Source organism: Rhea pennata, chromosome Z (assembly GCF_028389875.1).
Source record: "Rhea pennata isolate bPtePen1 chromosome Z, bPtePen1.pri, whole genome shotgun sequence".
Taxonomy (NCBI): domain Eukaryota; kingdom Metazoa; phylum Chordata; class Aves; order Rheiformes; family Rheidae; genus Rhea; species Rhea pennata.
The window spans coordinates 27,983,263-28,127,441 of NC_084702.1; the positions used below are offsets into that span (position 1 = coordinate 27,983,263).

The following is a 144,179-nucleotide window of genomic DNA, read 5'->3' on the forward strand; positions in this document are numbered from 1 at the left end:
TTTCTTATAGTTCATTATTTTCTCCAATAGATTTCCCAGTGGATGTCTGAAGTGGTAGATATAAGATGACTTCCCTCTACCCCTGGCAGGAAATCAAGCACATTTTGATTGTACAATGTGATATTGATTGCACGGTTCTCAAAAATAACAAAACTGCTCCTTCTTCCAATACAACAAGATGTCAACAACTGCAGCATCCTGAGCTCCCAAAGCCCAGCAGATTGGGATTTAATACCTCCTCTAACTGGTTTCATTTAAGGAGATCAATTCTGACTTATTTATTCATACTAAATAATATAGCAGCCCAACCCACTCACCACACTGTGTGTGGTTTCTTAGGACTGGATAAGAGAGGGATGGCTGTTGTGCTTATGTGTTATCCCAGAGCAAACAAAAATTAAGGAAAAAAAAACAGTAGAAGATACAGATTCAGAAGATACAGATGTTAAGCAGGCCTTTCAAATCCTTTCCACATCTGACTAGAGATAGAGCATTCATTTAAAAAGAAAACTCCTCCCTTAAAAAATGAAAACTGCAACAGCAAATAAATCAGTGAAAGTAAGATCAAATTAAAGCTCCTTTTCTAGAAGGAGACTTGATTGCTATGGGATACTCAGACAGTTGCTCAGAGCTGAAGCAGTTCTTATTGTTTAATTTCTGTTTTCTTTCATTTTGCTTTTGTAACATGAGTTTCTTCACACTGGCATAGCAGCAAGCTACCTCCCAAGGAGCTGAAGAGACAGTCAAATAACTGGCAATGTTCTACTTTTGATTGAATGTCTTGCTTGAGGCATATTTTCAGGCTTTGGATGAAAGCACGGGAAATTGCTATGATAAGCCTCAGACTTTAAAGTAGTGCTGCAGTGGGGAAGACACTTGCTACATCGCATACTGTGGAACATTTCAGAGCAACGCAGCAGAACACTGCTCAGCTCCTTACAGAAGACGATTCTTTCGTATATATGAGATTAATAGAACCCACCCAAATATAAAACTCACTTTTAAGAGTTTTTATAGTGCCAGCTGTAAAAAAGCAACCTTTTTCTTTTCCAGTGAGCAACACCTCCAATTTTCTGTATTATTTGTAAGTCTGTAGCACACAGGGAGCAAAGAATTTGCAGTAGAACTGCCTCTGTTTTTGAACAAAAATGCCACAAAACATTCAGTAGTTTGTGACACTGGCCCATGTTAGTTCCAAAATATAAGCTATTAATGTCAGGACCTAATATTCTTATCCTATTCTGATCAGAGCACCAGGAGATCCAAAAGTTTGTAGTTTTTCACCACTGAACAAAACAGACCTGAGGGTTTACAATCTTCCAGTTTCCGACATTATAGCTTCTTGTGCTGTAAAAGACAGAGGCTTCCTCTAGGCAAACTCCTCACACATTTCCTGCCCTATGACTTCATCCAGGTTCCAAAGTCTCCAGCATGAATGATCAAGAGTTAATCATCAACGTACCTGAACTGGGAATTTTCACCTTTTTCTATTTTTTTTTTCCTAGAATTTTCAACTTTTCTTTTCCTGAACCTGAAGGCAGAAATCCTTGTAAGCTGCCCTCCTGGGAGCAGCAGGGAGGACCTCTAACCATACAGCCCATGTAACCATATAGCCTTTGTATAAGCTATTTCAGTAGAACAAAATGGCTCACAACTTGATTTTATAGATCTCTGCCAAAAGCACATTGCACTTTAACCACCATGGTTAGCCATCACCTGGTTGGGTAAGACAGTTTCTCAGGAACTTAGCAAACAGCCAGATAAACGTTTGCTTGGACAGTTGGTCTTCCACTGCCTTTTTTTCCCTGATGGCACCGAGAAAAATTCAGAATGGCCAAAAGCGTCGTTTTCTGGCTTTGCTGCTTTTGGTTGGGTAACATAAATGTAATATTCCACCCGGTCCTCAGCGTTCGAGGGGAAAGGCTGGGCTTACCTTTCCGCTGTCACCTCCTCGCTGCGGCTCGCGCGTGCCGCCTCCAGCTCCCCTCCGCTTCCTCGGCGCGCGGGCACGCGGCTCCTGCCCAGCCCGGCCGCCGGCCCTTGGAGCGCGCCGCCCCCGGCGCAGCAGCCCTTCGCCCTGCCGGAGAGAGGTGGCTCAGGGAGGGCAGCAGCACCTCCCCGGATTTCGGGGAGCCCACCGGCACGCGGGGGCCCTGCCCAGCGCCTCTGGCACCCTCCTCGCTGAGGGCCCCTTTAGAAGCAAAGGGCCATTCCTTTATGAGGGTCTAAAGAAGGTGCTTTGGGATGTTTCATGGAAAAATAAGCCTTTGCTCCCTATCAAATTCTACTGGATTTTAGTCCAGTAATGGAGGATTTTGAAGAGCAAAGAGAGGGAACTAGGTTGGTGTGTTACCAGCTGGAATATCAAGACAGCGCCTGAGAAAGGGTGCTGTGGCCAGACAAGAAATGCTTACATTAACAATGTCATAAAATTGAAGACCCAGTGGACCCCATTAATGGGAAATATGGAAAAAATCCTGAATTGTTTCAATGAACAACAGTGAACACAATCCTGGGTACAACAAGCTACTCCTAGTTAAAAAACAAAAATTGCTAGGCTAGGAAAAAAATGATGCCAGCAAAATGTTGATATTCAACAGGATACTGCAAGTAAATTAGAACCATTTTATGACATTTGGAATATTGGAAACTTAAACAAGATTTGGCCAAAAAAAAAGCTGCATTTCCTATTATGGTAAGTGAGAAGTGTTGCAGAGGATGGCACCATTTAAAAAAATTGAAGTAGTCTGATTAAAGGAGTTGGCTTTTGTTTCTCCAGTTTTCTTACTGGCTGTGTTTAAGCAATATGGAAAAAAATTTGCCTGACCAAACACAGACTGACCAGAGCTTACATTTACAACAAACTCTCTCTGAACTAATTACAGAAAAACAAAGTAAGCCCAGTTGAGTGTCAGGCCTTTCTCTAGAGCTACGTAAGCTGTTATGGGATGAGAGGTGCCACTTAGGGGCTTGCACATCTTTTCCAGTCATTAAGTACTGGCTGAGGACTGGTTTATCTGAGCTGTTTTTTCCCCACTAACCCGCTCTTAAACCATCCAACTATCCAGAGCAGCATTCAGCGTGCTCCAAATCCCTCACAGTCTGGTATGACTTTTTGTTTTCCGTAACAGAGCAAAAACTTGCACACTGAATTTGTAACAAGAAGTTGCTATTTTTCACACAAGGAGGAATTCTTACCTCCTCATCCTGTGTAGTAAAATGAGCTTGGCCTCATGAAAGCCAGGGTAAGCAGGCAGGTAACTGTACTCATAAACCCACCATGCAGGAGAAATGGATTTCTTTCTGGACACTATCACACTTTTTTTTTTTTTTTTTTTTTTTTTTTGTTACAAGCAAATGGAACTTCAGTTATTAGCCAGGGCAGACTTGCACACCCTCATCTGAATCTTCTTTGCTCTTTCCAGTATGGGTACTGTACTCTATACATTAAAAAAAAAAAACCCAACCCTCACATCTGTTCCTAAATGGCAAGGTATACTTTGGGAATGGAACCAGTACGTAGTAACTTGGAAGATGCAATGATTTTAACTTTAGGATAAAGGTTCAAACAACCTAGTGGTTTTGTTCCTGCATTTTTGTGTTAGAAGACATACCACCAAACACTATCTGCATAACTTCTATAAAAGGTGCATGTATTAATTCTGAAAGGTAGTGCTTTAGCAAACTAGCATCTCCAGTCGACATACCTGTGCATGCATGATAAGAATGGAAAGCAGGAGCTCAGCAAGCCCTGTAATGTGCCATTGCCTCCATTTGCCTCAGCTGTGCTTTGCACCATGAGCTGTACCTCTGCTGCCCTGTCCTCAGTTCCTCTGCCTCAGCTCCATTAGTGTTTTTTCCAAATCAGTTGTGTGATTGTTTGCAACTCATTCAGCCTATTTACATCAGCAGACACTAATGCAATAGGAAACAAACAATGATTTCACTCAGTCGCTGGGCAGCCACCAGCTACCAACCCATTGCAGATGAAGCAACACTCTTGATTGTGAAATGGCTTTCTCCCACTCCCGCCCTCCAGCTCCTTCAGTGCTCCTGATCAACACGTCTGGTTCTCACACACAACTCCCTCAGCAGGCTTCGAACTGCTTAAGTGCAACAGCCAGCTCAAAGAAAAATTTGGCTTTATTCTTTGTATTGTAAACTGATTCTTCATGCTGCCTACCCCAGAGGTCACAGAGATGTTGACTCCTTTATTGAATGACCCAATAAAACAGAACTGAGGTATAATACTAAAAAGCTAGCAGAAATTATAAGAGGATGGAAGCTCATTACATGACTTGCTATAAAGAACACATGGCAATTTGTTTAAACCAGAGACTGGTGAGTTTCTTAGCCAGACAGAATTCCATGCTAAAAGCAGTCAGAACTAGTCTTTGTCCTATGACTTCCATGCTCAGCAGTTACAGTATAAATCAGCTCCATCTCACTATCCTGCCCCAGAAGTCAAATGACTATTAGAGATACAAGACAGTGGCATGAAACAAACTAGCCACAAAGTTGCTCCTCCTCTGACTAAGGCTAGGCCAAGCAGAGGGCATAAGTCTCTCTGAGACAAGCCTCTTTCTTTTGGTTTTGTTATTAAACTTTTGAACTGCATAGGAACCAACATCATTTAAATACACAGTGAGTTTTGCCCATCTTTACAATGAAATTTCTTAATAAATATGTAACATCTTTTCTCCCATCTTCCAAGAGGAAGGGTGGGGGGCAGCAAAACTTATCACTAATATTTAAGCTTCCTGGAGCAGACTGACTACAAGCATAGCTAGGATAATAATTTGTACCCTCCTTCTACCACACATAATACAGTCTTTATTCAGCAAATAGCAAAGTCGTTTTACTCCAAGCCAAAGGTCAGCTTTTGCTGTATTAATAACTGCTCTGGGAGGGTCAGTGTTGTGCTATCCTACATTTTTTCCAGAGCCTGGAGATGCAATTTCCTACAATCTGCAGGCAATTTCCCACCAATTTTCTTGGGGAGCTAATAGGCTGTGACAGGAGATGGAGCTAGCAAGCAGCAGGCGGCTTCAGAAAAGACAAATTGCATCTCTGCCACCTAACTGGGTAATCTAGAAAGACAGAGTTTATAGCTTTGTAGTGTTATTTGCCCCCATGCTAACAGTAAATCATTCAAGCTGCTATCTGAATTTCATATTCTTTTCCTTCTGAATTTGTTATCACCACATATCACTTTGTAGCACTTCTTCTAGAAACCACTGTTAAAAATGGATCATGTATGATTACTGGTTTAACTGTCTTTTAAATAGACAAGTCTTGCTAAATGTTACTCACACTCAGAAAAATAAACAGTCTCATTGTTAAGCACACAGTAATTTTTTTGATTATTTTCATGCCTGTCAAGGTACAAAGCAGGTACTTTCAGAAAAGGATTGACAGTTAGCTAAATTCAAATGCACCACACAGGGCAAACAATAGAAACATTAAAAAAAAAAATCCCTCTAAAGTGCATGCACTTACGGTGCTAAAAAAGTGCCACTGAACATACACAGCACAAAATTAGAGCACAAAAAAGCCAGATATTGCTGACAAGATCTCTCTACCCTAGCATTGCTTAAAACCTAAAAAGTGAAACCGAGCAGTCTACAATTGGTTCAAAACCATCCATACAACCAAACCATCTAACTTGCAGATTTAAAATGATTTAGAAAGTTAGTAAAATTAGCAAAGATCTAAGAACGTATCACTGTATCTACTTTAATAGAAATGAAACTGATTTAATACTCAAATTTACCCAATTATGATAAAAAGGAATGATTTTAAGAAAATGATTCAAAGATACACACCATTGGCAACTATTGTTGAACAGTGAACACTGTATTTCCCATTTCTTTTACAGTAAACCCATGGGATAAATACTGTAAACACATTTTATTACAGTGCCCTCTATATTGGTATTTCTTTCTGGGAAAATAAAACGAATAAGTTTCTGAAAGCAGGAAGAGTATTAAAACAACCAACAATATTCATGAAATTAGAATAATTAGCAGAATTTGCAAGTTTAATATTTCTCCATTCCCCCTCATAAGAATAAATTAGGTAGAGTAAAAAAAAAAAAAAAAAAAAAAAGAAAAAAAAAAAATTCCATCTAAATTAATGCTGTCCACTGGGAAAGAAAACTAGTTTGTATAAAGTACTGAGATGTATAAAATTTTACTATAATTCAACCCTAAGGATTTTTTCTAATTATTTAAGTAATGAAAAAATGTAAAATTACAGTGAACATAGTTTTGAAATATTCTAACATGCATTTTAAAACTCTACAGTTTAAGCCACGTACCATTAATATCCCCATTCATATTCATATTTTTAATAAATTGCAGCTCTGTAAAACTACTGCAGAAGTAGAGAAAATTATGAATATGTCAAAAATTGTCAATGACTTGCACTCAACAAAGAAGAGTGTCTAGATAAACAAATCAAAAAAGTTATTCAGAACTGTGCAAAAAGTCTTTCCTTAAACAGATTGACTGATAAAATGCAAAAGATGTGAGAATCTCAAATTTAAAAATAAAAATTAATGATTTTTTGATACAAGTCTATCAACTTCTCAAAGTACACATCCAAAAAACTTAGTTATAACCTAGAGCAGCAAATATTCACTCAATTGCTGTCAGAAATACATATCTCACATAACAAACAATCAGAAAGGCATGGAAAGGCAGAAATAACACATATATACAATGCATTAAAACATCCCTAGAGGATTAATACATATTCAGGGTGAGACATAAAGGAACACAGTAATGAACTAGTCACTGTATGAACAGCAAACCTGTTGCTGAAAGTAAATTTAATGTGGCCATGAAAGTTGGACTATTGAGCTCAAAGCTCTATAGAACACATAGCATGCTAGGCAAATACCAAACTCACATTCAGATCATTAACATATATAGCAGCAGTATTCGGCTGATTCATCAGCTCTCAAAAATATTTTGAATTTTTAAAGTAATCAGATGATATGTTTACATGAAACCTAATTAAGAAAATACGCAGGTCCAATTGCAAGAAAATAACAACAACTAGATTATTCTTAAGAATAAAGAGAAGCTTGATTGTTCTCCAAAATATCCTGCTACAGCAAACCACAAAATAAGAGTTATTAGCTTATCATAATTGCAGCCAATTTTTAAAGTAATGGAGTAAGCCACTGTGGATTGCTGCAAGGAAGTGGAACGAAGAGTGTGAAATGAACAGATGGATTTTATTTTAAACAAATTAGGCTCATTATCAGGGAAGTAACAAGTGATTTCTTAGTTTTCCAGCGCCATGGGTTAACTTCCATTTATGACCTTTTCAGTCTGCTTGTTAACTTTTCTAAACTGCCATTAAAATCAGTCCTTGAAGGAACACCAGTGTTTATCATTTTCATTGCTTATCAGTTACAAGCTATCATCTCCATTCTCTGTACTGACAGAGCATATAAAAAGACTAAGGATAACAGTACATCTAATTACTTAATCTCCAGACTATGTGTTATCCTTGTTTCTTACTCATAGTTGGCAGAAACCAAGATAGAAAAGAGGTTTGAGAGATATCATACCTTTGCACTGCAAGCGTAGCAGAGGCAGTATTTCCCAAGCTCCGTGCAATAGCAACTCTAGTGCTCCTTGCAGTGTCTTTTCTATGAGTCAACACAACCTTACTGTGGGCAAAACTGCATGTGAAATGTTGAGAGAGCAATAATCTCAAATTGACATTTTACTTTAGGAGCCACTTATGGTTTTTCTATGGTGAGTCAGCTACACTGACCAGCCATTCCACAAAAGATAGAAGTATGAGAATGGAACAGTGATGCTAACTTATCCTTGGGTGCTTGCTTCAGTAAGGAAAATTATTGCAACATAGACTGGTTGATATGATCTTTTTAGCTATCCACTAAAAGACACAACCAGATTTTCCTGTAATCCACGTCACCAACAGACTTTACAGATGCATGAGCCAGAAAGCACATAGCCTGATTTTCAACCTCTAGGAGGCGACTGGGGGTACTGGCAATAGATAATATGGTGGGAGAAGGGGAAATGCTCAGATTTGAAAAAGGAATTCCCAAGAATAACTAACATAGGTCCCCACAATATCCATTTTTGCTTCACTTTCCTGAGAACAGCACTTTAGCTCCACGGAAATACAAATCCAGCTCTCTCAAGAATTAATTTATCACAGAAGCGATAGGTTCTCTTATTTCAAGATACATCATCTTTAAGAACATTCTGCTCTCTGAAAACAAAGTACTCCTTGCTCACTGTTCTTATTTCCTTCCGTGTTTTACTGTTGTATTCAATTTATAGCTTTAAGTTATATACAAAGAAAAAATGCCGAACATTTGATTGAAGTATGCTCATGGCAGTGATTCTATGTTTTAGAAAATAAATGTATTTTTTAAATGAGTGTTTGACTTCTCTGACATCATTCAACTGAAATTCTGAGAAAATTTCTCAGACAGGTCAGTAAACTAGATCCACAAGGCAGATTTTAAAGCACTTTATAGGGGTGTATGTGTATGGTTTCCTTAGCCAAATCTACCTCACTGCACCTTCACTGGGACATCTGGAAGCATGTTGCTCAAAATGGAATTATCAATTGCTGCAAAGCTGAGTTCAAACTACAAAAATATTCATAATGGAGAATATTGAGAATTAGCTGCAATTGATCACTTTTCTCTTGGGATTACAGACTACTATTTATGAATGGTAAAGAAGATACCAACTTCCATTTCTAATTCATAGCTCAAGTGTCCTTTGTTACCATATGGAAATATCTGGACAACCTTATGTGATAGAGAAATAGAAAAGGGTGAAATTGCATCCTGGAACCTCCTACCAGGTGAGTTTTCTAAATTACAGGTTACACTAAAAGTAAAAGGGGATGTCACCACTATTCCTCCTCTCCCAGCTCACTGTCTCCTGCCATCCACTCTTCCTTTCATTCTGGTGCTCATCAGACACTCCACACAGCTCCTTCAGCTCTATGATTCTTTAAAAAAGAGGAGCTGTCTCTAGTAGGGTAAAGTCTTGAACAGATCTGCATTTCACATTTTGCTCTGAGTGCTTGTGGTGAGGGAAAAAAAAAAAAGAAAAGAAAGCTCTATTTCCTTCAAAGGACAATATGGTTCAATGCATTTCTCTCTGGTGGAATGATGTAAGAGCATGAGTGCTGATGTCAGTGCTCTTCTTACCCTGCATTCAAACTTGCCTTTCCTAATCACTAGAAGGGCTGTATTTCTCCTTCCACCCATGATTGCATCAACAAACATAAAGAATGAAAGATTCCTTCACCTAGTCAGCACTATGAGGGTAGTCTTTCTAGGAAAGACTCCCCATTTCAGCCCCTCCACCCCGAAAACCCAGATTGTCGGTCTGGGTTTAGGTTACCTAAATAACTTAGATATTTTTGAAAACTCTACCTGCATCACTAATGCAAACATGTGACATAAAATATTGCCCATAATTTTTATACATAAAAGTATGCATGTGACTAACTGGTAGGTTCCACTGATGCTTACACTATGAGAAACAATTATTATAACAGTCCATGAACTTCCTGTTCCTTCTGGTGCTCCTTTAAAAGAAAAATCTTTTGAAATTGAAAAGGGCTTAAAAGAATTAATGCAGATGAGATTGTTTACCTGTAAAGGACTAGAGGCTTGTGGATTGATATGGGTAAACACCTTTGCTTTGAATTATAATCAAAAAGATGTACAGTGACACTCCAACAAATTCATTGTGGGGAATACTATCATGATTTTATGCACAATTGGTTTATAAGAGGTTATGCCAAGTATACATGCAAAAAATATGTAATTAGAACTGGCAAAGGATTTTGTTCAGTTGACTTGCTACTACCATAAATCTATTCATCAGTTATTGTTTGCACTGACATCCAATGCATCATTTTTAAGGACTCCCTGCTTCTGTCTGGCATTAGAGTTTGGCAGACATCATTCAAATGATTCTGAATACAGGCCATGCAGCAAACAAACAGGGACCGTCCAGAAATGGGCTAGCCAAAGAAATCTTTTAGGATTACAATTAAATTGTCAGAAAATAATTATTAGCTACTCTGTAGTTACTGCTTCACCATTTTCTTCCATGTACTTTTTCCAGTGCATCTTCTGCTATTGCCTGTCTGGTTTGGGCTGTTTCTTCATTCAATATGCAATTATTTACTCCCACTACCTTATAGAGGGCTAGTAAGAATTTACAAAAAGTTCAAGGTTTTCAAGTTTTAAATCTTGTAGAAAAGATGGATAGACAGTTATGCCAAGATTTCACCAAATGAAGCACACCATCTCTCCATTAAAAAAAAATGCAAATGCTGGTGGAGTAAGTTATGGTTTGGCAAATAAAAGTTCACAAATCATGAAAAGCAGAACATGTGAAACCAGAAATGAAGACGACTGTTATATGATGAACCCCTAAGTTTCTAGAAAAAAAGCTTAAAATAGATCCCTGGGAGTAGTGAAGGTCAGGAGAGTAATTTCCTGATTACAACTAAGAAATAGATATTGTACAAGTCTGGCTAAATTTATTCATAAGGAACGTCCAGTTCCACAGCTGTTCAGACTCATAGTACAATGTAAAAGCTGCATTTTAAAAAGTCTTCCATCCTATAAAATAGGATGGATAGAAGAGGGAAAGACAAAGATACTTCCTGATTTTTCCTCACACAGTCACATTGAACCCCTTTGATTACCATGAATTTGGTCTTAGTAACTAACAACTGTTATGGGACAATTTACTGTGGAGCTATTACATACACACATACTTATTCAAAAGTTATATAAGCATGTGAAAATATTTGATTCTTTCAATATCAGATTTTTAAGAAGGGCAAAATAACACCTCATAAAGCAAAAGCTAAGGTGGGTGCAGTATGGAACAAATCCAGGTATTCCAAACTATAGCAAATGTTTCTCTTGGGCTTTGCCAGTGCTGCTGAGCAAAGCCAGTGATTATTGGCAGTATGGTCAGCTATTTGGAATATCCTTCACTATGAAAACAGGGACAGCCTAAAATCAGTAGTGACCTAGTATATACTTTAAAAAAAATTCTCTTCAAAATGGCATAACACTTTAAAATATTTCAGTGTAAATATGACAATTTCTTCTGAAAAGCCAGATGCTTTCTGCTTCACTATTTCAGGAAGAAACATGCCCACCACCCACGCTGGCATGTCATTTTCATAGAGATGCACATTCAGGATGCAGCAAAGGTATAGATACATATGGATAGTCACGAAATTGTAGAAACCTATGAAACTAGATCATCCAGAATGGTTAATATTCTACATTCCAAATGCAAAATTATATATATATATATATATATGTGTGTGTGTGTGTGTATGTGTATACATACATATACACACACATATATAGGCTATTCCAATTCTAGAGTGCTATAAAGTGGTTTCATGAGGATAGCCACTGAAATTGAAAAAAAAAAAAATCTCTTCAAAATAAAAAACAGAAAATTTGCCCCAAACTGTGAATTCTGTAGCCAGTCAGTGAATATGTTGGTCAAACTGGCTTCTTCCTGGTTATGTGTCTTTGGAAGATCAAGAATGCGGTTCACTGTCAAACACTAAGGGAAATGAGAAAGCAGCTCTTCACAGATAAGTCTTAATCTGTCTGCCAATTTGTATAATCTGAACTGTTTGTTCAAAGATTTCCTTCTGTGCAGAAGTACTCTCCATTAGCAACAAAGATACTAGTTCAGTTACAAAATCTAGGAAATGTATGGCCCCCACTAGCACAATAGCTAGGTTTGTCTAGCACACTCTGCTAAAACCCATTAATTTGAAAAAACATAGCTAGAATAAATGTACATATTTTCTCCCCATCCACTCCTCTTTAATACAGTAAGAAATCTTGATTTACAGGTCTCATTTTTCTAACTGGCAGCTCATTTTATCTCTTCAGAGATGCCCCACACTGATGCCATAGTGGAAGGGACTCAATAATGCTCAATATGAATTCATGGAGCCTGCAGGCCTGTCTACATGGGGATACTCAGTAAAATTAAATCTAATTAATTTGTACAGTGGATTAGTTAAAAAGCAAAAAACTTCCTTTGTCAATATTCTCACAAGAAATTAAGAAGCAAGTTTAATGTAGTTTAGGTTAATTCATTTCTGAATGAATTCTGAATTGGAGCAGTTACCAAATACTTATCATTGTTTAAATGATCCTCTGTAAAATTCACACTGCTAGAGATTTAGCTAAATTTACTTGAGTAACTACATGTAGACAAGGCATTAGAAAGAAAATGGTCTTTAACTACTGATTAGTCTCTCTAAAACAAAAAGGACACAACTTATCTAGCTTTGTTTAATCATAGCAATCTTCTGTTAATGAATACAGCTTCTGATGTGCTTAGTTGAAATGCAGTCCTGCATGAATTCCATTCAATGGACGTGTGTGCGCGCGCACACACATGCAATCATCTCTTCTTGAGATGAGCAAATGAATTATGATTAGGCACATATTACTGTATCCACCAATGAAAATATATGCTGGACAGAGTAAACTTAAACTGCACAACTTTATGAAATGTTCAATTTTTATATTTACACTAAAATTAGTACAAAATTGCCTTTTAAGCTTTCTGTAGCACATGACAGTATCTACTCGAATTGATACCCTAATATCAATTGACTATTTTGAAGTACAATACGGGAATCTAGGAAGAGCTATAAAGAATAAGACACCATTTTCAAACTATACATAGTGTTTGCTTTTGCTTATAAAAAGGTACTTATATCCCCAAATGTTTTTTAAATAGATCACTTAGTAAGCAGGGGTAAGGGGGGAGGGAGAGCCTGGTTGTTGGTACTAAAGCCTTTACTGTAATAAACTAAATATATTTACAATTTATACAAATGTTTGACCTTCAACAAAAATACAAAAACATATCACAAGATGCAAAACCAGGAAACAAGTTCATCTGAGACACCACTGCTCTACACAGGACAGAACGCAAGCTGAACTTCAAGGAACAGAAAGATATCCCACATATTCAGGCAATGAGAACAATTTGCATGAGGTCACAAAGAAAATGAAAAATAAAAGGCTTCAACATTCTTCAGCAGACTTAGTTTTTAAAAACTATGTCAAAAACCTAGGCTACATCTGTCCATCTTGTCTGTGTTCTGTTTGGTCCACGTAGCCAAGATTTAGTTGCTGGATGTTGCCTTCTATTTTGAATAATCGGAGTAGTTTCATGTCAAGATGTGGATCCCCAATACTTTCATTCCTTTTTAAAAGGCAAAACCTTTATATGTCTAAAATTAAGAACAATTTTGGCCCAGTTCAACTTTTAAGTTATATCCCCATCAAATTTTTCAGTAGATAACTTCATAGACTGTAGCCTTTTTGTCTCCAGAGCCAGTGACTATGTATTTATCATCCACAGAGATGTCACAGCTAAGCACTGATGAAGATTCTTTGGACTAGAAGAAAAATAGAAATATATTACATCATTAGATATTTATTAACTTCGTCTCAGCATCCCCCTTCAGGTAGCCACATAGACGAAGGAATGAGGCCACTTTTTGGACTCTCCATCTAGACTTTTCTTGAAAAGCATCATCATCCTTACCTGGAAGATGCTGGCTCCATAAGGAGTTCTCCACGCATTAAGAAGGTTATCTTTCCCAGTACTTACAAACCATTTACCTAGAATATAAAACAGAGGGATTATGAAAACATGAAATAGATATCCGACAGATTCCAGATTTTCAATTCACATCTATGAGATCTGTTAATTAGCTAATTACCATTATTCAAAGCAGTTGTCACTAATCAACACAGTATTCTTGCTTGCAGTCAATGTGGATACCTGATGCTGCTGCAGTCTGCTATATACTAAAAAAAATCCCCATACTCTAAGTGGAAATAGCTTTTTACATATAATTCAACCCTCACAGCAGCCTTAAAATAAACAGATGGTCATTTATAGATAAGAGTTTGTATTTATAGAGCAGACTGATACCTATTTTTAAATTAAGCAGCAGTTATTAAATGAGTTTTGATTATCAAATGAGTTATGACTATGTAATTAACTGGCAAAGCAGGAATCAGAGCACTGACTTCCAGGCTTACCTCTGGGGCAACTTACCACAGTAAGCAAACTTGAGTGACAATACACAACTTTCATGAAGGTGCAGTTGATATTTGTCTGGTTTATTTACATGTAGCACTTCCACATTGCTGCTCTCCATTCCCACAGCTAGCCATTCACCAGTAGGACAATAACCAAGGGAAAATATCTGTGAAAATTAATAATGATTTCACTTTTTTCCCGTTACAATAGTTAAATGAATTGTGAGAGGGAGAGAGAAAAGGGCCAAAGAAAATTGACATAGCTCAATAGCAAGACTGCTGTTCAGAACTCAAGTGATGAAATAATCTCTCTTCTTACCTATTAGCTTAGGAAAAGCTAGGAAGAGAGAGCAATGTCACACAGCCTACCATATTGTTCCAGAAGCTAAATATATGAAAGCTCCAAAATAGTGTTGTGGGCAGCCAAAACAATCAGAAGGCGCAATTTCCCCATTGTACTGTGCTCAGTTCTCAACTATCACCTTAAACAAATATTTTTTTTTTCTTCTCAAGTTATAGGAAAAAACAGTTACCTGTGATGTGAAGTCATGCTGTTGTAACTGTCTCCCCTCTCTCAAGTCCCAAGATCTGACAGTGTTGTCCAAACCTCCTGTCCAGAGCTTGGTACCGTCATTAGAAATGTCAATACAGCTGGCTCCATCTGTGTGGCCCTGGAATTGCCTGATAAAACAAACCAGATTGAATAATGATTTCCTGCCAGATCTTAAGGTAAACACTGTTGTGGTGTTAGTTTTGGACTCTGTCATCTCTTCTGTGAATGCCAAGGGGCAAAAATCAGCCCCTCCCTCTGACTGGACATGAACTACAACAATATTATAAAAACGTGTTCTAGGTGCTAGAAGTGAGTTGCATCACAGCTAGCTAGACAAACTCAAACCTTTTCTATCAGGTCTAAAAAGTAAGAGCTTGTAAGACCCGTGAAATATACTAACCATACTTGAAAGCACTAGTGAACAACTCAGATTAAGCATTTTTTGCCCTGACCACTTGTTTTATTTTACAATTTCAGAAAAGAGCTTCTAGATTTTTCTTTAGCTGTAAGTCAAGATAAATAGTTAGCAGGCGAAGGGATCTGGAGTTAAAAGCAAGCACTGCTGGGCTGGCAAAGCTATATGCTCTATGGCAAGAGATCACAACATAACTAAACAGTGTATTTTGTTTTAAAATCTTCCCATTAGTAATTCTCTGCTTTCAGGAATCAAAAGGTCAGCTCAAGTTCTCCTTAATCCTTTGACAGAAGACTTGAGGCTCCTGCATTTTTCATCAGCAATTAGCTTTAGGAAAGTCTTGTGTCTCAATGTCAAAGGTAGAGGGAGGTGGGGGAAAAAGATAACTAACTTGGGAATGAAAGTATGAATCACCAAGAGCTGCCTCAGAAAGGTCATGCAGCACATTATCTAGCACTGGTCTGAAAATTCAACATGTTATCAATTAGCAATATCGCTAAACAAGTGGTGGGAATGCTTACAGTAAACCCTTAAAAGTGTAAAAAGTAACTTGTATCAGTCATTGAAGACAATCACAGATGTAGAAAGAATTTGCCTTTACCAAGACTAAATACAAATATAGCAATCTGAAGATGTTATTACCAAAGATCATATTCTTGAACCAAAAAGTTTAACAAAAAGTTAAATTTCAAATTTGCATGCACATGAATGTGAATCTCACTGCATAAATTTAGGCCAATTATTGATATACAGGAAATCCAACTGAAACATAGAAGACAAAGCAAGAAAGCAACTTCTCCAGTCTATACAGTCAAAGCTCTCTAAAAAACAATAACGAAACATTAAAACAACAACAATAAAAATCACAGCCTTTCCCAACTTACGCTTTACTTTCTCAGACTATTCTAAACCACCAGAATCTTGGTGAGCATAAACCAAATTATCTTTTTAGGTATCTTCCATCTGTAAAACTAGTTACTATAAAGCACTTCACACACAGCCATATCTTTCTTCCTTAGTCGTAGTATTAATACTGAATACTGCCCTGCCAGATACTTTAATCTTCTACTAAGGTATCTGTTAATCAAAGGTCTAACCAAAGAGATTTCAAAAGTAATCTTAACACTAGGCATTGATCACACTCTCTGCAACTCACTCTGAAAAAAAGAATCTGGAAGTTTTAGAGAATGAATTTCCCAAAACCCCTCAAATACCTTTCCCAAGAATAATAAAACATCAGTCCTACACTTTCAATCACTTCTATGCAGCTTATTATTTATCATCATTAAATAAGTATTGAAAATTTTCTTACTGAATAAGGCTTAAAACAAGGCAAAACAAACCTGTCTCCTATCGATTCCTATACGATTTAAAAAAATTACAGAGCAGCCCTTAATGTCCTGGAAGATGGACCAGGCTAAAACTACTAAAGCTAGTTGCTACGAACTTGGGTTGAAACTGCATTCTTTGAATAAGAAATACTATTTACTGTGCTGTCATGAACCATTATACAGGGAGATAAATATTTATCTAGCTGTCCAAAGAGTAACTTTTATTAAAGTATTCTGTAAACAAATAATGACTCACCTGACCAATGTCTGATTGTGCAGATCCCACACAGCAATGTTCCCATCACTACAGCAGGAAAAGCACACCTTGGAGTCAGGGCTGATAGCCAGAGCATAGCAGGCAGGGGCTGAAGATGTCAGTTCCGCTTTTATACGAGGAGTTGGTGCTGCCAGGTCCCATATGGATAAGGTGCTGGCTTCTCCACCAACTATGAGGGTGCATCCATCAGGCAGCAATTTACAAGAGCGGATGTAGTTATCTCTGTTCTGTACAACACAAATCACTTCTGTTATGTTAATACATGTCTGCCAGTGATGACCACTAATATCATTATGACTGCATCCAATTTTAAATAGAAACTATTTTTCCAGTACTAAAAGTACAGAAAAGAAACTAGTAGACCCTAAAAGGCTTCAAACACCTACGTCTCATCATTAACCACAAACTGCAGCTGCAGAAATTAAACTACAGGTTTATATTGCCAGTATGCTCTGTTCTGAACCTGATGAATGGTAATGGTTCCATCCCATTACATAAGACAGAGCCAAAGCAAGCCTGCATTTGTGCAAGGGCACTCCTTCAGCTAGTATCAGCCATCCTATAGGAATATTTCTGAAAAAATAAATGAACTCTCATTTTGGCATTTTATAAATCATTTGTAAAAAAGTAGTTCAAGTCTCATGCTTTTGAGGTTTGGGGGCTTCCCTTTAAACACTATTTTGCATTCACAGTTTTTAAGTAAAAAATATTGAAAATTTTATAACTTCACTCATCTTAACTTGGATTTATACTGGTCCTTTATTGTTCAGCATAATTCTTATCATACCGATATTAATGGTTTCACATTTGTGGTAAAACTGCTGACTGAGAAGTACTAAGGAATTTAAAGGTGGGAAAAAAATTCAGCCTTCACTTAATATAGGCTAGACTCCATAAGTGTATTGGATGTTAACTTCTCCATAAGAGCTGCCAAATTAATACGGAAGAGTTCTTTAGAAGACACATGAATAAGACCTGTAACTCAGAACAAAAAACAAACAAACAAAAAAACCTATGTCATCAGTAGTATGTTTTACTTTTTCTTACTACTCCAAAAGAACAGTAAGATGTGTGACAGAAACTCTAAGTTACTGGCAGCCACGCAGCTCTGTAACTTAAAAGAAGGCAGCTAAGACCAGTACACCCCTGCCGCAAAACAGAGTACATACTCAGTCACATTGTTACTACTAGACAGCTAACATGGGGACAGCAATAAAAAAAGGGCAAAGGCTTAGAAAAACATTTATTTTGATCAATACTCAAATCAATATTTTGTCATTCAGAATAGATATTACTGAACTTTATGACATTAAGTCTTTTCAATCAACATTTCACCTACTGGCCTGTTTTCAAATTCCTACACTGGTTCCACTGACAGAAGAATCTTTTATTGAGGATCACTGCATAAAAATGCTCAGGTAGCTAGACTATTGAACTCCATTCCATCTGGTAACCAGTAGAACTGAAAACAAACAAACTAACAAAATGCATAATGTTCAGAACAGCAACAGAAAGTGTAGCAAAATTTAAAGTGACCATGATACCTTGTCATATTATTTCACTATATAATTGCTATCTCCTTGTAAAAAAAGTCACTTCTGGCATGACTTAAACACCTTGAAAGGGTCTGTGTAGTTCTGTATAAGCCTGGCTTTTAAACTCAGGCAGTAGGAAAGCCATGAACATGACTAGAGGAGGATTGGGTGGGGGGGGGGAGGGAGAGGAAGCCACCCCCACCCCCATATACACACCCACACACTCAGGTACATTGTTTGCGTAGTAGTTTTATCTAATATATTATTTGACCCTTAATGACAATATTCATCCCTAAACAAACCAGGATTCTTCCATTGTACCACCACCTGTTTAGTAAAAAGGATAGATAAAGCAGGAAGCAGAACTGCCTGCTATTTCCTTGTAATAGGAATAAAATCCAGACAAGGACAGCTATTTCCTTATTGAGTCTCCAAGGAGAACTTATCCTTGTGCATAAGTTCCTGTTCACTTACCAGGCAGTCCAGCTGTGAGACAGGGCTCTTGTTGCCAGGCTGGCTGATATCCCAGACTTTGACGCACCCCTTCCCACCCGTGTACACGTGTCTCGTGGGGTTGCTGATAGTAACTGCACACACGACTTCCCCATGGTTCAGAGTGTTGATCTGACGAGCGTGGCGAGGGATTCCTGGACCGATGAGGGCATCAGGAGGGAAAGGTACAGGCTGCATCTGACCATCTGCAGTAACGTGAAATGAGTATGCTCTTTTGGGGAGAAAGAAAGAAGGGAGAGAAAAAGAAAAGAAAAGAAACATCAACCAGTTACACTGGTAAAACACATGAAAAAACTGTGTTTTACAATTGCTTTCTTTATCTTTTTTTCACACAAAAACCAAAACTACAGTGCCAAATAGTGCAGGCCCAGCCCCTGGCAAGCCACTACATTTGCAGACTTCTTCCATGGAACTTGCAGCCATTGCCCTGCTGTAGAACTAGCCCTGTTGCACAGCCAAAATTAAAGTGCTCTTATCTACTTCTACACCTCATCTTTAATATCAGCATTACCTGTGCTCACATGCACCTCTGAGTTGGGAACTAGCACTTTAAATTGAGAACAAACATGCAGAATGTACACACACATATACACACCCTTCATCAGAAGACTGGATACCACCTTCTCTTAATCATGTTTTCAATATTGTTGAAAAAGTATTTTGGAAAAGCTGAATGACTCAGTTTCCCAGGCACTTTTGGCACACGTGTAACACCTCTTATTTGTATTCATTGTGTGATTTTAAGTATATGAAAACTGAGGGTTAAGGAGGTGAATACTAGTACTGACAAAATAACAGCAATAAAGCAAGCTCTCCTCCTTGGGAACGGAAGTTACACAAGATTTCTTTGCATCCACTGTAATGTCTGAAGTCAGCTCTACTCAAGGACTAGGACACAAATAACTGCTAATTAAGATTTCAAGTTTGGAGGGATTAAATAACGAAAATACTACTACAAAAAAGGTTGCTGTTTGCTACAATGCTGAGATTTTCTTTTGTCTTAAGTGCAAGCATAATTCATATTTTTAAACATTTGTCGCTTTTATAGCATTCTCCAAGAGCTTAAAATGAATAAAAATGAGAGCTAGGAGTTTTTTCCACTGAGCTACCCTTTACTTAGTGATACTTTATTTTTTAATGTATCATTGTGTTCAGAATTGTTTTTTTCCCAAGTGCACCTTTGCCAGAAATCTTAAGTCCTTGTTACTCAAGTTAAAATCTAGTATTGCATCAGTCTCCCTCAGACCTCACTAGATGTTTCAACTTCACTCTGTTCTGAACAAGTATGTTCAAAGCATTTCTTTGCACATTCTAAAATATTGCACATTTTGAAAGAATAGAATGTGCAAGAGGCCCCAATCTGTAATAGACATCACAACGTACATTTGGAGTCCTTTCCAACTGAATACGCCCAGGAGCAGAGCCAAAGAGAAGATGTTCCTTTTAAGAGGACTTAAAAGAAAGTAAAGGCTTCCTCTACTGCTTTTTCATACAGAAAAGTATGGAGAAACAGTTGCCCCATGTAATATCATTGTTCTCTCAGTAGAAAAAGAGAAAAAAGACTGAGGACAAAAAGTCACTCCTATTAACCAAGGAGAAGAAAGGAAGAGTGCCTGAACATGCAATTCCTATATATCATTTCTGTTTAATGGTTGGACTTGTCAACTGAAAACATCCTCAGAGACTATACAGAAATGGAGGCCAAGCAAGCATGAGAGATGACAAAAAAATGAATAGGAAATGCAAGATAAGAAAGGAAGTACAAAGATCACTCTCTCACGACCACACAATCTGCACAGTGTATCAGATGTAGTTCTTCCCAAGCGACCCTTTTCTTTTTTAGAATACAGAATTACAGCAATGATAAAGGCTACACTAGAAATCTGTACCATTTGTGTGAAGAGTAGAGATAAAACTGTCTCAATAGATGACACAAAAGATGGGAGATGAAGCAGAAGAGGAGCAGCAACAAGACTGCTAAAGGCTGAAAAAAATGCTCAGGTCCAGGTCTAGAATCCAATTACAAAGTCATTGTACTTAGGAGGCTGGAAAGCACCACTCCAATCCTAGACCACAGATCAAAGCCAGCTGCAGACTATTTGTTAGTAATAACAGTACACAGAACCACACAACTTTGAAGTCTGCCCATGTTTTTAATTACTGATAGACAAAAAACAATTAAGCAAGGAATAAACAATTTTTCCCATCATGAATAATCCACCTGCACATTTTCTTTAGAAAAGAAAACATATTACAGAAGGTTATACCTTAAAGGTACTTTTCAATTCACAGTATTTTAAGAAATCTGGTGTTTTGAAATGCTTCTGCACGTATACACGTGTAGGTTCTCAGTTCTTGGCTAGGATGGGAGGAAGACAATAAAATATTTTTCAAGTTCTTGGTGTATACAGTGCCATTACAAGGACTTTTCTACTCTGGAATGTTAGTCATTCAACTCAATATATTTTAAGCATGTGTACATTTATCATGTTAAGTATGCCATATTCACAGACTCAAATTCTTTAAATTGATGTATATTTTTGGTTGCCCAACCCTGAAGTTCATCAATATTTAATTAAATTCAGTAAGTTGAGTTCTGTAGAATCTAACTTGAAGATTTCTTATCAGACCTCCTCACCTCCCTCCTCCTCAAACTGCTATGGACATTTGAATTCCAAAATACCATAAAATTCTATCATGTGCATTTTTGTCCTTCTAAGAGGATCTTGTAGAATTGAAAGCTTATGCCAAAAACTGTTTTCGTCCACAGCACTCTGTCACTAGGAAATGACTGGGTTCCACAATCTTCCACCTCTGGTGAAATAATTTAATACATTAAGACAGCCCCTCCTCACACTGGATTAACACACACAGGAAAGGAAAAGAGTTCTTAGCAACATCATCACAGCCTAACTTGAAAAATATTAAGCAGGTATTAGCCAATGACTGTATTTACACTTGTAACTAATTATATACTAAGAGAATATTAAATAATGCCTAAGAAATGTATTTGTGTTAAGAACAAAGGATAAGCAGTTTAGACCAGAAGAGATAGTTACAAAACTATCCTAGTCTCCTATTTAGGGGGAGAATTCTGAAAATATATACTCTGTACACTATTCTGTCACTATTCTGTCACCTATGGGTATTTCCCCTCTGAGTAAGAGGCAGATTTTATGAACCATTCTCCTTTTGATCTATTATATCTGAAAGTTTTTTTTCTTGTGTGTCACAGGAGCACGGAGAATCTGCAGAATTCCTATCACAATCTAGTAGGCTGTAAGACTAAAAAAATTTTTGCAAAATTAAAGGGTATCTCTGTTCACCAGCTTAAATTTGGTAATTTTGACTCTCCAGTTCCCAAGTTCAAAAGTACGTATCCTCTGACATCTGAGGGAAGTCCAGAACAGCCTTCTCCTCTTCAGAGATTTTTAGCAGAACAGTTTTCCACATGAGTTTATTCCTCAAGACTAGGACAAGTTAACAAAACCACCTATCTCTTAGCTCCTCTGAGTATTCAGATTGATATAATACATGCAGTTCTTAAAAGTACTATGCCATCAAAAACAAACAAAAATAACAGCTTCCACTTCATCTCTCCAATTCAAACAAAATTCCTGAACTAGTGCAAAAACACCCAAACTGCAACACACAAAAGCAGACTGTTCCTTCTGTTGATGACTGCATTTTACTTTCAGGTCTTATTTGTACACTGGTTTATTTTTAGTTACAGTTACCACAACAAACATTGAATATCCTTGACTAGCCAAGTATGGTATTTTGCTATATAGGGAGAAATGTTGACAGTTAGTGATCAAGGTATTCACATGGAACTAACAAATCTTTTTAACTTCATAAATAGCATCAAATCATTCTATCGGGGCCAGGGAAGAGCAAAACTGATACTCTAAAATACTATAAAATTAGTCTTCCTTTAAAACACTCCTCACTGTACACTCACTAAAAAAAACAAAGAACAAGAGAATTGAAATCTTTTAATTCTTTTAATCTATTTTATGATTCCAAAACTGTATACTATTCCTTTCCAAAAAACAATGCTATTTGAACACAGTGCAAAGTCATCTTATAACTAGAACCTGCAGAGTTTACAATTTCAGTGCAGCACATTAACTGGTCTCTAGGATAATGCAAATTTTCAAAAGAACCAAGAATTCCCCTTTAGTCTGACTGTATGGCTAATGTAAGAGACTTTCCTAATGCAGGTAATAAATACTTTCAAAGATGTTTCAGTTAGCAGGGAGTATTTCCAAGCAATGGTAATCAAACAGAACTAAAACAAAGGCAATTCCAAAACCATCAACAGAAAAGTAACAGCTCAGCTTCTGGTATTTTAGGTTTATCCCACAGCAAAAGCAAGTAAAGAAGTTGCTTCAGAGGAAAAAGCCTGAGTTAGTCCAAGCAATATGATAATGAAACATATTACTGAATATATCAAATCAAGTAGAGAATAGGGAAGTATCAAAGTAAGTGATCTGAGAAGCAGTATGAATAAAATCCTGGAGAGACTACCTAAACAAAACAAACCAAATTAGATAAAAAAGTCGGAATACAAAATGTAACCATAAACATGCACTGTTTTTGCGCCTTGAACAGTCAACAGCTAGAACCTAGTCTTCTTCAGAGTAGTTCTGACTGACAAAAATAGGTTTTCACAGCTTTTAAGATACAATATAACTTCATTACTAATGAAATAAAAGTTAACGAATGTCTGTGAATACACTGGCTTATAAGTAAAAAATTACAACCAAGGGATTTTTATTTCCAAAAATATTTTATATAAGGATGTCAAATCCTACTTAAGTCAGCAAGAAGGTGTTTGGCCCTTAATAAAGGGAATCTGTTTTCAGGACAAAGTATGTTCCTGACTACTAAATTTAAACACCCCACCATCTGATACATTACACCAACTCACAGACTTTTCACTTCAATAATCCCACCAACATACCACCAGCTTTTCTTTGAAGAAATTCAGGTTTAACAGGTTTCTCACACCGCCAGCAGATAACTAAGCCTGTTCTCAGAAGCATGGTGGACAACAATGAAAACACATTTAGGATGGCTTTTCCAATATAAGTAGCCTGCAGTTTTATTAGTGCAATGCAAAAAAAAAAAAAAAAAAGAGCAGGAAAAATCACCTGCTTTACCACCTCTAATCTGCTGTACATTTTTCAAGATGCTGGAATGACTGACATTATAGCTTATCACTAGGTATCAATGGGAGGTCAAAAAAGATACACAGAAATCTGTCTAAGTATGTGTGTAAACACACACCACAGTGTTTCTTATAAACTTACACACTATTCTAAAAGTATGTTTCTGAATTTTTCTGAATCTGCAAAAGTAAAAGTGAAATCATAGACAAGCTTCACAGAAGCTTCACAATGGTTTGGCACAGAAGACAGTACGTACCAGGAAAACCCAACATAGAGAGCACAAAATGTTAAGAGGTTTCAAAGTTATCTTTGTATGTAGTTAGAAAAAGCTATGTTCCTGCTGCTTCTTGTTGAAAGTGAAGAAAAGATTGGATGTCAAACATGAAAGGACAAAAAACAGATTCTAAAGGAATGTCCAAAGCTGCTACAATCCTCTCTGCCCTTCCCTCCCTGAGGGAACAGTTTAGTTGAATTTACAAAGTACGTTCTGTCTACACTTGTGTACACTAGCTGTCTAGAAGTATATATTGAAAAAAAGTACTCAGATTTAAGAGGTTATTTATCTAAATAACTAAACTAAATATGGATATACTCTGTCTCAGTCTACCATAGCCAAATTATGGAAGATCTCAATGTACGTTGTTTCGATGCAACTATTTTAACATCAGTAATCCTTAATATCACAGAAGTAATTTATTTAAGCACTTTTTCACCAATACTTAAAGCCTTTCAATAAAAAGAAACTTGTGAAAGTCATCTTACATCTATGTACCACCCACTGCACAACTGTTTCCTTATTCTTCTCCTTTCCAGTTGCATACTTCCACAATGTTTTAAGTGCTTGCTCTGTTACGCAAGGCGTGCATCAGCTGCCCAACTGCTTCAGACACCCACTGTGATCAACAGTTTCAGACCCTCATGCCTCTTAACAGCTGCCAGACAAGGAGTCTGTGAATTTCCGTTATGCATTTATGATCACTATAGTATGAATTTTAGTTTCAGCCTGTTCTATCTTACCCATTTTACCACTGTCTACTAGTTTACAATTCCCTTAGCCTCTTCTAGAAAAGAAGTTTAAAAAAAATACCCACTCTCAAAGGTACATCATCTTTTCTCTCGAAATAAGTAAATGCACATCTGTTTCAGGGGAGGACAGCTACCAGTTGAGAATTTATACGCTATATTCCTTATCAGAAGTATAAAGCAATCTCTTGGGAACAACTGAAACACTACTCCCTTTGGAATTCTTGTTCACTGACACAAGATAACGTTATGCTCTCTACATATTGCAGACACTACCGAAGTGTTACTTACGGTTTTCCCCCAGGAATTCCTGCTAGATTTGGAGGGATTCCAGGTACTCTCATGTGAGGAGGAGGATCAAACCCAACCTGACAATGAGGAGAAAAAAAAAGAAAAAAAAAGAAAAAAAACACACTTGCAATTTCTCATTTAAAAAGTTCCTTTTCTTCACCCCCAGATGCTATTAAACATTTAAACAAAATTTAAACATTAAATGACTTAGAAAGAAAAATTTAATGACAGCATTAGACAAGTAGATTAGATGATTTCTTGTGTGTGTGGGGGGGGGGAAGAGTAATATTAAAAACAAAGAATTCATATTCAGATAGAAACCCATTAACATATATCAAGTATCCACATCACATAGTAAGGCATACTACAAAGATCCTTGAGTCACCACTAAGCTAGCTCCTTCACTGCAGGCCATGTTGTGTTGGCATGTGGCCAAATCAGTGCTGTTCAGTTCTTGTGACAACTAGCACTTACACATGCAGGTGCAGCACAGTGCTCAAAGGCAGCTTCAGGCCTCACCTAGAATCTGCGTATCATACTGCACTGCACTGTGTGGGCACATCAGCTAACAGTTCTCTCACTGAGCTACATTGCAGGGTACACACAAATTCATCTATAGTTTAAACATATTATATAGGCTCTCTTCACATGCTGCAGTTCCATTAAACTTGTATCTCAAATAAGTATGTACATCATAATCTAAACAAGAATTCTGGACTAAATACACTTTTTTCTTCTAATACAGTAGACTTGAGTTGCATTTCTTATTGCTTTAAGAAGAGCATATGCTATTTAGAATTTCCACTTTTCCAGATAAAAGCCTTGTTTACCAGTTTGAAGCAACAGTCTTACTCCACAATAATGAGGAAGATACAACCTTACGAATTTAGAAGTAGGTAAGTCTGTGCATTCAAAGCTGCCATCAAGCTCATATGTTTGCAGAATCAGGCCATTAGGCCATCTGGTCAATAGCAGCAGTGGCTAACACATTCCATTTACTTATTATACCCACAATAGCAAAAATGACTATTCTTAACACACCTTATTACAGAACTTCAAGACATATACCGACCAATTTCTCATAGTGATTTCAATAAAAAACAAAATAAAGGCAGAAGTAGATAAAAGGACTTCTATATGCTTCAAGATTAATTTAGGATGTCTGTACAGTGCACAAATCTGATTCGTAAGAGAAAAACAGATATCCAGAGCACCAATAAAGTGCTTTGCAGCTACCAACACTACCTTTTCATTTAAAGCATAAATAGCTTTGTATTTACGAATGATCCAAAGCACTGATGAAAGTTAACAAAAAAGGAGACATACATAAATACACTCAGATTCTGTTTTCAAAGTACAACCTTGTTTCTCCAGGTATACAGCAAAGTGAAAGACACAGTGAAGCGGTCAAGCCTCTGGTGTTGTTTTAACTTGGGAATCTGACAATGTTATATGAAGTGTGCAGCTCTTCTCAGTGAACCATAACCCATAAGCCTGAGATTGCAAGCAATGTATAGCTTACCATAGGAGATCTTCCATAAGCAACCACAGCAGCTGCAGCTGCAGCAGCACTCATCTGGGGGGACATATTGTGCAAACTGGCATAGGCTGCCCCTGGACTTGTTAGCTCTCCGTTCATGCCAGCATGAGGTACCATTCCAAATGGAGCAGGGTAGGGTCCGGGTACTGCCAATGGTGTCCGCAAACCTGCGGCTACAGAAGAATGAAATCAAGCAATTTTACTTCCCTGCACAGAGAGAGGAAAACAGTCCTTTATTCTACAGTACCTAACCTTCCTCCCCTACACCTACTGCCATACTGCCAAGAAGCATTGCCATATTTCATTACTACTACCTCTTTTTACTCAGTGTAAATAAGGCCTACTGAAGCCTGAGCTAGCAGATTACTTCTAACAATCTCTACTAGCCTTGCCTATTTCCATTTCTCCAGTATTTCCCTGTTTACATTAATCACTTCTTTGCCAAATTAAGCCGTAAAGCTGACAGATATGGTTTACACAGCTCGTGTCTGAAGCAACTGCGTAGTACCAGCCTGAACAGTAAAAGTAAACTTCATCCTGCATTTGTCAAGATTTACACTGCTGCAAATATTAGTAGTGCAGCAGTCTTGTTCTGAAGACTGGAAAAAAGACTGCATTCAGAATAAGCACCAGAAACTTCTGAGAAGTTTTTCTATATTGCATATAGTCTCTGGATTATTTGTAAAAAAGATAGAGACAAAGTAAACAAAAGAAAAACATAAAGATATTTGAACTCTTATAATCCAAACATCTGCTTCTCATCAAGCCTTCTCTTAATATCAAGAATAAAGGAATACACTTAACATCCACATAGAACCGCATATGTAAAAATGATTAATGCTGAAACCATAAAAACACAAGAGGTAATGCATTACCAGCTTGGTTAACCAGAGGGTCCATCGTTGGAGGCTTGCCAAGCCCCTGACGAAGTGCTGGAGCTGCACTAGTGCCTGGGGTTGGCACATCACTTCGAGGAGTTGGTGTGCTGGATTTCAAAACAGGCGTGCTGGCTTTTTCATGCTGGTATCATTAAACAAATTAAATGAGTATTATTTTTAATCCAGGTCATATTACACAATTTATCACAACAGCAGCTGGGATGCTGGGCACCTACTACCTACTCCCTCAGCCAATTTTCATAAATCCACGCAATGTTGACAGCATTAACTTATGATAGACAAGCACTGACCTTTTCTACTATTGCCAAAATTAAAATAAGTACAGAGTTGTAGAAAGTTATTTTTCCTTCTTCCACTGTCATGAAAAAATGCATGAGCTAATTTTTCTTCAGGACAATATTGTATGAAACATCAATTTATTTCAGCTTGTAAACATTATCATCTCAAACACTATTGGATGAAACAGATTAACTACAAAAGCAAAGTACCACCATATCTGATGATATCAAAAAAGAATGTGATCAAATCATTAATGATATTGTAGAAAGAAAATTTTCAGAGAGCAACAGTTTATTCCGAGTAAGGTAAGAGTAGCCTAGAGAACCTCTTAGGGGCTATGTGCAGATCTACAGAGGAATTAAAGCATAAGGTATTGCTCAAAAAGAAAGTAAGGCTTAAGCAAATCTTGTGTGTCAGGTAACAAATTTGAAACTTGTTTCATAGAAATGCAACAAGCAATCAGCATGAAGCTGAAGTTATTGCTGAGAGGAAGGCTGAACAGTACTGTAAAGATCAGGAGGAACAATAATCAATTTCAGCTTCAAATGTTTCAAATCATGTGTTTTCTGCGCAAAATTGTTCTAGGGCATGGAAGAAGTAGACCTTACATGCAAAAAGAACATACTGATGCACTATAGACTGCTTATAATACTCACCAAACTCATTTCTTTGGATTTCAGGGAAGTGGAACTTCCTGAAGAGGCTGTAGATGCTGGACTGCTAGAGGCATCCTTCTTCAGGAAGCGGTTTTTATCTATACCATTTTCGCGTGGTGAATGAGCAGGACTTGCTCGTGGGGACGATGGATCCTAAACAACAGGAAAGAAACAATGGCAAAGGAGCATGTTATGGGTTGGTACACACAGAGCACTGAGAAGCTAGAGGGGAACAAGAGAGGGGAACCTAGAAGAATTAAAATAGTAAGCTCAAATGAAGAGATACTTTGTTGCATCTATGCAAAAAGGCTTAAAACCTTTTGTTAGTTTAATGTAGACATAAATGAATTCATACAGTAAGCAATCGGGATTTACTTTAGATTACATGCAACTGTAAACTGTTTCCAAGTACACAGCTTGTTACGTAAGTACAATCTAAAAAAAGCATGCATAATAAGCAGTAATAGCAAGATAGACCAAGAGTAAGAGTAATAGGTTTTCATTGCTTCCATATGTCCTCCACATACTGCTAGTGAGCACCAAAACTTTCAGTAATAATTTCTTAGGTAGTACATGCTTTCATCATCTCTACTTTCACAGGAAATAATAGAAATAGATACTATGGCATGTAAAGCATGTATCTGCTACTTCTTTCTAGATACCAACTGTAATTGCATCACTACTTGCATCTTCAGAAAAAAATAAAATAATCTCTCATTTAGTCATCTTTTTCTTGGCCAGAGGCACTCTCTGCTTTTACTTTATCCTGAAATAGCCTACTCAGCAAGCTATAAAGCCAAAGCTGTGCAGGTTGTCTATGCTCTTTCTGCTCATGAGAACTGCAGCTGGGGGTGGGGGGGTGGGGGGGAGGGAGAAGTACTCACTGGAGGGCAGTAAGTCTACCAATTGATTATTGAGTAGTATCATAATAACCAGAACTTCTGAGATCATTCTTAAATCTCTAGTTGGATATCCATTTTTCTACCTGGCAGACACCATTCAGGCACTTGGAGCTGCCAGATACACTTCCTCTCTACCTGTGCTTTTTAAAGAGCGTAAGAATCTGTTCCAACTTACTCAGGCTTCCTAAACTTTTTGGCTGTTTGAGATAAAAAAAAAAAACGAAGGTGAAAGTCAGTGCCTTCACCTTGATGCCATTACCAAAATTCTATTGGGAGGGCAGGGAGAGGGGGCTCTTTGAAGTGGCTATGATTTGGGAAAATTTTGCAAACAGAATTAAGGATAGTTTAGCTGACTTCATTCTAAATTAGGAAAGCCTATGTGACAAAAGTTGTCTTTAAAGTTGGAAGTTGAAATATTTGTAATTTTAAAGCCACTGAAAGTGTTATCAATGCTACTGCTAATAACTATGAGGTCAAATATTGTCTTTCCTTCTCATTTAAAGTAGTTTAAAAAACCTCAACCCTTTACACGCATCTCACCACAGCTCTCCCCAATACAGAACAGCCGTGAAATGTTCAAACTTAACTGCTGAGAGAAAAGATAGGGATAAAGCAGCAGCAGAAAAAGCAGAGGGCCACCAGATAAAGCAAGGAGGAAGACAGAGTAACCATGATACTAACAAGGAGAATTTGTGAATATTTTAATATATCCACACAGTGGGTTTTTTTCATTTAACTAAATGCACATTTCCTTTAATGTTTGGTCAAACATAGAGACTACAAAAATAAAAAAAAGTTACCTCATTGGATACATCTACAACCAAGTTATCATCACTCTTGTCCCCATCACTGTCCTATTAAAAATAAATAAATAAATTGTTCATATCAATTCATACAGTAAGAGCCTAGAGAGAAAACTAGGCATCTACTCAGACATTTTATTGTTTTTCCCTTAAATAAAAAGCAAAGAGCCTTTCTTTACTTACTAGCAATAGAGCAAGCAAGATTAAAACAGGAACACAACAGCTTTCTAGTGCTTTAACAATAAAGCCTAAATGAGGTAGGACTAGTTTAGTGCTAGTCCTGCCATCAGTCAGAGATGGTCCGATAACTCCCCAAATTGCCATTATAAACATGTTAGGACACGTTAGGACATATGAGCATGTGGGAAGTGTACCTTATTTCACTGCAGTGGGGGACATTTGTTCACCAGGAACACTGCCCTTGACAAGGGCAAAAATAGTTACCAAGCAATGACTAAACACACTGAGCTGATTTTGTCATGTTGTGAAGAAGTTACTGGGATTGTTAAAGGCACCTCCTATAGTTATTAGTTATATCAGGAGAGTCACCTGTAGCTAAACAAACATACAGGTTAAAACTATCCAAGTCATATCAAAATTTGAGTCAAAAATCAAAAAGGCAAATTGTGAATTTACTGCCATATTTCCAAAGCAATAATTCCTACCACTCATTTATCCTCCTTTTATTAGAAGTCGTTTCTCTTTGTCCCTATAAGCACCACTTCTAAAAAACCTGGTAGTCAACAACTTAGATGTTTGCAGTTTGAAGTCAAGGAATCTCTAAAAAGAGAAACCTGTTCTAGATCAGAATAAAACTGAAACTTTCATATAGTTTTATTTTGTTCAATTCTTTATTTTATTGGTGACTTCACTGGTAAAATCCATCTCAAGAAAACAACATACAAGACTAGACACACATTTTTTTTTGGGGGGGGGGGGTTAAAAAATAACAAAACCCTGTTTCTACAATGCAATATCCTTTCCAGCACAAATAGAAGAGAAAAAGTAAGATTAAATTTTTATGTAGCTTGAGCATACTTTAAATTTAAGATGAAAAATAACCTTAGAATTTCAAGGCCTCAAAGCTGAGGGAGTAGCATAAGTATGTTTGCCAGATGTTTCCATAACCAAAACTAAGTTATTAGAAAGTGGTGTAAATAAGACTCAAAGCTGCAAGTATAATACAACACCACAATATGCAGAAAGGGGAAAGTAACCCAGTCAGCTGTCAATGGCTTAAATGCTCAAGTGTTATTGACAGCAGACTTTCCCACAAATGGATATCCTGGGTCCAAGTGGAAGAGAAATTCTACTTCCAGATATTGATGACATATTGGGGCACCGCATTTTTTCTTGGGTCTCCATAACCAGCAAGTAGTAATTAAAGTTATCTAAAGCACACATTTCGACCAACACTAATACTATGTTAAAGAACAACTTCATTTGTTAAGTTCTACTTTACAGTATTCATTCAGTTCAGGTCAGTCCTATTCTAAGGCCTGTTCAAGTATCAACCTGTTACTTCACTGAGCATTCAGACTTGAAGCCAGCCTGTGAGGTTCATGTGGGCCACTGTTCTACTGAAATGCCCCTCCGAAAAATGAGAAACAAGCAACATTTGTCAAAATGCAGAACACAAACGGAACTTTGTTTCATTTGCTTTCCACTGAAACTGCCTTATCGACAGAAAACATACTTCAAGAAGTTGGAACAGCCCTCAAAGCACATGCAATTTGCAATAATAATTACTGCTCAACATGGTAATAGTTAATATCAAAAATGTACTAGCTTCCTCTTCTTTCCCTTCTCTCTCCACCTTCCCCCCCCCCCAAAAAAAAATAAAAAGTCAGTGAAAAACTCCTATCTTCAACAAACCAGCAGCATAGTAGCTGGTTTACAGCAACCCAGAAAGGATCTTTTGCTGAAACTTAGAAATGGTCCTTAGAACACTTGTGAATCAAAACCAGGTACCCCTGGCAACTTCTTGCCTGTTGAGGAGTTTAACTTGGCAAGAGCCAGAACTATTGACTCACTGCTCTTTCCACAATACAAATAATGATCTCGCTGGCATATACATTCATGTACTACATCAGGCATTAGAAACCTATAGCCTTGTTCTTTCACAGCTCTTTCACTTCTCATACACACACTGTATCCACAAACAAATTAATCATTTGACATGGATTTGCTTACATAGTGGCTGGAATCCTTATCATCCACCTTTCTCTTTTTGATGTCATTGGTATATTCAGGCCCATTCCTGCGTTTATCTGTGCTTCGCAGGCTGTCCGCGACCAACAGAGAATTACTCTGCAAAGACAAAAAATAAAGTCAATCAAAAAAATTTGTTTCAAGAATCCCCTGTATATGCCTAAAAACGCAAACTGGATGTGATAGATGCTTTAGAAGTGTGATAGCTACACAGTCTTTCATTCCATTTAATTAAACCAAAAAGTCCTCCGGGCAAACACATATAGCTTCATGTATTCTACAGTGTAAGCTCAGCTTTTCATTGTTCACCTTACCAAAAGTTTATTTTACTTGTCAGTCACCAACTATTTAACTACTCAATTCAATTGAATTTATTATTTAGAAGAAACAGACTTGTTTATTCATGAGCAGGTAAGAATTTTTTTTGTATGTACAGAAACTTAATAAATACAATCTGATTGCTTGCTTGTAGATCATAAATAAACATATATTTAGTATGTCTACACCTGCAGGAATGGAAAAATATATGGCAACATGCTCTTTAACTCTTAAATAACAAGTAAATACTAAATAAGGTTGTTCAGGACTCATTTGTTAGTTGTGGTAAACTCAGCTGGGTACCTTCAACAAATTTGCTGCAAACACAAAGATCAAGTATCTTTACTGCCAATGTAACATTCCTAATAGTGTGAAATTAAGGCTAAAATGTTGTTTAATCAGATTTGGTCTGAAAAACTGAGACCAACAGATACACAAGAGCAAAGACTAATCTTTTCCTCAAACTGCATGGGCTACTCATTCAAATATGCTAAGTACAAACTGTTGACCCAAAAAGAAAGGCATTTTAGGTATTTTCAGTCACATGACAATTTGACATGCCTGCATTCCCATCTCCATTCCAGTTAAAGCATTAAAACATGTTACAATGAGTTCTTTTAAGTGCAGGATTAGCATATGCAAGAGGGCAATTTGTTCAGTGATGTGTTAATGCTGAGAACAATGCTGAATGAGTAGAGGAGAAAAAAAATCCTTTCACAAAGATCTGGTAAACCTAGTTTCTAAAGGCCAAGTGCATGCTTACATAAATAAGTATATACTCATATAAATACCAAGTAAATATGTATTTACATATACACATGTAAATCTCACAAGAGGAAAGCCTAGTACTAACATAGATGCTATGGTACACATGTAAGCCACAAAGGAAATATTTGTGCCTAAGAGCCAGAGAGGTATTTACTCTTAATATATGATGAACATAACATTAATAGCCAGTAAACTACGCACTGAATGGCTCCCCCTTTAAAATCAGAGGAAACCACCATGGTAGTTTTGAAGAACTCAAACATTAGTGTTCAGTCCCAAGGAGAAGGAAAACAAAATGGAGTACATAAAGCAACCTGAATCCTCTTTTTCCTACTTCAGAGGCTGCACTTTAAAGCTAACTCTAAGTTCTTTCATTCACAACTATTCAAGCTACACAAATGTCACAGGGCTTACATAATGTATGTAGGAAGGTCTAATGAAATTCAGTATAAAGAAACTCAAAATAATGTCTTTAACACAATGTTTTGTAGCTAAAAGGTGGGCTTGTGGGATCACTGAGCTAATTGTCTCAATAAATAGTTTGAATTTAACCCCTCATCTCCCAAATGCACAAACTCAGGGATTCTCTATTTTAGATATTAAATGTATCTCTAAGAAAAAAAAAATACTCGTTTTAATATTGAACTCTTATGTCTATAATAGGAGAAATGTTAAAAAAAAGTATGCCATTAGTTCAAACCAGACCACAGATATAAATATTGCAAATGCCTTTAAGTCTTTAAGAAAAAGTTCCTTTTACAAAAAAAATCATACAAAGGCTATTTCAATGCTGAAATGATTTGAATAAAAAAGTCAAATGTAATAAAGCAAAAAATCAGTTCTCTCTAAATTGCTGAAATTAAGTGACAATAATGGAATCATGGCAAAGGGGCAGCAGCTGGGAAGAATTTAGCAACCCTGCTATTTGAACTTTCTACATAAAAGGTGTAGGGAGCAGCCTGCAAACTTTGGCAAAAAGTATGTTGTTAACAAGATTTTTTTTTTTTTTAACATTATGTTCCTTTCATGCAAATATTCAGATAAGAGTCTGTCTACCTACATAATGCTGACAACACTTCTAGGAGACAAATTGTACAAAGTGAAATATTGAGAAAGACATTTAAGCAGTCAGAACTCAGATCTGTTTTACATAAAACACAAGTAGAAGGTATACAGTTACACACTATCAGTTCCTATAATACCTATTTATTACATCTAAAATCATCAGCTACATTTAAAAAGGAAGACTATATAATAGCCTTTTGCATGAATGCCCCTCCTATGAGGTCAGACTCACCAGCAACATCCAAGACTTAGAGCATCTGAAACATGCTGGATAATTTATGTATTCTATACATAAATCTTCCAAAGGCCAAATAAAGATTATTTGATCTGATTTTTCCTCAAAAGCTTGAGGGCTAATCTATCATTTAAGTGTAACAACAACAAAACCTTTTCCCAATCCTGTTCTGCAATATCTGCTTCTATGGACATATTTACACTGGAATGTACTGCTTTTCCCTAACTTATCAAATCTGTATATGGCACTCTTCTTTGGAATCACAGTATCCATACTAGAAACTATTATAGAACAACATCACAAGAGCTGTATAGACAACAGCAAATAAGCATTCTATTACTTGGGCAAAATGGATCATTAAACTCAATTAAATAGATACTGGTTTTATTTTTTAAAAAAATCTACAAGAAAGTTTTTGAAACTATGACCAAAATCAGATAAAGAACAGTTTTTGATTAAAAATAACTTGCTCTTATGAACTATTGCAATTGAAATCATCCATTGTGTAAGATTTTGTTCAACAATATGAAGCTATGCATCCTTGCAAGTAGTATTTCTAGTACATCCAGTACTTTCAGCTGGGATTGACATTCTGATATTAATCAATTTATCTGAAAGATAAATGCAAAAATTGTATATATACAAATAGTTCGTTTCTCTAAGAGAAACTACATCGCATTAGTTTGTTTTGCTCTACTTTCCACAGACTAGATGCATAACTGAAGATTATCTTTGCTTTTATATTAAGAATCTAATTTATTAGGGATTATCAGTATGTCTACAGACTACACACCTCAAATTAGAACAAATGATTAAAATCCATTTTAAGTAAATGTTTTATTTTTCTTCCAATGATTCAAAACTCATTGATTCACCTGAACCCCTACTTTCAAATAAGTCTTGAAAGAATGAAAAGAAAGAAAAAAGCTCAGTATAGTATTACAGCAGTCGGTGTTACCAGACTGCAGAAAGGCTATGTAACAGGATTTGGGATCTCCAAGTGACTTTGCTGACAAAAGAATTCAAACACTTATACCACCACCAGCAAATATGAAGGGAAAACTTAGTCATGGATGAACAGAGAGAAGAAGGCAGGTTCCCTAACAGGAGTAAAATGCACATTATTCAAATGCGCTTCCTTGGCAGCCATGCCAATTTCCCTGAAGAGCTACTTCCAAACCACAACTATGCATGTCAAAAGTAGAGGCTGGGAGCCTACAATACCTCATTTAGCCTCAGTTATAATACTGCATGTGGTTCAACTACACCTGGTCCCAATTAAGACTTCTCTAGTACTGGGTTCTCCCTTATCCCCCTCTCCTCCAAACATACACACTTAAAATTGCTCTGTGCTTGGTCATTCATTGACTCATGGTACATCTAAACCAACTGCGACCACCACAGCCAGGTATGACAGCTGACAACTTGCACTTGTCTGTATTGCCAAGTAGAGCTCTTACAGTCATTTAGTTACCATGTTGGAGCTGAGCTGCTATACCACACATCAGTACTATCTACAGATACCCATACGTACCCAGGAACAAATATAATCCTTTGCTGAGTAGGCAAAATAGGGTCAGGTCAACCATATACAACCGAAATAGCAGATACCAGCCATGCCACTGTTCACTGACTCGCAATGATATAAAGAGTGCACGAGTTGGAGGAGAGACTAGACATGCCCCAGAAAAGTATAAAAAGACTGTATTCAATGAAAGCATTACCCAGTTCCAGAATCAATAACCCTCCTCTGCGAATATGCTTCTTGCAAAAATAAACCCCCCAACATGACAGCAAACTAAGAATTTACCTATAAGATGAACTATTTTTGTTTTAAGTGACTAGTGATGGAAAATTAACAATTGCTCCCCCTTTTTATCTCTCTACTGTAAATTATTTTTAGACTAGTGTCTTTATATTATGGAAATGAAAAATCTAGAAGCTTAAATGGATCTGAATCACCTTCCTTATTGATTCAATATTCCAAAGATGTTACTAGAGAATAAATAAGGCTTATTTTGAATTCGGTATTTTCCAGCAAATGTTTGTCAAAATGGGAGTCAGAAATTATCCAGAAATACTCAAGCTGTGTTCTCTCATCCTCTATTTTGTAACTTGTCACCAAACCTTAATTGTTTTGTACCAGTTAGAAGCTAAACTACAATACAGCATCCCAGAGCTCTTCTGCACACTTAGTTTCTGCTGAAGCCAATTCATTGCTTGCATCCAAGGACTATAAAATTTGACTTATTTTCAAGTTTTAAACAAATGAAAATAAGCAAAAATCCATCCAATAAGAAAATAAAGGTGTAAGTTATGTAAGAAATTCAAGTTCCTCAGTTAAAAGCTGTATCATGGAAAAAAACCTACTTTCTTGACCAAAAAAAAAAAAGAATCATACATGTGTTACATTTGAAAAGTATTCTGAGCTTTTATGTAACTTGTTTTGCAACTTGCCCCTACTCATTTAAAAGAGTTATAACATAAAACTTAAAAAAAAAAAAAAAAAAAAAAAAACAGCTTGCATACAGCATCAACAGAAAGCTAGATTTAGTTGTGCAAAGGCCCCTGCCCCTAAGATTTGATGGAAGAATGGGGTGGAGACCTGAAGACACAGAATATTTTTCTGCTGTAAAGAAAAGAGCATCTGCTTTACAAAACAATAGCAGCATTTACACAAAACCACCTAGGCAGAAAAAAAGACTTCTCTCAAATTTTATGAGCATTTCCTAAGTCTTTAAAAACACAAGCTCAATGCTTTTCACAAGGACAAACAGCAACCTTAATGTGAATCCCAAACGCACAATAAGGTTACAATTCACTGTCTACAAATTATTACTGATACAATAGAGCACTTGACAACATCTGCATTTCTATGCTGTCCAGGCAGGACACTAGAAAGGTGGGAGGACAAGCGATAAATGAATACCTGAGATGAGTCTGATAGATGTTGCCACTGTGCTCTCCAGAGAAAAAACGTGGACAAAGCTGCACTGCTGTCTCCTAAAACTTTATACTGAAGTTCACTCGCAAAACTTGCCTGTTTTGCCGGACTTTATTTCCTGTAGCCAAATTGTGTAATACTAGTAGGAATGGGTGTGTTCCCACAGTAACATGGCTCAGTTTTGGATAGAGTTACATCAGCCAAAAACCTCCTGCCATTATCTAACCAGTCCTATACTTTCATTTTGACCAAACAATTTTAGCATTTCATGTGTGAAACTAACTGAAATACCACACAAATATTTCATAAACATGCATTTAAGAACTTCATGTTTCAGTAAGTAAAATGAAAGGTACAAATGAAAGAAAGTAGTATAAAAGCAGCAAAAGTATGCAAAATGGATGCTGATCACACAACCCAGAATAATAATGAAATATTATATATATATATATATACACACACATATATATATCTCTTTATATTCCACTTCATATTCAGTTATGAATACATGAGTTTCACTGCAGTATGGAAGTTTTTCAAGACATAATATGAAAGACTTGACTGCATATTTACCTAAAGAGACTTTAAAAGGACCAAAAACAGATCTCATTTTAAAAACAGCCAAAACACTTTAACTATAAGTTATGTTAAAAACAGTTTGAAGTCAAACAAAGTATTAAATAGCAATCTTTCAAGCCTGCAGATTTAAAGCTATTAGCTCCTATTGATGACACTGGAAGGTCTTGCAAAACATCTGCGATAGAAATCTTACTGTTGTTCTGCACAAAGTTACCTCAGATAACTAACAGCATGGGTTTTGGTGTCTTTGATGATCAAAGCACAACTCATGATTTTTGGCAGCACCATTACACTTAACATTCAACTCCCCAAACCAAATTCATCTTATCTTAATGACTCAGGTATCACAGAGTAATTTGCAAAATAACAATACTGCTCAGTCAGAACAATACATATTAAATAGTCCTACTGTTACACTTTGTGTACTTCTGATTTATTTGGTAATTTATTTTAAAATATAAGATATTTTAAATTAAAATGAAAGCTATTAAAAAAATTAGAGAATTAGAAAAGTTCAAAGATTGGATCATTTCCAGCTGACCACCTTGGCCACTAATTTGAATTTTACTTCATTGCTTGAATTATATGCATGCTTATTTTTAATAATAATTATACCTTTAGTGAAAGAAAGATTCTAATCCACTGATGTATTTAAAGAAATGGGTACCTTCCCTTTTAAGTTCACCTGTATTCAGCAACTACAGTGCAATTTAACTATAAAATATTATTCTGCAATGGGACCAGAAAGGGGTTATAAGCACATTAGTGTAGTAACCTGAACTCAATTCAAGGTCATACATTGCTATGGCAAAGTTGTTCTATGAAATAAAGTCTCAGATTATTTAAAGGATTCTTTGTGTTAACTCATCATAAAAAGCTGATACCTACTACATCATACCTACTACAGAGAATACCCAGCAAGTATGAGTCACACATATAGGGAGAAAAGCAACTGCAGTGACAATTTGATGTACTTTTAAATATTATTGAACATATACACTAAGCTAAGTGATCTTGCAATTGCCCACAACACATGTGGTGGTTTAATTTTTGACAGTCCTCTCGCTTCATAGGCGAGATCTCTACTCAGCTATTTTCTTTGACGGACATCTGAAATTCAGACTCAATCTCTTAATATTGTCATTTTGAGGCCATGAATTTTGAATTCAAACATCCTTTATATATTTGCTATTCAAGACAAACTGGGAAGGGAGCAGGGTGAGTGCAGTGTGCCCAACTCTTTTCAAAAAAAATTATTTGATGAAATTTTGTAGCAAAGTATGAACAGTCAGAATAGGGGAGGAGGGACAGGAAACAATAAAACCACCAACCTAGAAACAAAAACTATCACACATACAATGCAAACTTTCCTCAGCTCCTGAGAAAGTTGCTGAGAATCCTGCTTTTGGCCAAAACCACTCAAGGACACACATACTTATAACTCTGAGCTTCAGAGAACCACAGCTTTAAATTACTTCTGTAGTTACACTGACATTAACAATACCACCACACTAAGCAAGCTGAAACGAATGCTTCTTGCTTTGTAATCTGGAAACAAAGATTGCCTAAAAAGATACGCAAAAAGTTTCCAGTGAAGTAATTCTCAAGCCTAGTACTGAAACCATCAACACTTACAAGCAATAAAAACAGAAATTTAGTACCATAAAGTTACCAATTAATAACAGGTCCTACCTTCCTCTCTTTTCTAATCAAGAAGAAACAAACAAGAGCTCAAATTCTCATAGTGCATCAGTAAGTGGAATTTTGTTACTTGGAATGAATTAAAATGGTAATAGCACTCCAAACACAGTTGCATAAAAAAGCTATAACAAAGCAGGTTTTTTGCCTGATTTCTGGATAACATTGTTCTCAGATCAATACAGGTACAGTTTCTATCTAGAGAAAAAGTATTTCTAGGGTAGTTACAAGTAGAGCACAAATTAAGCAGCAAATGTATGTCTTGTATGACTTAAACAAGTTGTTAGAGAACTCAGTTCTGACCCCAGTTGGCTGCTGGGGCCAAAAATCTGTTCACAGCCATAACAAATTCTGAATTTCTGACCTGTTCTACACCTTTAACTTCTGAATATCCTAAAGGAAACATCTTAACTCCAATTACGAATGGTAAAATTTTGCATTGGAGTCAAAGTTCTGTTCAGTGTGCAACATTCTTTTAAAGCAACAAAGACTAATTAAAATTCAAGCGTCCGCAAAACCATCCTACTCAAAAAAATCTATCAGATTTATACAAGCCCTCTACCCAGAAAATTTGTAGTTCTGCATAAACCAAGAAATATCCTAACAGAAAACACATATGCTTATTATTATGAAAATATGACTAAATGAAAACAAAACAGAAGGACAAACAAAGCAAGTTCTGCTTATTACATAACACAGAAGTGGAAACATTAGCAGGAGTATTGGTACTTACTGTGCCTGGCTCTCTGTCTGCTCCCGAGGTAACCAAAATGCACAGACATGCCCGTTCAGACACAGAGGCAAGAACAGAAATAAAAAAGGGGGGAAAAAAATTAGAACGCAAGCCGCGAACAGTTTTAAAATGGCTTTTATTTATATAAGTCATTGCACATTCCTAATACAGTGATTTCCTGAAAATTACAGTATTTTGTAAACATGATTTACAGTTTAACCATACACAAGTCCTAGTTTTATTTCATGACAGAATAAATTATTTTCTTTTCAAAAATTAGTCAAGTGCAATTTTGCCCAATATTTAATTGTGTACTAGAATTTAAGCCTATGAAACTAAAGTAACAGATGCAATTATCTAAACTTTTTGTTTGAAAACATTCACTTCAAAAAGTTAACTTTTTATTCCCCTTACCTTCCCACCCATCCATTTAACAATATTACTTTTTTTGAAAAAGTTACCTAGTTATGCAGTTTAACAGTTTTCCACAATATGGTGCAGGCCACTGGTGTTACGCTAAGTATTTACCGGGGTGTCAAAATGCCCTGCAAACTATAGAGCAGGAGACACTTAGCAATCCCCCATTTCAAATACTGAAAACTTCCAAGCTGAATTTTGCTTCAGTGGTATAAATGCAGACATTTTTAAGTTTGCCAACAGCTTGTTGTCATTCTATATAACTTGATTTCTTTATAGATGTACACACTTTGCAGCAATGCGCAAATCTCAATGTCCTAATCAGGCCTGCCATGCCTCTCACCTCTGTGGTGTTCTGCATCGTGATGCTTCTTGTCATCTTTTATTGCCAAGTGAGACTGCCCACCCAAAGCACTAGAAAGGGCAAGAAGGCCAGCACTGCTTCCGAGTGGAGGGATTCCAGGAGGCTGAAGTCCTGATGGATGTGGTGTTAGAGGCACTGGAGGTCCATGGCCGTGGGAGAGATGTTGAGCCTGCAACTGCTGCTGCTGTTCCCGGTAGAATCATCATCCCCAGAAGAACAACATGCAGCACATAGTTTAGAAAGCAAAAGGGAAAAAAAGTCTGGTTAGTTATTAAAAATCAACACTTTTAAATACTACTTTGTAAATCTAGTTCCTTCCCTCTTTGTCCCATCACATTATATATACTGCACTGCACTATGCTGTAGAAATACTGCTTGTGGAAGACCGTGCTCACGTCACACAGACCATAAAAAGACTAGCTTGATACTCATTCTGCAGCCTAAAAAAGGGTCTTACTACAGTAAATTGTTTGATTTCGGGGAGCTATATCCTGTCACAACTTTACTAGTGACAAACAGCAGCAAGAGAATTCCTAAGAGGGAAAAAACACGCTTGGTAAAACTGGCAATTGTTAGCAAGGCTGATATTTTTGCTCCCTAGCCCACCATTTTGAAATAACAGGTTTGCTTCTATTTTGAACAATAAAGAAGATCTAAAAGATACTATTCCACTTCATATTTAATTGGTGTAGTTAAATGCAGACTTTATTCTAGCTAAACCTTTGGAAAAAAAATGTTCATGAGTTGGGTTTAGGAGTCAGCTTTGGGCTTATAATACAGATACTCCAGATAGTGTCAGTGAGCTCATGGAACTCCCCCCCAAGGAATATAGCATTAATGAAGTAAAACATCTCACATTTCAGAGGCAGCTTGCAAGATCAATTCCGTCATGAGTAGACATAAAACACAGTAACCAAACTAACTTCCAAGCAATTTTGGAAATAGGGTTCTAATAATGGAATGACTTTTCTAAAGTATAAATATTAAATATTTTCTAATTAAAGCTGTTATGGTTTTAACAACATTTTCCTTTTATTAACATTTCCAAAGTTCAACCTAATTTGTCCAATATGTTCAGCAGAGATGTCTTAGACTTTTTAGAAGATTATGCTCCAAAATGATCTTTAGCTTGGACAGAGGTCTCCTTTAAGTTCCTACAAGAAAATGGATTTTTTGCCTCTTGTCACTGTCTTGTGTTTATGCTGCTGGGCATGTGAAGAGCATGCCTCTTTCCTTTGGCCGTGCTTTACCATTCATCTCTTGAAGGTAAGCCTGATGAGAAAAGATCAAAGTGAAGACTAAGGCAAGCAAATGGCTGAATAAGATGATCTCAGCTAGACACTGGAAGAGGAAGGAAGCTAAGACTGAGAAAAACCCAGTAAGAAAGTATCCAAGGCAGAGATCAACTTTAAGATCTAATACAATTTTGTTTTCCTGGCTGTTGAAAAAAAACTTTTTAATTTGACATACCTAGTCACCATACACGAACAATTAACTATAGCAGCCACATCTAGGTGGATACAAATATGTACTTTACAAACAGCTATTTTCAAAGGCACCCTCGAATGTAGTATTCCACATTCCCCCCTAAAGTATGGTACTAGACTTCTGTTCTGAAAATTACCAGGCAAGAGGATAGAAACTTGAAAGGAAAACAGCAAAACAGGCCAGCAGTCTGAAGGCCCGTGCACTGTAAGAGCAGGCAAAAGTTAATCCTGGACTACTGAGAGATACTGAAATACCAATACCTAGACAAAAAGCTCACAATATTTCACAGAATATTTAAAATAATCAAAAATATTATTCAAAATAATCCAAAATATTTTATCATCTTTTATAGATACAAAAAGTTTTTAAAATACCAGCATAATACATACAAGCATATTAAGACTATTTTATTACCTAAATGACTTTCATTTCTTATAGTCCCCATCCCAAAACATGTTTTGAGCTGTGTATGAATTCCTCTAGGTACAAGCAGCTGACACGGAAGAATTCTGGACTGCATCTCCTAAGCTTTCACTTCTCCACTGCCCTAACTATAAAGCAGCCATCTTTTATTTATTTATCACAGGCCAATCTTCATCTGCCTGAGACCTTCCAGGCAATTTTACACAGTGATGAGTTCACCAAAGCTTTGGCTTCTCAAACTAAGTTTTAGCAGTTTTTCACCTGCAGCACAAAAAGCATCACTAGCCTTCAATGCAACACATAACATGTTTTCTCATCACTATTCTTGCCAACTTTTAATAGAGTTTGAGTATCTTTGAAAAGCAATATAAGAAAGCATTTTTTTAAAAAAATACGCTTTGACACAAAGGCTAATATTTTGAAGTATTAAGAATTATTATTTTTTTAAGTTTCAAATTAAGTGCTAGGCAAGCTTCTACAAAATCAAAGACTAGATCAAGCAGCTATTATCAGTACAATTTCATTTTAAATAGCTTGCTGCTTCTTTAGAAAGATTGGTAAGAGCACTAAGAAGTCTACCAGGACTGCTTTATTTGAGCCAGTTGCCAAAGAGTAAAGAGGAGGTCTCTTCTTCTCACAGGCTTTAACAAGACTTCAGTAGTTTTCCAGTATGTTTTCTGAACTCAGGTGAGATTTTGTGATTTCTTTGCCAGCTCTTCCAGAGGTGGCATCTTAGTCATTCCTCTCCTCTTTGACTACTTGGTCAAAGTCACTGAGGTCTATCATCTGCACTCTAGCCATAAGACAACATGCATCAGCAGTACTGCACTGTGATCACAACCTTGGTCTTATGTGTCCCCATTCACACTATCACATTGGATTAAAGAACAGTCTTTACAAATTAAACCGTTACAGATATTTTACCTATGGTTACCATGGTTCTATTCTGTAGCCTACACACAGTTAATATATTTCAAAGGTCTCAGAAAAGAGAAACATCAGTTGATCTCTACAGGTGCTGAAGCTGAAAGTGTAAGTCCTTTAATAGGACTGAATGTGAACACTGGAGAGCAAAGCTCACAAAGCTCAGTTTAAGATGCAGAACAGAATACAAAAGCCATAAGAGAAAATGCACTGCTCTACACAGTAGGAAACACTTGGAATTTTAGCAAAATGGTTACCAAAAATAACAGAAAAACAATCCTCTACAATGGTTAAATATATACCCACATAACTGACTTAAGACTGAGAATCTGATCATGGTCTTTTATTCCACGACCCCGTCACTCTATCATCTGAGGGTTGCTGCTCTTTAAGACAGGCACATTGATTTGATGTTTATATGCTTCACAATAGGCTGCAAGTTCTCCTAACACAAAGACAAACCTTCCCAGGAGCTCATGTTCTCTTTTTATTTATACAGTTAAAATTCTTTCAAGTGCATTTCATTCTCTTTCTAGAATGGGGAATATTAGTACGTGCTGCACACAAAGAGAGAAGTAAAGACTGAGAAGATGGATAACAGCAGTGGTCACTAGAAGTATTTAGTAACTAGACATTTGCCACATTAGATCCTAGAAACAATTATGTTATGCATATAATCACATCCTGTCACTTCAAAGACATAATGCCTGCTCTGTCAGAGCTCAGCAGCAGCGAGATATAAAACTGAAGAAGTTGGCAGCAGTATCATGGTCCACTAACCATGTTCATTAGCACTTAATTAAAAACTAGACACCTGCCATAAGAAATGTGCTCAGAGAAGGATGAGTAACAGGTCTGTCTTACTACCAATAATTATAATTACTTGCAGAGCAAGGGCTGTGTCCGGTTTTGGACGGAAGTGGGAAGGTGGAAAAGAATGCAATGATGCATACATAAGCAACTGCATTGAGATAATAAACCATAGAAATGCTTTTAAAATCAATTCTAATTCATTCACCATCCATTTACAAAAAAAAAAGTTCTTAGTATTTGCAAAGGGAGAAAAGGAGAGGTAAATTCAGTTAACTGTCTATAAGCAGTTTTTATTGCCTCAAAATTTTTCCCCTCAATTCCTCCTTTGTAGCCACAACCAGGCTATAAAGACAGCATGTGCAAAGTATGTAACTCTTAATATTTAGAGGTAGTACAGTTGTTCATTTCAAATATCCTAGGCAAGTTCTAGCTATAAAGTACTTTAATTAGGATTCAAATTTTGGAATTCATTCTTCATCTCTGCCACAGACTTCCTACAGCAGAGTAAGTCTTTGACACAGGCTTATCATCTATAAGCTGTGACATTTGTCTTTTTTGTTCCTTGCCTATTCAGTGCAGAGAATGAGCTCTCAAAATTCTCCTTCCTACTACCTTTAAGCAGTTCTGTTGGGGTCACGAATACCAATAGCCTAGTTAAATTCCAGTTTCAAATTCTTAGTTTTACACAGAGCACGTTTCTGCTCTTAAATAGATTTTGATGTAACATTCAGCATCTGTTCAGCACTGAATTCAAATTCTGATGTGGTTGCACACCAATAGCAGAAAATATCTGGTACAAGACTACAATAGCTGTCTTCTCTGGTGCTGAAGTGCTAACCAAACAACTGAAGGAAAGAACAGATTTAAACATCCTTAACAGCACTGTCTTCAGTGCTATTACAAACAGATTCTCCTATCTCAATAGAGGTTTGAAAAAATATTTGGCAAGGACAGTCATTTAGAGACTTTAAAAGAGGAAAGGACAATAGTTCATGTCAACTTCTGTATAAATCAAGAAACATGACTGACAAGCAAGCAAGCAAGCAAAGACCCACCCCACTCAAAAACCAACACGCACACATTTGTTACAGTGCTCAATTCAATCACACTTCCCAAGGGGACACCTTCAGGTTTTTCATTTGCTTGCTTAAGTAGCAAAAGGTAGGGAGAATTAGAGTCAAACATTTATAGTCAATGAATTCCTTACAACTCTTGAACAACCTTGATATTTCCAAATACCAGAACAGCAGTGACTAGCATCACCTCTTCAACTGCAGCTTCAGGATGGAGGCAACTATTTAAGTATGCTTTTCTGATTATCACTACCCATTTTTTGATTTTACTTCAGTAGTAGAAGCTGTGTTTCCTCTTCATTTCTGCTGGATGTGTTTTTTTCACCTTCCCCTTGATACTATCGCTATCAGACTCACTAACTGCAAAGTGTGACAGCAGCCCCTGCAAGACGCTTCTTTCTGACCTAGTGTCCTTCAGCACCTCAGCAGCTACATGTCAAACTAAGCTCTGAGTTTGTCTTTGTATGGTCTACCAATTTCTCTTTGTTTAAGTTTAATTTAGAAAAATGAAAATCAGTTACTATTTTCACTGCTTAATTTTCTACCTAATTCCTTTGAAACATCTGTGTTTATTTTGGTTCGTTGGATTTCCTTACTTCCTCTTCTTTTAAAGGCTCAGATCATATTCTGACAGATAGGAAGCTATACTGTACCACAAAAACAAACTTGAAAGTGCCCACTACTGCCTCTCTCCTAGTGAGCTGAGAATGGAGTCTTTGTAGCTTTGTACAAAGTTATCTGAAAACTACTCATTATTCGAACAAGCCACAGTGCAAGATGAGAATGTCTCTTTAGAACAAAGAAACAAGTGTCCTCAAGCAAGCCTCTTCCATTTATAAATTACAATGTCATCCACTAAAGGTATTTAACTCCACTGTTATATACTGACAACTGTATTGGCAAAAGCTAGCTAAAGCCTGCAAGTTTCATACATATAATTTACGTGTAATAATTAAAGACCTAAATATCTCATGGGAAAAGAATCCTGTTCCTCTTTCATGCCTATTACAGACAGATGCATAGAAATAGTGTCTTTGGATGTTGCCATTTATATTGCACTCCCACAGGAATCTAACTTCTTGCTGTGAAGATGACTGATGTCCAAAAACAGATTATCACATTCAGAAGGAAGATGAAAAAGTTACCTTAACTTTGTTTTTTGTTAGTATTTTCTACTAAGGGAATTTGCTTTAATCCAGTATTAACATAACAATTTCTGAATAGAAAGGTCTTCAAAATTTTTCACAGTTCCTGCCTCCACTTGTTCAAACAACTCAATCCACACTAATAATCTCAATTGTGCATTTTTTCTTTTTGGTTCAAGGACGATGGGGGTTGTTTAAACTGCCCCAAATTTTAACTGAAAAACTGATGATATACTAGGATAAAAGGCAGTTTACTACATGAAGTACTTTTTTCTCACAAATTAGCTTCATTTCTAAGGTAACTGAAATAGAGCTGAGGCTTTATTTCACATCCTTGCCAATTCAGAACAGTAAAATAGACATATTAGCTACTCCAAAAGGTCATGAAGCATACAGTTCTGGATTAGCGTTATTTCTGTTTTTCTAACTCCTTTTTCACTTCTTTATACGACTTTCTCACTGACTTTTTTCTCTCCTTTTCAGATTTCATTCTCAGCTCTCCTGACTCCTGGAGCAGAGCCTGCAGGAGATTGCCTCCTCTTTCGTTCTTCATAAAACTCAGAGTAAGAAAAGCAATATTGATTTCAATTGGCTGATGAAGGTTAAAAAGAGCACTCCATGCACTGCTGCTCTAACTACACTTACACCAATGTATACTGTTTCAATAAACCTGGTCAGCTCTGGAGTTCCTCCTCTTGCACTAGAGATCACTGCATTTTTTAATTTCACTAAAGAAAGGTTAGCATAAAGAAAGGTTAGCCCAGGCATGAAGCTGCCACATTAACATACTCCATAGATCAGGAATTTACTTCACAAGAAAAAATACCCCCCAAAAAAAAAAAAAAAAAAAAAAAGCATTAGATTTTAACTGGAAGCCAATAAACCACTGGGGTAGATGGCTCGCTTCCAATGAATTCAGAGCAGATAACAGAGAGTGCAGCTGTCAGTAGGGTCAAAGTTATATTGAAATCTGCAACTCACTAGGTAAAACATTAAATTCAGTTTTCTATTACATCTGGAAGACTTTTTTCAGAAAGTTCTTTAAAATCTTTATGCAAAATATGAGTATCAAATATATTCTTTAGCATGCATTTTCTGATATGCTCTGTATTTCATGAGTAATTCAGACATTTATTTACAAGGAAAATGAAATGTTTCATCAGCGGAAAGGCTTGACTTGTAATCACTTCAATTTATGTAGTCGGTAGCAACCTACCTACATATACACACACAGTACTCTTGTGAGGAGTCATATTCAATTCAATTTTAAAATTTTAATAATACAGTTAGCTTAACACATATATAACTGACTAATCTGCTTTCAATGCTCACCAATATAACCCAATAAGCAAATATAAAAAGATTTTCAAAGGGTAGCTTTTTAACAATTGTTTAATTTCTGTAACACCATTAAAGACTACAGAGCATATGGAAGAAACGTGCTTTTGTTTTTTCTTTATGCTGAGCAGTTTCTAATTTTTGCTGTGATTTTCTGTCTCACTTTAAACAGGGTTTCTCTGCCTTTCCTTTGGGCATTCTAGAGGGCAAGCCAGGACATCAGAATTAGAAAGAGATACTACACTGCAGGGCTCTTCAAAAAGATCATTGTTGTAAACAGTAGTGACAGATGTGGGTGACCCCACCCAAATAAATTTGTCATCACACCCAGTAAGTAACCACACTAGTTGTTCTGCTAAAATGATCAGCGATTAACCATTTAACAAAACTTTAGTGATAACTGTTAAATGGTAAGATTTTTAATATCTCAATGACACAGAGGGAATAATTATATAGCATTGCCAGCATGACTGGCACTGTTGCAAGAGCAGATCTACATCAGAAGTCTAGCAACACTGTGGAGCCTCGGCAGATCATTCCATGCCAGCAAAACCCAGCAGTGAGGATGTGGGATACTGCCAGCAGATGGAATTCTTCCAGTTCAGCGACATCTTCTCCCCAAAATGCATAAGCACTCCACTGGCGTAGCTACATCCACACAAGGGCTTTTCCCAACATAAGAGCCTTCTCCTCTATGTTTTCAGGCACTGTAAGTCAACCCTGGTAGTTTACATCAAACAGATCCACTAACTCATGGCTAGTGCTTATATCTGCAACTTAGCTGGCAGCAGAACTCAATCATACAATTTAAGCCAGCTCCATAAACAGAAGAAACTTTTTTGCTAGCATAATCACGGATTTATTTTATACACATATACACATGTGCATGCACGCACATGTGTGTCTATAAAACATGTTTTCACTAACAGCTATTCTTCTAGAAGTGTGCAGTAGAGGCCTGACTTACAACAGTACGTATCTCAAACATTTTACAGTAAAAAAGGAAGTGGAAAAAAGTCACAAAGCAGCAAGATCTACATATGTGATGCTTCTTGTATTAATAATGGTACCTTTTTATCTTAAGTGAAATTTTGAAGAATTACTAGATAAACAGAGCAAGATTGAAGCCAGTACTGGAAAAAACAGACTGTAGGACAATGGAGTAACTAGAAAAGCCTTCACAACAGACAGATGCCAGAGGGAGTGGAGGGATAGAAGCAGAATAAAAATGGAAAGAATGATCCTTGTGCAGGAAAATACGTCTTTTAAGGACCTCCCAGATTAAAGGAGAGTAACAAATTCAAAGTTGATCTAAAAACCACACAAGATGATCTTAAAATTCCCCATCTCTTGATCCAGACTAGACAGACTGATTTTCTGAAACGAGCTATACTCTCCTGACCACTGTCAGTACAAGTCACTTGGAGAACAAAGCTGTTTTTTTTTCATTTTAGACAAGCACATATTGCTTGCTCTGAAGATTCAGAGGCAAGCCTTAGGTCTCTCGAACGAAGCTGTCAGTATACATTGCTTCTGGTTTGCCAGCACGCATTAGGCTTTTCTGGGGCAACCATAATTTCCTGCTATTACTCATTCATCTTCCAACCCAAAATCTACATATTTGCTTTTTTTTTTTTTTTTTTTTTTTTTTTGCTACCATTAGCATGCCGCTACCATCCAAACACACTTCAAAAGCATGTTCTTGCTGCCACTGCAGTCAGTAACAATCAGTTCAAACATGTACCAATTTGAAAATGACAGAGGCATTACTCTGTGTGGGGTTTTTTGGGTTTGGTTTGCTTTATTTTTATTACTGATTTATGATTACTTTTAAAAGTATTTATTTCCCTCCCAGATTCCTTTATACTCCAGAAATTCAAATCTTGTTGAAGACAGCAATGATAGAGTAGAAAAGAGTTTTAATTTAAATGCCCTAAGTCAATTAAAATGCAGTAGTTTAAGTGATGTCCATCACCATTTATATTAAACCCTTTTGTCCCAGTTGCTACTATAAATACATTTTAGAGCTTCCAAAGAATTAAAGTGACAGTCACAAGAAAAGCATTACCTCCATTTTTTTTTTTTTTTTTTTTTTGTTTATCGTTTCAAGCCACACACGAGCTTTGTGGAAATTCCCTGTACACTCTACAGAGACTTCCTTCTCCCAAATATCTGTCACTTTTGAACATGCATCAGAGCAATCCATTTTTGCCAATCATTGCTTTTGCTATTTCAGTGCTACTGCATATGACTGACTGATTTTAAGAGGTACGGTTAACTAGCACCATATTCAGAAACTTAAGCACTATATTGAACTACAGTTCAGTAAGTATCTTGGGGGAGGATTTGCGGGCAAAGGGCAAAGAGTTACCAGACACTAGGAATCCTGAGTAGTAGATGTAAATTCTTTCTCAGTCTAAGGAGGTACAGCAAACTGCTGTACAAAATGGCTCTTTGCCTTGCCTTTAGGATTTCTTAGTTATCCTGCATGTCCCATGCTATTCTCTCTCCCTTTTCTTACAGTCCTGCTTCATAGGCTGCTAGCTCTACAGTCTGTATTACTTTTATTCCAAGCAGACAGTAGTTAGTTGGTATTTTTATGCGCCTTCCCCAATCTTCAATACTTCCAATATTTCTGTTTACCTGTATCTTCCTCCAGCTCCTCTGCAGCGCCATACTCCCACTGACTCTATCGCCATCAGTCATCCAGTTACAATCATACATTGTATATCCTGAACCAGTAATTCACCCTTTCTCCCACCAGCACACTAACGTTATCACCTCCGTATACCACTGTTTGCTTCAAAACCATTTCCTAGCTCCCTTCAGATCTGTATGCTTCATTTATTCTTTGTACCTCTCTTCTGCTGTAACAGAGACCAATGTACAGCTCTACATCACTCAACATACACATCCCCAACATTTGCTTTCTCCACTCCTGCTCATTTTTCAGGATAATTTAATGACTATGCTTCGCATGTTTCTTGCTCAATTAACTCTTCCACATTTGATTTCACCTCACGTGCAGTCCCAGTTGAGCTTCTCATGTCTTGGCCAACTGATTCACTCTTTCTATTCAACTCCTTGCTCCACCCATTCCACCATATCTCAGACCTTTTAAGAGAAGCACTGAACTTCACATCACATTTTATTAGTCTCAGCCTATTGACTGTTCACCTGCTCCAATTCTCACACTTACCTCACTATGAATGTAAGTGCAAAGCAGGTTTTAGTAAGAAAGCAGAAGGTATACCCATCTCTTCAGTGCGTTTCCCTCTACTTTTTTTGATGACTTAGGGAGAATATGTGGAACAGTCACAAAAACCACTGTCAGACATGGAAAGCTATTCTGCCTATACATCTTAATCAAGAAAGGTGCTTTAAATCACTCTTGAGGAAGCAATTCTCTTCCGGACTAGACAATCTACCCTCTGTGCCTACAATTTTTACATACATCAACCCTCCTTAGTCTCAGCCACCTTCAACAGTAAAACCCATTCTTAATCCCCATTTTGCTTTTCCTGTAGCTATTCCATATTCTCTTAATTAAGACTCACCAAACACATTTTCTGTAACCTGCCTGAAATGCTACTGTTCCAGCATTTTGATCTGATTTTGACCCTTTCTACTCCACTGAAATTATTCCTTCCAAAGCAATCTGTTAGATGCAAACTCATTTGGACGCAAATTCACAGAGAAGGAATAATCTCTAGCATATCAGTCTCCTTTGCTGTTATCTATCAAACTGTTTCTGAAACCTCATCCTCTACTGACTTTTCTGATCTTATGTGCTGCTCCACCTAAACAAGATACAAGTCCATCTTACAAGTTCCCTCTGCATTCCTCTCCTACTGCAGCTGCTAGTTCAACTCCAACAAATTAGAGGGAGAAATTCACCTAAAAATCATGCAGTGGTTTTGGATGATATTTGAGATACAGCTTTTTCTATCCAACTACATAATAAATTTTGCAAGTTAAGAGGAGACTGACCTGCAACTCCAGGTCAGATGTTTAGACATCACCACTACCCTTTCTACTGCTACTTCAAGGTCCTCCATTTCCCTAACATTACAGGAAGGAAAAAAGGGGGAAAAATACATATACAGAAATACTGAGCGAGTGAATCCAGCTAGGTTTTCATTGTCTATTCATTCCTATCCTGCACATGTTCTCCTGGGCATTCTGTTTTGAGGAGGACAAACTGCCAATAAGCATGAATTAAGCTATCATGCTTCCTCAAAACTCAATGGTGCTGAGAAAAAAAAAATGACCATAGTTTGGGGACTAGCATTTTGGGAATACCAACTGTCATCTTGAAAAATATCTTCTCTATTCACCACCTGTATTAAAAATAGTTTACAAGTCTTAAAGTTATTGTGTTCTAACAGCAGTTAACGTGACAATTTTTGATTGTAATTAAGGTTTGCCTGTATTAAAAGAGCAGGGAAAGAGCAGCCTGGAAATTTCCTCACTTAATATATAGTTCCTACTGTAAGAATTCAGTAACTCAGGCTTACCAGGTTTATATGTTAAAAGTGAGGACAGCATCTTGTGCTCATTCAGTTTCATTTATGTAAAAGAACTAAGCCATTTCCCCTCTCTTCCCCCACATTTACTTTGGTTGGCACATAATGCAGATCACAGCTGAGGAGCATCTGAAGTAATGCTACAGCTACTTAGCTCTTCCCCTGCACTAAATTCTGCATTCATTTCTGTTCTAGTCTGTATTTCTATTTTATAATGAAACATACAGCCTAGTTATTTATAGGCTTTTCAAGGATTAACTACACACTCGTAAGAATAAACCCTCAAGAGGTTAACCTCATCCTCTTAAGCTTCACACACTACAATCCCAAAGATAGCTGGCAACCACAGTCAAGGAGAGTGAAAAAAAAAAATAGTAATCCCACATCTTGCTAATCCTTTAGCCAATCACCACATGCAACAGTGGAGAGACCCCTCAAAGGCCTAAAGCTTAATCTGTCTCAGGAGTACTGTCAATCAAAAAAGATGCATTTCACAGAACCATTAACAACTCACCTCAAAAGTCAAAATCAGACATACCTCAGGACTCAATGTACTACCTAAAATGTGGTGTTAAAAATTCCAGCTTGCTGCTCATGTTTTTTTTTCGTCAGATACTTGTATGTTCTACATACAATACTACCTAGTTTATTAATTTGAAAATAAAGAAACTTTATAAAATTGCATAGCTGACATCTGGATAGACCAATAAGTGTCCCCTACCTTTCCTAGTATGAACGTTTGAGTACCTTTGATTTTTCAGCCTACTGTTTAATTGCACCTCAAGTAAAAGTAAAACCAAACAAAAACCACATGCATCCACACCTCTTCCCAAACCATTCCTTCAAGTTAGACCATGAAGATCTACTGAATCCTCTCATACCATGATCTGTATTTTCCTTTTACCCCAAACGTGGGTACTGCCTGCAGCTGCAACACTGAGCAGTGCCAAGGAGTTAACAGATGCACATATCTTATGGGGAAAGGTTTTTTGCTTTGTTTATTATTCAAGTATCTAGTAAATCTAGTACTTCATTTAGATTTTATATACATATGAACAATGCCATTAAAAAAGTGACAGGCACATTGCTTAGCCACACTACTACCCAATGAAAGGTAAAAGCCCTCAGAAACATGCAGGAATAATGTAAGGTCAGAGATACTACTGTCAGTAGCTAATCACCACCCATGGTTCTTTCCCCCAGTATGAGAAGTTCTTACAAACACAAAGGATTAGCACTGCTTACAAGCTCACTGAGTCCAACTACCTTATTTCCCTTTCTTTTTTTGAAACACTATTGAACATATCAATTCACTTATCTTTCTCTTCTTTACATGCATAGTATACACTAACTTCAAAAGTCAGCTTTTAAGATGACAGGTAAAATCTCCAAATATCTCAAAGTCTCATGAGACCCATACCCTAGAAGTCCCTATCCTCAGTCTCAAGTTTAACGTACTTTCACTTTTTCAACTAGAAATAATGTAAAATCAAAGATGATTAAAAATATTTTCCATTGCAAAAAATTGTTCCCTCTAAATAATGTTTCCTTCCAGAATTCAAACATAGCCCAGTAGCAACAAGAACTGCTGCTTTGCTCCAACTCTGTCAAGCCATCTGGGAAACTTTTGAATCATGAAGAGTTAGGAAACAAAGGCCCTTAAAGGAAGGTGGAAAAAAGGTCAGTTTTTGAATAGAAACACCCAAAAAATGCAGATTTCATTCAGATACTTTCTCCTGATTAGATGAACACCAGCTAGAAAAAAATATTATTCAAGTTTATTGTCCTCAAACTTATGGTAGATGAATTATCTTTAGTAGTGCAGTGCCAGGGGCTGTTTGATTGCATCTTTTGCCATTACAAATTGCTCCAACCTATTTGCATTCTGCAAATAAGTTTCATGATCTTTCATGCTCGTAATAGATGTCTAACCCTTTAAATTACTATTTCTTTTCTTATCTTGAAATATACTGGACTTTTAAGAGCATAGCCCTTCCATTGTTCTTTACACTAAGTCAGGTCCCTGAATAATACTGACAGCTGCTATCAAACTGGGCTGTGCTTACGTTCAGTGCAGCTGCCGCTCGCAGGAACAGACAGGCTTCTGATGTCTCCTCCCCTCTGGGGAGAGAGCTCAGTACACTGCACACTCAGTGAAGGGGAGTAAAGGCCCACTGAATTGTCAACCTAATTTTATGCTATTCAGATTTTCCAGGATGCACACAACCCCCTTCAAACAAATCAAGGATATGTCAGAGCATGAAACTTGCTGTGCAGCACCAGATAATATTGATCATTTAAGACTGTAAAAGATCACTGTGACATACATCTAATTTTACTATTATGTACATGCATGAATCTACCTAGCCAAAGAACATTTGGGCCCACTGTGTTCACTTCCTCTCTCAGTTTTGGATTTGTATTGCATTGTTCAGAAGTTTTTCAGAAAACACATAGAAGTATTCTTCTTGAGGACCTTAGGTAATTTGAAAACAAAAGAGGTTTCTATTCCTTCTTCCAAAAAGCCTTCCCACAAAAAAAGTCATAGTTGCATACAGCACTTGTAGATCTTATTCCTTGCGAAAGACTGTTGTACAGATGTAAAGAGCTGAATGATTTACACTCAGGACAATGCTGCCATAACAACATCAAATTTTACTATCCTAAGACAAAATTTAAATGTATTTTAATACATAGTTCTTTTTACTGCATAAAATATTCTAAGACTTGTCCAATAAAAAGTTTTTTTCATCAGATTAGCCCTAAGGAAATCATTCATTTTTTAAAAAAAATCAAGAAAGTATAGTTCTCTGATCTTTGCTAATCAAATATCAAACATACATGTGCTGTATGAATATCTGATTTGATCTCTGAAATAAAGTAATTCATTACACAAGCAAAGCATAGAGGAGATTGTGACAGATACAGATGTAATTGTGTGGGTTTTTAAAGTATGATTAGCAAATCAACTAAGTAACAGTCAGAATTTGATACAAAGGGAAAAAAACAGCTCAGATTTGAAGGGGGGTATGTTTATGCAGAGCTAATCTGTCAAGTGTAATAAAGCAGCTTGAATCAAATTTAAGCTGAAAATCCACTGAAGCTCCCCATTTCAGAGAGGAAAAAGCTATTAAAAGGAAATGAAGGTCACCCTCCCAGTTTATTTCACCTAATTGACTGCCAATAGCTTACCACAGGCAAACCAACTGCAGATCTGCAATTGAGAAACTGATGAAAGGAGAGTTTTCAAGCTGAGGCTCATTCTTTTAATCCTCCCTTGCTCTTACTTTTTTTTTCCTCCCCATCTCCAGTTGGGATGTAATTTTAAGCACAGATGGATTAACTGGTTCCATTGTCTGTAGACGTCATTGGACTGTGGCACTGTTAATCCGTACAGCAGCATGTCTAATTATCATTACAAAGTGTCTAAGGAACTATAAAGACCAGCAGGGCATCTTCTCACAAGCAATTAACATAAATTGATAAATGAGTAATTTGAATCTGCTCAAGGCACTCACATATGAATAAAATCAGAAAGAACTACTTCTTGTTTCAGCTACTTCTTTCACTTAGTCTGGAAGGGCAGATAACATGAGAAGTATTCTGGACTTAGTGGAAGGGGGAAACAAATTCATGCAGTGGAAGGAATGTACAGCTCACAAAGTTCTTTAATACAAAACAAATGATTTGTGATTGACAACTAGTCACAAGCAAGTAGTATTAACTTATTTCAGCATACTTAGAAGCACAAACTTGGTGAAAGGCTACTAGAACATTTGTGTCAGACAATGTAATACTACTTCAAAAGCAAGTGACTTTTTTTTTGTTAGTTTGCTATTTTAAAATTCATGAAAAATTCTCAAGAAAGGAAAAGAAAGAAGAACAGTTGTACAGACTCTGAGAACTCAAGTATCACAAAAAATATTAGGCAAAGGTATAACTAGATCAACTGACATACAATACCTACAAATAAACAAGCAACTGACCTAATCACTATGTTTCTTGCAGGGAAAGTTTTGCAATCCACTGCACTGTTTAACGAAACAGTGTTCTCACACAAGAAACTGCTGTTAACTTTTAATTCCTGCTAAAAATCTGTGCAAACCAGTCAAATCCATCTGAGCAGTATTAGACATCAAAACAGTGTTAGTTATCAAAATATTAAGCTTATTTTAAAAACAGCAAAGTAGTAAAGTATGAAAGCAGGTTATACACACTGTAGGAGGTAGACCTGGAAGGCCACGTACCCCGATGATAGCATTCAGTTCAGCCATGGTCACTTGTTTGGCACGTTCTACAGCTTGGGCAACTTGCTGCTGATGCTATTAAAACAAGAAAGGTTGTGGGAGAGGAATTTATGTTAAAGTATTTACCGCACCAAATCATACTAGCGTCAAAACAGGACCATATACATCAGAACAATCAGTTTCTCTGCAGAAATTCAGGCTATTACAAGACACATCTTAGGCAGGTAAGAAGCAAGAGTGACTTCTCACCTGCTCATCAAAAGCAAGTGAGAGCCCTGAAAGCAGTCAGTCAGCTCACCTCCTTTCCCTGTACTATTTCAGTACTAATTTCTGACAAATTAATCAGTCTCGAGTTGACAGGACAGCAGTCAACTTCAAACTAATGTCAATTTTAATATTTATATACTCTGCCCACACAGCAAAACCTACTGAAAATCCAAATAAGAGGAGTAAGTCTTTCAGTCTCAAGAATTAGAAATGCTCTTTTCAAACTGCAGTTTGAAAAGGTATAACTAAAATAACAGGATTCAAAACGTAACAGCAGTTGCCTACAATATGCTACAATTATCATCATTCAGACCAGATCTGTTATGCAGGTTTGAACCTTAAACAATAGGTTTGCATCTGAACTCATTTTTTACATCAAAATTTGATATAAATTTTGTAGATAAGTATTCTTATTTCACCAGACTTGCATTTGACAACTGAATACTGGGTAAGCAATCAACACAATTGGAAGTGAAAGTATTTTCTAATATATTGATAATATTTTACAGACTCCCCTTCTCTTCATAGACTAAATGAGCCTGAGTTATTATCACTACTCTGAACTCAGATTTGTTAGATCAAATTAGTAGGGGGTTGCACACTTTAGCTATAACAGAAGTTTCTTACACTTGTGCATTGTAATAAAATTAACACCGTAAAGCTAGTTAATTTTCAAACAGAAAAGCAACATAATTGCACTTTAACAGCTGAACAGCTTTACTTACTTCCTGAGACAAAAATGGGATGACTTGTGCACAAATCGTATTCAATCTCTTGGCGATTTCTGTCTATAGAAAAAAGTAAATATTTTGATTAAAACTGTGTTTTAGGTTTGTTCCCATATATCAGCTTGTCTACAGGATCATATTAAGTTCACACACTGGAGACAGCAAGAAAAAAATATCTACATTTTCATGCTATTGCAAATATAAATATTTAGTATACAGGCCCAGATCAAGAACAGATTTAGTTAGCTACTTTAGGACATCTGCCATGTCTCAAGCACCTAATCTGCATACACATTAAGCACAAATCTGGTCCTTATATACAGCTCATTAACAAGTAACATTTTTTGAAATCCAATAAATCCAAGATAAAGGCTTTGAAAAGGTATTTATTATTACTTAAATTATCAAACAGTGTAACACAAAGGCAATGGGCATGGAAGAAAATGTCTTTCACAATCAGTTTTACAACTACAAACATGTATCTAGCTTTAAAGTCTAGAAAACAAATTAGCTGTTCTATAAAAATTAAAACAGTTATATCAACAGAAAGAGATAAATAGTATACATAATAGAGGGCTGAAAACAAGACAAAATATGAAGCATTCTTGAAAGAGGCATTTAAAGGCAAGAGAAAGAGTTTGCCAGGTTAAGTACTGCAAACAAGTAGAACAAGCCAAATAGGATGGAAAGAAAAAAAATAATGGGGAGAGAAGAAAGGTGTGAGAAGCAGAAAAGCAACATCAAAAGTGGAGGAAAAACTGCCCTAACAGAGACCAAAGGAGATAGTAAGAAAAAAAATGAAATAGAATATAAAATTAGTTTTGCTGACAGCAAAAAACGCAATCAGGAATACAAAAGAAATACCAAAACAGAACTGAGGCAGAATGGAAACACAGCAGATACAGACTAAGGCATCCATACTAAGAGAATTAAAATAATGCAGATAGGAAAAGAACTAGATCAGAAAAAATATGATAGTTAATACTAACAAATTAGTGAAATCACAAGTAACAAAAGAACAATAAACCTAGAAAACAATAAAGGAACAATTCTTCACTGAAAGTGATGGTACAGCAGGATGAAATGTGTGAGGCCTAGTTTTCTGACACTTTAAGTCTCCCACTCTTGGTTCTCCTCAAAACAGATCTGAGAATAGGGTTTCTGGTGGGGCACAGCATTTGTCATTAGCTGGTCTTTTTTTTTTTTTTTTTTTTTTTTTTACAGTTTTTCATATCTACACGTCTGCCAGAACTGCTATTGTAATTAACCCTCAAGTCTTAAAGAGGACTTCAAAGGCATATCAAAGTTCATCTCCTGCAATACAAAAAGGTATTTGCACAACTTGTCTACATTACTGTGTTTCTCCAAACAGGTCCCAAACACCGGAACTTCTCTACAATAACTTAGCATACAAAATGGCTTGCAGTAAGACAGGAGGATATAACATTACTTACTAATGATCAGCTCCACTAGAGGGCCAATAGATTTTTAATTATTCTTTTCTACAAAAATCCTATTAAAAAGAAAAAACTAGGAGGAATTAAAAAAAATGAAATTATGGTAATTCATCATTCTTCCCTTATTTCTAAAATACTTAGCATGTTCCTAGTTCTTTATTCCCAGCAAAAAATGATTTATACAAAAAGCACAGATGAGGTGCTCTTAAAACAGGTGCAAGATCTATAATGTCAATCTTGCAATTACTATTCATTCCAATATTCAGCAGAGATCTGCTATGCCTATTGAAAATCTGAACACTGAACTGGGCACCAGAGGACCTAATCAATTTTCCTCCTTCCCTCAAGCCAATCTACTTCTACTGCAATTGTCTCAGTAGCAAAATACCTGAACTCAGACCAGAACTGGAAAGAAGTACCTCTCTGAATTTGGCTTTACTAGAGCAGTGATGCACTGCTCATCATATGCAAGCAGCATCAATACTACTCATCCATGGTTCCAAATAAACTTACATGTACATATCATAAGTAAAAATGCTTATTTTCAGATTCCTTGCTGCTGTTACAAGTACCTATTAACAGGCATTCACACTGAAAAAAGAAAAAATACTGAAAAGGCTATTCTGTACTTCATAACAAAACTCTGCTTATGTTAAAAAGGCAGTAATCTCCTCAACCCACAATTAAATGTATTATTTTAAAGTATGTATCTCCTATGAAATTCATACATTTTCCATCTGCTGTGTCCAAATATTTAGAAAGCGTTCTCATTCAATGATATGTTTGGAAATTATTTTTGTCCTCTAATGAGTTTCTAAAGTACCAATAAACATTTCACTTAACCTTTTCCAACAGAAGTTTCGAGAAGCTGTTTTCCGTATTAAGAAAAAGCAAGTTTCAAGCAACTTTAATCTAGCTTTTCAAAAGACAATGAACTTTCATCTTGCGAGGTGAAATCTGGAAGAAAGACCAACCCTGAAAAGTAAAAGTTAAAGGCGATCCTTCACATAAGTTATCCCATAAATGTACTATTTCCTATCCACAAACACTGCTACCAGCAGTCAAATTTCATGTTTTGCAATCACATTCCAAGCAGTAACACTGTATTTAACACTCTGTAATATTCACTTCACTGAAATACCCTAGCACATAGTTCCAGCTGATAGAGTTGCAGCTATCTTCTACAATAGGAACATAACAGATCTGAAGACAGACTATATCTGTAACAATATTCTTCTATATCATTATTAGAGTTCTCAAATAACAACAAAGCTTAGATATTGAAGATCAGAGCCTTAGTAGGAATTACACAAAATGCTTTACTTCAATTGTTCTGCATTTCTTAGCCTTTCCTGAAGATTTCAGTTCACATACACTGCCATATAAAATTGAAAAGAATGCTGTTACTGGGTCCAGATTTCAGGATAAATGATAGTCTCCCTCTGCCATGCAAATGGTATTTTCACTTAAAGTTTGTGAAAGAACTGAAACAGGGATGTTCTTCAACCATATTTAAATAATGAACATTTTAAATTAAGATATCAACAGGATTAGTGTTACTAAAATGCTATTTACTCTCCATCAAGAAAAACTGCCAAAAATTTTTCTGAGTAAGGGAGTTTCATTCATGAAAGCAAAACTTTTTTAAAAGGAGTCCAAGAGAACTTGGTTAATCAGGACTTATGCCACCAATTGCTGATATTTAGAATAATCTATATTTTTCAGATTTGGGTCTTATGTGTTTGGTAGTCAAAAAAATTATCAATTACTTCCAGGCATCCTCTAGTTTCACATAGGTATTATTTAAATGCTGATCTTAAGACATGTAGGGAAATCAGAAGAATAAACAAAGAATTCTGCAGAAAGCTGCTTGAGCAGAGACAAACATGACTAATTGCCCATGCTCTCCAGCTCCCTAGTGAAGCAGACTGCAGAAGCCTGCATCTCTCATGAAAGCCCTTGTAGGTCTATGGCAGCTCTTAGCAGAGCATCTCAAGTGCCCTTAATAGCTTGTGTTCTTAATGCAAAGCCTCTTGAATATATTCATTTTTAATAGAGGACTTGAGCGTGGGGCCTATCAAAGAATGACAAAACTACTTCATTCACTGGTTCATGCTGTTGCAGTGACTTTCTTTTGATTTATTCGCAAATGACAAGCTTGTCAGACCTCTGACTGAAGTGCTACTCTCCTTTTTGAAGCATCATTAAAAATTAACATGAAAGAATTCAGTTGAATTTTTATAAGATCAAGTTGAGCTGACAGTTTGTGTCTTCACTTGTGTAATTTTTGCCTTCACTCCTTGTAATTAAGGACTTAAACGTTTGACTTAACCATCGCCAAACTCAAGTGTTTGTACTTAAATTTGTCTTTTTCTAAAGTAAATTCTTAACATAATGACAAAAATAAAACAGCCAGGCCAGTTACTATATAAGATTCACTTACATAAATCACTTTATTGAGTAGCTAAGAAAGAGCTTGTGTATACATTTGTAACTTCGTCCTTCAGTTTTGCACACCCCTTCCCTTTACACACTTCAACGACGTCTACAATTTTTTATCACAGCAGCGACTTCAGTTACAGCATAAGCAACCCTGACAACAAGGAATCAAGGACTACCTGAATTAATCTAAAGTCAAAATTAATCATACAACACATGCTATTGTGACAATTAGTTGTATTACGGCAATTCTTGTATTACTAGGGTTGAGACTCCTCAAAACTGTCTAGGTCTACCTTTATAAAACAATGCTCAGTAAAGAAGTCTGTGGTACACTAGGGGAAGCCCTACTTGAAAGCATTCTGTGGCCATTTCTTTATGTTAGACTTTTCTCATTTATTACACTTATTTACCTTGATTATTTCAAGCCAATTTTAAGAACCACATTTGTCATCAGATTTGGAAGAATACAGCTTGGGACTGACATAACTAAAAGAACAAAATCAAGAAAATTCAAAGTTTCAGTTAAAAAATTTCAGCTCCAGCTGTTTTAGGGGTTATTTGGATAGAGCTTTTCTCATACAAAGTTTTTTTTTTTTTTTTTTTTTTTTAGGAAACTCATTACAAAAGGAAAAATACTCAAGTATTGTAGAAAGAACAAACCTAACGGCAGAATTTCGGCAGTACAAACACACTTAAAAGTACTGAAAATCTTAATTCATCCTTTAAAGAGGAAACTTAGAGAATCAGCCCTTAATGTACAAAAAACAGAACATCAAGACCATCAAATTACACTTAAAAATCTTTAAAAGTTAATTATAAAATATTCTGCATCCACTGACATTTTGAACACAGAAAGCCAAGTATAACACTGAACTCAAGGATGAACAAAATGGACTTCCTGACATTTATACCATGTAACATAGCAATCTGCTAGGGAGTAAAGGTCAATGTTGCACTTTTGGTCATTACTGAATCATTTGAGATGATCTCTAGTGAGGAGGAGAGGAAAATCGAAGGCTGTGAGAATGCTGCAAATGGCTTGACCTCAGACCAATTTTCATCTCCATCTGTCTAACAGACATGTGGATAAAAGCCCTATTTATGGGACATGCTTGACCAATTTTATATCCCTGTTGCAAACTAGAAATCAGTTAAATATTACATTTAAAAAATTCTTGGATAAGAAACCATGCATGCATATTTTAGACTTCATCAATTAACATTTAGAACCCACTCGATTTTCATTTTCTAGCAGAACTGCTGAAATAAGCAGTACAGTTGAACAGTAAAGCCTTTATTCTTTCTGTGACTGAAAACTTCAGAAGATAACACAAAGCATATATATTCATAGAGCACACAGAAAATAAAGAGGCATTCCACAGCACTTAGCTCTCTGCATGCTTTCTAAATCACTGCTACAGAAAGACTCAAGCACTTCTAAAACGTTTTGCTCCTAACAATTTGAGGGGGGAGAGTAGAGGTACAGCCAAATCTCAAAACTTCAATATCCAAAAGCCTCAAATGATTAAGGCTAGCATTCTACGAACTTTGCTGTTCATGAGTTATTGAGTCCACATTGAGCACTGGATTAAGCATCTATTATTAAAGCCCTTTTACTTGAAACTAATACACTACAGTGTTTTGGCAGTGGTTGCAAGAGGAAAAAAATAAAGGCAACATGTCATTTAAAAGTTTAGGCCCCTATAGTATATCAATGTCAAACAACAGCATGTCAAACTAAGATTCAATTCAGGTAAGTGCCACTGCCAAATTTTCTTGTTCCCAGACGTGCTTTAAGATTACTTTATTGCTTAAAATTTAATTTGTTCCAACTTGCATCTCCATGACAACGTTGGCTAACCCTGCAAATCATTTGGGTAATTGGATATCTTATCTTTCTATTGCTCTCAAATCGAATGATTCTGCTAGAATTGTAACAGCCAATCAAATTTACAGGCCTCTTGAGTAATAGACTCAAAGAAGTAGCCACATTCATCTCCTCTTTACAGCCATATTAACCAGTATGCGACAAGCTGTAGAAGCTAGCCTTCAAACAATATTTTAAATTATGAATACTGTCATTAGTAACATTCTCACCAATAGGAGGGGGTGCAAAGGTTTATTCTCAACAAGTAGCTGGAATTCAATCTGACAGGCAGCAATGGGTAGCACTCATTTCAGTAAAAGGAACAATCTCTATTTGTGGCATGAGCTGTCAGTTTAACATGACATATCATTAGCAAATACAGCCTTCTCTCTGCCCCACATCTACACTACTCATTTTAATCATAAGGTCAGCCACCCACAAAACAATGATATTAAAATCTCTGAAAACTGACATGAAAAATCTTTAGCTTAAAAAAAATGCAGGTGGGGATAAAGGAAGAATAGAAATGTTTACAGAATAAAAACTGCAAGTGATAAAGCCGCAGAACACTAGATAATTTCTGATGTGAAATTAGTATTTTTACTTCACTACTTAAGCTATGTTTCTCTGCAGTGTCTCAGATATAAGTTTAAATTGCAATAAAGTCAGGTTACTTAAACATAAGCTACATATGATGCACAAATCTACAGCTACACTTAAACATCAACTATGGATTTGGACTTTGTTCAATTATAAAGTGCAGTGACTGGATACATTTCAGGTATCTAATTTCAGTTCTCTCTATAACACAGAAAGCTGTTACGTAGTTCTCAACCAACCACTGTAAACAACTGCCCATCCCATTTGCAGCTGTAAATGCTGCTGAACCCAAGCCAACTGGCAAAAATGAAGCTGTTGTCAGGATGTTAAAGTGGTCCTTTCACACATCTTCAGTGTGTCAAGACTCTTCTTAAACTATGCTAAACAGGACCGTTATTACATCTCTCCTGTCTTGCTTAAGAACTCAGACAGCTACAAAAGCTCTATTAATCACATATTAATCTACAAACTATTCTATTCTATTTGTATTAATCTACAAATCTATTGTAGTTTGAGTTTTATTTCCACAGCTAACCTTCAATACACACAGAAATGTTAAAACTCTGAATGGGCACAGAACTGTATTTTACTTCCAAGTTATTTTCCCCACATACTTCCCACATACACTTCCAACAGAGATCCCTCTGTTTATTTAGACTCTATGAGACACTGAGCAAATCAGAGGCTCATTTCAGTCAAAATGAGCTCTCTACCTTTATTTCCAGAGGCACGCATCTATCGCTTCACTCTTTAGACTTGCCCAACATCTCCACTTACCAGTAAAGCAGAAAATGTTACAGGAGAAAGTAAAAGGGCCACATTACAGAACTACCAGATCAGTGAACTAAATTAGGCTCAAAGGAGGCATCCATCAAAAAGAGCAGCTAGAAGGAAGCACCAGTAGCACTGATCTAGAAGTAGAGATTTTCTGGTCAGCAAGCTACCAGATGTGCCATCCTCTTTCCATGCAACTGCATCTTTATTTGCCACACTTAAGGTATACTCTAGAAGAAACAGTATTTCCAAAATTTTCCAACATTCTTTGCATCTTTATCCTTGAGGGTATGAAGAGCTTAATCTACTGGAGAACAACTGAGCAACACTTTATTATGAGGAGGAGGAGACCAGAGAAACTGAGAAAGAAAAAGGAAGCAGGCTTAAAAAGCAGTACTTCTGTACCTGCTACACCCCTATCAGAAAGGGGTTTTATTATCTTTGTATGGCCTAGGACATATTTCAAAACCACTTCCTGTTTATTCTCACTCCCCAAAGTGACATCCAAATTTCTCATACATCCTTGCAGCAGCACTTGCCACACTGATCCACTTCAACAGCTCTGGCTTTCTAATGCGTTCCTGATGCATAGCTGGAAAATTGCCTAGAGTTACTCAGCTTCCAAAAATTAGAGCATAAAAGCTCCTCCAAACAAGCACATACTTCTACCATACTCAAGACAATAACAGAACTCCCAGTCAGGATCCAGTCCTCATTAACGTTCACATAAGGTTATATTACTGGTAGAATTTGTACCTGGATAGAACTATAAACAGGCAATGTGACAAAAACCAAGACAAATCAGAAGAAAAGGGACTAAAATACTGGGGGGAGAGCAAGTAGGATATCAGGTAAGATATCAATACACTACACTCACTAGCACTTTTACCAGGTTGAACTGAATTTGCCAGGTATGTCACATGCATTTGTTTATTTTAAATCTGACTTTATTCTTTTACAATACTTGCACATTCACAGCTCAGTTTCAAAAAGTGGTCACATCACAAAGAAAAAAATGAAGACCTTAAAGCTGTTCATAACAACAACTGAAGTAACAGTGTTCCTTTAACAACAATCAGGTTGGAAAATGTTAGCACTGACTCTTAAAAGCAGCAGTCTTCTGGACCTATTGCTACATCAACAATTGCATGCATGCAGAGTGTCTTACACTACTGCAACATTACGCAATCAGAACTTGCAGTATTCAAAAAATACTTAAATACACATTAAAAAGCTGCAATATATAGCCTCACACAGGTACTGCTCACATCAAGATCCAGAATAAGATCCAGAATAAGGTGCTATAAGGTGACCTACTAATGATCAACAACTTATGAAAACTTGTCAAAGTCTTTTGTTATCAGCCTGCAGGGTTATCTCTCACACAGAATTTGTAAGGGAGGTAAAAATAGGGATTTTCACAACATAAAAAGGCCTGGAAATTCATTCATTAAAAGCTAGGGAACGTGTCAGTTTTATTATGTATTTTTACACACACACAGAGCTAGTAGAGATACACTCTAGATAAGGTTCTAAGACAAGAACTTGTTGCAGCTGTCCAAGCAGAAAGTAGCTTGAGCAAGACTGATAATCACTGTATGGTCTATAAGCATTAAGATAGAAAGGAAGAATAGTAAAGCCAGACTTCAGGAACACAAATGCCTGTAAACTAAATACTGCAAAGTTCAACTTTACAGGACCTGCTACTGAGGACTAAGATAGAGGCATTATGTTAACAGTTAATTTAAGGAACTATTAAGGATATAAATGAGAGTTAATTGATCTGAGAATGGAAGAGAAGGGACAGAGGAAAGTGCAAGGACAGAACTGTACCAAGAGATTTAACCTCAGCTTTTAATTGACCTCATACAAAGAAGAGCATACAGGAAGTATAAAGTAGGTCAGGTAAGGAAGTAAATACATACAGCACAAGCACATAGCCACAAAATTGTGTGTCACTAGTAAGTGACAGCAAAGATTAAGTGTGTGCTCTACAGGGTGGAATCATAGGAAGAGAAACAAAAAAAAAGGGCTTGATCTCTTTTCTTGTAAAAGAGGCTTGCTCAAAAGACACAACCAGCCAGACAGGCTATTCTTTTTGTGTTCATCCTAACTACACAAGAATCATTAGCCTTCAAGTAATTAATATAAATTACTAGTTACATAAAGTCAACACAGCAGCTAAAATAGGAAAGGAACAGATTAGAGAACATTCATGTTAAATGCTTTCAAATTGACTAGGCCCAATGAACTTGGGTAAGAGCAATAAAAAAAGCACACTACTGAAATCTAAGTGGTTAGTGGTACTCACCTTGCAGCAGGTGGATAGAAAACTGGAAAGAATAGTGTCTAACAGACAGACACACAAAAGGAAAGAGCTGGGACAATCCAGCTTAATTAGTATTCCTGAAATTTGGTGGATGAAAAGGTCTTATTTATAAATATGTAGGGGAAACAGGGATGTAAGTTACAGCTCACAAGGGTTTCTCAAGAATAAACATCAGACTAATGCACATTCCAACAAGGTAAAGCCTTTATGGTAAGGGGAGAAGCAGATGATATTAATGTCTTTAAAGATTTGACACTTGACATTTGTAGGAACAACCAGAACAACACAGCCTAGCTAAAACTTCATGAAAACAAGCACGAAACTGGTTGATGTTTAAACCTAGCATGGATATAGTCTTCTCTTTTGAAGAATTAGGAAGTTCTGGATGGATGATAGGTCCATGATTTTACAGTATTTTCATTAAAAATCAAGGTAAGTGAAGATATTTTCTGCTTACTAATTTGTAAAGAGAGCCTCAAGTTGAGAAAGACTTAATATGCTAGAAGATAGTTTCATAACTAACTCTTAACAGAATAGGAAGATGAACTAAAAGAAATTTGAGGATAAACAGGAATAAGGTAACATAGTACACCTGGACAGGATCATAAACAACGGTGAGGAAACAGACCAGCAACGAAAGCCTCAGCCACAGTGGATCGGAAAGCAAGCACAAGTTAATAACATGCTGTTGCAAAAAAAAAAAAAAAACTACCATCACACTAAGCCGTATGTTAAATAAACTTTCTATACTACTCAGCAGGGAAATGCCTCCACCACAGGAGTACTGCTTTCATTTTAGGCACTGTATCTCACCTGGGCAGCATTCAGAGAACAATTATTAGATTATGGAGGTGCATAAAAGGCTTCTAGAAAGAGAAGGAATGATATGGTCTCCCTACGCACAGTGAACAAAATAAGTAGGAAGGAAAGAGTTTTAGCAGAATAGAGTCAGGCTATAATTAAGGAAACATTTCAATAATAAGGACAGAAAAGCAATTGAATACATTATGAAGAAAGTTTGTGAATCACCACTATCATCAATCTCTTAAGAAAGATTTAGACGAGCACTCTATCAGAAACAATACTGCTACAGCTGATCATGCTACGGCAGAGGCATGGACAAGGTCCTTTTTATCCCTGCAATTAATTCCACAATTGATATTTCAGTTAGAACTGTAAACTCTTTTTTAAATGAAGATTTTGTCTTTGCTTAACTGCCGAACTATGTTCATCATTTGGAGGCCACAGACAACTAGCTGTCTGCAATTGCCTGGCAGCCCAAAACAGTTGCAAAAATAAAAATTCAGAACCACCTTACACCCAAATATGCCAAAAAAGGACAGCAATAAATGAATGTTTCAGTCTTTTTAAAATATATATATATATATATACACATATATATATTCGTTGTAAATGGAAACTGTCTTGATAGCACTAAAAAAAAAAAAAAAAAAAAAAAAGATTTTTGGATTAGTTACTTCTTCCAAGAAATTGTACCATTTAATTAAAAACTTGCACATTTAAAGTTGAGATCATCATGCAATGAAGCAGAGTCCACAGCAATTTAGGGTTTTTAAGAATACTTGGAAAACAATTCCATAAGTAGGCAGATATCCACAGCTTGTAGACAATATACTGCTCTGGATGTCCTTTATCTCGACCTAATGAAAGGAGGCTTTCCCACAGACTTAATACCTGATCAAGATGCAGTTGAACAAGTATATTCATTCTGCTCCCCTTCTCCAAAAGGGAAAGTTACCTTTCTGTTTTCACCAGCTAATCCATAAAGCCTTTAAAATGGCACAAATAAGAAGCAGCAGCATTTTGTTCTCTAAATCAATTTTCTCCTCAGTCATCAACTAGATGTTCCAGCACAAAGAAAGAACAGTTCTTCCCTTCTAATTCAAAAATCCATACTGCCATTGCCCTTGCAAACTGCTAAACAAGCAGTATTGGCAATTCACTTGCATTCTGTAATATATTTACTGCAAATCCCAACAGCTTGCCTCCTAATGCAGTTTTCTATTGCGTCTGTTCATGTCAATACACTGACCAGCCACTACACAAGTTGCTTTGACCAACTATTTACCCACATATCAAAAAGCTCCAGGAAAAATGAAGACGACTAAAATAAATCCCCACAAAACTCTGCTGCTAGCGGTTAAAAACAAGACAAAACAAAAATACCCAGCAAAAAATCCACACTCAAAACACAACCTCAATTTGCTGTTTCGCTATTACGTAATAATATAGCAGCCTCTATAGTTAACCCACCCAACCCTCTAAGATTTTTCATTTGCAGTTTAAAAATCAGTGCTAATTTTTCACATTTCTGAAGAACATTAAAGAAAAAGCAGAGTAACAAACGGCTAGAACAGCCGGCCAGAATGAACGGCAAGCGATACTGCTTAGTAAAGGAGCAAAGAGAAGAGAAAAACACAGAAATTTAACAGTTATATCATTATATAATTATCTGGTTCACTCATACCCTAGGAACTGCTTGTAGATCTAGATGATGTTGCAAATGGAAAAGGGTTTAGGGAGAGGCACAGACAATGACTAAAGCTACAGAACGACTTGTACTTTAGGAACAGTGTAGGCTGGGATTGCCCAATCTGAAAAAGTCAACATAGATAAGACTGACAGAGGTCTATAAAACTTTGCTGCGTTGAGAAAGCAGCCAGATATCAGGTGTTTACTTTTCTCCTCTGAGAACTAGGGGCAAAAGATAATGAAAGTCAGATTCAAAGCAAACAAAATCAGGCTCTTAAACACATACACTGCACATTAGATCTGTGAAGCTCTTTGCCAAAGGAGTCCTTGATAGAGGCCATAACGGCCTTGCTGGTTCTGCCCCTGTGAGACCCACTCCTTGCAACAGCACAGCCAGAAGGGCCAGCAAAATAACATGCTAGAAAGTAGTTTTGCAGAAAATGCTGGCAGCGATCCTGGAGGACAAGTGGAATATGCAACAGCATCACAATCTTGTTACAATGCTAACTTTATCCTAGGATGTAAAAATGTAACCAGCTTGTTCAGAGCAGGAGATTTCCCCTCCCTTTAACACTCCACAAATTCTCCATTCACTTTTTGGCTTCCCAGTAAAGGAAGGCATTGACAAACTGAGCTGAGTGATTAAGTAATGCTACCAAGATGGTCAGGTACGTAGAGCACATACTACACCAGCAGTAAGTTAGGTTTTTTTGTCTCAGAAAGATGAGGGGGAAGAAGGCAGCAGAAGAAGCTCTAATTGTTGTCTTCAACAGCCAAACAGCTGATTATGGAGAAGCCTGAACAACACTCCTCTTTGAGAAGCACAGCAGAAAGAACACAGTCATCAATGCAGCATGAAAAATCCTAATCAGTTAGAGAAAAAGCTTGTCACAATGAGGGGAGGTCAAACACTGGAACATGTTACCCACGGATCTGATACAAACATGCTGCCACAGAATATTAAAGATAGAAAATTGATACTCAACTAGTTTTCCAGTTCAGACCAAAAAAAGGGAGCACTTGCATTTAGATACTTTAAAAGTCACAGCCAAGGAATACTTTTAAGGACATATTTGTTAAACTAGCTGTTTCAACACACACATCCTGAAAGACAAGAAATTTTCTCTATTATCTGTTCATTCTTCTAATCTGCAAAAAGTATGCAAGCAACTACTATGGCTCAAACAGCTACATCCAAAGACTAAGAAGCATGACAAAAGATGCAAACAGTAGTATTTATTGACATAAGTGTCATTAAATATTCCCATATCTTATATTCAGTAGAAAGATGACATCATTATCTCTCCTTAAAGCTTTACTACTTTTAAAATAAGATTCCATGCTGTACAGTCTTTCAGTAAGCACCAACTAACCCAAAATTTTTTCTGAAGGCTTACACTGCATGTCAATGGCAACCTACCAACAATCCTAGAAGATCCTATTTTCTATTTTCCACAGGAGGCATAATGTAATTTTATACCTACTTAAGTGCTGGAGGGGGAAAGGTCATTCACACGTTCAGCCTGTCAGCTTTGATTTGGTGTTACAACTAGTAAAAAGAGGAACAGTAAGTTCATTCCAAGATACGCTGTCAAATAAGTACTCTATGTTCATAAAGTGTTGTTCTTCTCAGGTAGCTGTCTGCCAACCCCAAAAGAAATCAACAAACCCTCCTGCCCACTCAAACTAGTCCATAATGAAATATGCCCATATAGACTTTTGCCAACATTAACTTCCATCTATGCAAGTGAAGACTGATAGTATACTTTGTAGGATGAGACCACCACCATGGTTCTATGACAAACCTGAAACCTGGAAAACCACATCTATAATGCCAGATTATCAAATAGTTTTTAAATATAGGTACAATATATTAAGATGTACTTTTTCATTTATTTGTATATAAAGTGAATCCAAAAAGTGAAATAATAGATACTATCTGACAATACAGTTATCTAAACTATGGAGACACATTTTCTGCAACGCCTTGGATCTGTCAGGTAGCTCTCTAATGACGTCAATCTCAACTACTGTTCAAAAATTGAGCAAGTTGAGCTCTTTAATCTGGTCTTTCCTTCTCGCTTAAACTGGCAACTGTATTTTTGGCTGTAACAGAATTATTGATGATCCAACTGTACTCACATAGAAATCCAATATTTGTACAGTAAATACAACTTGAGGGAAAAGATTACATCCCAATCAATCTTGGCACTTGCCTTTTTAAATAAAAAACAGTTTCTGCATGTCTTACGCAAGAGTGTTTCAAGCTCTTTGAAACACTCACTACATAGTATCAAAACTTTTAGAATTAAGTTTTTCATTCCAACAATTAAAATTCAAGCAGAAAAAAAGACAAAGATTTTTTTTAATCTTTTTCATCAATACTACCATTCCATTTAGGAGCTGTACAGATCTAACTAAGCTTCTTAATTCCCTTCTATTTAACCCACTCTGCTGGAGACCAATGAGATACTAGTTCTAATGAGATACTAGTAAGAAATTTGGGCCTCGCTTGTAGAGCATTAGAAATGATTCCACAAAACAGTCCAAACTAAACAGATATCTAACTCTTGGACAACTGGTTATCCTAATACCATTTAGAAATCTGTATTATTAGTACTTCCTACAAGAGGCAAGGAACTGAACATCAGGTTTGCCTCAAGACAGGTCACAATACCACATTAATCCACCCAAAGAAAAAGAAACTCACCTGTCACTTTTAGGACAGCAAAAACAAACACAGTAGCCATTTATATAGTCTGTCAGTTAGTTCAGCAATGATAATTTTCTTTCTTTGGCTGCCTGCCACTGAACAAAAGCTAATCTTACACCTAAACAATCTGGGCATTAAACACATAGGAAGTCTCATCTTCTGACTTATGACAGATGACAGACATTGTTGGTGAAAATAAGAGGTATTGCCCTAATAGCCAAGGGCAGCAACTCTAAAGTGTAGTAGGATTTTTAACACCCAATAGATTCAAATGTCTTGGCAGTAGCAGTTCCCGCAACTGCTTTGCCAGCCACAGCCATCACAATGGGAAAACCTGACTAGGACAGAATAATGAAGAAAAACTTTAAATCACACAGAATCACCTACTTCTTGTGATTCCTTGACGCATACAAAAATGGTATCTGAATCACATGCACCTATCCTAAATATTCTCAGGTGCTTGTGTCTATTTCAGATATGCAATTGTTGCGAATTACTCAGGTTTTTAAAAGTAAATGTCTGGAAACACACTCAACAGACACACTCAACATCCTCTTTAGAACTAACCGTTAAAATTCCTAAAAAAAACAAGACAAGAACACAAACAAGCCATAAATATGCCAAAAGATTATTCATTCCCTGACCAGTGTTCAGCCAGCAGGGTGAAATGCAGCAAGAGCATCTTGATTTATGCAATTAAACACAGCAAAGCAGTAAATTTAAAGTTGTAAAGGAAGCCCCTAACACAGCCACTTCTTGACTCAAATGCAACATACTCAGGTGGAAAGCTTTGTAATGTAGCTGTCTGTGTATGAAAGTTCACCTCAATTGAGTCTGCTTATAGCAACATTCAAGTCGTAACTAACTTTATTCCAGTCAAATTACAACAGACTGCCAAATTAAATGCAAAGGGAACTGTATCAGTACAAGAAATCAATCCTTTCATGAGAAAGCAAATGACAATTACATCATTTTATCCAAGTGACTCTACTTTAACGATGATCCACACAGCACACTGCATAAAGTAACACGGCTGCAGTATAATTTTTTGTTCTTAAAAACAGCAGCCCAGCCATTCAAAAGGCTTCACACAGAGCAAGTGTCACATCCACACAGGAGGCAGGCCTTAAAAACATTAAAGCTCGTTCAGTGTAAAGTTTCCCCATCACTGCATTTTTCAGTAACAAAGATGTTGTCAGAAATGACAATTTTTCATGTCCCCTGATGATGCCTTACTAGCATTTGGTTATAAGCCATAAAGCAGGAATAATTTCAGCCTGTCAGGAGTCTAGCTAATGCCCAGTTTCCCCCTAGAGAGAATTCCTGTCAAACGTAATGAGAGCTCCAAAGGCCCTCTCTACAACATAATGAGCACTTAGGCCATGCTGGTGATCAGCCAGCAAAAAGCATCAATTTGAGCCTGGCTACACCCTTGGGGCTAGACATCACCAGTTTTAATAAGAATTATGATTACTATCTGCCAAATGCCTCCTCAGAATTTATCATTTGCACTGGAAATTCAAAAGAATGACATTATGTTTTTTTTAATCTAAGACCATCTATATACTGAATTGTAACACAACCATTTGGCATCCTCATAGCAGGCATCTAATTCAAGATTCTTTCATATGAAGGTGGTATTTTTATCAGAAACTAGAATAACCTAACACCTAAAAGCAGAGTATCTAAGACTCATATCCAGGGAAGTTTATCTATCCCTTTAAATTTTTTTCTTATGTACTTCTTACCAGCATGTATAGAGGGAGCGTTCTCTATTCTCCCCAGCTAGAAGGAAGTATAACACTACCACGGATCTTAAAAGCCTCTACAGTATCATTGCATACTAGGTATATAATTATAGTAGCCACGCACACAAAACATTAAGCCCTTGCAATACAGAGATGTTAAGGTCAAAGTGGAAACCTTAGGTCTGACAGCCCTTAATCTCACAGGCTTAATTGATTTTACCCTAAAGTTAATTCTTGGTACATTTATGGAGGTCACATGTTCCCTTCAGAGTGCTTATGAAAACAATAAATCATCCACTTTGCACCAGAAAAGGCTCCTGTGTAGATGCTGACTTCCTCACAAGTTACAGTCTGCTTTAAAGTTGTTTAGGAGGAGGGAAGGAAAAAAAAAAAAAAAACTACCCAAAAATCTGACAATTTACTTCACAGAAAATCTGCACTCATCTAAAACACCAAACAAAAGAAACTACAGCAGCTACAATACAGAATTAAGTCAAATACTACTCTGGTTTTCCGTCTACCTTTTCAGTGCATTACTTAAAACAATGCAGATGGCATAAGATCTCTGCTCCCCCCCCCCCAAGTATTTTGCATTTAAACAAGTGCATCTCTAAAAACAACACAAAATGCCAGAAATTATCTAGCTTTCCAGATATAAAACTAGAATGGAATTAAAACATCACTTTAGCAAATACAGTATTCTTAGGAGAAGGGGAAAAAATAAACAAAAAAAAGTCAAAGAGTTTAGAGTTACAAAAGCAAAATTCAACTCTGCAATTCACTTGCTTAATGAAAGTCTTTGAATATACTGAAGATCTGAAGCCTGAACTAATCAATTTCTTCGCCGTGCCCTAGTCGGTCAACCATGCTCTTTAATTTAATGAAACAAGAGTTTTAGATGAAATAGCACATATACATCAAGAAAGAATTGTATTGTTGCACTTTGAAATGTGTCCAACTGTGCAACTTCATCTAATGATAATTTTTTTAAGAGGCCATCGATTTCTGAAAGACTTATTGTACCAGCATCTTGATGAAAAAGTAAATGTCAGCATATCTACAGAATACTCACACTCTGCCATTAATGCTTTCTTTGGCAGACAATGACTACTCAATTGAGGGTCCTCCTGGCTGAGCAATCATTTAGCTTTTCTTCTCTTACAAGGTCCTTAGTGTCGTGTTCCAGTTCAATACTCTCTTTATTCACCATTATAGTGGCCATAAGTGTGAATTTTATGGGAACTTGCAAACTCATAGTCATAACGAGAGCTTTCCAAGTCACTTTCCAAGTCACTAATCTTTTCATTCCTTTAAATAACAGGAATTTGAGCAACTATCACAACATATGCTATGCACACATAAGACTGGTTCTACATATCAAAGGTTCTATCAACGTCAAATCAAAACCATACAAAGCAGAACCAACATCAAGAAAGTGCTGCTGCTCAACCTAAAACACACCTCATTTCACAGTAGGCAAGCAAAGGTTTACTAATCACAGCCACAAATCAGTCTATTCTTTCAGGCATAGATACTGTCATTCAAATATAAATAAAAGCTACATTTAAATACACTAGACTATAGATTTTGTTGTTTAGAAAATGAAATGCCTTACCTGCTTGTGCATTTCAATGTTTAGTCCATATGACATTTCATAATACTGCAAATTAAGAAACATACATTACTTTCTCATGCTGGCTAACAACTGTATTAGAAAATATTTACAGAAGCAAAGAAAAAAAAAATCCAAGTGTACTTACCATCACATAGTGCCTCTGCATTTCTGTCTTTTCACTTGCCAGTTTCTCACATTCCAATTTAAGGCTACAAAATAGATCACACCTTCATGTAAGTGTTATGTCATTTGTTTTGACATCTACCCGCCTGATTCGTATTTTGACAGAAAAAGCTCATTAGAAAAAAACTCAAACTAACATGCAAACAGAGAGAAAGACTTAATTCATCCCTTAAATGCAAAGATTGATCAGGAAATTTAGAAGGTATGTAATAGCACTCATTAAACAAGACCAAACTTTCCTTAAAGCATCATAGGTAATCCTCACGCTCTGACAAAAAGTTATGAAGCACAATAAACTCTCAAGCTACAGTATTAGCTGAATTTGTCTAAAGTTCTTGTCAAACAAATTTTTATTTTTCTACTGACATTTAGTAAGTTACAGCCTTATGCAACCTGGGCACATAAGTAATTTTCACCTTCAAAACATCTCCAGCTTATGCTAGCTTGTCCACAATGAAAATCAATACCTTTGAGCATCATTTGCTTAGAAGTTTTCTATTTTTGTTTTCTTACATGAAAAGTTGTATTTGGAACTTTTATTTCTCACTCATAGCCTCAGAATTCTGACTACAATCACTGATGTAAAGAGCCTCAACATTCTCTTTGGGCAAACCGATTTTTCTTTAATGACATGTATCCTATGGAGTAGTTAATGTGTTAGCCAGCATTTTTCCACTTACAGTTGTAGTATCAAATATTCATAGTTTACATCGCATGTTTAAAATAATAAATGGCTTAGACAAGTCAATAGTTAAAGATAAGAGTCAGGACTAGTGTCATAGGTGGAAACAAGAAATCTAATATGAACCAGGAGAATTCTAGCACGGAAATTTGCAGAGATTTCATTGCTATCCAAGTCTTGTGAAGGTATGTAAACACAAATTTTGTGAGAAAGATTCCCCTCATAATGCCAAATGCCCTATGTACGCAACAAGGAGAATGCATATCCTAAATATGCTGAGGCAGGGAGCTCCGCAACAAGTGCAAACACTTGCAACAGGAGTGTTTGAAGGACAAGCCTAGCAACCTAAAACAAACGTTACCACTTCAGTCGACTGATGTTAACTTTGTGGTACCACTACAGTACTTGTATGCTTTTAGAATCCTTCTTGGTCAAGCACTGTGTGCTAGCATTTTATTATTCTTTGCATTAACCCCATACACAGAAAAGAGCAAACATGAGAATTAGTCCCCCGGATAGCCTGCATCACAAGATTAGCGCGGATCTTCTCCCAGAATACTTTAGAAAGCCCTCAACATAAGGAGTCCTAAGATCTTTTTTTTTCGTTCACAAGTTGCGAACGAGTTCAGCTATGTTTTTACCGTCATCTCACGGGTGCCCAGGTAGCAGGGTCGCCTCTGCTCTAACCACAAGACTACACTGCCTCCTGCTGAGCTCCCGGCCCTGCGGGGAGGCCCCCGCCACGGCGCGGGGCCCGGAGCAGCCACGCCGCCCCTTGCAGCTCCGGCCGGCAGAGAGCCGCAGCAGAGCGGCGGCGGCGGCGCGCCCCGGCCGGCCAACGGCCAACGGCCGCGCGCCCCGGCCGGCCAACGGCCAACGGCCGCGACGCCGCGCGCCCCCGCCTGGCGGCGGCGGCTCAGAGCAGCCGCCGGGCGCGGGCAGGGGAGCGGCGCCCCCGCCCCGCCCGCGCCCCGCTCACCTGTGGTACTGCGCCTGGAGGAACTGGAACTCCTCCTTGATGCGGTCCAGCGACTCGGGGATGGTGAATTTGAAGGGCTGCCCCGCAGCCTGGTGCGGCGTCTGCGGCAGGCGCGGCGGAGAGAGGGGCAACGGTGAGACAAAAGCCGCGCCGGGCCGCCCGCCCCCCGCCCTGGAGGCGGCGCCGCCGCCGCCCGCTTCTCACCCGCCTCGCCGTCCCTCGCCTGCGGGGCGCAGGGCCGGCAGCGCCGCCCGGGGCGGCCCCGGCCCCGGCCCGCCCGCGCTGCCCGCCGCCATCTCCCGGCAGCGGGGCGTGCCGGCTCTTCCCCGCCGCGGGGCACGGCCGGGCCGGCGGCAAGGCTGAGGCCGGCCCCGAACCCCCGCCCTCGCCTCCCCGGCGAGCGAGTTACACGAGAAGCAAACCGGGCGGCGGGCGGGGCGGGACGGGACGGGACGGGGGGCGCCTCCCCCCGCCGCACTCGGGAGGGCGCCCGGGACCGGCCCGCGGCGTCGGCACGGGCCGGGCCGGCGGACCCGCCCGCCGCCGTACTTACGGGATGCCGGCTCTGCGGGAACATGGCTCTGGCCGCCGCCGGGCTCCTCCGCAGCTCGATCCTGGCGGCGGCGGCGGCCCCCCCCCCCGCCCCAACTTCAGGTCCCGGGAAGCGGCGGCGGGGGAAGGAAGGACCAGCGCCGGCCGCCCCCCGCGGAGGACAGGAGGCGGGAGCAGCGCTGCTCAGAGCCCCCGCCGCGGGGACATCCTCCGGCCGCGGCTTGCTTTGCTGCTGGTGCCTCGGGGGCGGCCGGGAGCCGGGAGCAGAGCCCCGCTCGGGACGGTCACGGGCAGCTCCGCGCTCCTTCCGCGCCGCTCCAGCGCCGGGGTCGGGCGGGCGCCGCCGCTCCTCCGCCGCCGGAGTCAGTAATTCCGTCGGAAGCTCGCAACTTGCCGGCGCTCTTGTAACAGCGCAAAGCCCGGGCGAAGGCGAGTCCTCTCCACACTTCTCCTCGTGCCAAGAGGGGAAAATCCAGGCGCAGGAAGCGGGACGCGGTGTCAGCGGTGGGACCGCGCCACGCCACCGCGGCGGGGGAAAGTCTCCAGCGGGGGCCGCGCTGCTCCCGGGTGCCGGGTCATCGGCAAGACACCGAGCGGTGAACGAGGGAGGAGGCAGGGAGGCGACGGAAGGGGGCAGGGGGGGCTCTGCCCAGCCAGCCCGGGCCCGAGCGGCTCCAGTAGCACATGCACGAAACGCAAGAGCGGAGAGGAGGCACCCACGCACGCAGCGCGCTCCTCCAAGAGTTGCGAAGATCCCTGGGACAAAAGGGAAACAAAACCGCTCAAAACGCCCACGGGCCCGATCGGCCAAGCCGAACCGCCCGGTCAGGAAAAAAAAAAAAAAAAAAAAAAAAAAAAAAAAAAAAAAAAAAGATAAAAGCGTCCGTTTCGGCGCTAACTCAGCCGGGAAGCTCCTCCGTGCACCAGCGCTGCTGCAGCCTGCTCCGGCCGGGCGCACGTCGGGGAAGCGCGAGTCTCACCAGAGCCGCCCAAGCAAGGCGCATCGCTGCGGCGGCATCCTCCTCCTTCTCCTGCTGCTGCTGCTCCGCGCTCCCTCGGCCGCCCCGGGATAAAGTTGTCCCCGACCGAGCAACCCAGGCCAGAGCGGGCGGGAAGGCGGCCGGCGCCGAGGCGCCCCCCCGCCAGGCCGAGGCGCGGCGGGCTCCGCGGGACGGGCTGCGCTGCGCTGCGCTGCGCGGCCCTGGCCGAGCGGGACGCGCCGCGCTCGCCCGCGCCGCTTACATTAACACGCGGTTTCACACTCCTCCAGCTAACCCGCCGCCCGGCCCCGCCCACGCCGCCGCGCGGGGGGGCCGCGCCGCCGCCGCCCTATCGCCTGCGCCGTCACCAACGTGGGGCCGTGATGCGCCCGGCCGCGCCGACCAATGGCAGCCAGCCCTCCGTCGCACCGCCTGCCCGCGTTTCGCTGGGAAGCGTTTCTGGCGGAGCAGCAGGAGCCCTCCGAGCGGGCCAATGGGAAGGCGCGGAGCTCGAGGAGCGGCGGGGAGGAGGGGAAGGTCGGTGGGAAGGAGAGTGGAGGGGCTGAGCTGTCAGTCAAAGTAACGTGGGGCCCGCCGGGCGGGCGGGGCGGGGCGGAGCGGGGGCGGGGCGCGGCGCCGGGCCGCGGGCCCGCCCGCCTGCGCGCGGCCGCGGGGCTGCGCGGGGACCCGGCTGCGCCCGCAGCGGCGCCGGGCGGCGCGGAGCAGCGCGGCCGCCTCGCCGGCCGCTCGCCTTCCCACAGTGGCCGGGTGCGTTGCGGGCTAGCGCCGCGGCTGAGGCGCGGTGTTTGTGTTTGCGCACTTCCCACCAGTGGGGGCGTAGAGCCCGCGGCGGTGATGCCCAGCGGCCCGCGGGCCGTGCCTTGCTCCGCTGCGAGGAGGGCGGTGCGGGAGCGGAGCCGGCCCGCAGCTGCGGTGGCCTCTGCAGGGTACTGGCCCCCGCGGGAGGCACCGCAGAGCGGCGTGAGAGCCTCGCCCTGGCCTGAGGCGTCCCGAAATCCGAAGCATCGTTATCCTGACCCCCGGTCAGCCCGAGGTTGTCCTTGGGGGAAAATGGGCTTTTTTTTTTTTTTTTTTTTTTTTTTTTTTAAGAGAGGTCCACTAGAGCAAAGCTGTCTGGAGCTTTACTATTACAAATGGTTTATGGCCCCACTTGAAGCAGATGAGGGTCAAACAAATTCCCCAGGCTTCGTGTGTGACTACTGAGATGACAAATAGCAACACAGCTTGCAGTGGGAAATAAACTTCAAAACGTATCCCCTATTAACAACCATCATATTCATAGCAGAGTTAAATGATAAAGTATCGGGTACTGGTACCTTCAGACTTAATGCCTTGAGACATATTTATGCCATTAGTACAGCTATATACTACCTAGACAGAGAGAGGTCTTACAATGTCGTATCGTCTCCTTTAAACATACAAAGGGTAATTTTATAATACACTTTTTCTTATCATTCCCTATTAGTGTTTATTAGATATACTTATTTAGAATTGTATTAAGCTTCACTTGTATTTTCAAGAAAGAGCAGGCTATATTTAAAATTTGATACGAAATTTGATACGTTGCAATAGCAAGATACAGCTTTACTCATTCAGATTGCTAATTTCCATACTACATTATTTCCAGTTTTACATTAAAATAACCAAAGGAAAAAAAAAGAAACTTCCTCATTCTGCTGCAACGCAGTTTGGACTTCATTCCTGGACTGTAGATTTTGAAATTGAATACAGATAAATGCATGTATACATTTGTGTGTGTGTGCCTGCATCTTATACATACATGTATATGCAGCTGTGTCTGTACTTAGGTATATACATTTTTCTGTATATAAATATATGTGCATATGTATTTGTGAATACCTAAATATAAATAAATGAAGAATTCTCTTTTATACTAGTTTTTAAGATGGGAATCAAAATACTTGTTTTATTAGCTTGTGGTTGTGGGACAGGAATGCAGACTTGTCTGGTGTTCCAGGTAAATAAGTAGAGCTAAAAATCTTGAATCATGTTCCCAGCTCTTCCCCTGTTATCCTGAACAAGTCAACTCACTGCTCTGTGCATGGCATTAGAAAGCTTAATTAATTAAGCACTTAGATCATCAGATGAAAGATGCCGTAAAAATGTAAGCTATTATTATATACTTTGTGTGTGTACCTAGTAGCTATGGAGTCTGTAATAACATAATACTTACCTAACTTTGGCTGTACTATGCTTAACCTGCTGGCACAAGTTGTTAATGAGATATTAACAGATATGACATTAAAAAAAAACACTATGTTTTGGAAAAAAACAAAAGCTTTATTTTAATTGCTCACCTACATGAAAGCTGAAATGTCTTCTAATCTTTATTTGTCATCATTAAATGTCCAAGGCATGTTTTAACAGAAACAGAAAAGCTCTGTTTTCCTAATTTCTTCAAACAAGTGCTTTTAACCAACTTAGGTTTTGAAATCAGGCACTTCAGGGCATTTTGAATCTTCTCCATTATAATCAAGACAGAAGAGTTGTAAAAGCAGTAGTAGAATCAAGTGCACTGATTATTTTTTCAAGTGAGAGCAACTGACATACAACATTACCTAATACGAATAATAACCAATACTTCCTGATATCTAAGTAATTTATAGTTCATCCTCGCTGGACAAATGGAGGACAAAAATTTCCTTTTTGTTAGATGGGTGCACATTTCAATCAGTGCGAGAAAACTTAACCTCCTCATTCCATGGCATTACTCAATGTTTATATCAGTGAAACACAGGCCAAAATTTGTCTAAGCAAGTTGTAAAGAGCTGCATTCAACTCAAGGTAATATTTTACACCAAATTGTTATGGCATAATACTGTAATTACACTACACAATTCTCAAAATGAATTACAAATAATTGTGTTTAAATCATTTTCTTATGTTTTAAAAATAAAATAAAAACAGATTGCCTTCAATATTGACCCCCATCCCAAACCATTCTGATTAATCATCAGTTCTACTTTGCTAGTTTAAATCTCGTTATTGTCCCCCTTAAACATTTTAATGTAATGTTCTTACTCAGAAAGCAGAAGGCCTAATCCTGCATTAGTTACATACTCAAACTCATACTGTAAGCAGGTAGAGCTTTGAGGGGGAAAAAAGAAGCAGGACTGGGTCCAAAATCTGCTTTCAGTATACTGAAAGGGTTTCAGATAAAGCATCTGTTCTTTAGGGAAATGAGGCATTGTATGATGTTCAATTTACCATAATGTTTACATTTTTTTCCTCTACTGTTAACGTTATAACTTACTTCTGTTAGCATTGCTACTTAACTCCCTACAAACTGGCACATACAATAAAAATATTGATGATGTTAATCACTAAGACTTTGCTGATGCAGGGAGGAAAGAATTTAGGAAGTTTGTGATTTAGGTCACTGTTCGGCTCTCTATGTAGGGAGAGAAAATTGATGGAGGAAGCAATTATGGAATTGAATAGACTTTATAGCTTTTAAAGGCATCATTGGATTTTTAACTGAAAGAGAAAACTTGTGTTTAAAAATGATATATATGTGCGTGTGTGAGGTTAGGGAGCTGTTTCATTTTCACTTTTTTAATGGTAAAACAGCACAGGTGGAATAGAGAAAAAGAAGAGTATCTGAGACTTACAGTGTATCGGGTACAGTAGTGAACTGTAAGAATGAAAACTATTATGAGGGCATGCAAAACAATATCGTCTTTAAAAATATTTATTTATTTATGAAGTACAAGTGATCTGAGCCGGGTAAAGCAATTACATTTCTAATTATTCACAATCTTTTGGCTAATAGCCATTGCATATCCTGTTTGTAATTTGATTTCTTTTTAATTAGCAGCTTTCCTTGTAGGCAAGAATGTTCAAAAAGTTGTAGTAGGTCATTTTACCATAATGTCTGTATTCCCTTCCCCCACTCTTTCACCCTTAAAAATTCCCTGAGTTGAGCTTGAGAAAAAATCAGTAGCAGATCGTGCAGCAGTAAAACCTCAAATAAAATCAGATCCAAAGAATCTCTTGTGGTTTCGCACAATATGGTAAAATTAGAGATTGCAGGAAACCAACAAAATTAAACTGGGAACATTTGAAGAGAAATGACCAAGCTTTATGAAAATGACACATTGACTGGCCAGTATGTTTTTTTATCGACAATTTCTTTGTTGAGGCATAGATCAAAGAAACCTGCATATGTTTTCATTTTGTTCTAAGTCTAAGTAGAAAATTACATCCAGATGTTTAATAGGCATTCTGTTGGTTTTTCTGCATTGATTAGATATGTTGGTACTGTTTGCTTACAAGTGTAGCCGGATCATTAGCTAATGCAAAGAAATGTTTGCAGCGAGTTGCTAATTAGGTCTTTTGGAAACTCTCCATACTCAGGAACAATTTGTACAGTGGCCAGAAAAACTTGCGGTACTTGAGAAGTTGCTTTCCCTTCTGTGTCTGGGAAAAAACAGTCAGTTGCTTTCCCTAATCTTCCTTTGCCTACAGGGATTGCAGCTTGATCCCAATGGGTTGAAGTGCAAATAAATTAGGAAGAGACCACACACGCGCGCGCGCACACGTGCGCGCGCGCACACACACACACACATCCCAATCTGTTCTTTCAGTCAAAATGCAGTAGTGCGATCTTACAAAAAGCTAACCAAAATGGAGTATTTGAAACTAAAATGCTATAAATTCTCAACCTTAATGTTGTCAAATACACAACATTTTGAGCATACTTTAGAGACAGATGGGGAAGCCCTTTATGATAAATGAGTGTACTTGAATTCATTACTCTAGTACTTATAATTAAAGTAGCTCTTTCATAACTTCACTACTTCTGCAGAGTACTTAGAGACAAAGCTTCAGGGAAGTGAATACATGGATGGTGGGAGGCAGGGAAGAGATGCAGGAGAACTCTGATCTCTAATACTTTGTTAAGCCTAAAGAGGGGTGAGAGATATTACCTGTTTACAATATGGTCAGAGAAATTGTTTTAGACTTCATGGCTCCGGCCTGATAACCTTCTAGGTGCAATGTCAGCTCTCAAAAGATGCTTGACAGTGTCAACGACCTCTTTAATAAAGACCACCTGTCAGTATATCACACTTTAGTGTGCTGCAAAATGGGGTCTTTACCAAAGGAGATCACAGAGAAAGAAGCAAAGTATGCCTATTTTGTACAGTAAGTAGGGACAAATGTTCATACCAGCGCCCTCATCCTGTCATACACATGACTAGGTCCACTTCTGGAAGTAGACCCTTTGAAGTCAATGAGAACACTTGCGTGAGAAAGAGCATCTCTGCATCTAAGTCTGCTTCATGGGATCAGGGCCATATTTTGCATGCATAGGTTGTGTGTAACATACATACGTAAAACACATGTTTTTACAAATGAAGCTATGTAAGTGCAGAGGACTGGGTTTTACTGTAAGTATCTAAAGGTCATGGATGTCACAGAAACATAGTTAAACACTCTAGTGAGCTAGTGGTGGTACATTACTTACTTTTCTTTGATTTGCCAATTCCTAAAACTTTTCCAGCCAATTTTAATTCTATATATATTGACTTGATACTGATAGAAAGTTTCTTTCCCTTTTTTCCTATAATCTGTCATTGACATCTTAGATATAGTCTACAGATCACCAGAGATCCACAGACTAAAATCTACTGTGGAAATATCATTGAGATATATGTTATTCTTCTACCTTTTATCTTCATTTTGTACAAAGAAAAGAATATTTTAAAAAAGGAATATTTTAAGACTATTATGGGACCTGGATATAATGGTAGCAAATCTGTAATTAAGATTTTGTGTAGACTCTTATTTAAGTATTGACAAGCAGGAGGGGGTCTGACAGGACCTACTGAGTTGCAACCACACCCTAGGACCTGCCTGAATCTGACTAGCCCCCCTCCCCCCATCCCCGTCACCCCCCCACACTCCAGTGAAGGAAAGGAAGCAGAAAGGAACTTTTACCTGCCCTCGCCTTCACTGCCCTCACTGTCACTATAGCAGCAAAGCACCTGGCTTCTATATGTTAAGAAGCCAGACTGCACAGGAATACGTCCCTCCCCATCACCAAACTCCAGCGAGCAAGCTGTCTTTTTCTAGCAGAGTGCTGGACAGGTCAGCTGCAGGGAGAGGGGAGGAGAACAGGTCACTCCCTAAGTCACCTCAACTATATTTGCTCAAGCTTATTTGTCAGCAGGGGAAACCAAAGTCTGTGGCTCATAGGAAAATGAACAATCACTTTCATTACACAGTTTGGCACAATAGATCCTCATAGGACAGCTTTTCTCTCTGTGTAGTACTTCATGTACTAAAATTATTAACATTCCTAAATTACTCTTTTCTGATACTTTGCTTTGTTCCATCTACTTTTCCATGGCCTCCACTATCTCCCCAGCCCTTAGAGTTGCAAACTTCCCAACTGCACACATTTTGCAGCAATGTTGGATGCAGATTGTTTTCAAACCTGTTGAACACAAATGAAATTATTTGCGTATTTACTGTAACAGAACTAACTTTTACCAAGACTAATCAGCAGAACTATTCATAAATATCAATGTATCAGTAACTTCTGTTGTCACTAGTAGCCTACTTCTTTCCCTTATTTCTTTTCAAAAATTAAAAAACGTAATTCCTTTTATATCAAAATTCACAGCAGCTGCCATTCGTATGCTCCTAGCAAACTGGTCATCTTGATGAGACAACAAAGGCTCATGCTCCCATTTCAGGAAAGAGGGCTGATGCACTGAGAGTTGTGGGAAAGGATGAAGGAAATTTCATCTTAGAAAAAGAGGATTATGTGACAGAACGAGATAGCTATAGGTGTGTTGACATTTCAAGGAGGAAAACACCAACTATTTACTGCTGTAGAGGTACATGGAGCTCTGTCCTTCACTCTAGTATATGTTCTTCCATGTACAAAAGCAACAGCCTTTAGGAATCATCTAAGTACAGATGTGGTGCAAAAATATTGTATGTGAAATTGTACCTCCCTGTTAGCCAATAGGAATTAGATTCAATTGGAAGTTGGCTCAGGCTTGGCAACTGTTTCTCTAGAAATTCTGCCCTCATTCTTCAGAATTTGAGTTCTTGTCTACACTGAGGTTATAAACTTCATCTGAGTTGCTTCTATACTAACCTTTTACTCCAGACCTCAGCCTTCAGTCTGGTGGAGGCTAGATGAGAACAGATTGTGTTATCCTGCTGTCTCTTCATATTGCTAATGCTGTAATGTGCTGGCAGGCTACCACTGCAACATCTGCTGAGATGCCATTCCAGTGCTGGTGGCACAGAGGCATGAACTCTGTTTCCAGCTTTCCCCATGCCATAAAAGCTCTGGGCTCCCATATATTTCAGGAAATGAACTTACCAATATATCTTTTAGGATCCAATGTGAAGTGAAGTGATTCTAAGAAAAAAGTCTCTGGCCAGGGATAGTGATGGAGAGGGGCACTGGGGTGGGCAAAGGAATTGTGGGGGAAGGGAACATTTCAGTACTACTCAGCTTGATGTATTTCTTAACAAATCTGGAAATTTCCTCAGAAAAACGCTATTGAACTCAATGCAAGATTGTTAACAAGGAGTTACTTTTTCTTACAGGATGAAAACAAAAGAAGTTAATGAATCAGTCATCCAGCACTGTCCATTTCTCTGCTTCTCTCCTCATTCTAAAATTACTACTCTTCTGCCACTTCTAGTCCAGGTGTCTCCACTTGTATCTCGAACAACTTATACTGACTACAACTCTGACCTTTCCCCAAAGCGTGAAATCATAAATTTCGTAGCTTGTCGTATACTTAGAACTATCACTAATATGGATCCTCCACTCAGTGCTCAAATGGATGCTCAGATGAAACATTCTACAAAAATATATATCTTGCAATTGCTGATCCCTGTTCTCTCTTCTGACACATTGCTGTTCTTATAATCAACGGCATTACCCAGTATAAAGTTAGTATAAAGAAGTGGAAAAATATGTTCACTCTTTGCAGTTACACTTATATTTTACTGTTCTCAGCCACCAATAAACTTCCTATCTCAAAAAACTGCATCTGATGTGATTACACAGACACTAGAGTAATCATATATCACAAATCCAAATATATGAATATTTATCAATTGCAGAACATGGTGAAAAGTTAAGCTTAACACTGATAGTTGAGGAAAGAACAGCCCAAGACATTTTGTGTGAAAATAGAGGCCTAATGAGTATAGTATAGATGGTATGTTATATACTGAATTGCTTTGGGAGGGTTTTGTGTGTATTTGTGTGTGATTTGAAAACAAGATTTATCATCTGCCTGCCAGAGTTCAAAATGAACTAAAATGTGTACATATCTGTAATTTCAATTATAAATTCAATAGGTAGGATAGAATTGTCCATTTGCTAGCAACATAATTTCTATCCAGACACTCACATTTTCTGTGGCTTTGCTATCTTTTAGTGTGCTTGCACATGTCCAGGTACTTAGTTGTCTGTATCAAGTTGTGTCCATGCAAAAGAAAAGCTTGGTGCTACATGACACTGGAGCATAGATGGTACTTGGAGGGTGGACTGGCTCATATAAGTGAAATATTTCTATACAACTATTCATTCATTTTGAGATAGAAGACTGCAAATCTCACCAGTGCAAACCATAAAAAGGAGGGAGTAAGCAGTACAATGTATACAGGTGTGCATATACAACTTTTAGCATGGCTATATATTGCATTAGGATTTGTCCATGTAGGAAGATAACAGTCAAGTGTGAGTATTTTGTCTTTAAACTAAGGGCTGCCACTCAAATGAAACGGATACATGATTAGTCTTCTGAAGCTGGCACAACCCAAATGTACTTTTATCAGTGCTCTTTGCATCTACAAGTGGAATGTCCTTGAAAGACAACACCAGTATTTGTGGATTTATAAATGCCATCAGTTTCATAGACAATTAGTAATGAGGTTCTGTAAAGTTGGGCATCATTTTTAAAAACAGTCCATTGCTTCATAAATATTGCAGACAGTACGTCTGCTTTTCAAATTTTGCTTTTAGCTCAACAAAACTAGGGAATATTTGTCTAACAAAAAGATGAAGTAGTTAAGCATTTAAGGATCTATTCTATATGTATTTTGTGTGGCAAATTTTGCAGTCTTGCAGAACAATTTGGAATATACCGTTTAATTTTCAAGTGAAATGTATTACCTGCAGTGAAGGGCAGTTGCTTTCATACAAATTCTTTAAAAGTGCTAATCTATTTCATTAATTTAATTAACAATTTAAAGCTTCATCCATATTGTTTTTATTTACATCCTTTTCTTATGAACTTAATTTTTGCCTGCATTTCTCATAAATCGGCCTGAACATCTGTCTCAATTTACCATGCAAGTAAATAGAGTTTATTTTGAAATCATACACTTCAGTCTGAATTAGTGGGTTGGACACTTTCTTTTTTATGCTATAGCTCACACTGAAAAAGCAAATAAACTTGCGGAGAAAAAACAAATCACAGGTCATTGTTCATCTTTAGGCCTGTCATAGGACAAGATAAAATCTATGAAAAGAAAAAACGCCGCACTCTAAAACAGCTTTCTTTAAGTGATTCACAGAGGGCTCCTGCTGAACTGGCTAGATGATGCAGACAAGGTCACACATGTTTTTAAATAATTTCTGAATCTTGGTCGGTCCTCTTCCAGCCAAACCACAAGACAAATTCTGAAGCCTCAATTGAGAAAAACTCCCACAAGCAAATTGCTCAACAAAGTCGGGCACATTTTGATCCTGTGTTTGAAAACAATAGTGAGTGGGAGCCGCGCTTCTCAAGTGACTTGTATTTCAAGCCACGAGACACATCCTCGCAGAAGGCCATCTGGTGGGAACAGGTCCTACAGGGATGAGGAGGGGCAGCACTGATGTGGCTGTCACCTCCTGGGCTTGCTCCCTGCTGCAGCGCAGCCTAAAATCTTGTCTCCTTACCTCTGCACTGCACATCACACTACCTAGTTTAGTATCCCTTATCAGATCCAAAGTCTCCAAAGCAAGGGAGAGTCCACCAACGCTTGGGATACAGGGCTAAGCGCAGGAGTACCAGCCACGTGGCTCTCTTGCTCTACCTACTACAGTTTACTCCCTTCAGCTGGGGGAGGATTTTCACCCCAGGTACCTGTCCAATCTGACAAAATAAACTGAATGTCCCAAGTTGTACTGAGAACTTTCTTTCTTGGGATGTATAAGGAGAGTTAAAGCAACCCTCCAGAGCCACCAGTCTGAGCCACACTGTCACACAGAGCTTTCTTCTCAGAAAAACCTGAGCAACTGCAAAGCTGTTGCTGGGTGTAGTTTGCAGAATTTTACTATGGGGAATATTTGTCCCTCTTTGCCCACTCTTTCTCATTTTAAGATCTTTCATAATTTTGTTGCCCAACATGAATGCTGCATTCTTTAGCCTGCAAAGGACATCTGGGACTTGTTACTTACTTGCATAGAAAAGTCCTAGGATATAGTTTATCTGGCACACAGCACTAGAAAATATTTTACCATCAGTTGTTGAGCTCAAAAAAGTATTTCTCTAGATAGCCTTCTATCATTTATTTTTTGTAGCTTTTTATTTAATTCCACAGAAGTTTTAACTTCTAAGGGGAATATAGTAGAACTTTAAAAATAGAAATCTTCAAATCAATCAGCTTATTATGTTGGCAGTCCCCTAGTACATTGTTGTATGGTTGCAAGAAGTTGAAACTCTGCAGTAAATCTCCAGTAAAAGCAAACAACAAATTTATCTGGATAATAAGTATTTGAAAAGCATGAGATGGTGGAAAATAAAGTTTCATTTACTTTTAACTAACTGTTGTGTTAGATATTTGCTTTTTGTACTATTATTTTTTTCACTGAAAGTATTTGTAAAACCATTACAAGAAGTCTTGGGCCTGCTTAGGTACTTCCCGAGTAGAAGAGCATTCTAAAAATTAGACTAATACCACATGGCCCAAGCTAGAAAGATGGATTTTTTTATAGAAGACAAACTCTATTGCCTTGAGCCTCTGAATCAACTTCATTTTCTGCCTAATATATAACTATTAGTTGCACACTTATGAATAAACCCTCAAGATATCATTTGTAGAGTGTTATTTGAGTGGAAGAAAGAGAATGTTAAACTCTCCCAAATTTTCCATGAGAATACAAATCTATAAGCAACATATACACACAAACTAATGATAAAAATATATAAACACTATTCCCATTTTTTTCTACATCAGCTAAGGAGAAAGGTGAAGATTCTAATTATATCATTTAGAGCACTACATGTGGTATATACTGAAAGATGGATATAATACTTGAGCAATATAGAATATAATCTTGTGTTTCTTCACTATTTTCACAAACAGAGATATATGCTTATAAGAAAATCAGGATGTGCTTGTATATATATAATTATGTATATATAAATATATGTGTGTATATATACACATGTAGGTATATGTATGTATTTGGGGAACAGTATGAGGTAGTAACAGATATGTCAATTTATATTCAATGAGCCCAAAGAGCTGGGAAGAAAGAATGTGATACAGAGTTGTAAAACTTTCAGTTCATGCAGTGATTAACTGAAAATCAAGCTAAAGGGACCTCACATTTTTTGCCATCATTTCCATTATTCCAAATGACTACTCAAAATGCATAAAGAATACTTTAAAATATCTCCATTAGAATGTCAGGAGGAGACTCCAGGGAATGCAGTTATCTTCTCATTTTACCATTTTATACCTTCTGTTCCTCCATATAAATGGCAAACTGCAACTGGCACCTGAGAAAGTGTGTTAAAGCACACTAGAAGTATGGGAGTAATGTTGATAAATGCAAGCAGCCTGCCTGAAGGAATACCAACTTCATGTGGCTCATCTGTTTTCAAATGTGTATATCTATCCAAAAAGAGACATGTTAAGGTAGCTTTTACCACTAAGTCAGTTCTGAGAAAATAAGTTTAAATGAAGTGTGGAAGTGCCTACTGATAACCTTAGAGAAAAAAGCCCCTTAGGATAATTCTGTAATTAAAATCCAAAATCTTAAAAAACAAAAATAAGGTTTAGCTTTAAACAGAAGTTTCAGTATCCAGAAATTTTAGATAGCAGATATAGCCTTAACTTTTTTTTTATGAAAAATTATTCTTACAGTATGAGTTGTTGTTTCTTTTTTCTAACACTATACAAATATGCCAAAGTATATTTCCCCTTTTTTCAGTAAAGCATCTAAACTTACTAAATACAAGCTCACCTGTAAAAGTACCACTACATGAACTGATCTGAAGTCAGACTTTAGACTATTTTATTTTATTGTTGCATTATTCTTTCAGATCAGTCTGTCTTTATTGGAGGCAACATACTCCATATATTTATTGGGATTTAAAATTCAAATTTTTGAATACAAAAATAAAATATGTTGGTCAAATTCCTCTCTCTCTCTCTTACATGCACATACTTACATACACATATATTCAGACAAGCAAATGCAACATTGATAAAAATTGTGTGACTGTGGAGGTGGAAAGCCTTTGGGATATGATCAATGTCTGCAAGATTAGAAGAAATTATAAAACATATGGGGATGTACACTGCTGAAAGGGATATTCTAGCTGGTTTACATGCTTGGATTTTTAGCGTACGTTGTGAAGGTGGATGTGATGTTTGCCACTCATAGATAAGAAAATAAACAAGCTGTGAACCAGTCTTCATCTCCTGAGTACGGGTAAAAGGAATCACAGGAAAGGATGCACTGTTAGCCTGAACCCAAAGGATAAAATGTGAGAACATGTAGCTTGCTTAGGTACGGTTGTCTCTGGCTTCTGCTAGGCAAGTGCATCAAAGCAGCTGCAGTCTGTAGCAGAGTGAGATTTTGATATAGCAAAGAGTTGCATGTGAGAGCTCATATGGGAACAACAGCATGTCTAAAATTCCTCTGTTAATTTGAAGCTCTCAAATATTGTCTTCAAAACACATGAGGCATGTGCACATGTGCACATGTACTATAAGACAGCACCTAGCCCATTGCACACGCCGTTCCATTATTTCTGTGCCCATTGCTTTTGCTGCCTGCCAGCAAGAGGAGGAAGAGGCCTCTTGCAAGGTCATCAGGCATGGGGCTGGGCACGCGCTGAGGTTGCACCTTGCTCTCCAGCCACTGCGCAACGAAGTCAACTGGCCTGCGGTCTGTTGGGGGACCCAGCAGCTTCCACTGGGGCACCTCCACCTGCTTCTGTGGGCAAAGAACACTAGAGCCAGTCAATACAGAGGTTCCTGTGGTATTTCGTTCATACAGCTATATAGGTTTGGCCCCACAAAACCAGGTGGCTTTTTTAAGCATACCAGGTAACTCCCCCAGATTTGGGGGTAAAAACAGCCTCAGTTATGAAACCTTGTTCTTATCCAGTCTTTTAACTCTGGATTGGGAAAAAAAATGTTCTGAAGTCTTAAACATTTACTTTAAAGGGAAATGAGAATGTTTCTGTGAACCAAGAAAAAAATCAGTCAAATCATTTTTTCATCATATTAAAAATATTCTAATTCAAAATTTTGCTTTTGCTGCCCTAGATCAAAGAGTTTGTTGATGTGTTACCACTTAAAACTTTTTTTTTTTTACTTAAATCTGCTGAATATTCATGCGCCAGAGGTATTTAAGAAAGATGGGTTAGTCAAGAAAAGTTATTAATTCTTAAACTGCAAGTAGGTTGGGCCCAGTCCTTTTCTTGCTTGCTGTATGCCCAGCCTTTTACCCAGGGAAGTTTGAAGGTTTGAGGGGTTTCTGTCACTTAGAGTAGGGCTAGTTATATGCCTGAGGATTTTTTTCTGTCGAAAAAGTACTACAAGTGCAACTACTGCTCACTGCTGAGAGAACATTCCTTTTAGCTCAAAAAGATGTCTATAGTTTGGAAATGAAATAGTAGGGTTTTAGTTACAAGATCTGTAAGCGCTGAAGTTTATTAAAGGGAAGCAATCACATAACCAGGATGAGTTTTTATCCCTTTTGATTTTTTTTCAAAAAACCCACCTATAGTTTAATTTTAGGACTACATCTTTGGCAGCTAATATACATTCAAAATGTTGGTTAAATGAGTAAGTAGTTCCTTTAAAGTTTTTTTAATAGCTTCTTCAGAGTATTTTACAAAGAACCTAGGTTTTAGCATCACCTGATTATTGTTTCATCTTTGTAAGAGCTGACAACAGTGTCACGAAATTCACACTAAAATAGGTAATATATATTTAATCGTTATTTCCACTAATGCAAATGTGCACTTTTCAGGAGCCGAAACAAAAACTTGTGTGACTAGCCTGCTCTCCACAAACCCTGTTGAGGACTCTGCTTTAAAATGCATATGTCTATGCTCACAGCAGCTATGGAAAAATCAGAATGGCACACATGCTAAAATGTAAAGAAAGTTACAATTCTAAACCTCTCTTGCAATGAGTGGTCAGAGACCTCCACACAGCTGCAGACGGGTCACTTTAAGCATCCATACCACCTCATTTAGAGCCACTGGATAGTTCAGTTCTCATTCGCTTATTCTTAGACTTTATTTGCAAGTAAAATACTTTCATGGTGTCAGGTGGGATGGAGGTTTGCAATACATTAAGTCACCTTGTGTGATCCATGTGAGGTGCTTTACCCCATTCAAATGTGGAACTAGCTGCAGTAACCACAACCAGCCTGAAGAGCTGAAAAAATATGACTGGATAGTAATGACACATAATAAAATCAATTCCAGTGAGCACTCTCAGGCCTCCACTGAAAATCCAGTGAAACTACTGAAAATTCTTGTTTGTCCTCTTACACCTCTAAATCCAAGAGGGCTGCAGTGAGTGTAAGGGGAAGGAACCACATGAGCAGACACACAGGTCTGTCATGGCTGTCATGGCTTAAATCATGTTTTCTTTGTGGTGGAGCTTCTCCCAATCTCTTGCCAAAAACAATTTGAGAAACAATCTTTTATGGGAAGTCATAGCAATTTTCAGAATATACTTAGAAATATACTTAGACTTTTCTATAGTGAGTGCATGATCTGATTTATGCATACTTAAAAGTTCTCTTTAAATATGTTAACGTGACAAAAGTTGTCAGAGGTATGAAAAAATAATAGAACAAAGTTTTAAAGCAGATATATTTTACAGTTTCTCATGAACTGTCTACATGTCTACAGACATTCCTACATATGTATTTAAAATTATAAAGCTCATTTAATGTGAATGTGATTCTCTTTATGATGTTGTTCAGGCCTTCCATCATTTGACATTGTGAACTTCCAAAATATTTTTTTCACATTATCTGTTTTACAAGCATTGGTTCAGGTTTCTCAGATTTGTGAATGAAGCTTAGTGAGAATTGATTACCCTTTCCTAAATAAGAATCCTAATGGATGTGAGCTGCTGTTCATGTGGTGAAAGTCAAGCCTGATTACATTTAACTTCCACAGTCTTGTATCTGCCAAGATACTATTTAGAACCTCGACTAGGAGTCCCTCTTCATTAAGATTCCCACATTTAAAATCTAGCATAGCGAAGAAAAGCAAAGAGCTAGTCTGTCCCTAAGGACTGTCCTTCTGATAGGATAAAATACCTCCCTATCAATCATGGATGATATTTCCTCAGGACTGAGACCTAGATTTTTGTAGTACTCTCAGCCAGAGTTAGTAGATTGATCAGCAGTCACAGCCTTCTGTATGCAATGACCTTGACTGCACTTTCTGATATTTTATTGCTATTACCTTAAATTTATTTTCCTGTCCTATAGAATCAACTATTTTAGCCCTTTTCATAAGCAGCATAACAACTTACAAAAATGCTGACATACCCAAATTGCTTTAAAGGAGAGACAATCTGTCTCTATGCCTTGCAATGTAGTATCATTACTTCTCAATAATATCTTCCCACAGTTCTTACCTGCAGGCTTGATGATGTTGTAGGGTAGAGAGCTCTCAAAATTTAAAATTCCAATTTAAAAATATCACTTTTCCTACAGAAAAATAATATCTGATTAAGATAATCTGTAAATTTTTCAAAAAATGTTGATGTTCCCTGTAGTCATCTGCAGTTGATTAAATGCAAGCATCACTGATACAGGACTACATCCACACGTGAAAATATCCACCAAGGACATCTTAACATTGAAAAGTCATAATTTTCACTGTGAAGTAGTCCAAGAAGTGATACCATTGAAAGACCTATTTCCTTTCAAAGGCTGTCTCCACGGAAAATAAATATTTTGTTTGGAAACAAATGGTACTTCCATACCTGCTTGTATGATTTTTTGCTGCTGTCCAAGGTTTCCATTTGCAAAGAAGAATCACGTTCTTTAAACCTGAAAACATTCTTTTTCTTATTATGAGAGTAGGTGAGAGACTGAAACATAAAGAATGGATAAAAGAGAGAAAAAAAATAAAGTATTTATGAGATAGCACCACACGTGCCTTTGTAGCATGCTGCATTCAGTCTGACCCAGAAAAAGGTAGATGCCCTAGAGACTCTATGAGAGAATTTAAAGATGAGTTTTATGCTTTCGCAGGTAGAAAATACCGGTTTGCTCCAATATGCCGCTAGATGTATTTTCTGTTGTACTAATAGGCTCTCGAGACTGTAGTTGCCAGAGGAGGGACATTATTATGTTTTGCTCATTCTTAAACAGTTGATTTTTCCTGTAAAGAACTGATATGTATAGGATCCCAGAAGAACATAGCAAATATTATAAATCATTCACCAAAAAGAACTCAGAGCAACAAACGGATGCCACTATGAAGAACCTTACTCCTGCAGCTCCAAACTGCAGAACCCTGAGTAAGAGCGCTCTATCATCGTAGCACATCCCTATCTCCTACCTCCTACGAGACCTTCAGAAGATTTTCAAGATTTTCAAATCAATGACTCTCAATAATGGTAGCTATGCACTCCTAAAATCATGGCTATTTTACTGCTGACTTGGCAAGGTGAAAGCAGGGCTTCCACTCCTGTAGACCTTACTTGTTCAGATGGAAACACTCCCTCAGGAAGACTCAGAAAAGGTTTGCACAGAGGGGCTGACAGATCCCAAAGCTTGTTGGCAGGCCTCAAAAAAGCACAAATGCAACAAGAAAATTTCTTGTCCAACATCAAAATAAAAAGTAAAGGAGAAACTGCTCATACTTTTGAAGAATATTTAGGAGCAGCATAAAGCCACAGAGCCTGTGCTAAGTCATATGACCTCCTGAAAAATAGCCTAAGTTTCTTGTAGTAGGTCTGTGAGATTAGAATTACCACTATTAGAACTCACTGAAACATTTCCACTGGAGCAGTTTTTCATCTCAAAATGCTGATTCTACAAAATTAAAACATTTTGTGAGAACATGTTCACTCTGTTGTAAGGCTTAAAGGATACTGGGCAGACAGGTAGTCCAAGATTACTGCTGGGTGGGGCAAAACATTATGCAGCAGTTCAAACTAAGTGAAAAACAGCATTTCTAGACTGTGACTAAGATTCCTTGATCTATGGAGCTCAAGGCCCAAGCATCTTTCCCTTGAAAAAATTTATTAAACAATGTTTGTCAATCTATTTGGCAAAATATTTCCCAAAACATGCAAAAAAGGGGAGAACCAAACTTATGTTCTGTGCAATCTCAATTGCTTGTGGTCAGCAGCACACAAAATCTCTGCAAACAGCTTCCAACAGATTTTCTTCTCTCAGAATTGTAAGTACCTCCATGTAAAGAAAATTCATTCATTTTCATTTATGGATTAATCCCGTGCTTGTCCTAGTTAATGACAAAATATTATATTAACTCTAAGTGATGAGAAATCAGGCTTTAAATAGGTTGAAACAGTCACAGTAAATGTAAGATAGTTTTCCAACATTTATAGATAAGTTATTCAGATAAAAAAAAAAAAAGATTAAACTTTAATTGTACAAAGTGTGGACAAATGTTAACATTCCATATTATATATTGTTAGTTTGACTGATAAGACAAAAATTTTTGACTGATAAGACAAAAAGTAAACAAAATTTTTCAGTAGTTTAGTTCAGTTGATTTCTACAATTGATTGATCGTATCATAATGAATTTAAACTGCAGAAGAGTATTTTGGGAGGTTTAATGCCTGAAAATTCTGGGTCAAGTTCTTGGTTAGTGTAGGGAAAGCATTTCCCTCTCGGTTAGTAGAGAAACGTCCATCTATACCAGCAGACAATGAGGTATGTACATTCTGCTGCTGCAAAAACAAGAACATAGACTTCATTCTTTTTTAATCAGTATCTCAGATGTAAGAATCTGTTTTATTAGCTAGACTATTGTCTTTTATCCTTTGTGCAACATTTAACATGCTGTTTAAATAGAATATTTTCTTTCATACTTTCAGGTAGTGATAACTAGGGTGTAATTCATCTTATTAATCCTCTTAGTTTCCCTTGTTTGCATGACTAATGTCACTGGTTACATGGCTGATGCTCACATATGGCTCCATTGTCCCATTGTCTTCTCCACTAAGCTTAAAATCAACAACTGACTTTTCTATCTTTCCAATCTTGGATTTCACCTTACATGCTGTTCAGCTTTTAGAGGGCGTGTGAAACTCGCTCAGAAACAAAGTAGTAGTTCATGTTTACCTCTGAAAGAAGCAATTACCTGTCTCTCATTTCCAGTAATCCATGTCTATGGGTAAACATTGATTAAAAAAAAAAAAAAAAAAAAAAAAAAAAAAAACCTTTGTAGAAAGTGAATTAACTTCCTTACTGCTCAAAATCTTTTATTAGTAATAACACTTCTTTGTTTATATTCTTGTTATCTACCTAACCTTTTACTTCTGCAAAAAATATTCTGCACTGTGTAAAAGCAAGTGGCTAATGGCTTTTCCCTGAAGTGTGACTATCAGGCACACTGCAAACCAGACTGCCAGAAGAGAAGAATAAAGACACATTTATTCTCTGTCTCTATTCTCCCTCAGCCTTAAAACAGGTTTACTGACTTCTTCTGCAAAGAGGGAAGGGAAGGGAAGGGAAGGGAAGGGAAGGGAAGGGAAGGGAAGGGAAGGGAAGGGAAGGGAAGGGAAGGGAAGGGAAGGGAAGGGGATGTTCTGCTCGTGTTTCAGAGGATGAGAAAGACTGACAGGTGGGTAGGACTGGATGGAATCACGTAGATCACTGAATCTAGTTTTCTGCTACTACCTGTGCCACATCATAAAAATATTCTTATAGGAATAAAAAAATTAAGCTGTCTGCTTTGAGAATTCCATTTTTAATATTTAAACAAATACAAATGCCCACATGCATCTTTCAGTTCTCAGTATTGCTTTTATAGTATGGAACTTCATTATACTGTATTGTAATTGAGTTTTGATTGATCCTTAAAGTAAGTTCAATTTACTTTAAGAAAAAGAGACTCTGAGACTCTAAGATGATTCAATTTGAAATACAAATTTAATAATTAAAAAGTCCTTATGAGCCTTGCATTTACCTTAAATCTTTCTTTTATAATTTCATTCCTTTAAATAATTTTCGTTTCAGTATTGCAACTCATTTTTTTGCTTCTGTGGAGATAATTACTAAAGTACCACATTTGCCATTTCCATCACATGGAATACACTTCTAATGGGTTTGCAGTTGCCTATATTAATTTATACTGGTATAATTCATATTTTAATTCATACAGTTTGCAAAAATATTTGAGGTATTACATATGTTCCTACAACTACTGACTTCTCCTATAGTTTTCTAAAAATGAAAATTACTTAATGATGTTAAAAAATACATTCTTAAATGTATGATGCCCAGCATGAATCACCATTTTATGCTGCAAAATCTATGCTCATGTTGGTTGTACTTCTTTAACAGAAAATTATTAATGGCTTCGTACTACAAGGACACCAGGCATGGTTTGGGATCCTTTCGTGAAATGCACAGCACAAACACAAGACAAAACACTCCCCACCTCAGAGACTCACAATATGAAATTAAACATTAAATCTCCTCTCTCCCGGAAGGCTTTTTCTTTTTCAACAGATAACCAAGACCTCATGTATCTCCTTTACAGACTGTCACCATAAAAGATGCAATGCAGGAAGAGAAAATGGAAAGTGGATGCTCCCTAAGTGTCTTTCCAGGAACTGCACAAAAAAAATGCATGTCAGGATCCATGAATTCTGCAATCATGGATAATTCAGAAATGCATGCAATGAATAAATGCAGGGTAAGCTCTTTAACTGGATAGACAACACAATTAATATCCAGATGACCTACGAAGTCCAATGGTGCAAATGTGTACTCAGCATTTTATTAGTAGATTAGCTTTAAAAATCTTGGTGGAAGAGCAGAACTATTTTTAGGCTGAAAAAAAAATAAAAGAGTTTCTGAATTATTCGTATGTGTCTTCTTACATTATCATTTGCTGATTTTACAAAGTTTATCATCAATTGCATGGGGTCTAAGCCTCTGCCCACCTTAAAGTCATTAGTTTTTGACACCAGCTTTTACCATAACAGATGTTGTATCTTATATTCAAGGTCTATGCACTCAAACATTTGATGAATGGGATGCTAAATTATTCTCTTTTTTTGCTCCTTTTGTCTGCATAGGTGTGCTCTTGCATAATTTGGCCTACAATAACCCATTTAAAACTATTCAGGGGATTTTTATTTTGTTTAATTTTGATTTGAATCAAAGTTTAGCAGGCAAGAGTCTCCTAATTTTAGTTCTGATTCCCCAGGATTTAAAAAAAACTTTCAAAAGTCACTTCATACTAGAGAAAATGAGACGATAGTCTTAGGCAATAGACAGAGCAAACACCCATTTTTAACAGTAAACACTCATTCTAAATAGTATCATTGTAAGGCTATTCAGGCAATGAGCAGGAGACTGAACATCATAATTTTCATTTTTGTTTGTATGTCAGTATATCAGGGTCATGTCAGCAGCAGTGCCTGCCTTGCTGTTTGACATGTTCAGAAGAGGAGTGGCAAATGGAAATATTGCTCTGAGGCAGAAAGCTGACACCTACGATTTAATTTCTGATAGATAAGAGATGTATTTTCTGCAAGCAAGGAGAGTTTTGAACTGAGGGACAACATTTTAAATTTCATTGCACACACATCCCTCAAATTCTGTCACCGCCCACTTTCTTATAGAAAAATGTCATCGATCTTAGAGAAAGTGTCGACAATTAAAGTTCTTTTTAAACCCAGGAACACTTCTACACATGAGACTAATTGTTGATAATTGAAATGAGCTGTTTCTTTTCAAAGCAGTACACTGTTATACTGTTTCAGGACTGCCAGATGGTTATTTTTCACTATGGCAAGATTAATCTTGGTTTTGCACAATGTTGTGCTTGGTTTTAGGATGAAGGCCACAATCACAGGGATTTTGAAGACTGTAGAAAGAAAAATGAATTGCACAGGATTGTGGTTTGAAAAACCATTCCAGTATTTGTTAGCTAAAATTGCCCCACTCGAAGTAAAATTTAAACCCCTTAGCTTCTCTGATTTCTCATCTTCCTGCAACTTGAGCAGGGATGTGGTCAGACCATGAGGAGCACAGGAGCTGCAGCCCCAATCTACGCAGGAATTAAGCACTTTCCCTGGTGAGCATTGCACCACGTCTATTTTAGGCACCCATCCCTCCTCCTGCATGCTGAAGGCACTCAGACTGCCTGCGAGATACCCGTCCAGAGCTGGGCTCCCTGAAAGTGCTCTGTGGAAAACAGAGCTACCTGAGCCAGGAACATCCCGGGGCAGTAATGTCTTTGTGGCAGTCTCTCCTCTGCTTGGGCTGCTGGCTGCAGAGACACGTCTCACATGGAGTACCTTCACCCACGGCCCCAGTCCCACTCCTGAGAGTGAGCACAGAAACCTTTTCTTTCAGAAATAGAGCAAGGCAAAGTGTCTCTGTATCTTAAATGGAAAAGGAAGAAAGAAGAGGGGAATCTCACTCTTGCTTGCCCACATAGCATCTTCCTTTACTTAAGTGCCCTCAACTGGAAAACTCCTTCAGCAAACGGTTCAGCTCCTGCCTGCAGGGATACAAAGCAATTTTTGGTAAGGATACTCTCAGTTTTTCCACATGAAGCCACTATAGCATACCTAAAAAACCTGTGTCACACATTGTTCAGCAAGTTACAGAATGGGAAGGACCACGCTTTTTCCCCACCAACCGCAAAGTTAAGAGACTTTTTTCAATATTTATGTTATGCATTATAAATAATGGTAATGCTCAATAAATTTCAGAAGTAGATAGGGACAACATTATACTTACAATGAAAGATCTAGCTTGGAGCTTCTTGACTTTTTGAACAACCAACATTTCCACTTTAGTATTGTTGTAGTATAGCTTTTACATATGAATTTATATGATATTATTCATTACTCTCTTGCCTTCCTTGAACTGGATAAAAAACCCACTAGTTACAGTTCAGTCTCCCATTTCTGTATCTTCTGATGAAATACTATTTCATAACCACAGCAGCATTCCTCAGAAGCTGTTTCTTAGTCTTCCACAAGTAAGAATATATTTCAGACTGCTTTTCTAGTTCACATAACATCTGACAAACAAACATACTGTTTGTGTATATAACAAACAATATATAACAAAACTCTATGAAACTGTTTGTCTGGTATATTACTAATAAACTACTATTTTTAAAATTCATTTTAATATAAGCCTCTAGATAAAACTGACAAGGAAACTTATCTCTGTCCACATTTGCTGGTGCCTCAAATCTTCAAGTATTTCAGTAATAAGGGAGACTAGGGAGGCCAAATGACAGTGATAATGACAAAAACACTCTCCTTCAAAAATATCCTTTAACTTTCTTAATGTGTCTCTTATCTATTCTTTCTACGACCACAGTATCAATCAAGCAGCAGGGATACTTATCAAAACAGGCAAGTACATACTAAAATCAAACCTAGAGTAAGAGGTGTAGTTTCAGTGACTTCCATAAGGTTGTATTAGGGCTGAATCAGCCTTGAGTATTTAAACTTCATATGAATAACTAGCTCCGAAGGCACTAAAGGACTGCAATAGTTTTTAAATCTATTGTGTCCTACATACTGCATATGAGTAATAGCATTTCAATTAGTGGAAAGTAGTTCTTCCTTTAAAAGCATACAGTCAGCATTTTAAAAATTAGTTTTGTGAGCTTTTACTCCCTCTGTGGATTTTATAGTGTTTTCTTATAACACGAAACTGAAATGCCATCTTTTTTCAGCCAGTCTTGTGATTTCTATGACTTACAGGTTTTGTGACATCTCTTTGTAAATGATATAGAAGTAAAAAACTTTCACAGAAGTAATCACATAGGACTTCTGGTCCAAGGACTGTCTTTGTCCACATATGAGCCTGCAATCTTTAAACTGGTAGTATATTTGGTTTATTACCACACCTCCAAATCATACATTCCCTTAAATTTCATCCATCATTCATCACTTGTAAATACATTTCAGTATTTGATAATGTTTAGCTCTTGGCAACAGCTTAACAGTATACTAGATTATCATTAGACTTACTGAGTCAGATTCAATTACCCTTCTTCATATTGAGCACAGCTATTCTTTTCAAATAGCTATTCTAGTTTCAATGGAATTACCTATGAGGTAGAGAAACATTTTTTTTCCCACAAAATTGTGCATTTTTCTTGCACAAAATTTGTATTAGCTGTTTGCCTCCTGCAGATATTTGCTGGTTATCTGTAATGTTGCACCATATTTGTTCTTGCTTTATACTCTTGGTTCTTTGTTAAACCCCACAAGTAAAGGCTATTCTTTGCGTGTAGGAGCTATCCAGTGTAGCTAAGCAGAAAGCATATGGAAACAGCAATACTGGAGAGGGGAAAAAGGCGCACACCTGGGAAGCTAGCCTGACCGCTAACTCAGCAGAACAGCAATAGTGATCCTCCTCCTCCCACAGCGAACTACCTTTTTTATAAGATTAAAAGTGTTTCTTTAAAGTCCAACAAGTGTTTATGTGGCCTACATCTCTTCATGTGTAAAATGACACTGACCGAATAGAGAGCAAAGATTTTTCTGTTAAAGAACTTGAAAATTTTTTTCTTCTCTAGGAACAATGAACTACAAAAATCCGTATTCATGAAGTAATGTCAAAGAGTAAATCTCAGGAAGCATGGTACAAGGGGATAAACAAGCAAAACTCTAAAGGTATAGAGGAGTAAATCAATAATAAAATATAATCTGAAGATACAGTCTCATTGAATACTGCTGTGTTAAACTGTATTCAAATGAGAGCCAAGAAGATTCTTGGTCATGGACCTGCAAGCACTACCGGCATGAAATAAGGTACACAGACTGATTTTTGCTGTACAAAGTTTTAATTGCAATTTTTCAGACTCAGGGGTGTGTGTGAATTTGTCTATGTTTCTTATGTTCTTACATTTTTAAGTTAGATTCCCTCTAAAACTCTTAAGACTAAGTATGAAGTAGGATACCTTCTGCTAAGGTGCAAAACTGCCAGCACAGCCTTAGGAGAACAGGACCTGCTGAGGTTTAACGCCTAAGGGGAAATGTGTTGGTCCCTTAGCTAAGCTATGGCTGAGCCAAAGCTCACAGAAGTTCCCAAAAAGTAGGGCAGTCTAGTGGGGTAGTGCACAGGCGACCTTACCAAATGCCAGAATCTGCCTGTGCCTGAGCATCCCAAGGGACAGACCACATAGGTTGGAGACACTGGGGAAGAGGAGCTGCAGGAGCTGCTCTTGGGCAGCTCTTGGGCACTTTCCGTGAGGGGCGGGCAAAGGAACAACACAGAGGCACCCTAGCCAAAGGTGCCAAAACTGGTGTGGCTCTTTTTCCATTGCTGGTTTGCAACCAGAAAGGAGAGCAAGATTCAAAGATGCAGTAAAAAAAGAGCTTTGATGGAGTCTAACCCCCCATTGTTTCCAGCAAAATCCAAGATAAATCTATAAAATGGAAAAGATTTTTATTCTGAGAAAGTTAAACTGCCAACAAGCTCTTAGCTAACAATCCAGGCAGAAAAGTAGCCAGCATCAACACTGCAGCAACAGATTAAGTTTAAAGGCAAATTATTGTTTTGAATTTGGTAGTTTTACTGGACAATTCAATTAAAAAGCTGTTTTTACTTAGACCAATATCAGTTATTATATGGAATATAACTGTATTCATTCTGATTTTTCCCTTAAATATTTTTAGAGACAGATTTTAAATTGCTTATAAAGTATATAAGCAGCATACATTTCTAATTGTGACCTACTTTATGAATTACCTAAAGTTAATCCTAAATTTCAGTGTCATTTGAAATGGATATTCTACTTGTTTGGTCATCACTGTAAAGCTGGGGCATATATAACCAAGTCACAATGTGGAGAACAAGGTTTAGTCACTCTTTTTTGGTAATATTATTAGCTACATTTTCTAGCACTTCTCTAGTTTTGTTTGCATTTTTTTTCTTATTTTACTTTAATGCTAAGATTGTTTCTCCCCCAATCTCCTATCCCTTAAGTCAAAAGGTGCTGAAAGGAGCACCTGGTCCATTTTCAAAGGAATGAGCTAAGAGACACTGTTTGAATGAGAAAGACATCTGAAAATCATTTTTTAATATTCTAAAAGTCTTTCTCTAAACTGAACAAGTTCTCTTAAATGCTTCATTACAGTTATTCTGGCAATCATTTACCAGATTGCCATATGGTGCCAATAAATAAACCTTCACTAGATGGTCATTGTCCCCTACAACAGACATAAACGCTTGTTAATTAAACCTAATTAAGCCAATAGCTTACATATTGGAAACACATGCTGACCAATTAGCTAACCAAAGTTGCCATGGCCAAGTTTCCATTTTTTTTGGTGGACTGCAACATCTCAAAGACAGGCACATTAAAGAAAGAGCCAGGGAAGATGGCGGGGGGGGGGGGGGGATGTCTGTACACAGGTGCAACCCTAAAGTCCATACAGATGTCAGGCTGATTGACTTGGTGGTCTGAAATCTGGTAACATTTCTCGTACAGAGACTTTGTCCAGCGAAAGCATCTCAGAAGGATTGCACACAAGCTTACCACCTCCTCAAGGGATGCAGTCAGGGACAGGAAGCGCATGCAGAGCAATCTGGCATGGCGCTGCACAAACCCATGGGCAGATGCTGTCCACCCCCACAACCTCAGAGCCTGCTATGGTCCATTACAAGCCCTGCAGCCCATTGGCAGGACACCATGGGGGTTTTCAGCAAGAACCCTCAGTCACGCACAGCTTTCAACATCAGCAGCAGTTCATTTTCAGCTTTTTTCATAATTAGGTTAATATCGTGCCAACTCAGTCATCACCCTTTTATACATTAACAGCATCATCTGATGTGCCAGGTAGCAGTGGAATGACAGGTAATGGTACGTAACAGCAGTCCAGCTGTCTACTGTGTAAAAAAAGGCATATTCTCGTTTGGTGACTGAGCTGCCCACTGTTTGCAGTGCAAAAACGTTTCTTAATACAAAACACATAGTACAAAAACAGTATGGTGGGGTTATATTTGCAGGAGGTTATGCTGTTAATAAACTTACTTTCCTTTTCCTTTGACTCAGCTCATACATGATACAATAATATCTATATAATGTAGTAGTGCCTCGATCCTTGTTTCAGAAGCAGAAGGGCTAAAAACAACTGTTTAAAGAATAGAAAACTTGGATCCTACAGAAACAATAATTTTTGTTTTAACCTGTAAATTTAATAGTCTTATATTTGGAAAATGCAAACAGCCGTATTCTAGAATATATTTAATTCAATGCAAAATTTAATTCAAATGTCTCAATGCAGCTAAATATTTGTATGAAATGTCTCGTTTTTATGAATATTATATTAGAAACATTTATTGGCAATTTCAATTAGTCTGCATTTATATGCAATATTATAACGCAAAATTGCATACATTTCCAGTTACTATAAAAGAACTGAACTGATTTATAATGTTTAAGGTTACAGCAATAAAGTCATTATGCCAGAGTAATGGGACAACAATGGCTGATTTACACATAATTGCCTTTGCTCAGGAATACAAGAGGTAGTTGTGTAAAACTTAGAATATAGGGCCTAGTTATTGTGAAGTTATGACCAAATGATGAACTAGGTCACAACACCACCTAATACAAAATAACAGAAGTTTACCAGAAAAATGCATGAAATTCTTCTTGTTGATATTAATTTGAATTGTTCCCTAGACCCCACAATGTGGGACACCACCATGTTCAGATGCTTCTGCCAGTATTCTAGTTGTCTAGAAATGCAGCTAGACAGTAAAAGTATGAATGTACTCTAGGTAATGCTAATTTATTGTCAATGTTGCTTTATCCCTTCTGATTTTTGAGAAGCAGCAAATAAAAGGAAATCACTTCTTTAGACACTTTTTTTTCTTCGGTAGAAAGTGACTGGAGACAAGGATAACTTTAAGAGGCCAGAACAGACCTTAGGGGTTTTAGGGAGAACATTAATTTTGCTTGCTTTCTGAAAAAAGTATATTTCAATTCTTTTTCCTCCAAACGGTAACAGAGAAATAAATTTTTAACCTCAACCGTGCTATTTTCTCTGGGTCAAAGCAAACCAACACATAACATGGACAATCTAAAACAAACTCTTGCTTACAGAATTAGTAATTAGTTACAGAATAGTCAGTTAAGTTTGTAGCTTGTAGTATTCTAGAAACAAAGATTTTCAGGTAAGTTATGTCTACCAGTTTTCTAATGCACCCTCTTTAAGAGTTAGATGGTTTCCTTCATTACTTACCTATGCCTGGTACACTTACAGAGATTATTTTCCAATTAAATGTATTTGTTTAAAATATATGTAAAATATGCTGCATTATTTTACATGAAGGTTCTGCAAGTCTTGTATCAAAATACATGTATGACTAATAATTCTAGAAACTATGATTGCAAGATAGCAGTCATGTTCATGGGGTTGCAGATACAATGAGATATACTTACAGCTTTACAGAACTCTGAAGAACTTTTATAAACTCTGCTGAGACCTTACAGAAAATCAGCAATTGCTGCAAGCAAGTGCAGGTGAAGAGCAGTAACCCTCATCATCCCATTGATAAAATACCTATCGCAAATCTTCACTGGACTTTTTTTAAAAGAGGATTATTCCTCCTGCACAGTATCATTTCTTTCTGAATCTGCAGATTTTTCCTGGAAACTTCACCACCATTTTCTTGAGAAAGTATTCTACTTTTCAGATCAAAATGACCATATGATGAGAATTCATCATCAACAATGAGAATTCATCATCAACATATGACACACATAAAAACATGGATGGATAAGTAGAGAAATAGAATCTAAATTAAATGTTTTAACTGATCAGATCTATACCTTTTTTCATTGGATTGGTTCACAGTAGTTCACATAATCTGACTTTTCATGCCAAGATGAAGGCAAAGAAAATCAAAACCTTCAAAATTCCTGAGGGCGTTTTGTTACCAGCACCATGCTGAAATTGTTGTGTTCACCACAAACACTTTAATCAATTTTCTTGAGAAAAACATGACAGATAGTCCTCAAATTGACCACGACATTTCTTCAGGTTCTCATTTTCAAAAATGCTACATTAGCCTTTTTTCGTAATATTGTGGTTGAGTATACTAAAGGTTCACAGCTCTGCCAGGAAATTTAGCTTGAGTCAACTGACAATCTCCCTGCATGTCAGCAGCTCCATCTATAAAGCAGGGTAGTTGTCTTTATTTCTTACATACTTGTAAAGATCAGATTGTTATGGTCACTATAAGACTTTGAAGATTTTTAAATATTACTAATAGGTCTTTGCATTGTGCACGCAAATGCTATGCATCTAGTAAAAACTGATCTTCCCAATTCTTGCCTATCACTGTTTTGGGCTCTAGTACTAATACCTCTACGAGAAAAAAAACAAAAGAGCTTGTTTTAGAACAAGCTGTTCAATTTAAAAAGTGCAATTAGTCTTCAATCATCTTTTTTGCCAAACTGAAAATTTAATCATCTACAAAGTATATGATTTCTACATATTCAGGTAAGCACATAAAAAGATAGCATATGTGGGTTAAGCTGTTTTGGTGTTTTTACCAACAAAATGGCCAACGAAACCCTCATTGTTTGCAAAGCACTAATCCTAGTTAATTATCAGTTTTTGTACCTGTGATGATATATAAAACCATGGACATGTAATCAAGAACCTGATCTGACACTAATGCCTTGATTACTGTGCAGGTAGAACAGCAAATAACTTTCTGAAGAGGCTTACGTTAAGCATAGGCTTTCTATTACCAGTCACTTTCAACCAATCTGTTAACCATTTCAACACCTTGCTTAGGTAGGAAGGTCAGACATCTGATTGCCAGGAATAGCAATTTTAACAAGGAGGTGAATGTTGAGATATTTTTCTTCTCCAAATGAGGACAATGTTACTGTCTTAATATGTTTCTGAAGCAGACCAGAGAAAGCACTTAATGTAATACATTCTTTTTTTCATCTCTATTTAGGTAAGTGGCAGAAATCCTTGAACCAGACTAATAAAGCCCAATGTATTGCAAAAGAGCATTCTGAATAAGACCTTTGTAGAGTAGAAGCTATGGAGAAACTGGAATATATTAAAGAAAAGCGGAGTCCTTTTCTGTGAAGCACATGATATAATATGTAACAATGATCGCTGATAAAAGCAATGCAATTATGTGTATATATATATATATATATATATATATATATAATAGAGTTAAATTATTTGAATGCATTATATATTCTGCCATTTAACTGTTTCAATGTTATACCTTTAAATAGTTTTCTTACACTGTCAGTCACACACATTTGTATTAGAGAAAAAGCAAAATCCCTATATTTGTCTTTTAAAAGGCATTCTCATGTTGTAGGTCATGTAACATGAAAGTTATCTGGCTTTTCACAACCTTAAGCCTCCCCACCCTTGCATATAAATACATATATATATATATATATATAATATGTTCTATATGATACATATAGATATATACATATATATATATCATTATATATATTTTTATATATACACAAATGTATATATCGTTATGTATAGCTGATATACATTCATATAAAAAAGAAAAAAAGAAAAGGTCAGTTCTACTGCTTGTAATTCCTGCATCCTTGCCACCAATATTCCTAAACTTTCATCACAAACAAAAAAAATTATGGGCCCAAAATAGTAACTCGTCATCCCATTATGTTGACTCATGTAAATATACACACTAAAGTCTACAGAGTCCTAATGTGAGTGAAGAATTACCTGGCCTTTCTTTCTTCTACTTTTCAATTTAGCCTTTTTTTTTTTTTTTTTTTTTTTTTTTTTGGATAATGACACTAAAAGTCTTCCCCATAACCGAACTAGTATGCATTTTCCTTGACATCAGGAAGTGTTCTAAGAATGAAGAACAGCTCATTTGCTATAGAGATTTTATTGAACATAACTAGTCTTGATATATTTTGTTTGGCACAACATTCTTGGTGTAGTGGCTTTGTGGTTGAATTTTGCAGACTGTGCAACAAGATTCCCATTTAATGGTTTAGCTTGGCCATATTTTGAAAATAGACAAAACATTTTATTTATCTATTTTTATAGGCTGCTTTTCTAATGTGTGGCTTTCACTTGGGGAGTGTTTTCTTTTTTTAATATAATAACACAGTGTTCCTATCGACATTTGAATGGCAGCAGCCTGCTATGAAAGAACGCTTTCTGCACTGTTTGATGTCAACAATGTGTTTACATGTTGTCCTAAGAATTCTAAAACCTTGAATGTCACTCTACTAATTCAGATCATCAAAGTCATGAACTGGTAATGTTTAATAAGCCCTAAGTAATCTGATTGGGGAAGCTAGAGGATAGATAATTTTTACTAGCTCCTTGAAGAGCCAGCTCGCTGAGAACGGGCTATAAATCCAGTGGGAAGATTTGGAGAGGTTCTTTCACCACAAGAGAGGCAAAAGGGCACCAAAGGGTGAGATTCAGTTCACCTAGATGGCCAGCAGTGTGGACACCTGCATCCTAGCTAGGGACATTTTAAGGTCAACAGAGTGAAACAAACACATCTAGAACATGATTCATTTGAGCTATTACACAAATTTGTCTTATGGCAAGAGAAATGACAACCAGTAACTGCCTCTCTGCACTGACTCTGACGAAAGCCTAGAAAACAAGTTCATATATATGTACATATAGATTTGGACAGTCGAATCCCATCATAGGCATCTTTTCAAAGAATTCATGATCCCTGCTGCTTTAATTTATTTGTCTATGACGTCTTTAGGCACCTAACACCTACAGAACTTAGATCTATGCAGGCATGCAATTAGCTACTCACTGTCTCACAAGCATGATGATCTCTGTCCTTGCAAAGACAGAAGAACTTCGGGCCTACTAATGGGTTACATGCCTCAATTCAGAGCTCATATCCAGGAACAAAACTCACTGATCCCAGTTATAAAAGTATAGCCAATAAAGAAGAAAATACAATCTAACCTAACACAGAGCTCTGGATATTCAAAGTTGACCTGGAGAAGAATATATGATAAGCAGCAGCTCAGTTTGCAGTTTTCTTGATTACTTGAACTTTAACAGCCCTAAGTACAATTCACTACGATTTCTGATATAAAAAGAGGCACTTGCTTTGAGTTTAGATTTTAATTACTCATTGCATAATTACACTGTTTGCTCTTGGAAACTGCACATCTGGTGACCTTGGGAGGAGGAAGTTTTTTACTTTTTCTGGTGCTGTATTTTTACAGCTAAAACAATCAACAAACCTTGGTATTACATTCTGCAGAGAGCCTGTTTTTCAAATCTTTCTACATGCTTTTAAAAAAATATTCTGACTATTGTAGAACATTAGACTGCTGTTGGGCTTTATAACATAGTAATTTCATATGGAGACTTATAGAAGAGAAAGAGTTAGACCTTTTGCCCCAAAATATACATATTACAGCTTTGGTAAGTACACAGTTCAGACACAACAGGCAGTATAGTTTGCAGGAAGTCTCCAAACTGCAGTGATTGGAATCTGGGCACAGGAGTGTAGAGAAAAACAGAAAAATAAACATTGTTTTTATAATTTTTAAATAGGCATAAAATCATGCTTCTGTGGTATCTCAGAAATGTTAGCTAATAAGGTCAGCAAAGAGAACCTGCATGGTATTCAAAGCTGTGCTGTGCTACCACAGCACAACACAGTGCTATGCAAGGCACGAGCGTAGCTACTGACCAAGCTGCAACGAAGTGGCTATACCACTTCTGCGCAGTTCCAGTTTTAATATCTCTGCATGTCACTGCTTCATACAGCACAGGCCCACCCCATCAGTGTTTCACTGCGAAAGCACATTCATTGCCTACTCCTTTATCGGACTGCTATGAGTTATGCTTCATCCTACCCATTGCAATGCACTGGTGTGCGGTCATAGGTGAAGGGAAGAAATGTAGCTTCTGGATAAATAGTCAGCATAGCTGGATAAATGACCTAACATTTTCACACTTAGTTCTTATACCTTTCTCATCATTAGATATTTGAATTGCCTTCAGCTGTGATTAAACAACCTCGACTAATATTTGGCATGTGTAGTTTCCTCTTCCCTTTCCTCTCAGGAGGAGAACTGTATTCACACTACAGTCTTTCATTTTGTTAGGGTTCTACTTATTTTTAATGTGCCCACATAAACATGTGTTATGTCAGTGCAGTCAAAGTGCTTGCTCTCGGTGGCAGGAGTAGAAAATGGTAAAAATTGTGAAGACCTGTAGTTTTCTTTCATAGTCTTATACTAGCTCCCACAAAAAGCATTTCTTTAATGACTAGTAGACTTTGAAGTGGGAAGATCCCCTGTGCTATGAGTACCGGCTGCTAGTCATGGTCTTTATCCTGGCATATATCTTCCAGATATACTGAGAGTTTGAGCATTAAGCATCATGAATATATAGATCTAAACCTTTAGCCTGTCTCCAAGTTCTCTAATAAACCCACTTTAGGAGCACAGTGTGTTTGCTGTCTTTCTGGCAATAAGGCAAAATTCTGGATCTTCCTTCATCTTGTTAGTAACAGACTGAGGAGGAAAAGAACTGCAGACAAGTACCATTCCCATTATTGTCTTGTGTGGGAATACCAAACAAAATCTGAGTGTTATGATTTGGAAATAAGTCCAAATGACATAACCCCACAATCACACTGGATGGCATGGAAGACAGTTAAAAGTCAGGTTTCTATTTTGTTGGAAATTTAGGAAAAATAGAACACCCAAAGCCAAAGCAAAGCCACCCAGAATTCTGTTTTTGCAACACAAAGTAAATCTGAACAAAATCACATGGAAGGGAAAATCATCCATAAAAGTTATAGTAGTTCTGAATTAATCAAAATATTCTGTGTAGGAAACATCAAAGCAGAGGAGGTTTGATGCTAGGCTTTGCAAGGAAGCCATGTGAATTTTGGTTTAAGCGTCATTCTCAAAGTCTCCCCACTTCCTGCTGCACAGCTGGGATTTCTTAGGCTTCCAGACTCTGGTTTCATAATACTATGGGGTCCACAAATCAAGCTGTCTAGTGGCATGGTCCAGCACCTCCAGGGCAAATTGTACAACAGGTCTGCTACTGAAACTGCAAGGTTTTTAAGGCTTTAAAGAACCACAACAGGTGAGATGGCAGGAGATGAAACAGCTTTCCAAAGGAATGGTGCCTGTATTTCATCAAAAGTTCATAAGAATGAACTTCTGTGCCTCCTCTGATGCAACAAAGCACTAATGAATTCAGTGCTCTGAAAAAGCTGGTTTGATGGAAAATTCTCAGCCAGTGTCATAAAAGCCCCAAACAGTCAGTAATACAATATTATTTTCCAGTATTATTTTCCAAGATTGGGGGCTTTTTTTTGTGGTTATCTGAATGATAGGGAATAGCAAGAAAGGTTTTGCGTATGTCCATTTATACAAGGAAATCCCATTATTTGGCAACATTTAAAAAATGTCAGTATCCAAACAGAATAACATTTTTGAAAATGTTTAGGTGTACATGATATAAATCAGACAGTAAAACCCAGTGGACTCCAAGTACACTGGAAACAGGATGAATCTTCTTCTCTTGGAGCATCTGCATGGTGTATCAATTCTGTAAATATTGCTTTACCAGTAGGAAAAATAGCTCCATGTAAATTAATTTAAGAAGGTATGTCGTGCTTCATTTCTTCCTTGGGCTGGTTTCCAGTATTCATCCACAATGAGAAAACAATATCTATGAGGTTCTGTGGTTGTTTTTGAAATCATCAACATATCATAACTCAAAAAAGTTTTCCACGGTCAAGTCATCATCACTGGCTAATACCAAAGTCAACTAAATACAAAGAAATCCCTAGTGGCTTGCTACTGAGCAGCAAAGAACAGCTTAAGGTCCCTTGCCTGGTAGCCTCATGACATGAAGCAGACAGAAAGCATTTTTCATAACTGGAAAGTATTCTACGTATAGAAAAAGACTCAATTTATAGGAGATTTAGCCATTCCTTGGCATTATTTTAAAGACTCGGATGACTTCAGCAATGCAGATATAATGCAGCCTTTGAGACTTCCTTAATGCCTTTTGACTGATCTATAGATCAGAAGAATTTGCTATTGATCTGTAAGTCCTTTATTTGGATACTTTCAGTATTCTTTATATGGAAGCAGTAAGAGAATCATTCAATTGTATTTGAATTTCATAACTGTATTTTAATTTTAAAAAAGGATTTCTGAAACATATTTGAATTTGAACTGCAGCTTCAGTACTCTCAGAAGTTCTCCTTGATTTAAGATTCAAGTAAGATGAGATAACCTTTGCAGTGTATTGGTAAACATGTAGCTTGGCATCTATTTGGGGCTCCCAGTCTCAGCTTACAGAGTAACTTCTCATTTTGAGGAAAGCAGTAAGGAAATTTGGTGACAGTAGATAACTACTTTCCACATCAGAACTTAAATTAACAACTAAGATTACCATTGATGTTATTTAGAACTGGATTGCTTACTCAGGCTTCATAAATTGTTAAATACATTGGCAGTAAAGCCAATTGTCAAACTGCTTTTATGTCTCCTTAAAACTCTGACATTTATCAAACTCTGTACAAAACAAGTTCACTGATCCTTCAGCTAGATGTAGGCTGATATATGCCTTTGCATTGTTGGTGCTATTTATTGATTCCCTAGGAGTCTTTGCAACTTGTAAGGTTTCATTTTGGCTAAGTATTTTCTAAACTTGTTCAACTGAATCCCAGACTCACTGGCCACACAAGCCACTATACAACAGAAGTGCCAAGTTTCATAAAGCTTTCCTCCTGGGTCTAAACACTCTGCCCTAGCATTCAGTGAACCACAGCTGAAGGGTGACCCTCTCAGCTGGATCACTCCTCTTCTTCCCCCACCTCCTACACGGCCTCGGATGTCTGTTCTGGGTGTTTGGAGATGAGAGGTGGACAGAGCCTAAATGTGCAAACCATGTGGCTTGGATTGTTCTTCTGATATTTGGAAAGTGGAAGTAAAATCATCTTTCCCTGCAGGGCTGTGGCATGGAAACATCTAAAGATTAAACAAACCTCATGCTGGATCCACTGAGCAGATACAGCATGCTACTGCTTTTGAACTCCAAGAAGGTAACCTCACTTCTTTCATCAACATGAAGGTATTGCTTCTGTTGGGTACCCGTAATAGGACAGCACACTTCCCAGCCACTCCATATCACATCTCCTGTTTAATTGCATGCCACCAGCAAACTAAACAATTGTCACAGGGACAAAAATAACATGACTGGTTTGGAAACCACATGTTTTCTATCACACAAGGGAAAAAATAAGGTCAGTGTAGGCTTGAACGGTTGTAAAGCTTCAGTCTGCCTGAATTACTTTACGCTTGTGAAAGTTAAGCAGATGAGAAACATATTAAATAAGATGACAGAATTTAGATTATACCTCCTCCCTCCTTGTGCCCCTTCCTGGTCTTTAGCACAGTGGATGAATTCCTCCCTCCATCTCCCCCCATTCCTCTTTTTTTTTTTTTTTTTTTCAATTTGTTAAGATGCTGAAATCTGCTTTGTGTGATTTATGAAGGAACTTGAAGCGATTAGTTTCACAGTGCATGAAAATTCCTCAGGTTCAGAGGGATGTCCAATCTGTTACACCGTGAGCTGTTGACTGGATGAGAACATGAGCAGCTCGGAGCCATAAGGAGATTGTGTTGAGTTATTAAACACTTGTGGTAAAGCTGCTTATTGTTAATTCCCCAATGTCCTGCTGAAGCGATCGGATAAGATCAGATCGGATTAGATCAAAGAGCCTGGGAACCAGCCTTTCGAGCAGATTCATTTAATCAATAAAGAGGGCCTCCAAAGAGAGAGAGAAGCAGTACCAGGATCACAAGAGATTAGGGCAGGGAAAATAAAAAACAACAGAGTATTTTCCTCTTATTTTTGAAATGTAATTCTGTAAGCCAAAGCATGATTGTGACTGCGTGTGTGTGTAAATTCTTATAACTGCACCAGCCAAAAGGATATAAATGCTCCCTTAAAACTTCATTACCAAGCAGACAGTTTAGAACGAAGTATTTTCTAATACAGTAATACTTTGTAAGTCAAGAGACTGTAAAAGTATTATTAAAGCAATCAGCACCATGAAATACCTACTGTGAAAAAAGGAAGTCCTATTAAGAGTATTTCTGCAGAAGCAGTTTTTATTTTAATGATCCCCTAAGAAAAAGGGATTCTGGGTGGGTTAATCTGCACAATTTCTGATCTCTCCTTCGTGCTAAAAGAAAAAAAGAATCAAAAAAAAAAAAAAAATCCCCACAAGAAACACAACATCACATCAAGATATAAATGTACTGAATTAATAGCACTGGCAATGTTATGGAATGTGCGTTGTTATAATACATGTAATTACAGTACCAACGCTGCTGTTAATGCTTGTACAGTGAATAGATTCACATATAAGTACTTACAGAACCTTGCTAAATCTGTACTAAAAGCTAGAAGCTGTCGGTAAATGATGAGAAAGTTAACCCACAGGGGAAAAAAAAAAAGGAAATTATGAAGAATAGAGAATCAATTGTTGGTTCTAATGAAGTCATGTTATAACTGCTTTCCAGTTACAGGGGGCTGGAATTTGACCCAAAACGATCTGGGGAAAAGGACAGACTCCCCTCAAGGATTATTAACACAAATAGCATTATATATATATATATATATATATATATATATATATATATATAAAACACTTGCTCTTATAAGCTGTAATTTATATTCAGAGTTAAATAAAGATATATATCTATAAATCCATTCTATAAAATGTAATTTTCCATCTAGATATGCTGATGAGTTCAGGTCTTTACATACCTTTACCGATTGTTAATTACTACGGGATGGTTTAACACTATTTTCCAAATCATCATGCATGCATAAAATGACTGCAATCTAATTTGACATATTATTAGTGATGATTATTGTCATAGATAAATTAGATTGAACAGAAAATAACCTTCATCCTTAGCATGTTTTAGCTCTCAGAATTAATGTGATTTGGTGAACACATATAAATAAAAGTCTGATGAGTCCCTGCTGACTGCAGGCCTGCTGGTGCTGAAGTGTATCAATTTCGTGCAGATGATGAATTCCTTAAGCATTCAATGATAATCATGCTTGATTTGACAAGACTTTCTCATGCTATTTTAGGGCCTTAATTTTCTGTGAAGTTCTGTCAAGTGTTCATCAAGCACCCACTTATCTCCCGATCTTAACCTGGCAGCCAATCCCAAGGTTGCCTCCCAGTGCCACCACCAGTCCCAGCCCATTAATATTCCCGCCACGTGACTGTCCACGGAGAGAAGCCAATCAATGGCTGATTAACATGCGGGTCACGTGGCTCCCAAGGAGAGTAAATGAGTTACACAGTAAGACATCAAACAAATTTTCATCTTGAAAGAGTGATTGCTTTTTCTGCTGCTGTGATGTTTGTCAAATTCGCTCTAGCCTTGTCCAATTAAGCTCCATGAGCTGAATGAGTAATGAAGAGACGTGAGCGCTGTGCCAGCACGACAGCTATGAGGAGTACCGCTGAACAAGAACCGCTACAGGAAAAAAAAATTACCAAAATGATTGAAAAATCACATCTGGATAACTGGAATAATTGCTTTCAAATTTCAGACGCTGTTTAGTAATCTCTAGTGCAAAATATAAATTGCAACTTGCTGTATAGGGCGTTTGCTTTCTGTCTAACTTTGCACAGGAAAATGAGTTTGCATTTTTCCATAATAAAATTATTTTTACAGCTTTTAAATAAATATACATTAATTGGATTATTGCCATAAAAAGTGCTAATGAACTTCTTTTGCAGCCTGTTAGAGACACGCCGGTGGCAGAAGAGCTGATCTTAAAGCATCAGACAGTATGGATGAGGCTACTCTTTACTTTAAGAATCTGAGGAAAAAGAAAAAGAAAGAGATTTAACAGACGAAGTGGGGGAGGGAAGCAAGTTTACAGACTGGATTTTAAAAGGAAGAAGCTTTACAGGACATCGATTTAAATATTGGGTGAGATCCTTAAATAACATAATTTGGCAGAGCTCCATTTACATCATTTGAGAAGCAGATCGAGGGTAGATTGATTATGGTGTTTGATTTAATTTGATTTTGTTTTATTTTATGTAACTACTATGTATTTGTCACTAAATTAAAATTGCTCAAGGAAACAAAAATGAATGTTTGAATAAAATTATAAGCCTGTTTAGCAGAAAGCTTTTAAAGGGGATTTCCAAAACTACTTTCTAGGACATCACTGAAAGTCTATTTAGTCAGAAAGTCAATTGCATTTTAGTGCTGATACTGTATTAAATTCTGGTGACATGTTTAGAGACGAGACCCTATGACTAATAAAGCTTTCATCCAGTCACTGGAAGGAGTTACAGTCACCTAATGGATTACTGGAGATATGAAAGAGAGTGTCGGATCCTACTTATTAGGTTCTAGCATGAAATTAGTTAAATTCCCAAGGCGTTCTGAAGCAATATTTTCAAGTTGGCTTAATAAGGGTGTTAGAGCATGCCAATTAACTGGCAGCCCGAAATAAACAGTCGTTGGAGGCATAAGACAGTGTTTATATCTGCAAAGTTAATAACATTTTAAATGGGACTTCTTGGTACGGTGGCTCAAGGTGCTGTAAGGAGGCAGGACGTGGAACATACTGTACTCAAAAGACCGTGAGTCAATTCGCAGCGCTGCTAGCCAAGGACGGAGACTGCAAATGGAGGAGCATTGAATTTCTAAGAGTCAGCGAGAAGGGAGACGAGGAGGTAGGAGCCCACAGCTCAGCGCAAGAAGGAAAGCAAGCGACTCCAAGGGGGTGCAAAGCGGCTGAACCAACCTGGGGGGGATGACTTGGCCCACGGCTGCCCTCAAGGTGCCACAGCAAGGACATGCACCTGAAGAGACTACGTGAAGGGGGCAGCGTGCAGAAAGCAAGGCCCCGGCATACCAACCCGCTCAAAGAGCAACTCGCAGCACTCTTTGCATAAAGCATTGTTCGTGCTAAAGCAGCGCGGTAAACTTCAGCGCTCAGCCCTGCCTCGACATGAAATATTAGCTCATTAGATTGCTGTTTTACTTGTTCCTGCTGCAGCCATGCCACAGAGAGCTGACAAGCTTGAACCCATTAGCTGCTCAAATGCTAACAAAACAAAAAATGGTGAATATTATTATAAGCGACACCACTTGCTGACACCTTTAAATCAGCAGCGGAGAAGGTGTCTAACTTTGTGTCAGTCACATTAGGCGGTTATGAATAAAAGAGTATTATACTTTCTGCATAACTTTGCATAATTAATAGTTTTCCGTGCAAACTATTGTTTGCCTTAATTGTTGTTTCAACAGCTGTTTTCATTAAATTGTAAAGCTCTTTGTGTCTAATCCTTTGAGCTGCACTATTGATAACAAGAGTGCTCTGAAGCTAGCTTTAGAGGAAGAGAGGCCCTGCCAAGCTGGAAAGCAGTCATAAAGTTACTTGAGAAATAAGGCCTACAGTGGGACTGGTTGTGTAGCTAATCCATTAGGGCTTTTCAAAAGGACCTTGCTCTGTGCCCTTATGGCTAAATTGACCCAACAACCTATCAATGCCTTTATTTGCTGAGTGGTTGTCCATGAAAGGTCTCCGCGCCGGATCCAAGCTGTAATCAAAGCTTCCATCAGTACCAGGGCCCTGATGACACAAATGGCCAAACTTTCGACGCGGCTGGCCCGCTTCCAGCCACACCATTTTGAAGATACAAAGAGGCTGTGTTGTGCTGTGGAATTCATTTTCTTGTTTACTTCCTACAGAAACAAGAGCATAATCAGCACTCAGTGCATCGGATCAGACCGCTGAGTTGTTGACAGAAGCTTGGAGAGGCTTGCCAGCTTTCCACATGAAACGCCGGCTTTCTTCTCCGGCACCCCCTGCCGCCTGCGTCCCTGCCAATTGTAGCACATCAGAGCGGCCATTGAGATAATGACCGTGAAGTCTCATGATACACTTTGATGAAGTGTAACATTTTTTAAAGGATTTTTGTCTGTGCCAAAATGATAGAGACAGCTGACTAAAAATCACCCCATCAAAATCAAGGCTGATGAACAGCAGGCAGAGACATGTGCTTCCACAGAGAGAAGGGAGGGGAATTTACAGCCAAAGACTCTCTCAGTGACTACGTGCACCACAGATTCCTTTATTTTGCTTTTTAAATGATCCTTTGTTTCAAATGAATGTATGTGACTTTGCCAAGAGAGCAATTTCCCTAAACATTTTTTATTTTGCATCAAAAATGATTCAGCATTTCGCCTTTTCTGTGCGCAATAAATACCTTTATCACGCAAATTATCTTTATTTCTTAAAGATCATGTTAAAGCAGCAAGGGAAGAGCTTTGCTCGATATTTCAGTGCGACCCCGACAGGCCACTTTTGCAACCTCCCCGGGTTATGTTTCGGAACAGCTGGGACTGAAATATCTCATCTACCACCCCTGAATTATCTGGTGGCAATTGGGTCAATCAACTCAGTTTATGGTAAAACAATTGGAGATGTGTTTTCCATGCAAACCAGAGGGAGAAGAAAAAGCAAGAGAGTCGCTTCAACTTTTACCCCAATTACATCAGGAATACAATATTTTTCCTAACAGGAAATTCATTGCTAGCGATGGATTCATTGACATACACTGCTCCTTAGGAGCCTTGTTTGGGACTTCAGAGAAAGCTGCTAAAATATCTTGAACTGTCCATTTACTATGGATCTAGACCACCCCATTAGGCTGATGGAAGTGCAGTTAGGGGATCTTCGGGCTGAATCAATTTGAGCTGGAATTTTCCCAGTGTATCACAGTTACATAAACACCTGTGCAAAATATCTTTGAGCTGAATTAATAGCATAGGGGTGCAGGATGGAAGGAGGGAGAGAAAGCTCCTGTTTTCAGGAGCTTTGAACACTTCCTGCTTGTAGAAAGTTGGTATGAGGGTAGTATATTATTGTAAATTAATATAAATTCACAAAAATCCATGCTACTGTCTTTACTGCTACCAGTACAAGAGCTCACATATTTATTTTTGTGTCTCCCCAGTACTGTAATCATAGAATGATGCTACTTAAAATCTCCTTCTCTCTTTTGCTGCATTTCATACTTAAAGGCATTTTTGCCAAGCTCAAATTCTCAAAGCCTCCTGGAAATCTACAGTGGCAAAGGAAGATGCGGTACTCTTCTGGAATAAGAACACTGGCAAGACAACAAAGGCACAAACTTCACTTTGAATCCAGGTATACTGCACGTTGCAGCCACCAGTCTTATTATAAATGAGCAGAACACAGAATTTTCCACAAGGTGTATGTAGAACATACACAACTTCCTTTGGTTCAGTTTTCTGAAAGCCCATGTTTCCCTTTGAATAAAGAGTACAGTCAATTAAAAAAAATAAAATAAAAGTTAAGAGGAAACTTTTGCAGCTAGCATCTGTGGAGTTTTAGCAGTCTTGTCTAGCTTTCTGGGGAATACTTCATTAAGGCAGAATATGCTGCTTCAGTAGAAGAGGATACTGCTTTCTACTGAGATAACATCTCTCCAGTAGAGTATATACACATACTGGCGTTTTGCTTTCTCTGGAGTCTGTCTCCTTACTCTGCTGTTTTGATACAAAATAAGGTACTTCAGCCTGACAGTATGCATTCCTTTTCATATATGGGGGAAAAAAAGGGGATAAAAAACTAGATTTCATATGGTTTCTGCACAGCAAAAATGCAAAACTGTTTTTTTTCCCCTCCCCCCTCCAACAAATGCAAAGCAGCTAAGATTTGCTAAGCAGTGGACCAGAGCCAGTCTTGATTAATAAGCTTTCAGATTTGGCCAGTTTTTCAGCAGGTTTCAATAAATCAGACTCCATTTGTCTATCTACATTTCTAAGTGAGGCCTCACCCAAGGGATGTGCTACGGCCTCCCACGAATGCACCAACGGATGCGCACTGGGCAGCTAAGGCCTACAACAATTTGAGCCATTGGGTGTTTTAGCATGCATTACTCTAAGAAGCCCATCTGGGTCATGTTGATTGCCCACCTGGCGAATGGCCTGCACGCATAATGCAGATACCCTAGCACCAATAGCGGACAAAAATGAGCTGTGAATGCAAAGACACATTGACCTTCTTGCCTTCTCGGGGGCAGAACAAATACCCATCAGCTGATAACCCAAGTGCCTCACCATCCACAAAAGGCCCACAGGTCTATTGACCATGGCACCTAAAACATGAAGTTTGCAGAAATGATGGCTAATTTGTTTAGTGGCATTAAAGCAGGAGAACTTCGCTATTTTATAAAAAAGCTAAAGGAGCCAAATATCTGAACCCATTGTTCGGGAAGGTGCTGGTTTTGCATCCTGTGTGTGTGTTTGTGTGTGTGTATCCACAATAGTGAACACTATTCATATTGATTAAGAGTGTTATTCCTCATCTCCTTCCTTTCTTGAAAGAATGTCCTGAGAGTATTAATTTTGGAAAGCAGTTCAAACAATGCAGTTATTCAAGCTGGCCTCATTTCTGCTGGCCAGTGGATGCCAGTGCACATAGAATAGGTAAACTTCCAGCAGCCTGGATGGAAATCAGAATAATTAGAACACTTAAAGATTTGTACCTTAGAGGCAAAGTTTTTCTCCCTCCCACCTCCATTTTTATTCACTTATCACAAAAATGGATAGGAAAGGAAGGACTGAATTAGGCAGTTTTGCATCTCTGGGTGGGCATCTGTCACTGATAAGCAATTTTGATGTAACTTTGCTGCAGGGAATATTCAACAGTAATATATTCCTAGCTGTACCAGTGAATTTATTCATTATGGGTGCCAGCAGGAGAAAGCTGAATGAAGTCAAGGGAAATGAAGAAAAGGTTGTAGGGAGAAGATAATGAAAGGAAGAGGGGGAAGAAAAGACAATTAGCAATGTAGGCACATATGTTTCAGTGCTTCTCAGATTTCCTGAAACTGAGCCTAACTGAAATGAGTAATAGTTAGGATTCAAATGTAGTATCACGGCAATCCAGGCATTTTGGAAACCACTTCCCTACAGTGTCTTTAAGGACTACTTGACGTTGTGGATTATGGTTGGAATAAGTAACATCTGTTGTATTCACCCAAAGCCATGTATATTATTTCATTTTTTAAACTTGTGGTTTAATGATGAAGATTTTCCTCTTTTCTCTTATTGAATCTGAGTATATCAATTAAAAATAATTAAATGCACTCATTTATTTCTGGTTTTCTCTATACAAATAAACCCACAAATTCACAGAAATAGAAATCCTTGAGAGGAAAATAATGAACCAAGAAGTGCTAAGCACTTGCAATTTCTACAGAAAAGAGTCATATCTCAACATATGGTATAAAGTTAGTCTGGAAACCTATTGTGTTATGCACCTATGAGTATGCACTCAAATTGGAATAATTTTAACATAAAATGAAGCAGAAGTATACTTGTTCATAGGGTTTTATGAACACTATTATTTAAAAATTTTTAAAGCGATCAATTGTTATTCACGGCACTGAAGATTAATTTGGAAACAATTCAAAGTCATCATAATTTAAAGCAATGAATCATAGTCATTACATTAAAAAATAAAATTCACAAAAATCTATGCTACTGTATTCAAAGGAGGCAATAAAATATTTTCCATAAATAAGAACCTTCTCTTTCCCCATCCCACTTTGCATGTAACTTTGCCAAATAAAACATTCGGCTACTAAAAGACACGGGTATTCTAGAAAACAGTGTGGTCTTAATGCCAAGTTGATTGTATTTACCTTGCTGTGGACTTAAATCCTATAACATAAAATACATCCAACATATAGTAATGAAAAAATTTGAATATTTTTTCCGTGTCAGAGGCAGAAACTGCTATGTAAAAGATGCAGCAACCTGATCTCATTTTAGACTCTAATGTTATAAAATATATTGAGTACTTTAAAACTAGGTAATGTGTGATGTTATGTCTTTAATATAAAAAACACTCGAGGTCTGCAACTTCAACTCATACTCATAAAAAGTAGTGAGGGATATGACTGCTCTTCCCACTTCTTTCCCCTCCTTACCCCCGTGCACATACACACACATCTAAGCAATGCTGCCAGCTAGTAAGACCCTTCATCTATTCAACTATCACCACACAAAATACACAGTCACACACTTTGTATGTATATAGAAGTCATAGGACTGTAGAGAGAGACCTTTTGATTAGAGATGAACGCGTGGATATAGAGACATTACGTAGGTTGGTTTTACAAATCCTAATACCAGTACTGTTGATCTTTATTGAACTGTTTTGAATTGTTGAAAGAATCAAGTCTCTTCCCCCTGCTGTTTTTAGGCATTATAGCGGTATTTCAAGATGGAAGCAGAGGAAATATTTAGTCTTTCCTCAGTAATAGATGCTGTATTTTTGTCCAGTTGTCATTTGAATGCCAAAATTCTATTTCCAAGAATGAGATTAAGGCCCCAACAGGCCAATCCTTTATGCCTCCTCTGAAAATAAAAATGTCACTCACCAGGATGCAGGCTCACATTCCCTTCTCCTGGCTCTTATCAGGACCTACAATATGTCCCAACCACGAGAATAGGATTTGCTACAGACTATCAGTGCCTTGGCACTCAAATATCTAGACATAGTGACAGTGGGAATGAACTTACCCACTGACCTGTTACGCTCAGGGGAGGATTTGAACCTTTTCATTTATATTATATCATTATTGGTTATTTCAGCATTATCTGAAGTTAAACTGGAGTTATTAAGTGAAGGCAAATGCACATTTGCTAAGAGCAAAACAAATCCCTGGTGAGCTGAAGCTTCCCTGGAAGGAAGTGGAGCTATCAGCAGCACCAAACTGCAAGACAACACTGATTGCAGATCATCTAATTACATTCTTAGGAACAGCAGCTCTCAACTGAATGCCAAGAACAGGTTGTTGTGATCCAATGAGAGATTACAGTTCATATACATTATAAATCCCCTGAAGATACAGTGAGAAAGATTATTTGCTGTTGCACTCATTACAACGAAAGATTTCTAGCTGCTAGGAAAACAATAGGTTTGTCTCCGTGTTTTGGTTTTAAAGAATTATTTGTCTCTGAAGAACTGTATGCCTCTAGCAACTTCTGAGATAAAATACAGAGGCACTAAATGAAATCCTGACCCCAGTGAAGTCAATCGAGTCTTGCCATTGAAGTCTGCCAAGGCAGGATTTTGTCTTCTGTTGGAAAACACTGCTTGCAGCAATCAGATAGCAACCATTGCTGACATCTAGCAGAGGAGGCTCTAACTACTAAGCTGTCAGTAGCACTCAACTGTTTCTTTTTCTCTTCGCGCAGACGTTAGGTTTTTGTTGCCAAAAACAGGTAAGTGCTTAGAAATAATCAGTGTTCAAGCTAGCAGAAATCATATGGCTGAGCCTGTTCCCCACACAATTTCCTGTAATGTAGGGACCACTGCCACCTTATACCTGTTCCTTTAGTCAGATTTCTTAAGTTGTACAATGGCAGCATCTGTTCAGGACTAGGTTGTAGGGCTTAAAAGTCTCAAGAGAGACTTAAAAAATCTACCGGTGTGTTGACAAGCATGAGCATTCTTGCGCAAAGTTATATAGACATGGTTTTGGCTTTGGGACACACAATTAGCTAGAACAGCTTTGATGGGATAACTCCCCCATTTATCTTATGAGAAATCTATCTTAGCAAGAATCCTGTATTGCTGTGAAAACAAAAACACAAAAAACAGATCACTTCACTTTCCTTTATGGCACCACAGCTTAGAAGGAGAGGGAGTTGTTCACCAGAGGTTCAGGCTCTGGAAAGCATAAAAAATGTGTCTTGTTTATGATTCATTTCACCTTCTTCCTTTGAACTGTGCCTGCTCTTGCTTAGACAAAGCATCTAGACTCCACTTCAGCTGTAATGTGGCCTGAAGGGGCTCATCTTTTTTATTTTATTTATTTTCTGTTAAGAGTACCTTTTGCCATTGAAAATTGTTTTGTGAGAGAATTACTGAAAAAGTCAGATCTTTTAGATGGTTGCATGAATTTGGGAATCCTTACTCTTAATCCTCAAATTAAGAATGCTTCTGTTCTTTACATTGTTTGTCCTTGAAAATCCTACACATACTTCGGTGCTTTGAGTGAAACAGATGCACTGAAACAGCACTGCAATCAAAGCAGGCCTATTTTTAAGAGACAGGCCTCAATTTAAAGAGTACTACAATTTGTTACATGAAATGATTTAGACAATTCTGTGAGCTCTAAAATAAGATGATAGAAGATAGATTCCTTTCAGTAAGTTCTTTTAAATCCCAAAGACTTCATGAGAAATTGAAACCTTCGCTAGAAAATTGGATATAGCTTCAGTAGAGAGAATGAGAATATTCTAAAACTTAAATCAATACTTTATCAAATTCGATTTAGGTATGTGTTCTGAAAGCTTCATCTTTCCAACTGTGGCAGCCAGATCACATTGTGGGCTGCTTTTTCTTTTATTTTTTTTTAGTTAAAAGTCTCACAGATTTAAGAAAAGGCGTATTACTCCATGCACACAAATGAGGATTTATGAGCACAGGGAGCAGGTAAATAACTTTGAGATTGGACACTACTTTACAACAAAGAGATTTTTAAAGGAATAAGGCTGTGAAAGTTCTGAATCTCTAGTCTATAATTAATTTGATAATTAATGGAGATATAATGCTCCTACACAGACTGCTCTTTCTGTATGAACTGTGCAAGAGATCGTCTTATTTGTAAGCCATCCTCTTCACTTAGCTCTTAAGTTAAATTCTCAATAGATTTCATTCATTTAGCAGAGTTAGACTGATTTATTTCATCTGTGGATTTGGTTCTTCCTCTGTGCAATATGTTGAACTCAGTAAAAAGACTTCTCTCACTGCCTTGAAGTCAATGCAAACTATCACCTGTTTTCAAAGGATCCGGCCAAAAATTTTTCTGCATGTATTGTGATTAGTCTGATATTAGTTACTACATTCTGAGAAAAAGTCAGGATTAGTTTACAGGATTTTTCCCTTTATTCTAATATTCCAGTATTTCATAACCTTTCATTAAACTGCATGTGTCTTTCTCATCTTTTGCCTTGTTCTGATTACATTTAAATTCGTACAGTATGATGTTTTCTCTGCTGTTACTTGCTCAACAGAAATGGAGCAATTGCTTGCCTTTGTGATCTGTAAGCTCTTCCAGGCATACATTTGCTTTCTGCCAGCCACCCATATTCATTTGTTAATGCAGCTCCTTTTGTAGAATGAATATTGATTTAGAAATTCCCAATTAGAAAATCTGTGTGCCACTTTATTTATCTTGTACAAGAATGTGGAGCAATTAATCTGCTGAAATCATAAAGTCAGGTCACATCATTTATTCAGCTATAATGAGACAACTCATACAGATCAGGAGACAGGTAGTGAATATTTCTATTGACTCAGACCTCTGACCCCTGGCAAACAGAAGAATCTCATGGCTTGTCTTCTGTCAAAGCATCACATTTAGCAATGTGGCTCAGCATCTTGTCTCTCAAAATTTAATGTGGCATTTTCTTGCCAGAAGCCCAGCAAGTCCTCTGCTTTCCCTGAATATGTATTCTACCAATGGTTTGTAGTTTAGCAGGAAAATCTTGGAGGGGCACTTATTAACAGCCTCTGAATACCTACCTATAGTGTACTGTTATACAGGATGGAATGATAGCCAATTGGCTTAAACCATTGAAGATGAATATTAATTGGTTATTAATCCACACCTTAGAGTATCTGATCAATAAACAAGTTATGGTTTTTTCCTTTTAAACTGTTGGATTTCAATTAATTTTTTATATAAACAGATTTACCATTCATGTAGATATACTGCATTTGATTAGCAGGATGGAATGGCACAAGGGAAGAAGGAAATGGTTAAAGATGGGGGAAGAAAATGCAGCAGGCTAAGCCCATAATAGAAATAATATGTTAAATATTAGGAAAATATATTTCAAAAAAGTTATGGAGTAAGGCAATTTGTCATGAGAGTTTGGGAGGCAATACTGCTGAAGAAAGTCAATGCTATATCAGATATCCATTTATAGTGCTTGATGAGAAATGTTGAAATCAAATCTCATAGAATACGTGAGTCTTAGAAGGTTTATTATCATACTTCATTAGTAGTATATGATGAAAAATCAGGGAGAGTAGACAAAGGCGTAGACTATTAAAATGGATGAAAAAATGCACCAATAAAGTCCTATAATTTAATCAGCCCTTTCTAGTCCCTATTAACTAAACTTGGCCCATGATACCAAAAGGCAGAGCACAAAGAAGAAAATGAAATGTAAGTAGAATTATCATTATTGTTATGCTCTCAGTTGCAGGTATTTGCATATTGGCATCAAACCTTCCTTTCTGTAGTGTTCATATTCTACGTATGCAAAGAATTGTATAGTCTAAGGAATACTTTTACCTTCCCACCATCTAATCTTTGTGCACAGCCAATATCACTTTGCTCAGGTAGCTCGGGGCTAGCTTCAAAATAAGGAATGGCTATTAACAAAAGGGAGGACTGGGAGGCCTATTTGCCTTGAGGTCTCATTTCAAAGGGAAAGGGAATTAAGCTAATGTGCACAGCTTTGCCTCAAGCACCCACTCTGGTTTAGCGAGATCAGGTATGAAAGGCCATTCCTTTTACTTCTAATTTTCAAGGAAGGGAGGTTAATTAGGAAAGAGTGCTTAATTGGAATCTGCCCTTTTGCTTCTCTTTTGCATGGAGAACAGGCAGATGCAAGGAAGCCAAAAGGAGTTTCTCGTCCTTCTTTTTTATTGTTTGCTTGTTGAATTTTCAGAAGTTGGACTGTTGGAGATATTTGTGGAGGAAGAAAAACTAAATGAATGAAAAGACTTTTCCAAAAGCAGAGCAGTATGCTGAGGAAGTTGTACTGTCCTAATAAGCTACAGGGAAGTGCTGGGATGGGAAGGGCTGCACTCAACACTGTGCTAAATAGAGCATCTTCCTCATGATGGATCCAGATGTCCGAGCACTAGCGCTCTGAGATGTGTTAGTATAATGTAAGAAGTACTTTAGCCATTTCAATTGTGAATGTTAAATAAATATTTTAGGACTTGAAAGGGAAAGCCTGGCTACTGGCTACCCTCTAGCTTTTTCTCAGGAGACAGGATTGAAAGTTGACCTCACATATCTTCTCTCAGAATAGCCCTACGAGCAGAGTTTTGAGGTGCTTTAAATGAATGCAGTAACACCAGAATCACTTGCATAGAACACAGCAGTTCAGCTCTCCTTACTCCAATGTTCAGCTAGACCCTTTCCACATTTCTCTCTTTTAAATATTATTTTGCCATTAGAGTAAATCACTTATTAAAGCAGGTTAAACAGAAATATTGAATTAATTTTTGCTGCGCCATCCAATCTCATTTCATAAAATATATTTAGCTATTATTTTCAAATAATAAATTTAGGAAGGTGAACAATGGCTACAGGTTTTCCTCCTACATTAATACACAAGTTTCTTATTAAAGAAATGCACTCTAACTTCCAAGAGAACTATGTTATTATATTTCTGCCAGGCATTTGTCTAACAGTTACTAACTTAGTGAAATCATTATCAGCCCAGCAAAGTTCAAACAAAGGGAACTGCTCCATCTAGAGTTCCATCTTGCACACAAGCATATTAAATATTTTAATCAATTATTTTACTGGCTGTCACTACTTATAACATTAGGTTTCTCTGACTTTTTTATTTAAATACTTCAGGAACAGTGAAATTGCCAACATTCTAGAAAGTCAGTGATTAATGTGAGCTAGTGGTCTCAGATTAATTAAAACTACCTGAGGGGAAGGTATATGCATAACAAAAGATAACTAATTTTGCAGTACAATGCCACCAGACAAAATTTTTTCCAGATGTGAGGTGCTCAGATTCAGATTTAAAGCATGAAGATGATAACTCCAGTAATGTTGTCAAAGCTAGTTTAATTACAGCACACATTTCTGCATATAATCTATTTTCTTGAGAAGTTCCATTGGAAATGAATTCCACAGAATAGGTAGATATCACAGAAAACTGCCCTGGTAGATGGACAGAGGAATGGATAGATGGATGGATAGACAAAACTTGTATTTTAACTTAACTGAAAATCCTTTAGATCCTGTACTCATGAAAAGGAAAATAACATTCCTGAGTTGATATCCTTTATGCCACTTAAGAGATCTGAATCTCTTCCTTGCAGAGAAAGTTTAATTCCCAAATAGAAAAAAAAAATTCTTTTCAGATTTCTGCTTCTGCTGTACCTTTCCTCTCAATGCTTTTATCTTATTTTTTCTATTCTTCCTATATCTTTTTTTTTTTTAAAAAAATAGTTGATCGAAACTGAATGTACCCATCAAAGTCAGAAAATTGGTAATTGCATTTTAATTAGCCAAATCAAGCACAGTGCAACATCAAGGCAGTTATTTTAGAAGATACCTTTATCCAACTTAGAAAGCAAGGAGAGGAAAAGATCTGGCTCCAGAGATTTCCATAAACATATAACAATTTTTAGTAACTTGTGATAACCAAGAGATGAGATAACCCACAGCTCACATCAGCCATACCACGGCAGCCATCTCTGCCTGCTGTCAGTCTGTGCAAATAGGAGGCAATCTAAACTTACTTAGCTCAGTCAAGCTGAACTGAATTATTCGCAGTTGCAAAGGACTATTTGTGTGCAAACTGCACAGATCAGCTGGCAAATTATAGCTTGGATGCATGTTTCAAATTTATGAGCTAAGAACAGCAAAGGCTACTTCTGTACCGAGTCAACTGGGCTGCTGTGAGTAGTGTGTGGCTCTCACCAGACTATTGCCATTATTGCTGTCTTAGAGCTTGCTTATATCTTTAAACAATGGTCTTGCATCTCCTAATCTGACAAGACTGTCTAATTTTGTCTTGTTGCAATGTGATTACAGCTAAACTTAAATATCTATGTCCTTTCAGGAGGCAGAAGATCCTCTTAGTGATACTCCAAAATAAAGCAGAAAAAATGTAACCTCTGTCCCCTGTGGGATTATTGGAGATGAACCACTGGCAAAGGAAATAGAATAAATCTGTTGTTACATTTTTGAGCCTGAATGTTCAAGCATGGGGATACCTAGCCATCTATTAATTTTTCTAAATGCCCAAGGCCTGATGCAAGCTGAGATAATTATTCTGAATCAATGCAACTACATAAAGGGACTCACTGCATAGATAGAGCTCATCTCAGATTCGTAAAGTCCTGGGTAGATATACACAACTGAACTATACGATTAAAAATGGCACTGTGCTTCTTACAGTTTTTAATCTTGCTCTTAATTGAACACAACAAATCACAGTTTGCACAAGCAATTATCTAACTGATCTCTACCATCTTTCCAAAAACGAAAAGCAAAAGTGTTTTCAGCCTTTCCTCTCACTCTCAGGATCATCAGATAGTAAAATAGCATGCAGCTAATTTAAGAAAAAATGGTAAGGACTCAACCAAACATTGAATTATGCAGGTGGTTCTTCAATGTTTCCATGGAATATTTATGCGGAAGTGAAAGCTTGCCCATTTTACATGCTGAATAAAAATCAAGTGTTAATTTATTTCACTACACATTTTCTAATATAACAGTAGACACACAGACACTTCAGAGGAGTTAAGACAAAAAATCCACCCTAGTGTCTTCCTTTTTTGTCTATGTAAAATACAACAAGGGCAACATACTTTATCTTTCTTGGAATTACCAGCAAATGGCTTTTTCTTTTGTTATATTATGGATGTCTTTTAATGCTATCAGAAAGGAACAGATACAAATCAGTAAGCAGAAGCTAGGAAAATGGATTGATGTAACCCCCTGACAGTATTGATGGAGCAGGGGCAAGCCATACTCAGATGCCCAGGCAAATAACAGCCTGGCCTGCATTTCTTTTCTTTTCTTAAATTTAGCTTGTCCTATTATAGATAAAATACTGCCTGGAAGAAGGCCAGCCTGTGGTCTTTTACAGATAATTTCATTAACGTTTCAAAGAATCCCACAATAAAACACAAACTTTATCTGCAACCAACCTACTTGCATTACGTTTGCCTCACAGAATAGTTTTACAGGTGTGAGAAAACACTCTCACATTAGTTGTGATTTATTGACAGAATCATACTGAAGAGCCCAGCTGACAGACTAGATTTCTTTTAGAGAAAAAACAGAAAAGTTCATGTATGGAAGAATCATGTAAGCACAGGCAGAATACCTGTGAAGTTACTTGCAGCTACTGTAAATTATGCCATGCTTCCTTAGTCAGAAACAGCAGCCCGGTAAGATTCAGACCCATTGCTCTTCTGAGGGATGGCTGCTCCTCCCCAAAAGAGGTTGTAAGACTCTGGAGAATGAGTTAAAACAGACTGGGAGCTGCACATGAGTTAAAATTTTTCAGTTCATAATGAACACTCAAGGATTATCTTGAAATGATATCTGCCTCGCAAACACATCCACTCCAACCATCGTGTCATTCCACAAAACATCTGCTTCAGCTTGACATCAACACAGAGGCAGGGCATATTTTAAAGTGGCAGTTTTCAATAATTTTGTTCCAAATAAAGTCATTATTATGGGTAGTGAACCCAAGAGGTAAGTTCACTGTAATTTGATCCTCCTACACTAATTGAATCCTTTGTTCGATTGCTCATTTAATCTTTGATACTAATTTTGATACTATGAGAGGAGGGGGTGGAACCTTCTCCCTGCCGATAGCCAAGAAAGCTTCTCAGAGAGACTTTGCAGTCACTAACACACACTCCAGTAATACCCAATAACAGTGCATAAAAAATGATATGGCAATGAGGCCTTAGGAAATTTTATATATATATAAAAAAATATATATATGGGCATTTTATATATATATATTTATTCATTTATATTTATATTTGTATTTTATATATATATATATATGTATATGCACACACACATAAACATACACACATATATGTACATATACACACAATCATGAGCTATATCCAGCCTCTGGTCTCAGGTTCTCCTGCTTTGTGGTTTACAGTAAAGAAAAGATTACTGATGATGGCTACTGATTTGAGTACTAATCCTATCTTTAAGTTTACTTGGCATTTCATAAATTCAAGAAAACAGAGCTAGATCTTACAAACATGATGAAGGAAAAGGAAAACAGAATGAGCTGCTGTAGTAAAAATAGAAGGCCCTGTGTGTTAAGCAGGAGGTATGATATTTTGCCACATTATTACTTCTGCTAGTCCTTAGCTTCTGGCTTGCACTACTGAAAGAAAGAGATTTGATTTGAAGGACTTCCTAGATTTCAAGACAAGGGAATCAACAACAACAGTCTAACCATTAATGAGTTACACACAGTACAGTGCTCTTTAAAAGACATACATGTTGCCTTCCAAAATTATTTGAATGTTGTTTGTATATTAAGAAGAAGCAATTCAGCATGTTTACAAAACTACGGTGACATTTGTGTTTCTTTCCAGCTAATACACCAACAAGAATAAATTAAACAATGTATAAATAACATAAAGATCCAAACATAGGTTTTCTTCTTCCAATATTCCTCTTTCATAGTATAAAGACAAAAAAAATTACTAGAAAAGTATCCATAGTCTGACACAAGTAGAAATAATGCTTTCTAAACTTCATACACTAGAAATTAGCCTCTGAATATTGCTTTATATTGGGTGAGTAGCAACCACAAAAGATTCACTAATAAAATCTTAATGATTTCAGCAAAGAGGGTACATATTTGACCTGGGTAGTACTAATACTGCATGAGTATTCACATTGCACTGAATTAACATGTAAAACTGACCCATTGACTTCAAAGGAGCTAAAACTGCACCAAGTAATACTGCAACAATCAACATGAGTGGGAGATTTCACTAACCATTTGCTTCGGTCTTTATTCTTTAGTAGACTTGGAGGATATAGGTATTTTTTAAACATGATTAATATCCAATAAAAGTTAATCAAAGAACACAAAGCACAACATCATTAGAAATACGAATTCTTATAACTTGAGAGAATTACAGATAGATGTAAAACTTACTTGTTTGCAGCTTTATGTATTTCAGTTTTCACATGGCATTTTTAAACAATTGCTGATATTTAAATAAAAAATGTAATCAGAACTTTTGAATAAAACTCTTATTGATACATAGAAATTGGTCTCCAGCTGTGATGTATCCAAAATATTTTGAGTTATTGAAAAAATAGGTATTTTCAAAAAATAGTGAAGGTTTAAAGATGTGTGGCATCACTATTTGCTAATTATATTTTGGGACTATGTTGCGATTTATAGCAGGACTCTGGATTATGATACTGTCTGGATTATGTACAGTCACAATCACGTTTGTGTTTTCTGAAAAACATTTCATTGAAGTACCCCACAAAAGTATAAATCATGTTTGTCAATCATACTTGTAAAATATTATTTTTGATAAGATACAGTTATATCACCCTATAATTTTGGTAATATCATTAACATATGTACTCTTCCAGTAATTACACAGTCTATGATTTACAACAATTAAAATGGAGTTAGATGATCAATAATCTGCTTAACTCCCGCTTCTTTTTTTGATATGCCAGTCTCAACCAACTAACGTTCTACAAAAACCTGGGTTTTTTTCACTTGAATTTTCCTTTCGGTGTTATTTTTATAGATTAAATAGGTTATGTATGAGATCTTGAAAAGCACTTGCAGTTGCACTAACCGCTCTCACTCAAGTCAGCTGACTCTTCTAGGAGCAGTTAACCGAAGTTTTGGCTGATTTCATGAGGAACTTCTTTCCTCATGTCACTTAGTTTTCTATTGCTATCATGCTTCTTCATGATCAGAAACTTATTTGCCCACATTAGTGTTTTAGAATCTGTTATATTCAAGAAATTGTTTGTTATTTAGCACATTTCCCTTAAAATTAGCTAGATCAGAATGTTATTTTTTTGCTTGTCTAATTGTTTTGAGGGGTTATTTTTTTCCCATCTCAGGTTGTTCTGAAGAGTTTCTTACTGTTATTTCTGAAGAGTTTCTTATTGTTATTTCAACTAATCTTGCCCATTTTAGTCTTGCAATACTTGCACCTTTTCTTGTTTAACAAATAAACCAAGATACTCCTGAGCAAGATGTGACCATCAGGCAACGCAGCTCTTTATGCTTGCTGTAACCTCTTCTTGCTCTGTCACTGCTTCCTTCAATCTCTTTGCTCCATATAAAAATGTCTACTTGACCCACTTAAACAATTCGCAGCAAAAAGCATAGCTAAACTCATAGCATGTGTCAGCTACACTGCTAATGAAATAATTCCTTCTAAATTTCTTGCTTACTCTTCCTTTACTAACTGCAGACCGTTATATCAAAACTCAGTAACACCTTCACTCAGTCCCCTTAAAGCTCTTTTCTCCAACATAAGTAACTGCAGCACCTTCAGGACATGTCTGTAACAAATGCTTTCTGTTACCCGCTCACAGTGACATGACCCTGCTGAGTACCTCACATGTGGAAGTACCACATGATGTTCTCCTGTTACCAAAGGTTGAACTACAATACAGTGAAGAACAGTGAAGAACAAGTGAGTTTGTGGTTCAACAGGAAATGAACACAGAGATCAATAAGAGACATGTTACCTTCTGGAAGTGTTACTGGTGGCATTATACACATCTTAACGGGAGGGCAGGAAGGGAAAAGGAATTTTTTTAAAAAAAGATGACACTTCCTCTCTTGGCCCAAATTCTAGGTCAAAATGGATTCAACATCCAATAACGAAAATAAATAAATAAATAAATAATAAATAATCATAGTGTATATATAAAGGTTCTGCAGTTTGAAAAATGTTTCTGACTGGACCAAAGGCTATACTGTTCTTTTTCTTGCAGAAGTCAGGGAGGAAAGGAAGCATTTGTTACACTTTGTGCTTTGCAAAATGTTGGTGTGGAGAAAAGGGTCTATTCAGTTGTCATGATTCACTGCATTTCACAAATGGCTACTTTCCTGGAAAGGAACAGCTGGAATATACAGTTTTTCATCATTGCCTCTCCTCATATTCTTTAGCTATCCTATGCTAGAGACTGGTGCAAGGAAATTACAGCAGAGGAATTTCTTTAGAAGCAAAAAAATACTTAAGATTGTCTATTGAACTACACTAGCCATCAGCTACCATAACCCCATTGACTATTGCACCAAAAAGAGTTTCACAGAAAACAATGTGTTCCACACAAACTCTGCTTTATTGAAAGAGTTTAATCTCTAATTTTTAGACCATGGTATAAATCTATACCAAACAACTGAAAATGGCAAGATTTCATACAACTACTAGATTACTAATACAGAACCTTCCTGCTTATGGATTACACAGCAAATTTCTTAAACGGAGAAATTTAGGATATTTAAAAGTTAAATTCAAACTAAAATGAAACCCTCTACAATTCACCTATTACTAGATTGGCAGAGTTTCAGGCAAAACAAGAATTAACCATAGCAGTTGACTCCCAGTTGCAACTTGTTAATCATTCTCTGACTGACTCATATTATTCAGGCTCATGCTTTGATGTAGAATATCTTTGCTGTGATTACAACACATGATTCTGTAGTAGTAATTACACATGAATTGATTTTTTCAAAATATTTCTTTATTTTTATTCATATAGTGGCTAACAGCCTGGACAAATACACCTTACATGAAGGCAGTTTAATTGAACTGTGGTTAAATCAAAAGTAAATAAGCAACGAAAATGCAGTTATAGCTTTAAAAAAGTAAGAATTACCAGGGCAAAAAATATTTAAGTTTGCCAATTCACCTCTAATGAAATTACATTTCCTGACGAGTTAGAGTGTAGCATAAAAACAAGCATGAAAAACCGGTAGAGTTTATCCTTTAAAATATTTTAAAATTAGAAAACAAATATGAAAGCAGCTGTACATGTATCTCTAGTATAAACTAAAATATATTTATATAACTAGTATTTATATTCTAGTATAAATTTTGACATTTAATACAGACTGTAATCACAAGTAACGATAATATCACAGAAATACACAATGGTTGAGGTTGAAAGGGACCTCTAGAGATCTCTTAGTCCAAAACCCCTACTCAACACAGGTCACCTAAAGAACCTTGACCAAGACACTGTCCAGATGGCTTTGGAAAATGAGTGAGAATGGAGAATAAAAGCATTTCAGCAATGAAAATCTGCTCTCCAGCACAATAACCAGCTAGAACTCCGTCATTGCCGTGGCCAAGGAGTCCCTCTTGAGATGAGCAGTTTCTCCTGGCAGATCTTCCCTCCTACAAGGGCTCCGTCTGCCCTTGCCTCTCTCACAGACGTTTCTCCTTCTCCCCACGCCGTGCGCTCCTGCCCCTCTGCCCGCCAGCCTGGGCGCGGGCACTGCTGGGTGCACCCCTGTGCTCCCGGACCTCACGAGGCAGGGCCCACCGGACTGCTGCTGCCCAGCCAGCTCGCTCGGCCGGTGCTGACATCCCAATCAGCACCCCAGTGGAGGCACCTCTGCCCCCGCCCCCGCGCCCGGCCTCCTCCCGCCTCTCCGCTTTGCTTTGGCTCTAGGCAGTTTCCGGGCCACCTCCCGCATGGGGTTGTCCAGGAGGCTGTCACCGCCCGCCTCCTCCTGCCTGTCGCCCGCACTCTGTCCACGTCCCTCAGGAGGACCGGGCATGCTCTCTTCAAGTCCCGCCTTCTCCTGCTTTTTGCCCTGAGCCCTCCTTGCAGCAGCAGCCCCAACTCCACCATTGCAGTGGCCGTGGAGCCCCTCTTGAGATGAGCAGTTTCCCCCGACAGCCAACAGGGGCTAGAGGGCACTACACTGCTGTTAGTGCTTTTCCTTTTTTTAAAACATACTATTTAAAAATTTCAGTCATCTAATCTGTTGCTCTTTCTAAGAGCAACCGTTTTCAGGCCATAAAACTTAGACAAGATTCAGAGTCTTGCAGGGAATATAAGAAACAGGGACTGACCATCCTTCTTTTTTGAGCTGCAGCTTTGGAGGAGGAATAGGAAGATTTCCCAAATCAGCAACTGTCTGCGCCGTTGGTGTTGACAACAGGGTTTTGGATTCTATGACCATGGAACATGGTTTGAAGACCAACAACTGGTGGGGAGAGATGGGATTCACCTCACCAAGCAGGGCACATTTGCCTTTGCAAAGAGGTTGGTCAGTCTAGTAAAGAGGGCTTTTAACTAGTTAGGAGGAGGGAGGGGAGGTGTCATAAAGACAGGGTAGACAACAAAACACAAGCTGGGTTGGCGGGCCTCCAATGGGTGCATGCAGCTGGGGATGTGCATTTGGGACATGGCTGTGGGGGACCCCCGTGCACCCTTCCTGGGAAACCTGCAGGCATGACCACCTCTTTGAAATGCCTGTACACCAATGCACGCAGCATGGGGACCAAACAGCAGGAGCTGGAGATCTGTGTGCGATCACAAGGCCATGATCTTATTGCAGTCGCAGAGACATGGTGGGATAGCTCTCATGACTGGAATGCTGCCATGGATGGATATGTGCTTTTTAGGAGAGACAGGATAGGAAGGCGAGGTAGTGGAGTTGCTCTTTATGTGAGAGAGCAGCTGGAATGCATCGAGCTCTGCCTAGGTGGGGTAGAGGAGAAGGAGGAGGCAGTTGAGAGCTTATGGGTAAAGATCAAAGGACAGGCAAGCATGGGGGACACTGTTGTGGGTATCTACCCAGGCCACCTGACCAGGAAGAGAAAGTTGATGAGGCCTTCTACAGACAGCTGGAGGTAGCCTCACAACCACATGCCCTGGTTCTCATGGGAGACTTCAACCACCCTGACATGTGCTGGAAGGACTACACAGCAAGGCACAAGCAGTCCAGGAGGCTGCTGCAATGCATCAATGATAACTTCTTGTCACAAATGGTGGAGGAGCCTACAAGGAACAGTGTCCTGCTGGTCCTTGTCCTTAACAACAGAGAGGGACCAGTTAGAGATGTGAAGGTTGAGGGCAGCCTTGGCTACAGTGACCACGAGATGGTGGAGTTCAGGATGCTGCAGGAAAGAACTAAGGCAACAAGCAGGATTGCAACCCTGGACTTCAGGAGAGCGGACTGTGGCCTCTTCAGAGACCTACTTGGAGGAGCCCATGGGTTAAGGCCCTAGAAGGAAGAGGGATCCAGGAGAGCTGGCTAGTATTCAAATATCACTTCCTCCAAGCTCAAGAGCAGTGCATCCCTATGAGTAAGAAGTGCAGCAAAAGGGGCAGGAGACCTGCATGGGTGAGCAAGGAGCTCTTGGCCAAATTCAGAGAGAAGAAGAAAGTACAAGAATGTGGAAGAGGGGACAGAATACTTGGGAGAATTACAGGAATGCAGTCAGGGTAGGTAGAGATGCTGCGAGGAAGGCTAAGGCCCATCTGGAATTGAGTCTGGCAAGGGATATCAAGGACAACAGGAAGAGCTTCTTCAAATACATCAGCTGCAAGAGAAGAACCAGGGAAAATGCCTGCTACTGAATGGGGCGGGGACCCTGGTGACAAGGGACACAGAGAAGGCCGAATTACTGAATGCCTTCTTTGCTTCAGTCTTCACTGCTAAGAGCAGCCCTCATGAATCCTGCAGCCTGGACGTGAGGGAGAAAGTCCAGAGAAGGGAAGACTTTGCTTTGGTTGAGGAGGACAGGATTAGAGACCTTCTGGGCAGGCTAGACATCCGCAAAGCTATGGGCCCGGATGCATTGCACCCACAGATACCGAGGGAGCTGGCGAATATTGTTGCCAGGCTGCTCTCCATCATCTTCGAAAGGTCCTGGAGAACTGGAGAAGTGCCTGAGGACTGGAAGAAATCCAGTGTCACTCCAGTCTTCAAGAAGGGCAAGAAGAAGGACCCAGGCAACTACAGGCCGGTCAGCCTCACCTCCATCCCTGGAAAGGTGATGGAACAGCTCATTCTGGATGTCATCTGTAGACATATGGAGGAGAAGAAGGTGATCAGGAGTAGCCAGCATGGATTCACCAAGGGGAAATCCTGCTTGACCAACCTCGTAGCCTTCTGTGATGGAATGACTGATTGGGTAGATGAGGTGAGAGCAGTGGACATTGTGTACCTTGACTTCAGCAAAGCTTTTGACACTGTCTCCCATAACATCCTCCTAGAGAAGCTCAGGAAGCGTGGGTTAGACGAGTGGACAGTGAGGTGGATTGAGAACTGGCTGAAAGGCAGAGCTCAGAGGATTGTTGTCAGTGCCGTGGAGTCCAATTGGAGGCCTGTGGCTAGTGGCATCTCCCAGGCCTCAGGACTGGCTCCCATCCTGTTCAACTTTTTCATCAATGACCTGGATGAGGGGACAGAGTGCCTCCTCAGCAGGTTTGCTGATGGTACCAAGCTGGGAGGAGTGGCAGATACAGCTGAGGGCTCTGCTGCCATTGAGAGACACCAGGACAGGCTGGAGAGCTGGGCAGAGAGGAACCTCCTAAGGTTCAACAAGGGCAAGTGCAGAGTCCTGCACCTTGGGAGGAATAGCCCCATGCTCCAGTACTGGCTGGTGGAAAGCAGCTCTGCAAGAAAAACCTGGGAGTGCTGATGGATGAATGATTGACCATGAGCCAGCAATGTGCCCTTGTGGCCAAGCAGGGCAATGGTCTCCGGGGGTGCCTTAGGAAGAGTGTTGCCAGCAGGTGGAGGGAGGTGATCCTGCCCCTCTACTCAGCCCCAGGGAGGCCTCAGCTCGAGTACTGTGTCCAGCTGTGGGCTCCCCAGGACAAGAGAGACATGGAGCTACTGGAGAGAGTCCAGTGTAGAGCTACAAAGATGATCAGAGGGCTGGAGCACCTGCCCTATGAGGAACGGCTGCGAGAGCTGGGCCTCTTCAGCCTGAGGAAGAGAAGACTGAGGGGGGATCTCACCAATGTGTACGAGTACCTGAAGGGAGGGTGTCAAGGAGACAGGGACAAACTCTTTTCAGTTGTCCCGTGTGACAGGACAAGAGGCAATGGGCAGAAACTGAAGCACAGGAAGTTCCAGCTGACCGTGAGGGGGAATTGCTTCCCTGTGAGAGTGACGGAGCCCTGGACCAGGTTGCTCGGAGAGATTGTGGAGCGTCCTTCTGTGGACATCTTCAAGGCCCGCCTGGATGCAGCCCTGTCTAACATGCTGTAGGTGACCCTGCTGAACAAGGAGGTTGGACTAGATGATCTCCAGAGGTTCCTTCCAATCTTACTGATTCTGTGATTCTATGATTCTGTATTTCAGGACTAGCTGCAATGCTGCTACTGACTGTGCTGACGTAGCAGCCGGTTGTCTTCTACCACATCTTTTAAGTTCTGCCAAGACCAAATAAAGAATGTTGGGCATAAGCAATCATTTTTACTCTTAGGGTTTATTTGCTTTTATTTGTAATTCTCCTATCTCACCCATCCCTTAGCTTTTCCAGTCTTCCATGACTCTTCAACTTCTGCTTTTGCAAAAAGATTTTGATAGCATGCTGAGGGTCTGTAGTGATTTCCTGAGCTTACATCGATCAGCAGCACAGTGCATCTTCCCCACTTAGTAGGGCATGGAAGAGCTTGCATTAGTGGTGTCCCTTGCTAATAAGTACACAGCACAATATGTAATACAGCAGTGTAAGACAGTCCCATCTCAACCTGCCAGTGTGTACCTGAGTGAGGCGTATGGGCAAGAGAGAAGCATATCCTTGATGTAAAAGGAAAGTCTTGGCCCTCTTCTCCTCCCAGAATGGGTCACAGTGTCGGATGGACACATATAACAGAAACAAGTTTAGGGGAAGTGATTAAAAGTGTCATCATGAGGATCCCAAGCATCCTGTAACTTTCCACTAAATGTGTTCCTGTGTTAGCCTTGCTCAGTCATCAGGCTTTTGTGGCTACTGTGCTTTGCGATCTGAGCTTACAAAGCTGCATGGTGTATGACTGCGGGTAGTGCAGACAACAATACCAGCTCATCCTCTTTTCACAAGAGCTGTAAATGTGTGCTGAAGTGCTTTTAAATTCCATACTCACAGAGAAATACAAAAAAAGTCCGTTATATTAGAACCACAGCTTAAAAATACAAAAAAAAAAAAAAAAAAAAAAAAAAAAGTTGCTAGCCCTCCAGCTTAGGGAAAAAAAGCTCAAAAACCCAATCTCACAAGTCACAAGTCAGAAAACAGCAAAGCTCCAAATTAGTTATTTTTAAAACTCAGAATTTTTAAGTCAAATTTATTTTAGAGAGTCCCAAGTGTGGAGTATTTGGAAATTCAGGGTGAGCAATACACAATAAAATATTACAGAACTCACTGAAATTCCGTACTGATTATATTGCATAATGCTTGATGTCTTTCATCTGTTTTTACTTTCATAAATTTCTAGGACTTTAGATGTAATTTAATCTAGTATGGATTGACCAGGAAATAAGTATCAGTTTCATGTTTTGCTCCAGTGTAACTAATAATTGACTTTTTGTACATCAATATATGGTCTTCTAGCATTTTATTCCATGCATGTGCACACTTATTTTTTTATTTGCTCTAATTTACAGCACCTATTGTATATACCAAATTTTACATTTATGAATCCACAGCCTATGGCTGCCAGTCTTTGAACAACCTCTCTGCTTTAAAAGAAGACTGATGAAAACTCCTACAAGCAATCAGCAGGAATCTGTATTCATAGTGTCAGCAACATCAATACTCTCTTTGCTAGTAGAAAAACTGAGTTTGATGCAAACTCAACAGGAACTGTGACTGCTCAGCCCTGTAGTAAATGGACCTTAAGACTGTTATTATTATAACCTTGGCATATGCATCAAATTCCCTGTGCAAGGTAACTGTGAGTATAGTACTAGATTTAAATAAATGTCATACTTTGCACTGCCAGTTAATCACTTTGCAGCTCATTGTGGTTCTATCTGCTATAATATGTTTCAGCAACAGCCAAAATTACAAATATAGGCCTCCCATCTTTTATTAATGATATATCACATGTCTAGTGGGCCCTCTTGACTTTGAAACCATGGTGTAATCAGCTCACACAAACCATTCAGAGTCATTAGAACTGTTCAGAAAAAAATAAGTATGTTGTGTATTGATGCGGCATATATGAATTAGTTTACCTGTGTAGTCTTTAAGCAAAAAAAAAAATCTTTCTCCAAAAATAAATCTTGAAGAATTACTTTAAAGCAAAAAAAAGGCACCAAAAACTTAAAGGTGCTTGTAGAACTTATAACAACATGGGTCATGCACCAGTGCTCGTGTGTGACAAAACTATAACTTGAAAAATATCAAGCCTCTAATACCAGATTTTCTAAATATTTGCAGAATTGAAAACAAAGTAGCTGCAACATAATCAAATATTTCAAACATTTGGTATCTGAGAATTATCTGAGAATTAAGGATAAGCTTGAGCCTTTTTATCCTGAATATTACTGATATTAGTAACAAGCACTTTGGCAACACTCTGAACCAAAGCCTTTGACTTTTTCTCCAGGCTGCTTGAAATCTAAGCTCAAATTCAGCTCAAACCTGACAACACTTTTGCCTGATTTTGTCTGTGTAGTCAATTACTCCATTACGGAATATGACAGAAGACAAACTGACAGCTGTGAAGGCAAGAAAATACAACCTCCTAGCTCTCATCAGTAAAGC

General features: G+C 38.0%; 1 protein-coding gene across 3 annotated transcripts; it reads right to left on the reverse strand.

The window, feature by feature from the left end:
- Window positions 1-12,862: 12,862 nt before the first annotated feature.
- On the reverse strand, window positions 12,863-80,240 carry LOC134154010 (transducin-like enhancer protein 1). 3 transcript variants are annotated; one of them, XM_062600659.1, is made up of 20 exons: window positions 79,071-80,240; window positions 78,518-78,618; window positions 76,819-76,882; window positions 76,674-76,718; window positions 58,633-58,695; window positions 57,611-57,715; window positions 41,643-41,847; window positions 40,883-40,899; window positions 32,525-32,641; window positions 30,329-30,382; window positions 28,627-28,779; window positions 27,668-27,812; window positions 26,775-26,965; window positions 25,253-25,329; window positions 18,726-18,975; window positions 16,696-16,943; window positions 14,674-14,821; window positions 14,157-14,307; window positions 13,638-13,714; window positions 12,863-13,488 (listed from the first exon to the last, which is right to left on the reverse strand). In XM_062600659.1, the coding sequence occupies exons 1-20, from the start codon at window positions 79,092-79,094 to the stop codon at window positions 13,381-13,383; spliced, it is 2,343 nt and encodes a 780-aa protein (XP_062456643.1). In that variant the 5' UTR covers window positions 79,095-80,240; the 3' UTR covers window positions 12,863-13,380. The 3 variants fall into 3 exon arrangements, with proteins under 3 accessions (XP_062456643.1, XP_062456641.1, XP_062456642.1); XM_062600657.1 differs by having other exon boundaries at window positions 57,641-57,715; window positions 79,071-79,952; XM_062600658.1 differs by lacking the exon at window positions 30,329-30,382 and having other exon boundaries at window positions 79,071-79,955.
- Window positions 80,241-144,179: the final 63,939 nt, after the last annotated feature.

Bases quoted from the DNA above. Each gene is read 5' to 3' on its own strand.
- LOC134154010 (XM_062600659.1), bottom strand. From the start codon at position 79,094: ATGTTCCCGCAGAGCCGGCATCCC. The intron at 76,883-78,517 runs GTGAGCGGGGCG...TCTATTTTGTAG, and splicing joins CTCCAGGCGCAGTACCACAG to CCTTAAATTGGAATGTGAGA. The intron at 14,822-16,695 runs GTGAGTCATTAT...TTGTTTTATCAG, and splicing joins CACAATCAGACATTGGTCAG to GCAATTCCAGGGCCACACAG.